This window comes from Monodon monoceros, unplaced genomic scaffold (assembly GCF_005190385.1).
Source record: "Monodon monoceros isolate NGI ecotype Baffin Bay Population unplaced genomic scaffold, NGI_Narwhal_1 Super_Scaffold_8, whole genome shotgun sequence".
In the NCBI taxonomy this organism is placed as follows: domain Eukaryota; kingdom Metazoa; phylum Chordata; class Mammalia; order Artiodactyla; family Monodontidae; genus Monodon; species Monodon monoceros.
Window position 1 is genome coordinate 68,693,551 of NW_021703785.1, and position 142,060 is coordinate 68,835,610.

Consider the following 142,060-nt stretch of genomic DNA (forward strand, 5'->3'; position numbering starts at 1 on the left):
TGCTGTTTTACGGCACTAGGTTTTCAGGCAGTGTGCTACACAGCGACAGATAACCAGGATGGAAATTGGTACCGGGAACGGCGTGTTGACATTTAAAAATGTAAACCGTACGGCATTGGCTTTAAGCCTGTGCCACGGCTTAAAAGAGTTTTAGGAAGATCGTTGTCGGGCCTGTAAAAGCAGCGAGGAAATTGTTATTGGAAGCTGGAGGAAAACAATCCGTGTCACGTAGTGGTGGAAAGTTTAGCAAAGCTGTCACCTGCTCAACTGTGACAAATGTGGAAATGTGGAAAATAAAACCAGCCATAGCTAATGGATAGCGATTTGGCTAAGAAAGTTTTGGGAAGAAGGTTGAAAGTGTCAATTGATTTCTTTCAGCAGATAAGGGACAGATTAAAGAGAAATGAACTAGAAGAAGAATTTTTCAGTTTTCAAATATAATTTAGAGAATATATAAAGAAGCCAGGATTTTCTGGGTTCAAAATTAAACTGCTTCACACTCCCAGCCTTTCCAGAAGGCAAATTGTTCTCAAAATAAGATGGCCTTAGGGTAAAAGTTCCTCTAAGACTTCCCTGGTGGCCCAGTGGTTAGGAATCCACCTGCCAATGCAGGGGACACGGGTTCGAGCCCTGGTCTGGGAAGATCCCACATGCCGCGGAGCAACTAAGCCCATGCGCCACAACTACTGAGCCTGCGCTCTAGAGCCCGTGAGCCACGACTACTGAGCCCGTGAGCCACAACTACTGAAGCCCACGTGCCTAGAGCCCATGCTCTGCAACAAAAGCCACCACAATGAGAAGCCCGTGCACCACAACGAAGAGTAGCCCCCGCTCGCTGCAACTAGAGAAAGGCTGCACGCAGCAACGAAGACCCAACACAGCCATAAATAAATAAATTAAAAAAAAAAAAAAGGTCCTCTCAAGGATGTGGTTCTCTTTTACGATTTCAGGAATATTTAGTGGCATGTCTCCGAGACCTCTCAGCTGGTCAAAAGACTTCTAAGACTCTTAAGGGTGTTATCCTACAGCATTCTAAATCTAATCCCAAGCCAGACAGGGACCCATCTCAAAATATTTGTGAGTGTGACTTTTATAAACTCCTCCTGATTCCGGGGAAACCCACACCATGTTTATACGGTTTGAACTGATGGCGGCGTCATCAGTTTGAACTTAAAGGGGCGGAGGTGGTTCAAAAACGAGAAGAAGCCTCTGGGCTTCCAAGCTGATGTGGGCAGGAAGCAGGCTGACGAAGCCATTCAGCAGCAAACAAGAGCCCTTTTCTTGCAGCAGAGGAAGGGTGCTTCAGAGGCCAGCCAATAACTGTGGAGAATAAGCCCCCGAGGGCAGGGCTGTGACCTAAAGTAGCTGGGTCCTGCCCAGCTGGGAAATCCAGGGCGCTTGCTTTCTCTTTAATGTTGGTGGGATAGGAACGGCGTGGGAGGCCGTGGGCAACAAACTTGATAAGGGGTGCCATGCCTTAGCTCTTAACTCTTCCCACATTCCGTCAAATGTCCTGTCTGCCCTGCAGCACCGTTCTGCTGGGCTGTCACATGTCCTCTGCGCTCACCCTGTGGGCCCTGGGATGGCACCCGTCACACTGTGTACGTCGCGTGTGTCTGTTGGTCTGTCTCCCCAACACGATGACTAGCTTTGTGAAGACAGGCTTGCTCTCAGCGTCATTTCTGAAACTGGTGGCCGGAATTCCACTGCTGTGTGCTGTCCTGGAGACGCGGTGTGGGTCTGAGAAGCCCTGGGGCTCGTTTCCTGTGTGGACCCAGTGCTTTTCTTAGGGTCCCTTTTTCTCCAGGGTCTGAGGTCCGGGTCTCTTGGCAAATGCAAATGTCTCTCCTCCTCTTGCGGAAGCCACCCGAGGAAAGTTGTATTTCTCTGGGTCTCTGCGTACAAGGCTCTGCTTATTCTGGGGACTCGAATAGTCACAGAAATTAGAATATCTGGTCCCAGCCTGCATCTGTCCTCAGCCAATGACCTTCAGGGAACTGTCACACTCCACGGGAAATTTCAGCAGAACCTTCTATACAGCAGCACACACATACCACTGCCTTCAACTGCATGATACTGTCACCAGCTCCCATGCCCACAACGTGCAGGGACCTGGTGAGGCTGCCCCCAAACACATATCCAAACACATCTTCTCTTTTCCCACCTTGAGCATCACAGTCATTACCTTTCTGGGTTGTTATTTTGTTATCTGAATTTCTGACTGCCCTCTAACATACGCTCTGTAAGGACAGTGTCTTGTCATTTTTGTGTTCTTGGAGCTCAGGCACTCTGGAAACGTTTGTTGAATGAATGAGTTTATAAAGGAAGCAGAGTGATATGGTGAAAAAAAAAAAAGCACAGCGTACTTATTCAGGTGATCTGAGGGACAGCTCTGTCATGCACAACCTATGTGACACTGGGCAAATCCGTTTTCTCACTATAAAGTGAGGCTAACATGGCCTGGTCTGTCTCCCAGAGCTATTGTATTGGACAGGTGAGATCTACGAAAGAGTTCTTTCTCAGCAGTGAAGTCTGAATAAAATATGCATTATTGTCATGGTGAAAATCTGGAAACCTTCTGTGGGCAGACGGTCAAACAACGTGTGGTCCACCCACAGCGAAGGGCACTACTTGGCAATGAAAGTGAATCCAGTGTCTACAAACAGCAGCTTGGGTGGAGCTCAAGGGAATTGTGCTGAGTGAAGAAAGTCAATCCCAACTACCCTATGGTCGCATTGACTTAACATGATTGAAATGATAAAACAGAGCAGATTCAGAATTTCCAGGGGCTAAGGAGTGACTGGGGAGCTATGAAAGGGCAACGTGAAGCACCCTTGTCATGGCAGAAATGCTCTGTATCTTGTCCGCATCAATGTCAATTTTCTGGTGGTGATTTGGACAATCGTTTTTCAAGATGGTATCACTGGGGAGAACTGAGTAATCTCTCTGTATGATTTCTTGCAATGGCATGTGAATTGACAGTCATCTCAAAATTAAAATTCTAAGAAGATGCATTAAAGTTGTATGGTTGGATGAGAAGTTTATAAAATAACAACTTATGTCCATTGATTGCTCACATCTTGCCAGTTTATCTTATTCTCGTACTGTACCACTGTTATCCTATTTTACAGATGATAAAACTGGGCACAGGAAATATTAAGGCCACAAAAATAGTATGTCGTATTCCTGGGGTTCAGAGCCCAGAGCCATGACACCACAGCCACCTCAGCTAAGGACAACATGGCGCTCTCAGCATTTGAACTGAACATGGCTTAATCCTCAAACCACCTCTAGATATATTTAACTGAGTGCAAAGACCGTCAGCAATAAGGCTCATTCAAAAGTCATTGTTCAGGATTTCCCTGGGGGATGATGAACGTGTTCTGGGGGTGGGTGGTGGTTATATTTGTACATACCTGAGGATGTAGTAAAAACCACACACAGAACTGTATACTTTAAGCAAGTGAATTTCAATGGGATGTGAATTATATATCAATCCAAAAAAATCCCCCTCCCTCCAAAAAAAAGTTCTTGTGGTCTGGAAGTAAGGACTTGGCCTCTAACAGTAATGGCGATGGTAAGGAAATTCTAAGAACGAATGGTCTTATTAAATAAAAGTGGTCCACGGCAAAGACATCAAAGATGCCCGAGGTTCTGAGCCGGGTGACATGAAAAAGGAGGCACAGGAGATCACAGAGATGTGCTGAATTCGAGATGACAGCATCCCATCCTAGGGACAGCTAGTATCTGAGTCAGGGGCCCAGTGTTTGGAAGAGAAGTCACAGAGCTTTGGGATCCAGAAGTAGATGAGATATCTCAGGGAGACAGAATCGAGATGGAAGATCATCTATTAGGAGGAGATAGGGAGGAAGGAATTACTTTCTGGCAGAAAAATAGAGCTCAGCGTGTGAAATCGTCCGTCTCTGGCAACACACTGAATTCACATTTTTCTTCTCTCCCTCAAAGGGCAAAACCAGATCCAGTGGGAAAAGAATAAGACTCAGAACAGGTAAGAAAAATCATGTTTCCCTGGGGAAACACATCACCCGGTTTCTCCTATGCACCTTTGCCGTTGCATGCTTTTTGCGGTCCTGAAAGGAGACTGAGTACCAAAACAGGCGACTTTGGTGTTAAAAATGAATACAGTGTTCAATTTTTTTTTTAAAGTAACGCATTGTAAAACCCAGGTTTTCCCAAGCTTTTCAGTCGAACTTAACAAATCTTATGATTTCGCTTAGAAATCTATTTAAATTCAAGTAATTGTTTACAAAAGGACTTTAGAACTTTTGGCTAATTAAATTCCCTTGGACATTTCATAGTGCTTTTATAACGAAAAATGTTTAATTTTCTTTTTAAGCACTTTGGTTGTCTAATGAACAAAACGTTCCCAAATACTTAAACAATGCTTGCAAAATTACTGAGTCGGCCCTTACACATACGGTGAGAATTAAATTCTCTTGAGCGGGGCCGCTGGTCGCCTCTGACCACCACACAGAACCTAGCAGCCCAGGAGTGGCCTGTGATGACACACTGTTGGGAGAGGCTGGGCACAAGAAGGCAGCTGTTTCCCTGTAAAAAGCAGGAGAACAGGCCTGGCTGACAGGATGTGGTACCAACCTGCCCGCGGGAAAATCCCAAGTTGTCCACACAGCTGGCCCTGCCTTAGGTAACACCTCCCATGGGGAAGGTTGCCCTCTACTTGCTTATGTGAGCCCACAGGTGGGAAGGTAGACAGATCAAGGGGGTTTGGTGTTCCAGAAAAGCCTGGCAGATTGCACATATGAGCGGTATTTTACGGCATTTGTTTTTCTTTCTGACTTACTTCACTCTGCATGACAGTCTCTAGGTCCAGCCACGTCTCTGCAAACGGCCCAACTTCGTTCCATTTTATAGCTGAGTAATCTAGAAAAATGATACAGATGAACTTATTTGCAAAGCAGAAACAGAGACACAGATGTAGAGAACAAATGTATAGATACCAAGGGGGGATGGGGGGATGAGATGAATTAGGAGATCGGGACTGACATATATACACAACTATGTATACAATAGATAACTAATGAGAGCCTACGTACAGCACAGGGAACTCCCCTCAGTGCTCTGTGGTGACCTAAATGGGAAGGAAATCCAGAAAAGAGGGGATATATGTATACGTACAGCTGATTCACTCTGTTGTACGACAGAAACTAACACAACATTGTAAAGTGACTATACTCCAATAAAAAAATAATAATAAAAAAAAGCCTGGCAGGAAAGAATCCATAGTGTTTGAGTTTCCACTGTCTCCTGATGAGGCTGTGACAGAGCTGAGCCTCTGCCTTGCATCAGGGCCCCCTGTAAACACAGCACAGCTCCGCCATGAACACTAATACCTTTGGGTCAAATCGCCTTCAAGTGATACCCACGTCGTGTGCCGGAAACCCAGCCTTGGGGATTGACTCCAAAATGGATTTTCCCTATTCCATGTTCTACTCAGTGGTAAAGAGGAAGGTTCCAGATCCTACAAGCATTTACCACATACCTAATACGCACGAGGCAATTTCATTTACGTTTCCTCCTCTGCTCCTCTAAAAAGCCTTGCGAGAGAGTTAACATTGTCACCACTTTGAGGCTGAGGACTCAGCAAATAATTTTCCTTTGCAGCCGTTTCTGCGTCAGACGCTGATGGGCTCGTTGACAAGCCTCCTTCCTCGCCGCCACTTCTCAGCAACGACTTCTAACCTTGATTCTAATACTGATTATAGCAACCGCAGGAGACCCATACCAAGCAAGTCTGTATCAGGACTAGATGACATCCTTAGAACTTATGGATGTGGCCCGGGCCACAGGGAAGTGTTTGAAATCCGGTCCCTAGGGTCCTTGACTTTTTGGTAGAACAGGTGGGAGGTGAGGACGATGCCACCGCTGTAGACAGATGGTTAAGGCACAGTAGCTCCAGCCCTGAGGCCGGCACGGAAGCCTTCTCCCCGCCAGCCTGAGACGAGCACTCCGTCCAATGGGCCACACTTAATCTGTCACTCAAGGGAGCTGGTAAAACTCAAGCCTGCTTTATTCTGGATGGAGTGTCAGACCAGCAGTCTGGAAGACTGGAGGCCTGTCACAGCTCGGCCGATGGCTCCATCCTGGGCACACCCCCATCAGCCTCCAACATGCCTGCGTTCAGAGCAGGGGACAGAGCCGGGTCCCTGCAGGCTCCCGTTGCCACTGGCTTCCCCGCCGCAGAGGAGGCCCCGTCCAAGTCCATAGCGTCAGGAAACGCAGGCCTTGTGTTTCTATGGCTGGGGGCTTGGGGGCGGCTGTTTAATAAGGGGACAGATTTGGCCGTTTATAAAACACCTTGGGAGGTGCTGGGGATGGTGCCGTTTGCTGCAGACGCCGCCCGTTCCCCCCGGAGCTCAGCCATGCCGTGTCCCCTCTGGCTTTGGAAATCGCTCACTTGGAATTCATTTATTAATAGGAATCTGGGCTTGTGCCTTTAAAAAAAAAAAAAAAAAAAACTATGGGCTGAGGCACATTTATTTGTTCAGACAGAAACAAGAAAAAGCATCACTGATGGGGAGATGGGAGCCTCCATGGGTCCTCAGAGGAGCGGAATGGTGCATCTCAATTGTTATCTTGCTTTCAAGTCACCTGGGGGTCTGGTTAGAAGGCAGACTCTGACTCAGAGGGGCTGGGGGCCTGAGAGCCTGCATTTCGAACACGCTCCCCCCAGGTGATGCTGACGCTGCCAGCCTCGGACCACACTTTGAGGAGAGAGCGATGGTGGGGTTGGCGGGGGGAGCACCGTCCTCTTCAGGGTCTTCACACGCCATCTCCTCCCACAGGAAGGACCCCCCCACCTTGTGGCCCAGAGTAAATGCTCAGTAAATGACACCAAGCGGCTCATACATACAGTATAGAACGTAGTTAGGGGCAATGTCAGTCTCAATCTATAAATGAGAGCTGGTTTTGTTTGAGAAGCCTTGACCTTCGGGGTTAACCTAAGGTGTTGGGACAATCGTGGGTGACATTTGATCCCTCTCTTTTCCTCCGACGCTTGGACCCATGGCTCCTGTGGGGTGACTTGGGACAGCGTTTCTCTGCCTGTACGTTTGATGAGGGGCCCTTCACGGTGCCCGTGGGCTGCACGCAGGGTGCTCCAGCTGGCCCCCAGGAATGATGTGTCCCCGCTCTGCTCTAACCCTTGAGGCTCCCAACTGGACCTCCGGGCAGCATGACAGCACCTGTGCTTGGAGCTCAGCATCCTGGGGGATCCAGGGAGGCCATGGTACAGCACGGCCAGGTTCTGCAGCTGGCACCTCCTGCATCCAATTCACCTGCAGATTCCGGGGCCTCACCTACGACACCTACTTGAGGTTCCTGGGAGTAGGCTGGAGTCTTTCGCACACTGGATTCTGACACTGGCTTTTCTCCCCAGGAAGCCGAGGGAGGCCTCCGTGTGGGCACGAATGGCCAGGAGGTATCTGCCTGTGGGCAGCTCTCCCGTCAGCAAGGAAACCCGCAACATCGCATGATTTTCTTCCCGGAGGCACGAACACCTGCTCTGCAAGCTCTCCGCTGGGCTCCAGCTAAGGAATTGTTTTCCTCCCCTGGGCATGATGACGTGAGCTTTTTCTCCTTGGAACACCATACCCATTTCATCAGCAAACCCTTTCCTGAAGCTTTAAGATGAGGTGAGAAATGATGGTCCTAGCTTAAACACGCGACACACATAGAGAATATGACGTATCTGTATAAACAGCACCCGAATAAGCAACAAAGTGGAGAGCATAGTGCTGACAAGAAAACCCCAGCTTCCCCGGCTGGAGGGGATGGATACACAAATGCTGGGAGAAGCGGCTTGCCCTGCCCAGGAGCGGTGCGTGACCTCACTGGAGAGGAACATCGCATCGGGAAAGAAATGTACCAGGTGGTCCAGGCCAGATCTTCTGACTGTGAGAGACTGGGTGCTCTGACCAACACTTAAGATGCTTTCCACGCTCCCATGAAATCAATGCCTTTTTTTCCCCCTGCTGAATGAATGTGGGGATTGCGCCAGAATCAGAAAGATTTCTGCGGATTTCTCCTAGAATTTCAAGGGTCTGTAAATCCTGCAGCTGGCTGGGAGCCTACTTCGATTATTTTTAATGCAGAAAAGGATGTATTTGAGCATCTGGCCTAGAAATGGACTAAATCTGTCCATAGCCTAATTGGTTTGGAAAGAGCTGGAAGACAAATTGAGATTGTGGGTGTAAACAGAAGAAAAGGTGGCAGAAGGGGAGCCAGATGGATGAGCTCAGACACAAAACACACACAAACAAAAGCTGCTTGGGACACCAGAGGAGCACATGGGCATCTGGGGCCCAGAACCGGACTGGTATGAGGGTCCTCCTTGGCTTGGAAGCGTCTAGACGCAACGTCTGGCTCCAAGGACGTTCCCTGCATCTGAATAGCGGGAATCAAAACCAGCTTCCACAGGGGGTGATCCCTGGCCACACTGTGACAGGTGGCCCTCAATCGACCTGGGTAGTGAATTCAGAACACAAATCACAGAAACATCACTCGGTTCCTTAGAGAATTTAGGCTCGAGGCTGAGGCAGGGGCATGATGGGAGCCAGAGATTTGGAGAAGATGACTTCTTGGTTACTATATATAATTGTGTCTTTGTGTGTAGCGTTCCAGGGCAGCCCGAGTATATGTTGTTTGCAGCCCCGTCAGCATGGTGCAGAGCATCTTGCATGTGGGGGGACCATCAATGCTCGTTTGATGACAGTGATGCAGGTGTTTGGTGGTAGAGATCTCCTTATTTCATAACGCCTTACTGCGGCAAGGCGGGGTGAGGGGCAGGCATCGATAGTTAAACACATCTACTTCTGAACCGTACCGCGTGCTCATGAGTCAGCAGCGACCGTGAGAAGCTGTTGTCCTAAAGGCATAACTTCTATCTCCACCCAGCAGATACTTATAATGTAAAAATAATAAATTTTTCATTGGTTTACGAACACTGAAAACATTTTCTGAGAGTACATAAAAGAACCTGGGAGGGACAGGCGCAGCGAGAGATGACACCAAGCCAGGTGCCTTTAACAGCCCAACAATGAATAGTTATGCTGCCCTTTTCAGAGCTGCGACGTGCGACCCACCCAGTGAAGCCTCCGAGAGGCTCATTCTGAAGGCCCGCAGTTCATGCCATCCCTTTCACGTTTGTCATGACAAAGCTGTGTTTTCTGCGCCTGCTTTCCTTTGCAGTTTGCAGCCTGTGCAGTCAAATTTCATGCTTCCAGGATGAAAAATACAACTGCCAGTTTTCATCTCTGGGGGACATGAGTCTTATTTCTCCCATAAATCACGAGCACGCTTCAGCTATGAACAGAGCATTAGCAACTCTACAAGTAAATTAACTTCAGTTCCTGGTGAGACCCGAGGTTGCTGAGGGTGATTTGGGAATTTTGATTTAGGGAAGGGGAGGCAGGTGGCTTCACGGTGGATGTGAGGTGCAGCCATTTTCAGTTGAAGGCAGGATGCCCACGCCTCTGCCACGTTGACTAGGGGTGGCCCATGTGTATGCCTGATGTCACAGGGTAATTATCAAGAGCACCGCTCTCACTCTACAAGTGTCCCGTTTAGGTTGATGGGCTGTATTATCAGTCTAATTAAATTGCAGATGAAATAAGGAGAAAAAGCTTGTTTTGTGATAGAAGCCAGGCAGACACAAAAGGCCACATATTATGTGATTCCAATAACACGAGTTATCCCTAATAGGCAAATCCACAGAGATAGAAAGTAGGTGTGTGGTTGCCAGGGGCTCGGCATGCTCGGGGGGAAGTGGGGGGTGACAGCTAATGGGGGTGACAGGTTTCTTTTTGGGGGGAGGAAAAGGTTCTAAAGTTGATTGTGGTGATGGTTACAAGACTCTGAATATACTAAAACCACTGAATCATACACTTTAAATGGTGAATTATATCACATATGAATTCATATATTACATATTGTATAATGTATGAATTCCAGGATGAATTGTATAATATATAATTCATATAATATATAAACATATGAATTGTATATATTCATACACAGGAATATATGAATATATATTCATATATATGAACTGTATAATATATGAATTCAAGCTGCTATATTGAAACAAAAGCTTAAAAAGAGTTAAACCGGGGTGGAGGGAGGAATAAATGAGGAGATTGGGGTTAACATATACACACTACTATATATAAAACAGATAATAACAAGGACCTACTGTTTAGCACGGGGAACTCTACTCAATATTCTGTAATAACCTACATGGGGAAAGAATCTAAAAAAGAGTGGATATATGTGTATGTATAACTGATCCACTTCGCTGTACACCTGAAACTAACACAACATTGTAAATCAACCATAATAAAATATTTTTTAAAAAGAGTTAAACCGCAGAAATACCGGAAGAGAAAGACAGAAAAAATCTTGGGCCCTGTGTTTCTGCCGGCGAGAAACACTCTGTACTTGAAAGGCTGGTCCCTCTGAGGAGAGAGGCTGTCTTCACTTTGAGGGCATGTGGTAACCCTTGCTGGCCTCTGGGGGGCCCCATGCCACAACGCCTGCGTTTTTCTCAGACTTGCTGGTGCAAGAAAGGGAGTGTGAGTTTCCCCACGGTCACCGCTGAGAGTCAAGGTTTGTGCATTTGCCTTTAGAAGATGGAGGGATTGGTGGCGGACCAGCATCCTGAAGGTGGGGATGAGCAGGTGCACAGAGAGCCCAGTGGCAGTGGGTGGCTGGAGGGAAGGTGGCAGGAGATCCTGATTGGGACCTGCCCGTCTTTGCTCACGCCCATGGCCAGTGGGCTCCCATTTAGGGAGGGGAAGGGAGGAGTTCCAGGGCGGCGGGGGCGGGGGAGGTAGTTTTGGGGGATAGGAGTTTGCCCCCCCAGGGGGATTAAGCCCATTATTCTACATGTAGCACAGAGTCAGAGTGGGGACAGATCTGCCCAGTTAGGTTGGGAAACTGTAGGACGCACAGGACAACCACGAAGGGTCCACTTGACGAGAGGACCCTCAGGCCACATCCTCTGAAAGAGATAATGGGACCTGGAATGTACCCCAGGCCCCATCCAGCCACCAGCACTGGGATCCTCATTCAGGGGAACGGAGCTGAACTTGAAACTTGTGAGAAGACTGAAAATTTACCTTGTGATGAAGACAGAAAATTTATCTTTACATTTTTATATCCTCACCCCCTCGGACAGGGTCTGGCACTCAGCAGTGGCTGTTTGGACGGATGGATAGATGGCTGGATGGGTGAACAGCACACACCGGGCTCAGATGAGCAGAAAAGGCTACCAGGGCTGCACGGTGTCCCAGCTGAAGGCCAGGGTACTACATGTGGGTCACCAACAGAGGGTGCTGTACGCCTGAAAGAGCAAGGCCAGGCCCGGGGCCAGAAGCCTGCTGGGCGCAGGGGTGGTGCAGCTCTGGCTCCCTGCAGACCAAAGGTGGAGATGGGGCGCTCAAACGTGGGAGCTGGGGCAGCCACTGAACCCCCGTATCCACACACTTGGGGCGGGGAGGAGACAGACGCGTTCTCCTGCCTGGGCACTTCCTCAGCATTAGGAAAGGAAGCCAACCGCCTGGGTCCAGAGCAGGATCCACGGCGGGTTTGTTCACCGGCGCGCCCGCCAGCATCCTGAACGAGGGCCGGCACACGGAAGGCACACAGTCACTGTTTCTCAAGCGGAATGAATTAGTGAAGGCGCCTAGTGGACGACGTCGCAGCTGGACTCTTCTTAGACCGCATCTGACTGTAGTGGGCTGGCCAAAAAGTTCGTTCGGGTGTTGCCGTAAACCCCGAACGAACTTTTTGGCCAGCCCAATACATCCTCCCAGGCTGTCCCTCTGGCCTCTGCCTTGTGTGTCTTGGGAACCAGAGTTACCCATCAACCCCCATAAACCACTGGGTGGGGTCCGTACCTGGGCTGGTCTTTCCACTGGATGGAGCTTGACAAGACCAAAGGGGGGCCCAGCGTCATAAGAAGGACCGTTTCTGGGCGATCAATCCCTACTCACCTGCCCTCCCCGCTCCCCGAACCACATCCACAGACACAGGGCAGACAGAGCAAAGGAGGAACGGCAGGGAAAGTAGCGCAAAGCCCTCCCGTGAGGGCTGGCACGTGAGGCCACAACATCTTCACGCGAGTGATCCCAACTCCTCCGACATCCTGAGAGTCTGGGATGGTGGGACCACTGGGGATCCAGGAGTGAATGAAATGGAGCTGCGCAGATGTGCCGCGGAGCCCTCATCACGGCGTTTCCTGCTCTTGCACGCCCCTGGGTCTATTTCTTTCTGCAACGCAAGTCCTTGGCTTTACTGTCCTTCTTTACCGTGGTCAAGGAAAGGGGGCACTGAGCCGCGAGGGGGCCGCCTGGGAACTCGCCTCCCGGGCCGAGGGCGAAGCTCGCACCGGCCTCAGGCCCGCGCTGCAGGCGGCAGCCTCACCAGCTGGAGGGCGGCTCAAGGACAGCTGTGAAACCACACCACAAGAGCGGTGCCTCACAGGGAGCAGGAGATTGTGCCGAAGGCGCTGGTTGCTGCAGGCGCCAGTGGAAGAGGAAGGGGACCCGAAAGCGTTCTTTCTCTTGTGGGTTTGGAGCGCTCTGTAAGCTGCAGCTGCTGAAAGCACCCGCGGGCTCGCTGGTTCTGGTTTTAAATTCTCCTGGGACGAGCTCCACAGGATCTCAGCGTTTTAGCACTGACAGGAAAAAGAGTAAGAACTTCAAAGTCCCCCTTCATTTAGTGAGAAGAAACTGTGGTGGCGAGTGACTGGCTCCTACCTCAACACACACACACACACACATTCAGTCTCACACACAGTCCCTCACACACACACGTTCAGTCTCACACACACGTGTACACACACACACAGTCTCACACACGCACACACGCACACAGACACACAGACACAGAAGAAAAGGAGCAGTAAGGACGAACCTGCCCATCCCTCTGGCATCTCGCTGTGGCTACTCGGCTCGCAGAGGACCAGCCTGTCCCCTGGTGGATGTCCCCACGGAGCCCCGACCATGAGGTGTCTCCCGCCCTCGAGAACCTGGAGACTGTCCTTAGAGTGAAACTAGAAAAACCCACACGGAAAGATGGGATTAGCCCTCTGTGGGACTTGCTGGTAAACAGGCGACCAAAGAAACTGGAATCACTCAACACTCAAGGTGGGTCAACGAGGAAAACGGGCCTGTGCGACGTGGACGCGGCGGCTCCATCAGGGCCCGTTCGGAGAAGGGCCGGGAGAACCCCCGGGTGACTCTGGAGCCTCAAGCTCCAGAAGAGAGGGAAGAAGAGAAGAGAGGGAATCAGCAAAGACAAACCGACCTGCGCCCCACCTCCCCGCACCCCCCAGCAGGGTCGAGGGGCCTGGCCGGACCCCCCAGAAGCTGCCCAGAGTGCGGTAGGGAGGAGGGGTCCACCCCAGTGCCGAGCGGGGGCCTTTCTGAAGCTGGACCACGGCCAGCGTCCGCCTCCTGCCCAGGGCTCTGCTACAAGGGACAGCACACTGGACAGAGGTGGCCTCCCCTTCTCGGTTGCATTTCTCCCGGAAATAGGGAACCCCTTGCCCTGGGGATGGAGCGGGTGCAGTGTAGCTAGTGAGTCAGGCCTCATGACGAGGGGCAGTAGAACCTTCTGTCAGTTTCTAGGGATGCTTAACTAATGACCACAAACTGGCAGCTTAGAACGACAGAGATTCCCCTCTCTCCACCATGATTCTGGAGGCCAAAAGTCCAAACTCAAGGTGTTGGTCAGACCATGCAGCCGCTGGAGGCTCCAGAGGAGGACCCTTGCTTTCCTCTCCCAGCTGCCTTGGCTTGGGCTGACCACTCCAGCCTCTGCTTCATCTTCTCGTGCCTTTTCTCCCCCGTGTGTCCGTGTCCCAGACCTCTCTCTGCTCTTATAAGGATCTCTGCTCTTATAAGGACACCTGTCATGGGACTTCAGACCCACTCTAAATCCAAAGTGATTTCATCTCTAGATCTTAAACTTAAATACATCTGCGAAGGCATTTTTCCCAGGTTAAGTCTACAGTCACAGGTTCTGGGAGTTGGGACTTGGGCGTACGTTTTGGGGGCCTCAGTTCCACCCACCACACAGAGGCACATCAGGGTCCCGGGCCTGCCATGTGGTGCCAGCATCTGGAGGCGGCACACCTGGAGGAGCACCAACCCATGGGACTGTCTGGGGGCCAACTGCCTTCGCCAGGGGTGCCCCTCCCTGTCACATCTGGCTCTTATTTTAAACCGATTTTGCTGACCAGTTCAGTTCCATCTTTGGATCTAGAAAAGCACGTGTCCAGGGCCTCTGGTCAGACTAAATGCTCAGCCTTGAGGGTCACACCACCTAAGAGATGGAACCTACTTTAACAAACAGTGTGAGGAATTTCTCCTCCACTGCTCACATCTCAGCCACCCCCTAGGAAGAAGCTTCTGGAGAGGGCTGGGTGCGCTCAGGTGTGCAGTCAACGAGAGGCCAGGGTGAACGCATTCATAAAAACCACAATTTCCTCACCTTTTCCCCTAAGGGGAGCATAAATAGGGATCGTCCTGACTCTGCCAATCCTGGGTCTCCCTTCTGCTTCGGGCTTCAGCCCTGACGGTGGCGGCCAGCTCCCCAAGGGGTGGCGGCTTCTGCCTGAACAGGACCAGCCTCGGGGCAGCTGCCGGGCCCAGGGAGCAGCTCTGCCAGCGCCCGCAGGCCAGGAGCAGGTGCTGAAAGCGCACAGCCACCCAGCGGCGGGGGTTAAGACCCCAGAGCCGAGAACCAGGGTTTGAGTCCTAGCTGTTCTGCTGCCCAGGTACACGATCACGGGCACATTCCTCAACCTCCCGACCTTCACCTGAAAAATGGGTTGTTATGAAGACTGTAAATTTTCCAGGTGAGCTACTTAACGTTACGTGTGCCTGGCTCCCAGGGTGTGTTCAAAACATGCTTGTTGTTCTGGTTACGATTATGAAGAGAGAGGAAATTCACCGATCACACCCCTTTATCTGGCTTCTCAAAGCTCAGTGCTAATGGACTGGAAACTGAATTGTGAACCACTCACTTCCAACCCAGGAATTCTTCCACTTTCTCACCTATTTGCCATTAGAAATTTCTATTCTTTTTTTTCAATCACCCAGAGACTGAGAGTTTCTTCTGACGGTCTGATTTATGTAAAATGCAAGGCTGGTTTTCTAGTTCTAAGAAGCCAAGAGGAAGGAAGCTATTAGAAAATTCTCTGCCTTGTCTCCTAACCGCCGTCCTGCCTATCGGGAAGGATTTCTGTCTACCGCCTTCTCAGTCCGCAGCTCCCTCTCTGCGTCCCCTGAATGGGAGCTAATTTCTTTCCAACAGGGTGGCCTGTGGAACTTCTGGCAGAAGGCCTGGCAAATAAAGCTCCGCTCCTGAGGCTGTGGAAGAAAAGACCAAATGCCTCTCACAAGTAGGGTCCCGGCGACCTCAGGAGACGGCCCAGCACACCACCTTCACTCCTGTCCTTGTTCCACAGTTAGGTTGCAACCTGCCTCTCCTCACCTCCCCCAGCCCCGCCTGAACGGACCTGGTCCACCTACCCGCAACTGACCCTCACTCACCCCCACCACCCAGTCACGCTGCTTTTCTTTCTTTCCCTCAAATGCCCCAAGGATTCCACCCCAGGGCCTTTGAACTTGCTGTGACTCCCGGCAGATGCATTCTCCCCGGGATCTTTGCAAGGCTGGCTCCCTTTCATCCCTCAGGTCTGTCCTCAGAAGTCACCTCCTCAGAGGTTATGCCACCACACTTCATTTGCAAGTCAAGCAGCCTGTTTTATTTTCTTCACGACGCCTCTCTGTACTTTGAATTGTCTTATTTATGTGTTTACAAGTTTCTTGTTTGTCTTCTCCGAGGAGGACAAAGCTGTTGAGTGGTACGCACTGTAAAGTTCCCGAGCGCAGAGGATGACGCGCTGGGAGGAGAGAGGATGCGGGGGGGACCTCATGGACATGGTGGCTACCAACGGTGCTGCTGTTTGGGTAGCTGAAGGATGGGAACGGCATTGCGGGTGAGGCACCAGCACACGCGACGGCTCCGAGGGCGGCACGAAGGTGAAGCTTTGGGGCCCAGGAAGTCCACACCGGGGTTTCGCAGAGAGACGTTACTACTGTTACTCTACAGCAACGTCAAGGGCAGCCGTGGGCAAGGTGGAGGGGAGCGCAGGACAGGGCAGGCGTGGAGACCCTGGGCTCCCAGCCTGTGCTGGAGCAGGAAATGAGTCACCAGAGGCTCCTCGAAGGAGAGCCCACAGTCAAGCTACAAGCCCTGACTTCCACATAGAGGGGGGCGTGATTAAGTGCTGAGTGGGCGGGCGGGTGAGTCAATCAGAAAGGGTGGGAAAGGCGCGCTCTGGCAGAGCTGGTCCCGCCTTGGCGACGGCGAGCATCTGTGTGTCTGCCTGGAGTCAAGGTTGCTGCCGCTCAGGAGCAGATCTTCCGCAGTTTCCTCTTTATGGGATTAAGCTGAACTGTTCACTCCCTCACCTGTGCTTTAAGGAAACCGTGAGGGTTATCCGGCTAATCTTTCCAAAGGTCTGTGTAGACCCTCTATATAGAACGCACCAAAGGTGACTGGAATTGTGATACTGTATCTTGAATTTATGTGGTTATTTTGAAAGCTTGGAGAGCCTTATTGATGAGGGAGTGGATTTTCTCATAGTATAATTCAACTTTCATTTCTTTGCCTCCAGAGACTATATATAAAGTGAACTCTGAACTCAGTATCTTAATCGGGATCATTTATTCAATTACTGGGTTGTAAATCTTTTTATTATTCAGTTGCACAAGTTCTTGATATGTTCTAAATACAAATCCTTTGTCAGGTATCTATCTGTGTATCTACCTATAGATGTCTCTATCTATCTATCATCTATCTATCTACCTATCTATTATCTATCTATCTATCTATGATCTATTTATAGATTCCCTATCTACCTACCTATCACAATTTTTTCCCCAATCTATGGCTTACCTATTAATTTTCTCACAGTGGCTTTTGATGGGCAGGACATTTGAATTTTATGAAGTCAATGCTTCATAAAAGAAAACATTGGTCAGTGTTCTCTGTGTCTCATCTGAGTAAATTTTGCCTATTCTAAGCTTGCAAAGATATTCTCCTATGCATACTTCTAAAACCTTTATAGTTTTGGCTTTTACATTCAGGTTTCATAATTAGTTTGGGGTATGGTGTGAAGTAAGGTCAAGATTTATTTTTTTCTATATGGACATCCAGCTGTTCTAACACCATGTATGGAAGAGACTTTACCCCATGGAATTGCTTTGGCAGCTATATAGAATACAAGCTAACCATATATCATTGAGGGTCTATTAATCCCACTGATGTCTAGGTATATCCTTATGCCAATACCATACTTTCTTGATTAATGCACCTTTATAGTAACACTTGACATTTTGTTCAGAATTGTTACTACTTGACAGTTTATAGTTAATTTATAGTAACTTCTGAATCTCATTCAAAATTGTTCGGCTATTCTAAGTTCCCTGTTCTCTATAAATTTTATTTTTTTAAAGATTTTTTTTTTTTGATGTGGACCATTTTTAAAGTCTTTATAGAATTTGTTAGAGTATTGCCTCTGTTCTATGCCTTGGTGTTTTGGCCATGAAGCATGTGGGATCTTAGCTCCCGGACCAGGGATCGAACCCACACCCCCTGCACTGAAAGGCAAAGTCCCAACCAATGGACCTCCAGGGAAGTCTCCTTTATTTATAAATTTTAGAATCAGCTTGTAAATTTCTACAATAAAAGCCTTCTTGGATTTGAATGGGATTTTGCATTGAATCTATAGAACGATATGGGGAGAAATGACATCATAACAATATCGCTTTCCAACCTGTGGACAACCTACTTATTTGGATCTTCTTTAATTTCTCTCAGAAGAGAGGTTGGAAGGTGGTCGGAGGCTGGAAGAAGGGGCATCCCTGGGTCTGTTCCGTCCAAACACCACTGAAGCAAGGGCAGATCTGTGGGTCCGCCGGGTGCACCGCCTGTTGTTAACTAGTTTTGGTATCAGTGTCTATCATTCAAGGTTGAATCAGAGAGACAGAATTAGTAGGAGATACATTAAGAGATTTATTGCAAGGAATATGTGATTGAGGGAGCAGGTGAGGCGAGTCTGAAATCCAGATATTAATATAGACACTCAAGCTTTCTTACGATTGGTGTATACATTTTCCCATAATTTTAACCTATTTATACCTTTATATTTAAAATACGCCTCTTATAAATAGAATAAAGTTTGACCTTGCTTTCTTTATCCAGCCTGACAGTCCCCTTCAACTGAAGTGTTTAGTCCACTTAAACTTAGTGTAACTTTTGAGACCTTTGTGTTTAAGTCTAATACCTTCCTATTTTTTTCTGTTGGTCCCATCCGATACCTCTCTCTCTTTGTTGCCCTTCCTGATTTCTTTTGATTACCTGAGTATTTCTTAGTATTCAGTTTTCCTTTTTTTTTTACTGGGTTTTTAACTGAACCTCTTTATTTATTTATTTATAATGTATTAATTAAATACCCGATGTCTTCATTGGAAATAAGTTCCTCAAATCTCACATCGGCCATGAGATTCTCTGAGAAGGTGGCATGAGCTAAACTAGTACAGGAAGAGTCGGGGACCTCTAGGGGACTAACTGTGAGATGCTCTGCCACAATGCGTGAGAAGAAAGGAGGACTGATCAGAGGGCTGGAGGGAGAACCGGAGGAAAGCAGGGTGTTGGAAGTAAAGGCAGACAAGAGTCTCAAGACAGAGGTGGTTGGTGGTCAAGAGGTGACTTGAATAGACATTTCTCCAAGGACATACAAATGGCCCATATGCACATGAAAAGAGGCTCAACAACCCTAATGATCAGGCACATGCAAATCAAAATCACAATGAAGATACCACTTCACAGTAATTACAATGGCTATTATCCACCCCATGTCCCCCTCCAAAAAAACCCAGAGAATAAATATTGGCAAGGATGTGGAGAAATTCGAACTCTCACTTTTCACTTCCTGGTGGAAATGTAAAATGGTCCAACCACTGTGGAAGACTGTAGAGCACTTTCCCCCAAAATTAAACACAAAATTGTGACATGATCCAACAATTCCACTTCTAGTTATAAACCCCAAAGAACTGAAAGCAGGGACTGGAACAGATATTTGTACACCAATGTTTACAGCAACATGATCCACAACAGCCAAAAGGTGGAAACAAGTCAAAAGGGCATTGTCGGATGACTGAACAAACAAAATGTGGTATACACATACAAAGTAATGTTATTTAGCCTTAAAAAGGGATTCGATTCTGATACATGCTACAACATAGATGAACCCTGAAGACACTATGCTAAGCGAAATAAACCAGACACAAAAGGACAAGTATTATACCTAGAATAGTCGAATCCATAGAGACAAAATGTAGAACAGCGGTTGCCACAGCCTGGATGGAAGACAGAACGGGGAACTGTTTAATGGATACAGAATTTCAGTTTGAGATGATGAAAGAGTTCTGGAGACGGATGGTAATGATAATTACTCAAAAGTGTGAATGTCCTTAATGCCACTGAACTCTACACTTTAAAATGGTTAAAATGGTAAATTTTATGTTACGTATATTTTACTACAATAATAAATAATAAGCACCAGCAAGGACACCGCATTCCTTCTTTTATAGAAAGAAACAGCACAGATACCAAGGAACTTGCTCAAAGTTGTACTCGGGAGGGCCAGAACTAGAATTTGCACACAGAGCGAGTTCAAAGCCTACTGTCTGTTGACCTGAAACAAAAAGACTGCCAGATACATTTCTCCAGCAAAGGTGGGTTTATTTGAGATCAGCAGAGGATGGCAATTTGGGGTCTGCAACCATGGTGAGCTACGGGGGCAAGTCCCTGCACAGCAAGGGAATGAGAATGCTTTTATAAAGAGGAAAAGGGAGCTGGGAGGGCTAAAGTAAACAGAGTCCATGGCTTTTCATTGGCTGAGCCCTGGCCTGGAAAGAAGCGGAGTCTTCCTTCTTCCTGTTGGGTTCTGCTGTTCTCACAGGATGTGAGAGCTCACCCTCTGGGCTCCTGACTCTTTTTCATTGAGGTTTCTGTTTATTAATTTTTTACAAGTCTTAATTATTCACTATATTGTCTCATTCCAAGATATTTACTGTGGTAATGTTTATAACAGCAGAAAGGTACCTTTTGATATCTTTTCCTTGCAACTTTTTCTGTAAGAAATAGCTTGCCCTTTTGAGAATTCATCATACACATCACCCCATTAGCATTAAAGGCATTGAGGAATCTAAAAAAAATCCCTCTCAGGCACTCTGCCAGTCGGTATTCTTCCTCAAAACCCAGAACCTTAGTCTAATCATGAGGAAACATCGGACAAACCCAAATTAAGGAACATTCTACAAAACATCTTGACAGCACACTTCAGAACCGTCAAGGTCGTGATAAACAAGGCAAGACTGAGAAACTGTCAAAGACTGGAGAGACTATGGGGACGTGAAGACTAAGTGCCATGTGGGATCCTGGGCTGGATCCTGGAACTGAAGGACATTAATGGACAAACGGATGAAATCCAAATATGGCTGGAGTCTAATCGGCGGTACTGACCAATGTTAATTCCTTAGCTTTGACAAACCTACCACGATCATGAAAGATGCTAATATTGGTGGAAACCACATGGAGGAAATATAGGAGTTCTGTATTGCAACTTGTCTTTAAAACTAGAATTATTACAAAATAAAAAAGTTTATTTAAAAAGGAAATGTGTTTTTAAAACAAAGAAAAATATGTGACTGACTGGATTTCTTTTAGAAATACGGAGGAATCATTTTCTTGATAATAATAAAATTGAAAGTGAAAAAGTGAGGCTTTTGGAAAAGTGGAATAACTTCTTCAGGGTTAAGTCTACAAAACTAAAGCCATAGAGAATCACAAACATCACAGAGTCCAAAGTGGTCCTTCTAATAAAGATTAAAATAAACATCAAGGGCTTCCCTGGTGGCGTAGTGGTTGAGAGTCCGCCTGCCGATGCAGGGGACATGGGTTCGTGCCCCTGTCCGGGAAGATCCCACGCGCCACGGAGTGGCTGGGCCCGTGAGCCATGGCCGCTGAGCCTGCGCGTCCGGAACCTGTGCTCCGCAACGGGAGAGGCCACAGCAGTGAGAGGCCCGCGTACCGCAAAAGAAAAAAAAAAAAAAAAAAAAAAAGGTACCTTTCTTGTGTATTCTTTGTTTTCCTATATGTTTTCATCCCGACCCTATTTGCTGACTGGATGTCTGAGTCTGTCCTCAACGTTTTAAAGCTGGCTCAGCAATAAAGGGTCTTGGCCTTTTCCTGCTCCTTCGGTACAAGCACCCCCTGTGGTGCTAGCTGCAGGGGGAGGGGCCGGAGTCTCCAAGGAGATGAATATAGGCCCCTGCTCTCAAGCTCACCTTTAGTTGGAGAGACAAGGTATTGCAGACTAAACCAACTTGGTTTCATGTTGGTCGGGTCCTTTTTGGTGGACGACGGTGGCTTCAATGACCCAGGATGCATGGAAGGATGCAGGTGCCTCCTGCCAACACCCGCCCCCCCCACCGCCACCAGGTGGTGTGTTACAATAAGAGCCATATTCCCAAACGTGAAGCAACTTCTGTCAGCAAGCAGGTAGAACCCCAACCAGTCTCTCCAGTTGTTGCGTAATTTTGGTGAAGTCCCTGCACTCTGTTCTTTCAGGCTCTCCAACAGACACCTTGCACGAAAGCTTCACTAGAGGCAAATGCAACTGTATCCTGACAATAAATCAACTCAATCAAATCAGATGGCAGAAGCCTCCAGGAAGTGGAAGACCCCAGCCAAGTGGGATTGAGGCCTCAGGCTCCCTCTCTTCTGCCCGTGACAGGACAGCAGTGCCTGTACGAGTCTTTCTGGTCCACCATGTATCTTTGCATACTGACCATTCTAGAGGTGAAAAATTGCTTCCACATCCCTTAGCCAAAGAGCAAGGCCTCTGGTGTAGACGGCAATAAGGATGTTGGAAGTTGCTGCAGCTCCTCTGGGTGGTGAACTTTTCATGTTTGATCACCACCCTAGATGAGTGAGTTCCTGACCAAGATACTTCAGATACTAACTAAAAGCTCTAGGCTGTGGATTAAAATTTATTTACACACAGATGTTATCCTGTTAGACAAAATATAACATGGAAAAGGAAATAACTATAATATAGTATGGCAGGAGAACCCAAATACATAGGTGGATGACGACTGGGGTAGGCTCACGATGGGGGCTTAGAGAAGTTTCCAGAGAAGGCACTCTTCAGGAGAGGCCACTGATCAGGGGCCGAGGGGAGACAGGGATTCCAGGTCGAGGGGGCAGCCGTGGAAGGACACAGAGGGAGGAACGGGGTCAGGGAGAGGCCGGGCATCAGGGAGCACAGAGGGCAGGGCTGGTGGAAACAGGGACGGGAAAGGTGAGGGAGTGCGAGTCTTGAAGGCGTTGGACACTAACCAATCTCAAGGCCTTGAACAACAAAGAGCTTTATTTGGGGGTCTTAAGAATTGCAATTCGGGAGACACAGATTCGGGTAAACCGAAAGAGTCAGGGGCTTATAAAGGCAAAAGCCACGAGGCTGTTCTCCAACACAAGAAATGAATATTTGTTCATAAGGGACCGGGTAGGGGTCTGATAAGTAGATAGGCTATCATGAGTAGGGTAAGGGTCTGATAAGCATCTTGAGTTTCTGGCGGATGTTCTGGATGTCTTCGTTAGGACAAGCGGTCCAAAGTTCAGATTCCATCCTGGCTGAGACATGCGTAAGCCTCACCTCCTCAGCGGCCACACTGTAGAGAGCTCTCTTAGCAACACCAACTCCATTCTGATTTTCGTTTCACAAAGGTCACCCCAGAGAGACGAATGTGGATTTGGAAGCCATGAGATGTGCAGTAGAATTTAAAATGCATGCTCAGAGTTCTAGAAGATGCTGTGGAAAAACCCGAACGAACATTTTGGCCACCCCAATATTTTAGAGTGATATCTCCGGCCGTCACACGGAAGGAAGGTGGGAAAAGGAACCGGAGTCAGGGTTAGACCAGTTAGAACTTGCGGCAATGGTTCAGGTAAGTGATGCTGACAACAGCGATGCGAAAGAGTAACGATAAAGTCGCCGCAGTGAGCACGTACGCTGAGCCAGGCTCCATTCCGAGCACTTTCCGTATATTAAATCATTTCATCTTCGCCACCTTATAAGGATCATAAGGTTACCATCCCCATGTTAGAAATGAAGAAAGCGAGGCCCAGAGGAGGTTGGCAGATGAAATACGGATGCCCCATTACGTGTGAATTTCAGATAAACAAGGAATGCTTTTTTAGTCTACATACCTCCCATGCAATATTTTATTTGTTAAATCCGGCACCCCTGGGCCCTGAAAGGTGAAGGAAGTTGCTCAAGGTGGCGTGGCCGCCAAGTGGCACCGCCAGCACTGGAATCGGGTGGCCAGGTGCCAGATGGCCAGGCTCCACCCGCCTCCGCTCAGCGGCCTGCTTCTGCCGCGCGGGCGCACCCAGGCGGGCTCCCTGCCCACGGACGGGATGGGCAGCGCAGAGGGCGAGCCGTGGTCAGGCCATTAGAGTTAATCAGCGGGCAGCCCTTGGTTTGCCCATCCACTCATCCTGTTCTCAGAAAGCCTGTTTTCTTAGGACAGGTCTGCAAAGCTCCCCTATGCCATCTTAATGATTAGAGCAAAATCCATGCCCTGTGACCAAGTAACTAAATCCCCCGCATCTCCAAAGCTTTCTCTGCCCTAAGGGATCTGAACATCTTTAAGGGTTTCCAGCTCCCAGCTCCCCTCTCCGATGAGCACTGTAATTAGGAACTTCTTCAGACCTGATCTGCACACAGTATGCATTTACTGCCCTACATACCTGTTGCTACTGGCCTGAGACATAAAACACAATTTAAACAGATACGCTTGAAAAGATTTAATAAGGCTTCACCTGAGGTGCAAAAGACAATTATACTTTCAACATGGGAATGCTTCAAATATTCGGCCATTGAATGCTAGGTGCTGGCAGTACAGTGAAGTCCGGGGCAGGATAAATACTCTTAGGAGATTACTACCCTTAAGAGTTTCACGAAAAAGATGGATATCTATTTCTAAAGAAGAAAGCAGATGCAGAACAATGCAAGGAATATTGTCAGAAGGGAATGTAGGGGAAGCTATGGGAATCTAGAGTGGGGAGCTCCTAATGTTGCTGGAAGAGGATGGGGTCATGAGGGCCCGGTACTCAGTGCGATCCTCGTGGACCAGAAGAATCAGACCCTGCACTCTAACAAGATCTAAGGATGACTCCTCTGCACATCAGGGTTTGAGAAGCATACCTTGGAGAACACCAGAGATGAAACATGAAATGAGTCTGGAAGGATGAATGAATGGTCTTCCAGGTGGGGTCCAGAGGGAGGGGACAGCATAAGTAAAGGCACGGAGCTGTGAAAAGAAATACGCTCAGGAAACAGCACAAACGTTGGTCTACCGAGAGTTCAGTAGTACAATACATGGGCGTGATGGATGGGGAGACTGAAAAGGTTGGCAAAGACAGCCACAGAGGGGGCAGTACTGTAGGTGGCTTTTTTGCCATGGTGAAGGGTTTGATTTTTTAAATAAAACTTTTCAAGCACACAAAAGGTATAAAGTATAAAATAAGGAGTGTAAAGTATGAATCAAACATTACAGCTACAGCCTCCTGTGTATTCCCACCCTCCCTGACTCCGTTCTCCTCCCTCCTTCCTGGACCTACTATTCTAAGTTTGGTGCTTACCATTCTCGTGTCTGTTTTTGTGATTTTTATACTGATGTTTCTGTACATAAACAATATTGTTTTGCGTGCGATGTTACTATATGTATTTTACTACAACTTGATCTTCTGGCTCAGTGTTATGTTTTTTGATAACACAACAAGGCTCTAGTTAATTCATTTTCAGCTATGATATATTACTTCTTTGGGGGAATATATCACTATTTATCTGTCTAGTCTTCTAATGATGGGTATTTCGTTTCCAGGTTAAACAATGCTTAAATGAGAGGAGTTTGTGGGCCTCCTTGTGCACATGCTTGGGTTTCTCAAGGGAACATCTCTAGGAATCTTCCTCTTCACCAGACACCTCAGATTGTTCTCTAAAATGCTTGGACCCATTCACACTCCTCCCAGGAAAGTATGGAAGTTCCTGTTTCTCCACATCCTCTCCAACGCTTGACACTGTCACATTTAAAAATTTTGGCTAATTTGATGACAGTGGGAAGGCCTCTCATTTTCGTTTTCATTTCTTCAATGACCAGTGAAGTAGGACGTGTCATTGTATATTTATGGGCTACTCAGGTTTCCTCTTCTGTGAACTGTCAGTTAATCTCCATTGCCTGCTTACCTGCTGGGTTGCTTGACTCTCACTGATGTGCAGAGTGTAGAGTTATTAAGATATTCTAGGCACTGCTACTTTATTAGATATTTGTATTTACAAGTCCCCTCCAGGTCTGGTTGGCTTTATCATGTTGTTACGGAGACTTCTGCTGTATTCAAGTTTTTAAATTTTAGTATAATCGAATGGATCTGTTTCCCCTTTTGTTTTGGGTGTATAACTTGGACTTTATGCTGTTCCTTGATGTTATGAAGCTATCCTACTATACTTCTAAAAGTTTCAACGTCTTGCTTTCCACATTTGAGTCCAACTTTGTATTCTCATGTTGACAGTCAGTTGTCCATGACCATTTATTGACTAGTCCATCCTTTCCCTCTGAGGTGTAGAGCCACTTTGTCACAGGTTAACCTCCTAGGGCAGCCGGAACTAAATGAAGAAACCGTCTGGGTGGCCCCATCCGTCTTCTTCCAGATCCGCTCACAGGTTTACGGCACACTCTATTTATCTGCCCTGAATTCATATGGTCATGTCGCTAAAACAAAGAGTTTTAAACCAGACTTCTATCCTCCTCTAAGTCTTTGATATTCATTTTAACTTTCCCAGGATTATAACACATGAGACGAAGGAAAACTGTGATTTGTCTCAGGGCAGTGGCCCTCCACCCTGAGAGAGAAGCTGGATGCCACATCTCTCATCCCTCCCCACACCCACACTGCCTTCACTCCGACTCCCTTCACCTCCCTCCTCGTACTAGTTTCTTGCTGTTGCTGTCATGAATCACCACAAACCTGACAGCTTAAAGCAACACACATTCATCACCTCACAGCTCCGGAGGTCAGAAGTGCTGTGGATCTCACTGGCTAAAATCAAGGTGTTAACAGGACAGCGTTCCTCATGCAGCCTCCAGGGGAGAGTGTGTTTCCTCACCTTTTCCACATTCTGGCGGCAGGCATTCCTTGGCTCGTGGCCCCCTTCTTCCGTCCTCCGAGCCAGCGACGGCCAGCTGCCCCACTAGGACACTGTCTCCTTCCTCACATCTCTTTTTGCTCCCTTTTCCCCTTATAAACACCCCTGTGATAACGCGGGGCCCCCATCCCCGGGGAGTGCAGGATAACCTCCCATCTCAGGGTCCTCAATCAAAATCAAAGGACGTGGGCATCTTTGGGGGCATTATTCTGCCTACTACACTCTTAGACTAATGTTGTTTAAACTGAAAGTTGTGACTCATTAGTGACTCATAAAATCAACAAAATGGTTCGGAACGAGCATTCCCCCCCAGTTTTTTTGTTTTTGTTTTTTTGTTTTGCGGTACGCGGGCCTCTCACTGCTGTGGCCTCTCCCATTGTGGAGCACAGGCTCCGGACGCGCAGGCCCAGCGGCCACGGCTCACGGGCCCAGCAGCTCCGCGGCATGTGGGATCTTCCCGGACTGGGGCACGAACCCGTGTCCCCTGCATCGGCAGGCGGACTCTCAACCACTGTGCCACCAGGGAAGCCCTCCCCCCCCCAGTTTTATTCAAGAATAATTGACATACATCACTGTATAAGTTTAAGGTGTGCATCGTGAGGGTCTGATGTACACGTATTGTGAAATGATTACCATATGGAACCAGTATTTCTAAGTGAAAGCAGAGTACTTTGCTTCTAGTGAGGTTAAGTATTGTTTCATGGGCTTCAGATTTTATGTGTGTGTGTGTGTGTGTGTGTGTGTGTGTGTTACCTGATGAACAATATAAAAATATAAATATATACTTCTTACTGTGAGTTTTGATTTTTTTAAAAAAGGAAAGCAACTACAGAACTATCGTAATAGCCTCCTGACTGATCTTTCTGCCCCCAGGCTCTCCAATCCATCCTTGCACGATGCCGTCAAAAAGTTCTTCCTAAAAATAAACTGGACGTGTCACTCTGCTTAAAACTCTCTGACGGCTCTCCACAGTGAGCTAGACATTCTGTGCCTATCCTTCCAGACTCACTATCCACTTTCCTACCTGGGGCTGACCTTCAAGAACGGCCTCAACCAGGCTCCTATGCTTGGACTTCCACTTGGGTGTGGACAAGGGGAGGCATGGGAAAAAGTCAGAGGGCTGGAAAAGAGACAAGTTTAGGGCACGCTTCCTCCAGCTTCCTCTCTGCCAGGCGAGGCCAGCTTCACGGGTGTGTAACCTGTACAGCAGTATGGGCCCCCATGCTCAGAAAAGCCCCACGCTTGGTTTAATGCTCTGTTGTTGCCATCTTGAAATTCTTAATAATTTTTGAACAGGGGTCTTCATTTTCATTTTGCACTGCAAACGTGTCACCAGTTCTGCTCCCAGGCCGCACGCTGCAGTGGCAACGTTTGTCTACCGGAGGCATGGCTCTTGTCTGACACCCATCTCCTACCACTACAACTGCTGGGTTCCAGCAAACTTACCCACCTGCCTCAGCGTTCGTAGCAGGGATGCCGCTTCCTGCTGCTGCCGACCCTGCGTCATCCACCTTTTGATAGTCCTTCATTAAACTCACTTCACCCCTTTGAGGAGTGCCTGCTTCCTCTCCGGACCCGCACTGATAAACAGACTACAGGATGATATACGAAGTCGTGGCATTACTTCACAGGTTAGCCCTCCTGGTCTCTGTAGCTGGCCCACCATGCTACCTTGCTCATACTACGACCCGCTCGCTCCAACAGTCCCCTTGTTTCCACAAATACGCTATACCTTTTCAGGTCGTCAGCGTTCTGCAATTGCTAAAGGTTCCCCAGCGTGTTTTCCTCTTCTTCCACAGTGGCAGAATTTTTTAGCTGGGCACCAAGTTATCCACATTATGACAACACATCCCAGCTTCCTCTGTAGGCAGCGTGGCCCTGACACTAAATTCTGGCTAAAGCTACATAAGAAGTGCTTGTCTGCTTGGCAGATTCCAGAAACCTTCTCTAAGAGACCCTGCCGGCTCTTCTTTGTCCCTTCTCCCATCCTGTGGCCTGAGACGTGGGCCGTCTGGCACTATGAGGACGACGAACATGCCCTGGGCGGGCAGCATGACGATGTGGGAGGAACCTGCGTCCCTGAAGACTGCATGGAACAAAGCCTCACCAGCTCTGGCCTGAATGCCTAAAGGCCTAAGGACTTTTAAATAAGGGAGAGAGAAACTCTTTTTAGGCCACTGGTATTTGGGTTTTCTCTTCCTTACTGATGAACCTAACTGATCCTACACCTATCATCATTCAATAAAAAAATACTTCTTGAGAACTCCCGTGTGCTGGCATGTTAGAGGCTCTGGGGATGCAGTTTGGAATAAGCAGGTAGCAACGGCGCCACGTACGGGTGGAGGTGACGCAATCTGAAGTGGTCATGGCTGGAGGGAGTGCAGTTGGAGGACAGGTGAGGAGGCCTGGCAAGAGCACAGACAAGACCTCAAGGCAGAGCTTGACAACGACATGGGAGCCAAAGTCCCAGGAACACAAGAGGTTACAACTGGCAAACAATAAAATCCAACCAGATACTGACCAAAAGGCCCGTTACCAGACCTACCGACTGGGAAATGTGACAGAAATGAACAAAATATGTTTTGCAAATACAAGCAAAAACAGACCAGAAGCTGAATTATTAATACCGAATGAAGACTTCTAAGAGGAATTCTTTTTTTTTTTTTTTAAATACATTTATTTATTTTTGGCTGCATTGGGTCTTTGTTGCTGCGTGCGGGCTTTCTCTAGTTGCGGCGAGCGGGGGCTACTCTTCATGGCGGTGCGAGGGCTTCTCACTGCAGTGGCTTCTCTTGTTGCAGAGCACAGGCTCTAGAGCCCGCGAGGCACGACTACTGAAGCCCACGCCCCTAGAGCCTGTGTTCCGCAACGAGAGCCCACGCATAGCAACAAAGACCCAACGCAGCCAAAAATAAAATAAATTTATATATAAAAAAAAAGACATCAGGTGGTCCAAGAACGTTCCCCTTTGCTCACCATTCATCTCACTGAGTAATAAGCAGCATTCACGTACCCCTAAGGGGGGGGGAGCGACGGGGGAGAGGTTTCCATGGTCCAGGGGTGCAGAACAGATGCGGCAGCCCAGTCCCACACTAAGTACAGGTGGCTTCACCTGCTTACTTTGAAGGATGTAAAGCACTAGAGGCAACTACAGTAACAGCAAAGCAACACTTTTAAAGTCCTGAATAAACTGTCCGCCCAGAGCAGCTGGGAGCACCGCTCTAGGCTTTGCAGAGGAAAAGCTTAGCTGAGACTAAGCTGGTCACATGTGCCGTGTCTTCCCTCCTCCTGGACCCGTGGCTACCAGACACGTTCCTCTCCCAGCAAAAGCAGAAGCGCCAGAGAGCTGGCCCCATCGCACGAGCACTTTCTACAGTTCTCCTTGCATCGACTCTGTCAACACCCAGTTGGCCAACGTAAGTCACATGGCTGAGCCCGGGCCCAGGAAAGCCCACCTTGCCTCAGGGTGGAGGACACTGGAAAACTATGTAGTTTGACTTTGGTTAATCAGAAGTTGAGGAAGAGAGAGGGGACTGAATTCAGAGATGCCAGGATCTCCTTGGGCTCGGATATTTTAGAACTGAACCATACAGTGCCTTTCCCAAGCGTGGGACAAACAAGAAGTGAGAAGGGTAGAAAGTGAGGATCTCTGGGCTGCCTCAGCCCACTGCGGTGGTCAGGACGGTCCTGTCAATATCGCATCAGAAGTGCCCCTCAATGGAGGCCTTAATCTCCGCCCAAGGTATCAAAGGAAAAATTCATTATGAATACATACCTATTCCCAGGCTTCTCCATTCAATCACGGTTCAGAGTAATCAGAGTGGCACATTTTAAACCAGGCAGAGGGACATACATAATAAATGCATACATTTTTAGAAGGCTGCTTCAGTTTCACGGAAAAAAAACCAATGTAGCGCCAAGGAACTTGATTGGGAAAGAGCTAAAATTCATAGTCCAGGTCAGAAGATTTAATTCACTGTAGTATGAATAAGAGAACAATGCAGTCGCTGAAGGTTTCTTGAGTGATTCACAGACTGACTCATTTCAGTGCGTTGCCAGTTACATCAGGGAGGAGCTGAGGTGGCCAGGTGCTGCCTTGTAACATCAGAATGAATGAAATTCACATCACAGATTCTATTAGGAGGCTGCCAGCCTCTGTGGAGCTTTGTGTGCAACCATGAAGGAGACATTTGAGCAGCAGGGAAGGGCGAGGCAGCTTGCTTAGAACGAGGCCTCACACATCTGAAACTGAATATTATGGACTCTAAACATAGGCGCTAAATAACCACTCTGTCAGGAAATGATACATCACAAAGTTAAGCTTTCGCTTATGAAATCTGAAAAGACTTTTCTTTTTCTCTGCTGTGATCTATCTTAAGAAGAAGAAAAAAAAAAGCCCTTCAGAATTTGGAAATGTGAGGACTCAGAATTTAGACATGGGGGATTCTGCACCTTCTCCATCTAGGTCACTTTAAAAAAAAAAAAATGAAATTGAACTAGTGAGAGTAACCAGACCCTTTAGCTAAGAGTAGAGTCTCTGTTATATTCTTGGACCAGGGTTCTGGAGACTGGATTCCCATGAAGCCAATGCCTTCGGCAAAATACCTGCACCCCATCCTCACCTCATCTTCAACCAGTGCTTTCCTCAGATAAGTATTGTAAAATGATTCTTTTGAGTTACAGATGATTCAAACATAAACTACTGCTGACGGTGATGGGAAAGGAAAAAGGCAAGAGCACAGGTAAAAAGATAGGGTGAAGGGAAGTGTTATGGACTGAATTATGTCTCCCCCCAAACGCTCATGTTGAAGCTCTAACCCCCAGTGTGGCTGTATTTGGAGATAAGGGCTTTACAGAGCTGATTAAGGTTAAATGATGGCATAAGGGTGGGGCCCTAATCCAAGAGGACTACAGGACTGATGACCTTATAAGAAGAGGAAGAGATGTGGGGACCCTCACATAGAGAAGAGGCCACGAGAGGCCACGGCGAGAAGACGGCTGTCTGCAAGCCAAGGAGAGAGGCCTCAGGAGAACCAACCCTGCTGATAACCTTGACCTTGGACTTCCAGCCTCCAGAACTGTAAGAAAATAAATGACGGTTGTTTAGGTCACCTGGTCTGTGGTATTTTGCTATGGCAGTCCTAGTAAACTCATGCAGGAAGAAACATTTATTAATCATCCACTAGGTGGCAAACACAGAGATAAACAGGCCGTTAACTTAATCCTCACAACAACCCAGGAAGTTCGTAATAGTTGAGAGAACTAAGGTTCAGAGAGAGCGGCAGCTTGCTCAAGGTCACGGAATGGTGGCCTCTGAATCTCAACTGTCTACTTGATTTCAAACTCCAACTGTTTCCACTATATTAGGGTTCTCAGATACTGGTGTGCTTCCGAATGCTCGAGGGAGCTAGATCTCCTGACTGAGCTTGCGGCCTGGGACCTGGGCCTCTGTATTTTGGTTTTTGTTATTGTTTTTGCTGTTGTTGTTTTTGTTTTTTGGGCCTCTGTATTTTTAACAAGCTCCCAGGGGATGTGGATTCACACTACCGCCCTGGTTCATGAGGCTGGTGGTTTTTCACTGTTCCACGGTAGACAAGCATTGTCTTAAGACTAGTAAAACTAATTTAGGATCTTTCTTAACCTCTCAACTTTATTAGAACTCCAGGAGCTATCATTTTCATTAGCTTTTATGGGGGAAATTTCCAACAACATCAATTTAAAATACATTTTGGCACATGATCCTGGGTAATCATATAACCCTGACTGAGAGTCTTTAGTTTCTGAGGGTCTGTCTTGCTCTACATTCTGAGGTATTGACATGTGAATCTCAGAAATTTTAGCACGGAACGCTCTGTAGTCTCTGACCCATTTATTGTTAGCTTCATCCCTTACAAGAAAATTTCAGCAGGATAAAAAAGCCAATTGGTTTTGGAAAGCTAATGACTACTCTTTACTTCTTAATGTTTTGTAAATTTAGAGTTCTGTTTATTGTATTCTCAGAAAATATGTGCACCCATAGTTATTCCTGACCATTGGATTACCATTTTGTGCAGAGAACCAGGCAAATACCAGATATTCCTTCCTTGACTAGGTTTCCTGAACTTTCTAATTAGTCTCAAGGAGGAAGATGCACGCGCATGCCAGCCTATTATTTTCCTGACATCAGGGAATATCCTTCTCAGGGTACGTCCTATCCCCAAAGGCATGGACTGCCGGGCTGCTTCACCATCAAACGGGAACATAACTTGCTTCTGCGTGATCCTTTTGAGGCCCGATGCTTGATTTTTTTTCCACTGTTTTTGGAATGCAATAAATTCAGAAACTCAGTTTGCCTGCAAGGGTTGTTGGCTATTTCCTAACTGTTTCCCTAGGGGAAAAGAGGGAGTCAAAGGAACCGAGACGATGGTAAAAATCGATAGAGTGTGCGTGAGTTAGCTCTCTCCCTGCCTCAGACGTCGCGAGCCTGTGCTCTCAGCACATGGGGAGCCGGTGGGCACGCAGAGCCCCAGCCAACGCGGGACCACAGGCCGCAGGCAGCCACGGCGAAAGGCAGGCCTGCTTTCCTCTCTGCCGGGGGAAACGCACAGGAAGAAGCTGCTCCCCCAAACAGGCTCGACAGAGACTAGCCCGCGGAGGAAGAACTGAAGGAGCCAGTCCACCCCAGGGCCACCAGACCGTCTACTTGCAAAGGGTGAGTTTTTCGGTGTGCGGATCATTATACCCAGTTAAAGAAGTTGTGTGAGAAGAAAATCCCCACCGAGGGATTCTGGTTTAGATACATTAAGAAGGAAGAGAAAGCGAACGCACTCCCAAAGAGGACCCTGGAAGCACCCAGAGATAGCAGGCCGCCACGGTCTGAGGACAGGGCACCTGGCTCTGATATCCCTGTTTGCATGGAGTTTGAGTTCACATATCTGCTGTCCCAGGTCATGGGTCTCGCTTTAAGAGATTCCCCTTCCCAAGGGGTCAGAGGAGGAAGAGGTTTTGTCCCCAAAGCAGCCACAGAAAGGCAGGCTCCCCAAGATTTGACACTTACACCTCCCACTACTGTCCCTGGGGTCAAGGGGGACCTGTCTCTAGGTTGTGCCATAGGACCACAGCCTTGTCCTTCCTGTGTCATCCATGCTGACCCTTAGCAGCGAGTCACCCAACCCACGGCCCGGGCAGAAACTACTTCATCTCAGGTGTGACCTATCTGTACACGTAGCCTCTTGGGAGTCAGCGTTGGTTCTAAAACCAGCTTCTTTGCTGGGCTTTGTCCTTTTCGTGCCTGGGTCATTCAGGCTCCACCTCTCAGCCACCAGCCCTTACAGCAAGGGGCATGCTAGTGTTCCAGGTCCGCAGCTGGGGACTGTTGCCCCTCAGCTCCCTCGCTCTGAAGGTCTTGGACAAGTCTCTGGGCACACAGTCTAGGGCAAGATTAACAAGCCATGGTTGCCTTCTCTAAGATCATAGCTATCCCCCTAATCAATTCAAGTTTTCTTCTCCAACATTCCTATCCCTAATTGTATAAAATAATTCTCACTGGAGCCAAAAGGGTACACAGACCTAAGTAACTTAAGATGACTGAATTAGTTCCCAAAGCCCTCAGAACTGGGTCTTCTTTTCTTAAAAATAATATACTATCGCGATATTTAAGATATGCCAAGAAAAGGAATAAAGAATAATTAAGATGCCCATGTCCTCATCCCCTAGCTTAAGGCATCAAACACTGTCAGTAGAGCAAAAGTGCCCCCCATGACCCTCCCTCCTCACTTCTACTCTGTAATTCCACCAGGAGGTGGCCCTGTGACCCTGCAGCTGAATGACACCGTTGCTCCCTAAAAGTTGTAAATCAAAAGGAAGAGAGATTGCTAGTGAATGAGATCTTCTGTGTTCTTTTTTATTAGCACGTGAAATTGGGCTTCCTCTAATACATTTTTATGCTCTGCAAACACAAATGTGATGTGTATATCTTGGAAATTAATGACGTAATTTAAGAACCTGTCCTCTCCAAAGCGCTTGCTGGTGGTTACAGGTAAATGTCATCTTTTTTTTCTCAGCAGAGTTGATGAAGCCCAAGTTGATTTTATGTAAATAAACTAAAGGATGCTCACAAAGATTGGATATAAATAAGAATCACAAGTTGAACTTTTTCCCAATGGTGACGATTCCATTTCCGATCATTCCAACCCCTCCCTCTGTTTTTAATCAATTATTGTTTCGAGTTTTTGCTGTTGCTGTTTGTTTGCCTGAAAGAAATGTAATTTAAATAATGCTCAGTATGTCCACTTACCTGTATGTTAGTACCAGGTGATAAGGTTTGCAGCTCCCCTCAATTTAAAAACTGTACCGAGAATATGACACATACAGTATCTAAAAAAGTACCCAGTGCCCTGCCAATCGGCAGCATCAGCTCCACATGTCAACGTGAAAAGGGTCAGGTGTGAAGGGATGGCATCCTCAGACCACAATAATCCCTCTATGGCTCCACGATTAAAGAGAGGTGCTCACTGGGTCTACCCCATCCATGCACCATAGAGCAGGATAAAGACCAGAAATGGTTCATTGCTCCAAATATCAGAATTAGCCCCATCTGGTTCATCTCTCTCTCTTTAACACCATCCAGAGAGTTCCTCTAACTCAGAAAATTAAAAAAGACCAAAAAATCCATTAAGAACTAAAACGTTATCTATCTATCCATCCAAAATCGTAACATATGATATATAATTACATAGATCATAATATGTTACGTAATTTACTAGAAGTTAAGTTTAACCAAATGTACCGTGAATTTCAAATAAAAGCTACGTTTTCAAAATGCCTTGGCTGCCAGCCTCTCTCCCTGACCTCCCCAGCAAACCCGGCACACGGGGAAACCCTTGGCTGGGGTGGGAATGGGTTTTCTGTCCTGGTTCCAGCCTCCTCTTTCACCATCTTGATTAAGTGTGTCTGATCCATTTCAGTATCAACCTCATCCAGATTTCATGCCGATGTGGTCATGAAATTTGTCCTAACAAATCAGATAATATAGATGAGCCAGAATTATTTTATAAACAGAAAAAAATGAGGTCAGAGAAGCTAGGACTTGCCCAAGATCCTGTTAGTCACTGGTGGAGTCAGACCTAGAATCCCACATTCCTAGCCGGCGGTGTACCATGCTTTATCCACAATGCTTTCTGTCTCATAAAGAAGATTGAAAGATGCTAATTAAGAAAATGCTAATTAACCAGTGCACTTCGGGGGAACTCTCAACATTACACGTAGCAAGTTCAAGAGAAAATGTGCACTTCACAGGCCTCATCTTGACATTGTGTGTCTTCTTAGAGACAGTGAAACCATACTCTTAGGTCATTTTTACTCAGAGTTGAGGATTGATGCTTACTTGAAACAACTGTTCCAAAGAATCCCAGAAACCCTGAAGTTCTGTGGATCTCAGCCCCTGCCCTGAAATGCGACATGCACGGATGGCGCTGGCCTTTTCCCTGGCTTTGCAGTGGTGCATACATGTCTTCCGAAGAGGCCTTGATTTACAGATTCCTGTTCCCACTAGGAGTCCACAGTCCTCGTGCAGACAAGTGGTGTTAAATAAACGTCTTGCATGAGGCAGACAGACCATGTTGTTCTGTGATATCAAAAATAAATCCAGTCGATGGAAAACACTGTTGGAGGTTTCTCAAAAAACTAAAAACAGAGTTGCCATATGATCCAGGAATCCCACCCTTGGGCATTATTGGGGGAAAACTGTAATTCAGAAAGATATATGCACCCCAATGTTCACAGCAACACTATTCACAATAGCCAAGACATGGAAGCAACCTAATGTCCTTTGACAGATAAATGGAAAAAGAAGATGTGATATATATATATGTATATATATATACACGCAAATATGTATATATATATACACATATATACACGATGGAGTACTGCTCAGCCATAAAAAATGAAACAATGCCATTTGCAGCAACATGGATAAACCCAGAGGTTACCATAATAAGTGAAGTGAGCCGGACAAATACCACATGATATCACTTATATGCAGAATGTAAAATATGACACAAATGAACTTATCTACAAAACAGAAACGGACTCACAGACACAGAGAACAGACTTGTGGTTGCCAAGGGGGAGGAGGTTGGGGGAGGGATGTACTGGGAGTTTAGGATCAGCAGATGCAAACTATTATATATAGGATGGATAAACAACAAGATCTTACTGTATAGCACAGGGACCTATATTCAATATCTTGTAATAAACCATAATGGAAAAGAAAATAAAAAAGAATATATATATATATATATATACATTCAGTTTTATATATATATACATAACTGAATCACTTTGCTGTACACCAGAAACTAACACAACACTGTAAATTAACTACACGTCAATAATAAATAAATAAATAAATCCAGTCATTTACAACCCCCAAGATGTACTTCTCACTCGTGCTTGACTTGCATCAAAGTTTGGCTGAAGCTCTGCTGCACACGACCTCCCGTTGGGACACCGACTGCTTTTACAACCTGGGCTGGGATGGTGATGGTTGTCACAGCAGGAAGAGGACACGGGAAGAGGACACAGAAAACCTCGCTTTGGCTCTCGGCACTTCTGCTCACGTTTCATTGGCCAAAGCAAGTCAGATGGCCGCGGGGGTTATCTGTAGGGTGGGGATGCATAAGCCTCCCCTAGGCAAGGCTAGCAGGTATTTGAGAACAATAAAACTATCAGGCATGCTAATTCAATGCTAGACCCATAATTTTCAACACTTTCAGTTCACAGGGGTTTTGCTAAGACAGAGATCACCACATTTGCCCATTCTTAGTTTCACTAAAACCACCATTTACTTATGCATGGTGTCCTTTGAACCACACTTATCTAGACTAATTTTTTCCTTTACCCTTAATTACATGAAGAATACATAAGTATATTCTTGTTGTGAAATACTTAGATAATAAAAACAAGAACAGTATGGCAGTTGCTCAAAAAGTTAAAAACAGAACTACCATTATGATTCAGCAATCCCACTTCTGGGTATATACCCACAAGAAAGGAAAGCAGGGTCTTGAAGAGATATTTGTACACCCATGTTCACAGCAGCACTATTTACAATAGCCAAATGGTGGAAGCAACCCAAGTGTCCATCTACAGATGAATGAATAAATAAAATGTGGTCTATATAGAGAATGGAATATTATTCAGCCTTAAAGAGGAAAGAAAGTCTGACACTTGCTACAATATAAATGAACGTTGAAGACATGCTAAGTGAAATGAGGCAGTCACAAAAAGACAAATACTGTATGACTCCTCATATATGAAGTATCCAAGTACTCAAATTCATAGAGATAGAAGGCAGAATGGTGGGTACCAGGACGGAGTGCAGAGGGAAATGGGCAGTTGTTTAATGGGTACAGAGTTTCAGTTTTGCAAGCTAAAGGTCTGGTGATCTGTTACCCAACAATGTGAATATACTTAACACTAACGAACTGTATACTTGAAAACGATTAAGATGCTGAACTTTATGTTATGTGGGGTTTTTTTTTTTTTTTACCACAAACGAAATTTTTAAAAATTAAAAAACAAAGCAAGAGTCTCTTTGATGACCACTTTTAATCCCATTCACCTCTTTAGAGGTAGCATCTGCCTATTAATTTGGCATCTGTGCTTACAGACATTTTTCCATGTGTTTACATACATACCTATGTAGCTAAAGATAGAAACGAACAGTTTGTGCAGATTTTTTATTTAACATATATTACATAGCACTGCATGTATTTTCGGCAACATGCTTTTTTTACTTGACGATGTATGTCTGAGATATTTTAACGCTGGTATATATTGATTTAGGTTTCCTTAAAAATTGCTACAATGATCCAGAGCATCAAAGTATGATAGATTATTTAACCATTCTGCTTTTAACAAACACTTAAGCTGGTTTCCAATTTTTCACTGTTACCATCAGTATCTCTTTGAGCATATGTGAGAGTATGTCTCTATACTAGATACCTAGAAAGGCATTTTTGGCTCAGCAACTATGTATATTTAACATTTTAATTCATGCTGCCATGTTGCTCTCCAAAAGAGCTGAGCCACCTTTAAGGCAGGAAAATACCATTTCTCCACTTCTTCATCAACACTTGCTATTATCAGTCTCTTCAATTTTGCCAAACTGACTGCTGGAGACGATGTCTCAATCCTGTTTAATTTGCATTTCTCTGATTGCTATTGAAATTGAGGATCTCTTCATTTAGTTGCTGGTCATTGGTATGATTTCCTCTGAAATGTCTTTTCACGTCCTTTGCCCACTTTTCTTTTGCACTTTGCATTACTGGTTTCTAAGAATTACTTGTATATTCTGTCTATTCACCCCTGTCTTTTATTATATGTTGCAAAGACCTTTTTGCATCATTTATTTTCCAACATCATTTAGTAAATTTTTTACTGACTGGTCCAAAGTATAACTTTTGTTATTTACTAAATTCCTATATATACATAGGTCTGTTTGTGGACTCTATATATTATGTTCTATTGATCTGTTTATTCCTTCCCTTTAAGTTACATTTTTAAATTACTATAACTTATAACGTACTTTGATACCCTCATTGGCCTCCTATTTCAAAGCAGGCTTTCCTGGTCTGGTGCATACTCTCAAAAATTTTAGATGAAGTTTTGAAACCATTTGACATGGGTTGTAAGATTTGGGTTGGGGAAAGGAGTTTTGACTGGTATTGCAACAAATATACAGTTTAATTTGGGAACAGACATTTTAAAAAATGTTGACTTATCTGAACTAGGAATATGGTTAATTCTCCATTTTTTCAGGTTCTTTTTTGTCCTTTAATAAGCCTTATTTTTTTTGTCCTCATAAGTGTTACATTTCTCTTGTTGGGTTTGTTCCTAGGAGATTTTGTTGGTGTTATGAATGGAATTAGTTTTTTCAATTATATTTCCTAATTGCTTTTGGTTGGCATATAGGGAAGCTATTACTTTTCATATGTGATTTTATACCTGTCCACCCTGATGCACTCTTATTGGTTAACTAGGTCTTAATTTATTCTCTTGGATTTTATGGACGAATAATTGCATCATCCTAAATCAAAGACATTTTTGTCTTTCCTTCCCAGTATTCATATCTTTTTTCTTTTTCTTATCACTCTGACTAAAGATCTCCAGCACAATGAATGGGACGGGAGCCTTTTCTTGCTCCTTTAATAATAATGCTTCTAATTTTTCATCATTCAGTATGATATTTGCAGTAGATTTCTGGCATATGCTCCTATAAAATCAGATTCCCAGTAAGAAACTGATGACGTTTTGGAAGAGCATGATCTGAGAAGAATTTGTTTATGATGGAACTAGAATCACTGTTCATGATTCTGTACTTGCAAATTTGCTGTGCCCTACACTGAAAACACATGTATCAGAGAAGCTTTGTTCAGGCATGAGTTACAGTGCTGTTGGCCGTGAGCTCAATGTCCATGAACCCTACCCCTTTCCTGTCCTTCCTGGCGGGGTCAGAAATCTGGGCCAGGTTGCAGGCGTGGAGCCATGTAGGGAAGCAGCTGAGAAGCCGCCACCAGGCCAGGCCCAGGGAAAAGATTGACGTAAAATCCACGGTTCTGACTTCTACACAGGGCTGGACACTTTCAATGTTGTGAACAGAAGTGACCAGAGGTTTTTTTTTTTTTTAATCTAAAAGCAACAGAAAAGGTTATGTAAGCTGCTGGAGACTTTAGCTGGGAACAAGGAAGAAACCATAAAGGAGGGGAGAGAAAATTGCTTTCTGCCTCTGCCCCCTTTGGAGCCTTGCTTCTTCACTGCTGGGGAGAGATGAGTTAATTGAGGCATAAGCATTGCCAGACTGCTTGCCAAAACGAGTCGTAGCAACTCACACACCTACCAGCGAACACAGGAACGCTTCTTCATCTGAATCTTTGCCAGTTCTGCTTGTTTTAACTCCTGCAACTCTGCTGAATAAAATTATGTTGTGTTAATTTGCTACCCTCGGGTTCACGAACAAGATCAAGTTCGTCCTGGAAGTTCAGTGTTTGGAAGCTGGACTGGACGTCAGCAATTCCCGCAGCCTCGAGAGACAGAGGACGTGTCAAAACCCCAGAGTGAACTGTGATGACCCTTTGGTAGGACAGTTCTCAGCTCCATGCCATCCGTTGGATGCAAAATTCTTCACGAAAGTTCACCTTTTAAGAGGCAAGATGATCTGCTATGACCCTAAAATTTCTGGCAATACGATCTCATTCTTATCCAGACCATTATATTGGGTGGTTATAGGACTGCCTCTCAAATACTTGGTGCTTGGTGGGCACTAGCGTCCAGGTCTATTTAATGGCATCTCACAGACTTCTTCTCATGGGTTTTATTTTTTAGCTTTCCCTATCTTAAAACCTCAAATTGTCCACTTTTCTTTGAGAATCAAGTTAGCCCTGTTTGCGGTTGGACACGTGACAAGCTTTGAGAACAGAATGACCCCCCGAGGTGCATGGCTTTGGAAAAAAGCCAGCTACATGAGAAGCTACCGTCACACACACACTTTCCAGAAACTATTGATATATGTAGCTTAGTGAGTTTTACATCCTCGCGTTGCACGCTTTCAATAGTCCTTCCCCGTGCAGTGGGAGGGGAAGGAGTGGCCCCACTGCCTTCCTCTTTCTGTGGATCAGAATATGCTGGCCAATCGCACCAGAGAAACAGCAAGCAGAGAAGATTTTTTCGCGGTACGCGGGCCTCTCACTGTTGTGGCCTCTCCCGCTGCGGAGCACAGGCTCCGGACGCGCAGGCTCAGCGGCCATGGCTCACGGGCCCAGCCGCTCTGCAGCATGTGGGATCTTCCCGGACCGGGGCACGAACCCGCGTCCCCTGCATCGGCAGGCGGACTCTCAACCACTGCGCCGCCAGGGAAGCCCAGAGAAGATTTTTGAAGAGCAAAAAATACAGTAATTTTATTCTTGCTCAAAGGGAATAAGAAGCAGAACACAACAAGAGATACCATAGGTGTCTCCTTCAGCAAGAGCTTTGGTGGTTCTTAAGTCCCTTGTACATTATGTTTCTCTCCCACAACACAAATTCATCTCAGTTTAGCTGGTTTTAACTCAGCCTGCACCCTGAAGGTTTCTTTATGCATCACACCCACAAGCGCTAGAGATTCTGCCTGGGTTTTAGGGACATTTTACACAAACAGCATGCTTCCTGTGCATTTTCTCAGGCCAGTCTTCCTTCAATTCAAATCGTATTATTATCCCACGTGCATTTGTCACATATACAATTTTCTCTTCTCTAATACTATTCACTCCCTTCTATGGTGAAAGCTAATTCCCAAGTCCTGCTGCAGAAATACAAGACGATAGAGATAAGACAGCCAATTGCTTTGAAGGGTCCTTCATTATGAATCACCTTAGCTAAGGCACAGGCGGCCTATGGCCATGGTTTAAAAGACATGTTTCTAACTGAAGAAAACGGTTTTGGTTTTCACAGAAATACAATTGCTGATAAAGCTGAGGAGCACATGTCTAAAAATGAGAACACGGCCGTGCCCTCTGGTATTTATTCAGGATGCGCTTTGGTCCCTGCTCTTCTGGCTGGACCCCTCCTTTTGTCTCCCTTCACACAGACGGTCAAGCTCAAAATCTCTCTTTCTTCTCCCTCCCGGTCCCCTGCGTCTCTCCCCCACTGCAGGGAGGTGTACACCATGCATGTGGCGCGTCCCCTCCCTGCCCCCCCCCGGGACGTCACAGCATGGCTGACCCATGTCCTCTCTCGCCTCTGAGTCACTCCTGTCTCCTCGCGCTTCCCCAGTCTTGAAAACACCACCTCTTCCTTCCTTCCTTCTTTCCTTCTGCTGGAAAGCAACTGGCTTTCTTTCCCCTTCCCTTTATTGACATGTTTTATTTATTTGTTCATTTTTTTTAAATTTCAAGAGCAGAAAACAAACTTGTAAAAACATCAAACAGAACGGAAGCGTATTGAACGTAAAAGCCCCCCATCCGCCCTCTCCCTGCCTCCCTTTCACTCAGCTGTTAACAGTTGAGTGTGCACCTGTATCAGACGTCTATGACATATAAACAAACACAGAGCTGTTTCTGTGGAGTTCCTCAACCCTAACTGGAGCATAGTACATAGCTCTGTAGCTTGCTTTTTTCTTTTCTGTTATTTTAAAAAATCACTTGAAAAACGTAAACAATACAGAAGCATATGTTATGAAACATTAAAGTCCCTCTTGTGGTATATTTACCCACAAAGCCAAGCTGTCCTGTCATCACTCTGGGTCACCAAAAACAGTTAAAGAAAGAAGTTCACCATCCAAAATAATTGTGAAGTAATTTGAATCTTTACTGTAGACTCTTTTTCTCTCTGTAACCCCCTTCCCTCTTTTGACACACACACACTGCCGACACACACACCCCCACACACATACACACCCCCCCACACACATACACACACCCCACACACATATACACATACCCACACCCATACACTCACACACCCCACACACATATACACACACACACCCCACACACATATACACACACACCCCCACACACACACACAGAGGAGTGAAGGGCATTCAAGTTCCTAGTTCTGCCACAAAAAATAGGGCAGTGAACAGCCTCACACAAACACCCCTTTGGGAGCGTGTGAATATTCTGCAGTACAGATTCCTAGAGGTGAAAATATTGTATTTGAGTGACGCACATTTAAAATTCTGTTAGAACCTGTCAAATTGCCTCTCCCAAAACAGCTCTACCACTTTGTACTCTTACTAACAGCGAAGGTGAGTATGACTGTGTCTTCACATCCACATTAACATGGTATACGATCAACCTCCTAAAAGCTTTTTCTCTTTTGCCAATTTAATTGGTTAAAAACAGGATCCCATTATTTAGTTTTTTCATTTTCTGTTACATATTTGATAAGAACTGTCAATCAGCCTGTTGTTTGCCTTTACTTTTATTTGTGGGGACTTTCACTATGAGGACGTATTTAACTCGTCGATAGTCAAATTTGTCAAGATTTGCCTTTGTTTTCTCGTTTTCCTTTGTCCCAAAGAAAATCCTTCCTCACGTTAAGATTATTAACACATTTATCTATCTGTCTATCTATATCTTTAAACCATTTGGAATTTATTCCTGTGTAAGGAATGACATAAAGATCTATTATTCTCCTAAATGAACTGCCAATCATTCCAACCTATTTATGGAATAATTCATCCTTTCCCTACTAATTTAAAGTGCAGCCTATATCATACGCAAAGTGTGTGCATGTGTGTTGTGTCTATTTATGGACTTCTTTTCCCATCATGCTATATATTTCTGAATAATGCCACCCTATTATCATTACTGTCATTTTGATGACATAGAAAATTCCACTTTATTGTTCTTCTTGGCCGATTTTAGGAAACAATCTGTCAAAGTCCACTTTTAAATTCCCAGAAAGTTATAGTGAATTCTCTCTGAGTAAACAGATTATTTGGAAAAAAGTTCACAAGGGACATTTGAAATCTCCTGTACGTTCCTGGGAATCTAAAAGGCCACATGCATGTGCAGGGCTGTGTTCATGCCAAGGGTTGTGCACATGCCCAGGAAAACCTGAGAAGGCTGTAAGTTTTCACCTCTGGCTGACCTTCAGGCTATGTACAAATAAGAAGTGAGAGCTAAGGCAGAGTTGTCAAGTTCTTATGGGAGCTTTGAAGGCATGAGGAGCACACACACAGAGCGAAAGGATGGAAACACATTGGTTCAAGGCACGTTAGCTTTAAAGGCATAAGGCATGACATGGCCTTTCCAGAAATCCAACCCAATGACTTTCACTTAAATCTCAACGATCTGAACTAGGGGCTATGGCCATATAATTGTAAAGACATCTGGGAGAGTCAGTGTCTTAGCTGGACACATTCACACTCTACAGGAAACCAGTGTTGTGTGTGTGAGAAAGGCAGGCTGAACATCACGAAGGCCGCTAGCGGTGTCTGCCACAACCTGTCGGGTTTTTACTTCTTGGAATTATCGTGTAGATCAATAAATAGATTTTTGAAAAGTCTATGTAGTTTAAGTTAGTGTGCTACAAAGTTTATGAGTCAATGAAAATGAACTTGCTAATAGTATTTTTATTTTCTCAATCACTGCTGTCAAAAGAAGTTTGATGAAGTCTCTCACCATGATTCTGTATTTCACCTGGCAACACAAGGACCTGAGAATGCTTTATTGATGATCATAGCTCACACTTATAAAGCACTTGCCATGTATCAAGCACTGTTCTAAGTGGTTCACATATATTAACTAATTTAAGCATCCCAGTAACCCTATGAGTGATACTATTACTATCCTCATATTAAGAGAAGTAAATAGACATACAGAGGTGTTAATTAACTTGCCTAAAGCAAGGCAATAGGTACCACCAGATAATTAGTACCAAAGTCAGAATTCAAACCAAAGAAATCTGGATTTAGCATCTCTTAATCACGAAGCACCATTCAAATCTGACCACACATCCAGTTGTTCACTATTTTAGTTCTACTCTATTATCCCTACCCCTAAGTTAGACGCTACTTTATTTACCTTATACCATCTGTATCTATATTTAGCAATATCTTTGCTCACCATTTCTTCTTGTCCCTCAGACATTCCACCTGAGGTATTTTTTCCACATATTTTTAGTATTTCCTTTAATGAGTGTCTTTTAGAGAAAAACGTTCTTAGTTATTAAGTCAGAAAATGTTTTTATTTAACTTTTGTTCTTAAAGATGGTGTCAGTGGGTAGAGAACTGTGGGTAACTTCAGTGTCTCTGAGCACATTGAAAATAATTCACTGGCTCTGATATCATGGTCACTGAAAAATAAGATTTTACTCTCATTGCCATTTCTTCATAGGTAATATCTTTTTTTCTTGGATGCTTTTAAGGTCTTTTGTCTTTCATGGACTTTTTCCCTTACTTGAAGTTCATTTGGAGTCTGATATTTTAGAATTTAAATCTTAGCAATATTTCTGAAAATATCCTAGTCACATATCTTTGAAAATTGTCTCTTTGTATAAGTTAGGACTTATTACTCTTACTTCCTTATTTTCGGTTTTATATTTTGCATCTCTGTCTTTTTAGATGGTGTCCCAAATAATTCCTTCTGTTCACAATTTTTTAAAAAAATTCAGCTGTGTCTAACCTGCTCTTACAGATTTGTGACAATTCTTTGTCCGTCATATGTATTACAAATACCATCTTCCACTCTTTGGCTTCCATTTTCATTTTCCTAGTGGTGTCTTTGATAGACAGAAGTCCTAATTTTAGTCTAGTAACATTCATCAATCAAGAGACACTGCCAAGCTTTGCAGAGATGATGCTTTCCCTCTCAGTAACCTTGAAGATCAAAGAGAATATGCCTGAGCGCTAGCAGCCTAGCAGCCGCTAGAGGGGGCAGAATGAGTGCAGAGCTCCCAAAAGGGCCGTTCCCAAAGAACTGTCAATATTTGACCTGCCTGACAGCCTGCTGAAAAGTTCCATTTTCAGGGCATCTCTTTCTTTGATGTGACTTAGAACTCCCTCTGTGAGAACAGCCCTACTGACAGGGTATGTGTCAAAACAATCAGCATTAATTAACACTGCAGTTGCTTAAGGAAGCGTTACAAGTTGAGGCTAACAAAAGGCTATGAAAAAAAACTTAAAAGGAAACACTGGACACGTGATATCCATAGGGTGCTTTCAAAAGTTTCTATATATTCCTGGGAATCTAGAAGACCACAAGCACACACACAGGGCTGTGTGCATACCTAGAGCTGTGTCTATGCCTAAGAAACAACTGAGAAGACCCTAAGCTCTCAATTCTGGCTGACCTTGAGGGTCTGCACAAGCAAGAAGTGTAGGCTAATGCAGAGCTGTAAGCTACCTGTGGGAACTTGGCAAGCATGCCCCAACACGCACACAGAAGCCCCAGAGAAAGGACGAGAGACTTATTGGTTCAAGACATATAAGGAAATCTTAGTGCAATCATTCGCTGAACACTAAGGTAAGTAGCAGAGATTTCAGCGGCTATACATGACAAAGAATACAGACTTTATAAAATTTGTCTAGGAAAGTCACTGAACAAATAAACAGAAAACAGCAAGAACAACAGCAAAAAACCTTCGGAAGGAGAGAATCTTATTACTAGGATGGGCACATTATTTATCTAGAATGTACAGTTTTCAGCAAAAAATCACAAGACATTAAAAAAAAAACAAACAACAAAACCCAGGAAGAATATCTTTTCACAAGAGAAAAAAAGCACACAAAAGAAACTGTGCACGAGAAAGGGCACATGTTAGATTTACTAGATGAAGACTTAAAGTCATCCATCATGTAGGAAACCATGTTGAAAGAACTAAAGTATGAGAATGACATCTCACAAAATAGAATATGTCAATAAAGAGATATAAATTATTTTTTAAATGAAAATTCTGGAGTCGAAAAGTGTAAAAACTGTAATGAAAACTTCACTAGAGGGGCTCAACAGAAGATCTGAACAGGCAGACAAAACAACCAATAGACTAATCAAGATTATCCAGTCTGAAGAACAGAAAGAGAATAAAGAATAATAAACAGAGCCTCAGAAACCTGTGGGACACCATCCAGCATACACATAAGGGGAGTCCAAGAAAGAAAGAAAAGAAAGGAGAAAAAAGAATATTTGAAGAAACAATGGCCCAAAACTTCCTAAGTGATGAAAAACAATCTGCTCACCAAGGAAGCTCAATGAACTCCAAGTAGATCATTTTAAAGAGATCTACACCAAATACATCATAATCAAATTGCTAAAAAGCCAAAGAAAAGGAGAGACTGATGAAAGCAGCAAGAGGGAAGCAAACTCATTCTGCACAAGGGGTCTCAATGAGGTTAACAACTAACTTCTCATTAAAAACCATGGTTGCCAGCAGGCAGTGGGATGACATATTCAAAGTACTAAAAGAAATACACTGTCAACTAAGATCCTACATCTAGGAAATCTGTCCTTCAAAAATGAAGGAGACGAAAAAATGAGAGGCTTCATCATATCAGACCTGACCTACAAGAAATACTAAACAGTCTTCCAGGCTGAAATGATGGGACAGTAGCTAAAATCCAAACGAACAATGAAGAACACCAGAAAAGGTCAATACATGGGTTTTACAAAGATAGTACAAATGTGTCTTCATTTGTAGTTTTTTTCTTCTTTTGGATTTAAGGACAACTGTACAAAGCAACAATTATAAAACTATCTTGTTGGGCTTACGGTGTATAAAGATGTAATTTGTATGACAATAAAAGTATAAAGAAAAGGGAGGGAATGGAATATAAAGAAGCAAAAGTTTAGCAGACTATTTAAATTGCTATTAATCCAAGCTAGATTGTTCTAAGTTACAATTTCATTTTAATTGCCAGGGCACCCAATAAAAAAAAATCTCAAAAATATATAGTAAAGAAACAATAGATAATTTAAATGGTATGCTAGGAAATTTTACCTAACACAAAAGAAGGCAGTAACGAAGAAATAAAGGGAAAAAGACATGACATAAAGAAAATTTTAAATGACATACAAAAGCCCTAACCTACTAGTAATTATGTTATATGTAAATGGATTAAACATTCCAATTAAGAAGTAGAAATTGGAAGAATGAATTTTAAAAAGTCCAATTATATGCTGTCTACAAGAGAAGAGCAAGCAATGACACAGAATGGCTATTATCAAAGAAAAGAAACTTGTACACTGTTGGTGGGAATGTAAATTGGTATAGCCACTAAGGAAAATGGTACGGAGATTCCTCAAGAAATCAAAAACAGAGCTACCATATGATCCAGTAATTTCACTTCTGGGTATTTATCCAAAGGAAATGAAATCACTATTTCAAGGGCATATGTGCCTCAGAGACAGGGCAGATGTGCCTGGAGTGGTCGCTGGAGCTGGATGGTGGTAACACACGAAAAACACGTGGTCCAGATGCCTCTAGTATGGGCTGGGGGACATCTGAACGAGCAGGGGAGTGGAAATAGAGAGTGGACACCAGTTTCTTTCTTGTCTCCTCACATTCCTTCCCTGTGGGGACTACCTCTTCCTCTATTTCTGTGATACTAGTGGAATTGCCAATCAACCTCCTCTCTGCACTGTCCCCCTGCCCCACAGAGGTGGGTATGTGACCCAGGCTAGCCCACAAGAGAACACCACTCTGCAGGAATCAGGGAGAGGTATGTAAGCTTGGGCTTGCGACCCAAGCAGAGCCTATTGTGGTCCTTTTGTAGGATTGAAATGGATGCTGGAAGGGGTTTCCTTCTTCGCTGCACTTCAAAAACCACTGCTTTTACCAATGAGAGATTTGGCAAAGAATACAGCCATCAGGAAAACTGCGAGATAGAGAGATTGAGATATATTTTGAAAACCTAGCTCCAGACATACGTACATCTGGCAAATCCTAAACTTCACAGTTATGTAACAATAAATTTAAAAGATTTCCTAGAGTTGTTTGAATCAGGTATGGATTACCTGCAATTGAGTGATTCTTGACTAACACAGAGAAGTCGTTGTTTCTGTTTTTGACCATTTAAAACTATGGTTGGCTGTGACTTGTGGAAACACGAATCTCCAAGGAAGAAGTCAGGGACAGATTACCCTTGGTCTCCTACTATTTTAGGGAAATGGTTAATAAGAACACAAAGATTTATCTTTGGGAGTATTCAATAAGGTGATGGTTTGATGAGATGATGATAATTAACTAAAATGATGTGCCCAAGAGTACTTCCTTGGAAGTATTCATATCTCTCCTCTCCTGAATAGAGCCTTATATTATGGGATTGGGGACCTGGATCTCCAAAAGACTGCAATGATCTCATAGCATCTGTCTCTGAGAAATGAGGAGGATAGGAGACAATGAAACGGGGAGCTGTCTTTGAGGGTAATAAGATTTCCAATCTGTAGCCAGTTGGGGAGGAGCTGAGAAAAGATAGTGGGGCTTTATCCTTCCCATCACTGCTTCATGTAGAATCCCTGCTTCTCATCTGGAATCCCCGCCGGTTACTCATCATTTAACTAATGTGTGAATGCCTCTTCTGTGCAGGCACTCTGCTTAGCACACAGCGGTGCACAGGTACAAAAGGGCTTTGCCTTTATGGAGTTTCAGCCTAGCGGGGGGAAGACAGGCAATGAAACAATTAATTAGGGCTTCCCTGGTGGCGCAGTGGTTGAAAGTCCGCCTGCCGATGCAGGGCACGCAGGTTCGTGCCCCGGTCCAGGAAGATCCCGCATGCCGCGGAGTGGCTGGGCCCGTGAGCCATGGCCGCTGAGCCTGCGCATCCGGAGCCTGTGCTCTGCAACCGGAGAGGCCACGACAGCGAGAGGACCGTGTACCGCAAAAAAAAAAAAAAAAAAAAAAAAAAAGAAAAGAAAAGAAATACACCACTTCTGATGATGTATCCTTAGGCTCTGGATTGATGCACGCATACCATGTTTCTCTAGAGGATGGTTTCGGACCTGGGGTCCCAGAGTGCTTGCAGTGGGGATGGCCACCTGTTATTAAAATGAAAGCCATCCAGAAGTGTTGCCACTGGCATCTGATCTGTGTCTAGAGGAGTCCTCCAGTACGGGATGAGGGGGAGGGAAACCAACATGTGGGATCTTCCCGGACCGGGGTACGAACCCGTGTCCCCTGCATCGGCAGGTGGACTCTCAACCACTGCGCCATCAGGGAAGCCCTTCCCTATTATTAACATCTTGAATTGTTGTGGTGCATTTGCTATGACTGATAAGCCAATGTGGACACATTATTATTAGCTAAATTCTGTAGTTAATATAAAGGTTTACTGTCTGTGTTGGACATTCTGTAGTTTTTGACAACCGTATAATGACGTGTAGCCCCCTTACAGTATCGTTAAGAGTAGTTTCACTGCCCTAAACATCCCCGTGCGCTACTTATTCATCCCTCCCACTTCTTCCCCCGACAAGCCTCTGGCAACCACTGATCTTTTTATTGTCTTCATAATTTAGCTTTTTCCAGAAGTTGGCATCATACAGTATGTTGTTAAAAGAGGACAAACACAATTCCCCTAGGCCAGCAGCTAGCAGGAGGTAGAGTTTAGTCCAAAACCACATCTGTCTGACCCTGATTCTCTACGTTTTCTGGACCGCATCCTGCCTAACGGTGCTGGCCCGGGACTTGGTCTGTCCACCTTCACCCTGGATGGCGCTCCTAGGGCTTAAATTCTAGCATTTCCTTTCCTTAACAGTCTTTGGAATCTTGGATCCACTGTTCTTTGAGTCTCATCAGGGTGGCCTGTCACTCATGATCCCTCTGGACCTGCGTGTGATCCTAACCTGCCTGATTTCGCTTTATTTATAAATCCAGCGAGTTTTTTCGACATTTTCCCCTAACTTTTTGCTCAGGCTTTGAGCATCATTATTCTTCCCCTGGTTCGCACTGAATCTTTTCTGCCAGCAAGTTGCTTGCTCACGGGCCTTGTCATGGAGGGTCTCCTACAGTTTTACTGAAGACGAAGTCTGCTGGGTGAGGCTGCTAAATGGAGCACAGTGCTGACAATTGTCTTGGTTGAGTTCTACCCATACACCCATCAGGGCCTGGAACACTTGCTCTCAGAATTTACAGATACTAACTCTATGATCCGTCTGCTTGTTGCCCGAGCAGAGCATCTCTACAATCTATTAAGTTCTATTTTATACTGCCAAGAGTAAAAAAAAAAAATCCCACAATCATATTTCAAGTACTAAGGGATATTCTGCTAAGAATAAAAGGTTTATAAGCTCCAAACAGAAGTGAAATAGCTTGTGGAAAACCATAAAGGAATGAAAGAGTAGAATTCAGATTCAAATCCAGATCAAGTGCAAAGGCAAAGCTGGTGGTCCTTGAATCACACCAGGCTTCCGTCTGTGAAATCCTATGATGGCAGTGTCAGCGGGTTAAGGAGGCTGTGTGGGATTCAGGAAGAGCCCCAGCACAGGAGACCTCCTTAATGCAACTTGAGAGCATCCTTTCACCAATGAACAGTTGAAACTGAAATTTTGTTTTAAAACAACGTGTATGTAGTCACTGATTATGATACCAAACACTCCAAAGTGCCTTGCAAATACTAGCCCATTGCTATGTGTTCACGAAAACGCTTCTGAAGCTAGTAGCACCCTGCAGTTATATGCTTTATAAATTGCTAGTGTAATTCCAAGAGTATCGCACCCTGTGGCTGATAATGAGGCCCCATCACTGACCAAGGACATTGCGGGGGGAGGGGGGTTGGGTAGGAAGCGTGGAAAGGACTCAAAGGCCGTGGACACTGTACTATCGTTTTTCCTGTTTTCCTGCAAAGTTAGAGAGGAGGCTGGCGGGGTTAATCTATGACCTACTTACCTCTCTCATGTCACAGGTTACTGGATCTCTATAGACTGTGGCTTCTGCTTGGTTTTGGGCGCCAAGAGGGAGCCTGTGAGGTGAGCGCGGTGGGACCCGGTGCTAGTTTCTGCCATCTCGGGGAGAGTAGCTCCGGAAGTAGCCGCGGAGACAGGCCCGCTGGCCAGGTGCTCGTCCTACCGCCAGGGGCACAGGCAGATTCAGGCTTCCGGCCCTTCCGGACAAGGGGCGAGGATACATTATTTGTTGAAAGTAAGGGAACAGCAATAAAATATTCCAATGACAAAGAAATGAAGGTTTATCATAATTTAAAAAAAAAACCAACCTTGAAGTCCCTCCCCAATCTTCTCATTTTGGGGGAGGCAAACTGGCCGCGAGCGCGGGGTCCGCTCGGCGGGGTCCGCTCGCCGGGGTCCGCTCGCCGGGGCCTGCGGTCGGGTGGACAGTCCGGCGGCCGCGCCAGTCGGGCCCGCGCGGGGGTCTGCGGGGACCCGAGGATGCAGGCGGGCTCCCACTGCCCGAGGGATGGCCGCACGCAGGCGGGACGACCACCAGCGCGTCGGCAGGCGCCGCCCACCCGCGGGGGAATCCCAGGTTAGGGCGCGGGGCGCGCGAAGACGCCGCGCCCCGCCCCCCGCCCCGCCCCCGCCGCCGCCCGCTCCCGGAGCCGCCGCCGCGCCGTGCTGCCATTGGTGCCAGGCGGTGACGCTGGCGAGCGGGCCGGACGGCGGGGCGCTGGGGGCGGGCGCAGGGAGCGGGGCGCGGCTGATGAAACCGGCTCCCGATCCCTCCCGCCCTCAACGCTCCATTCACTCAGCGCCGGCAGGTGTGAGCGGCAGGTCAGCTGCCGGCGGGGCGCGCGGCCACCCGGCGTCCGTTACCCGAGTCTCCCGCTCCGGCTCCCCGCGCGCCGCGCCTCCGCCCGACCGTCCGTCAGTCCCGCCGAGCCTTGGTCGATCGTCCGTCAGTCCAGCCGCGGTCTTGCCTGCATCCCGCCACCCGCCGGCCCGGTGAGTCCCCGTCCTCCGCCGGCGCCGGGGCAGCTGCCCGGGTCCGGGTCACCTTGGGGGGCTGACCCCGGCGACGCGGGGAGGGGCGCGGAGCCCGCGCGGGGAGCCCTGGCATCCTCCGGGTGGGCGCGGGCAGGGCGGACGGGGGTGTACGCGGCCGGTGCCCATGAGGCTGTCTCCGCCACGGAGTCCATTTTGGTTCGCTGAAGGCGCGGCGTGGTGCATGATGCAACACCCCGTGAGGAAGCGTGGGCGACCTGGCGCCTCCGGGGTGCTGGCCCAGCGCTCCCTGCGGGGCACCGGGCGCCGGGACGCGCGGGTGGTCGCGGGGGCGTGGGGACGGGGAGCGGGCACTGGGCCCGGCAGGCGTCCCGAGACCTTCCCTTACATGGCGCGGAGCGGAGCACGCCGCCCCGCCGCGAGGTCCACGACGTGCTATCGGCCGCGGGTGGAGAGCCCGCCGGGCGGCGGAGGGTGGTCCCGCGGCAGGTGGCCGGCCGAGGACGGCGTCGCGCACCCGCAAGCTGGCCGCGGCGCCCACGTCTCTTCCTCTCTGGAACCCTGCACACTCCCTGGCCCGCCTCCACCTCTCTTCCGGGTCCCCGGAGTTGTTTCGGGGAAGTCCCCCCCGCCGGGGGCTTCCTTGTGACCCAATCTGGCCCGTAGAGGCCGGTGCTCAACGCTTCCAGATGGTTTCGAGCAGGAGGCAGTTCTTCCGGCTTCACCGAGACAACCTATTCTCAGTGTGTTCCTTTCTACGTAGTAGGAAACTTCCCGGGCCAGGCGGGTCCCGCAGTCATTCTAAGACCAGTGTGTACACGGCAGCAGGGCGCTGTAGTACTACTACCTTCCCCTTTTCAGTGGCTGTGAGAACCGAGAGGAGTGGTGCTTGACTTGTATGATTAGGACAGCCAGACAAGTGCCTTCCGGAAGAAACGGAACACTGCCCAGTACCCGCCCTCAGGCTCTCACGTGTAGAAGTAACCTGGCGTAGGTTTTACTCCAGATTTGTAAACAGAGGAGGGGGTGAGGGTCTCAATCCCAGGTGTATTTCCCTAAATGAGCTCTTAAAACTGTGACCAGGACTGTGTTTTGGCCTCTGGCTGAATTTCCTAATTGTGTTTCATTTGAATTATAATTTACTCGGGATTCATCTTAACGTTTTTTGCCACTTAGGTTTGGTTCCGATAATAGGAAACCATGATACCTACAAAAATATCCCCTGATATTTTTAGTTGATCTCAGTGGAAATTATTATTTTTATATGCACACACCCTTCTGTGATTAAAACAAAAAGGTCTTGTTTAAGTCACAGTCAGAATAGAAACTTAGGGGACAAAATCAACAATGGATTAAAATAGTTTTTAAAGGTTTAGCATATTAAGATCATGTTTAATTATTACAGGTAAAATTTAAAGAGTGCCAAAGGGGTTTTGACTAAAGAAACAGGACGAGAATTAATAGAGATCAGAAATGTACTCAGTTGTTTAAATCTGGATTGAACCACATGGGTGCTCTCATGCATATAATTATTTGCTTTAAAGGAAGAAAGGCTTGAAAGACGAGATTGCTGACCTCGAGGAGCTTGCATTTTAGGACACACGTTAATTGTATTGGGTTGAGGCTTCCATTCTTTGATGGGCTTAAACACATGTTTACTGACTGTTCTAGTCTGTCGTTTCTTGTCTACTCAGGCCAGTAAAAATATGTAATTACGTTGGAGGACCCAGCATTATGTCTTATTAAATTAATCCCTTACATTATTAATTATATATTTGAAGGTATTGGTTTATTAATCCCAGAGAGGAATTTGAAACAGGAATGAATGTGTCCTTGTTATGGGGAGAAACATTTTCCTCTGACCCTGGAGGTGTCTGGGCCACAGGCATCTTCTGAGATGGCCATCCTTCCACCTGGGGCCGGGTCCTCACTCCAGGTGGGACCTGCGGACGGGTGGGCCGTGGTGCTCTTCTCCAGCCTGGGGCCCTCACCCCTGTCTGCTCCCGTTGCCGGCAGGCTGTTTCTCTCAGAGAAGCGGGGAGTGCTGGGTGGCTGTCAGGGAGTGGAAGGGCCACTTCAGATCCTGGGTGGAGAAGAGATGGGGGACGGGCAGGCGCAGAAGGGGGGAGGCCAGAGCAGAGACTGGTAACTTAAGTCTGGAAAAAAACCCAAGCCCAGCTTATTTCTGCACAAGAGAGTGTGTCCATATGTCGTTTCTGTGAGAGAGAGAGATGGTGGCAGCTTGGTCGGGGTGGACACTGTAGGAATGTGAGCTGATTGAGTTCTGCTCCGTCTGCAGGCTGGTGTCCTTGCTCTGTCTGTGGATTTTAAAGGAAGATTCCGTGTGAGGCGCGAAAGGCCGGTTGAGGTTCCATGTAGAGCGGAGCCACTGTGCTAGTGAGGTGGGGAAGGCTGAGGAGAGCATGTCGGGAAGGACTCGGTAAAAGTCACAACCGGCTTTTTCCAGACGCTTCCATCCTCATGGGCCGGGGCTGAGCCGGAGCTGCCTTGTTGCGCCCATGTGCCGCCGCGGCTTGGGGCCTCCTCCCCCTCTGCCCGGCAAGCCTGCGGCCTCCTTGATCTCCCCTGCGCCCTCCAGTGGGCATCTTGGCCGTGGGTTTGTCCCATGGCCCGCTTGGGGTCTGCAGCCGTGGGGCGCGCCTGCTCTTTCATTCCTGGCCTTCAGGAGGCCTGCCTGCCGGGGGTTTCTTGGGCCGGAGGCCCCTGGCATTGGACCCCAGGCCAAGGTTGTATCTGCCCAAGGTTTTAGGTCTGTTCCAGTCAAGAGAAGAGTAGCAGCTTTGGTGGCAGGTTATGGGCCCCGTGGTAACTTCAGTGGCTTCTCTTTCTCTGTAATCATGTCCCCACCCCCAACTGCAAAGCAGCTTTGACAGCAACTACCCCTGCACTTGTTCAAAGCAAGTCCCAGTTTATCATGGGGGGGGGGTTAGTGCATTTGCCACCTGTGAATCTGCTAGAAGGACGGGCAGCACGTTGGTAAGAGGATTTGGTGGACTGCTGTCTTCATTTGGCTCCGAAGACGTTCCTTCAGGCCTTTGGCCTCGGCAGAGCAGCGGCTGAAGCTGTTTGCTCCACCCATCGGTCAGGATTCGCTCACCCAGGGGACACAGGCTGCAGGAGAGACATCTCTGCACGTTGGGATAGATTCCGGCACGAGGTTCCCTCGTCATGCCACACCCGAGTCTTCCATTTGGCTTTTCCTCTGGTTATTGTCATTAGCACTGGGGACCGCCAGGTGGTAGATTTGGTGGACAAACCACGTCAACTGAGGGTAGAGCTGTGTGGAGTTAGAGGCCAGCTTCAGTGCAGCCTGAGGTCATCGCCCTGAAATGCAGACGCTGCTTCTAGGAGCCGGGGCGGGTGGTCCAGTGCCGGGAACGGCGCCATCCGAGGCGTCTTTGGTGCAGGTTTGCTGCCGTCTCTGTGCAGCCTCCAGTATGTCCTTTGGGCTGTCGGAACCCTGCAGATGTGCTCTTGCCCTGCCTGTAGCTTGGGGAAGCCCGCCCTCTCAGCCTCATAATGATGAAGCCAATAAACATGAAGTGCAGAATATTCTTTGAAAGAATAAAGGTCAGTCCATTTAGACTCTTTCACAAAATAAGTTCTTTCCATTGCCAGCCTTCTCTTCTGATAAAGGCAACCAGAAATCAAGCTCCGTTCAGCCTTCAAAGGCTACCAAGAGGCGGATTTATACTGAGGAGGGAGAAAGAATGTCCTTCGTCCCGTAGGACAGCGTGTGTTTCCACACTGTCTCCCTTCTTCCTGAGTCACCTTTCCCCTCTGGAGGCAGTTGTTTCTGAAACATTCTGTCTTCCTGCCGTAGTGCTTTCTTCAGAAGACCCATGCAGATAAGGTTCTTGCCTGTGAGAACAGCCAAGTACTTTGCCACGTGCGGAGGAGTGGGTCCTGATTCTCCGCACGTGCTGGGCGCACAGGGAGCCCCGCATCGCGGAGACCCGCTCGCTGTGCCGACTCCGGGCGGCCCCCTGCTCTCCCTGACGGGCCACGCACTGCGGGGACGAAGGAGGTGCCGTGGGCCTCCCCCCTGCCCCGGAGTGGGCTCCGCTTACAGGATCAGTGCCTTTTCTAAGATATTTCTCGGAGCCACATTTGAATCCTTTTCCATATTGCCTGCATAATAATTGGCTTCTAGTGCCTACCTTACAGGACTGAGAGGATTTAAATGAGGCAATCATCCCGGTTCCGCACTTAACACAGCTTCTGGCGCATACCAGGTGCTTCGTATAAACGTTAGCTGTTTTACTGGAAACAAAGCACAGTTCTTTGATTTTGGCGTGGAGAAGAAAATCTGTAACAACTTTATTTGCCCTCCCATTTTGCCAAGGTGTCAAAAGGTCGTCCCTTCTCCTTGGAGTTGTGTCTGCCTTGCAGTGGGTGGCGTGGCACCGGGGTGTTGGGGAGGCCAGTCCCCGCAGGTCTCAGATCCACAGCCTTGGGTTTGTCCCCTCCTCACGCCTCTGGGAAGCAGAGCTCACGGTCCCATCCTCAGGGGTGGCCTGCCTGTATCTGTGTGCACGTGCGTGTGAGTGTGTGCGTCTCTGTGTTTTGGGGGTGTCTGCCCTCGTCCATCCTGACCCCAGACATTTGGTCCAAATTACCCTGAGCGCTTTGGGTTTAAAAACTGGGGCCAAGTCTGTTTCCCACCTTTTTTCATCCCTTACTTTGAGGGCTGAGGTAGGTGCCCCAGTGCATTGGCGTGGGATGGGGGCCCCATCACGGGGGCAGCGGCGAGGGGAAGGGAGCAAACGTCTTACCGGCGTCTCATCACACTGTTGTCACCGTCGTCTTCCTGCCCATGAAGATGCTGGGGGTGACCTTTTAAGGTCGGCTTGGAAATGCTCTCTTCCTCTGTATCTTCTTATCTGCCTACCAAGTACCATTAACCAAAGTCTCTTACACCAAATAGGAAGGAAGGGAGAGGCCCTGGGGCTGAGTAAGATCCAGACTCCAAGCCCTTGTTAGTGCTCACCGTGGGGCTCGCTCCGCACTTTCTTTGTTGTCATTTAATCCTCACAGCCGCCCCCTGAGGTTGGTCCTGCTGTTTGGCCGATGGGGCGATGGAGGCCCTGAGAAGTGACACAAGTTGCCAATGGGCACAGGGGTGGGTCGTAAGTGGCAGAGCTAGGATTTGCACCTGGGGCCTGGCTCCAGGGCCCTAACACCGAGCGTGCTTTGGGCTGTGGGCGTCAGCCTGTGCCTGGGGCTCCGGCTGCTCGCTCTGGGAACCGTGGTCTGGCACGCGTGTGCGTGGGGCCACGCCGGGCCCTGAGATTAACGTACGGACCTGGAGATGCCGGGCTGCCACGTGCCTCTTGGTTCCAAGTAAGTTCTGGAGGCGCGGGAGCTGGCTGTGCCACCACTGGGCGGCAGCCTGCTGTTTCTCTCTAGCTGCCCCGGTTCCTCTGAGCGCAGATCTTTCCTCTCTGAGCCCTGGGCTCCGGGCACAGCTGGAGCTCTGGGGTCCTTGACACAGCTGTGCCGAAGTGTGACAGAGGCTGGGCTGTGTTCCTCCTGGGTCAGTAGTCTGACATTGGCATCACCGGAGCTGGCTGGACGAGGGGCTTCCTGCCCGGGCCACGGGAGCCCAGCCTCACTGATCTCCATCGGTTGTCTCTGCTCCCTCTCCTCCGCTGCTGGGGGGAGGGCCCTTTGCAGGGGGTCGTCTGGTTTGTAGGGAAAAGTGGCTCCCTTCTCGGTTCTCCCTCCTTCTCAAGGCCAGTGGCGGTAGCCGTTCTCCCAGGATCTTCACTTTGCTGACTTCTGTAGTGTCGGAAGGTGGGAAGGGGTCTTCTTTCTTGGAAGGTGCTTCCTTGACGCCCTCAGGAAGCCGGGGCTGGGGGCTGTCCGAGCCAGGGTAGCAGCAGGCATCGTCTACGCTGGAGAGACGTGTGCTGGCAGGGCCCCCGTGGCCGTGGCCCCATGGGGAGGCCGTGGGTGCTGGCAGGTGGAGTGGGGAAACTCGTGCCCGTCCCTTCCTGCCTCTCTCCTTTCTTCCTTTGCTCTTTCAACTTTTTGTGGATAGCATTTCAAACTTAAAGAGAAGTTGCAGGGGTTACAAGGAGTGCCTCAATTTTCTCAGATTCACTGGTTGTTTACATTTCATTCCTTCTTTCTGTTTATCTGTCAATCAGTTAATCTATCTACACACACGGATGCATTTTTTCCTGAACCATTTGAGAGTTAAGTGGAAGACATCATGTCCTTTTATTTACCCCGGCATGCTTCAGTGTGTTTCCTAAGAATAAGGACATTCATTCTCTTACGTGACCACAGTACGACATCAAAATCAGGAAATTTAACATTTGTGACATCATCAAGTCCACAGTCCATATTCAACTTCCAGTTGTCCAAATAATGGCCTTTACATATGCATGTAGGTAGTTGGTTTTTTGTTTTTCGTTTTCTTGCGTTTTTTTTTGTTTTCAGGATAGGCTCTTTCAATGGAACTGTGGTCTAATTTTCTACCTTATAAGCCTCTTTAAGAAAAAAAATGTTCCTAAAAGTTAGAATATGTATTGTGAAAAATTTGGAAACTACAGAAAAGTAAAATAAAGAGAAAATAAACAGCGTCCACAATTCCGGCAGAGAGGCTGAGCGCCCGGCCAGGGTAGAGGGCTTGCAGGAAGGTGCTTGGTCGGAAGACTTCAGCTCAGGGTGACATGGTCCCGCAGACCTGCACCCTGAACACACAGGGCGGGGGCCCGGAGCAAGGCCTCGGGCTGCCGGAGCAGCAGGCGCCCTGTCTGGAGCGGATGCCTTTCAAGCTCCTGCCCACCACCTGGCCGTTTGCCCACCTGAGCAGGCAAACATAACCCCCTCGGGGTGGGGAAGGGTGGAGATGATTATTAAATCCCCAGAACTTGTTCAAGCCTTGAAAAGAAACGTGGCAGGCCCTCTCTTGTCTCCTGTGTAGCCCTGGCTTCCCAGACTAAGCAGAGGGTAGGGATGGGCAGGGGCCCTGATGGAGAGGAATTGTCCTGGCCTCCTGGCCTGTAACTTGCGGTTATTTCATAGGGTTGTTGAGCCTCCCGGCCGCCACGAGCGGGCCAGGGGAGCAATAAGGGGAGAGATTCTAAATGGTGAATTGTGTTCTGTGCTAGCCCAGAAGTCCCTGGGGGAAGGTTCCAGACTGTTGGGTGAGGTGTGGCTCTTGTTCCTTTCTGTGTTTCGTTTATCAAAGCCGTCCCCTTTGTCATCACCAGCAGTACCCCCGAGACTCCGCTCTTTCCCCGGCCCTGGAAGGGGCCCTCGCTGGGTGGGGCTGGTTTCTAGAAGGGTTTCGTTCTTAGAACCCGGCTCCCGATGGTTCGTACCTCAGTTTCCCTGAGCTGTGAAACCTACACTGTGTGTGAACAGGGCCTCTGAAAGCCATGATCAAAAGCCCCAAGTATTTTTCCATGTTTGTTTTCTCTTCTCCCGCACCAGACCCTCTCCTTGGAGGAGGTGGCCTGGAGAGGGACTGCGGTGGGCAGCCGCCCAGACTCTGCACACCCCGCTGGGGCCACGGAACTCCTAACCTGGACGGGCCAGCACCGGAGGCTGCTCTTCAAAGAAACCCTTTGAAGTGCAAACATTTCCTTTCCTGAAAAGAAGGGAAATTGAAATGAAAACGTATTGTTCTGTGCAGACAATGTTCTCTTGGATCAAAGAGGGAGTGGGGCTTATAAAAAAGGGAGATTCACAAGTTAGGCCTTAACGTGGCACACGGGGAAGCCGTGACCGTGTACATGTCCACTGCCCGGGGTCCGTGATCGGTAAGGTTGTATCTTCCCTTTTTTTCCCCCTTAAGGTCCTAAATCTGGATCTAACATGCTGTGTTTAACTGTGTCTCTCTCGTTTGTGTTTTTATCCTGTGGTCAGCATTTAGAAATGTCCTTTGGTAAATTATGACACCATCCACGATGGAATACCACGTAGCCAATAAAAGTGATGTTTTCAAGGAACATTTGATCTTAAGGGAAAAACTTTACTGTTAAAAGTGAAAAAAATCTGGACGCAATTTTCCATAATCAGTGTTCTCTTAATGAGATACATGTATTTGTACAGAAAGAAAACAGTGAAAATCAGGCTCTGTTTTGTTCACTGCTAGGTGTGTAGCACCTGAACTAGTGCTCAGCAAATATTCGTTGTATGAATTATTTTTATAATTAGTGAAACAGCAGTATAGTTTAAAGGCGGGGTGTCTTTGAGCTAAGTAGTAACATTTTGGCAAGTGGAAAGAACAATAAATTATTTTGAATTTCTATTGTAATTCTGTCCTGGCATCTCGATTTGGGGTTTATTTTGGAGGTTTTGGCTACAAACATGTACCACATTTTGTACTTTGATACACATCACCCTATGAATGAGTGACTGTGACGTTTCTACTTTTGGAGTAATCGGGTCTTGTTGAAATTAGGGTATTGGGATAAGTTTTTCCTGGGTTGGCTGCTAGGCTCCTTCACAGATGGGGTAAGGAGACAACTTCTCAGGTGCTCTGTGGCTGATGTACCATTTCACCGGTTTGACCTGTCCTGTTGTTGAGAATTTTGCCTGATTTGCCCAGGGAAAGTTTCTCATTTTCTAGTATCAGTACTACCAAGATATACTAGTAGGCCGTACATCGCCCTGTTTCTGATTCAGAAGGTTCTCTAGTAACACAGCATCTCAGGTTGGCTTTGAGGATGGCCCTGGTCTCAGTGATTGCGTGTCACAGCCGCCCGTGCTTCCCGCTGGTGAGCTCGTTTCGTTCCTCCTTCAGAAGGACACAGGCACTTAGGTTTCAGAGCCCGATCTGCACAGGGTTCTGGAAGCCCCTTGGGGAGGCTTCCTTCGGGCTGGGGTAGGGCTGCTGGGGCCCACACCCCGGTTCTCCCGAGGGTGGCGGCTGTCAGCTTCTTTGGCTGCAGTCTACAAGAGGAAATAAACTGAAACGCTGCTCAGGTGCACACACAGGGAAGTACGTATTTATATACAGATTAAAATGAAGCTTCCCACCAAACAGTACTCATTCTCGTATTTGCGCTGCACTCTGATAATTTTTACTCTTTTCTATTGCATCGCGAAAAATCCCGGTGGCGACTTGCAGTTTGCAGACACTGCTGGGCGTGGGCGTGCTGGCCTCCATGCCCACCCTCCCCTGACCTCACACGCTGGTGTTTTGAAGGTGGCCTGGTCAGGCTGTGTGTTTTTTTTCAGGGATGGCCCAAACATTTGTTAATTTCAGCACTTTGACCTTTTTTTGTGTGTTTACTTTTTTCAGCGTGATTTGAGGAAGAGTCCACCTGAAAGGTGAGCCTTCTCTTTCAGAGTTGAGGATTTGTAGGAAGAAGAGGGAGAAAAGTCACTCTTTCAGAAATATTAATTTTTAGACTCTGAGGTCTGATGGATTAAAGTTGAACAGGGCATTGAGATTATAATATTAGCAATAGCAATTGTACCATTAAATAGTTCTTCCTGAAAAGGTTGAATGCATTTTGTTCTCTGTTTTGAGAAGCGTTTGAATTTTTTTTTTTTTGCTTAGAAAGTTAATATTCTTTAACTAATAAGTCTTTGTATATAATTCCTAGAACAATTGTAAATCAAAGGAATTGATTCTGTGGAACAAAAGCACAGTGACAACAGAACTAGAACAAGATAAATCACCTAGTTTATTGAAACTGTACAAATATCTGGCCTTGTTTCTTGTAACTTCTCAGTAAGTTTATTGTAAGAGTTCAGAGTGCTTAATTTGTAGTCTTTTAAAAATTCATTTATAAATTACAAATATTACCACTGTTGTTAGTATTTGAGAAGAATCCTCATGAACTTGATTTTATGCTGTTATATATGTTAATATTATGTGAAATAGGGGATTATCTGCAATTGTAATTGTATAACATGTCCCCCATAAGTCTACAACCTCACATTTTTAGCAGCAAGTTTGGTTTTTAAAGGAAATCTTCTGTTGGAAGACCTTTCTTTCTCCCTAGAGGGCAACCTTGGGAGACATTAGGCAACAATATTCACTAATTCTTTGAGTAATGCACATTGAACTGGGAAGAATGTCTTGCTAGGCTCAGAATTTGATGCAGTCAGAATTTGGAGAATACCAGCTGTAACTTGTGCTAGGACTCAGGCCTAGTTACTGAAAGGCTCTCAGGTCTGTGGTCTGATGAGTCACGGCAAGGGCTCTGCCACCTTGAATTCCTCAGGCTTCCCTGCAGCTCCTGGCTGCCTGTGAACTGTCCTGCCTTGAGCATCCGCAAGGCAGCTCTTGCTGAGTCGCCCTGGAGAGCCCCCCCCCCCCACCGGTTACTGGGAGATTCGCAGCCTCTTCGGGGGCTGCTGGCTCTGACCCGAGCCCTCACAGGGTGTCTCTTTCCAGCAAGGTGTGTGGCCCTGGCAGCAGGGATAGAGGCAGAAGAGCCCTCCCTCCAGTCCGACGCTGCGTGGGAGCGAGCAGCGCTGTCCCCAGCTCACGAGGGCCGGCTCAGTTCTCCCAGCCCCTCCCCCTGCGCTACACTGCCCCCAGCCAGCAGGACTTCCGGGCGGACTTCATTGTGCGTGTGGCCTGAGGGCCACAGCCCTGCTCGTCTAGACCTCGCCTTAGTACCTGGACCTACAGATGCAAAGTGTGCACTAATAAATACAAAACTGTAAACCAAGGGGCAAGACTAACCATGGCTGGGAAGGTAGCGCACAAAACAGGAGACGCTTCCATGGCACTGTGCATACTGCCTCTTCGTTACGACTGCTACCCCTCCATCCACATCGAAAACGCGCATAGGTAGGATTGGACAGATGTGGCAGCAGGGGCAGGATGGAGAAGAGGAATACATTTTGCATAAGTATGTAAGTTCAATTTGCACGATGTCCTAGTGCCTTTCACATCCTAAAGTCAGACCTCAGAAACCCATCTCACAGGCTCACAGGTGCCTGCGCACAGATCCCCTCTGGGCATTTCGCCGACCTGCAGATCTGTTTCCGAAGGTCTGGGGCAGAGTTTCTAACCAGCTCCTGGGTTCTCTGGGAGTAGCCGGCATCTGTCAAACTACTGGCAACTGGATCTCGTCAAGGAGACCTCAGCTGCTGTTGGACCACAAGCCCCTTGAGGCCAGGCTCCTGGACCCACCAGTGCCTGGTGTTGAGTAGATGCTCAAAAGATGTCTTTTCAGGAACCCAAGCACTTGCTGTCCCCGGGCCCTTGGGGTGGGAGGGGCGTGGGGCACATTCATCTCTGACCAGCCTGGTTATCTGTTTGCCACCAACTGCAGATAGGGAGTGGAAACTCAGGCTGCAGGGGCAGAGCTCCCGGCAGGGGCAGAGGTGATAGGAATAGCATACCTAGAAGGAGGCACCAGAACTCGGCAGCTCCAGTCTCAGGAGTCCGTGTGTGGGAACACCTGCAGCTCCCAGTCTCCCCATTTGGAAGGTGGGGAGAGCTACACTCCCTGCGCCGTAGGCTGTGCTAATGATTAGATACGTAAAATGAGTTGAGAACGTTGCCTGGTGTTCAGTAACCGTGAGCTCTAGTTAGGGTTGGCGTGTAAAGGGTCAAGCTTCAGCCTCTGGAGGTTTCTGCCCAGTGAAGAGCCCACCTCAGAGGTGGTGACTGCTGTAATGCGGTAGGTGTGGATTAGCTGCAGAGGCTTCAGAGACTGCGGGGTGCTGGAAGGGGCTAAGGAGAGGTTGCTACTTGTTCTCTCTTGGTCAGGAAGTTCTTAATGGAAGAGGGGGTGTCAGGACCTTTAATTAAAGGGGAGCCGTGTGGAGGGATGGGGCCTGGGGTGCCGGGGTTCCCTGCTTCCAAGACCCTAGACCAGGATGCCGCTTGGTGAGGGAGGGTGTGGGTTTGGGCAGACTTGCAGGTGTTAAGCCCCTTGCAGTTTCCTTCCGTTTGCCTCTGAGGAAGTTTCGGGAACGGTTGGGTGCTCAGGTGTGGGTCCATCCTCCTCCCGCAGCCCAGAGGCCCCAGAGGTGTGGCCTCGGCCCCTGACCTTTGAATTGATCTAAATGTTCCTTGTCACAGGGGAAATAATGAGGGAAGAAGTGATGGGAACGGACTATTACTACGCTCAGTCGTACTTGATTTTTATTTTTGCCGTGTTGTCTGGCTCATTCGTTCATATGCTCATGGGAAGGCGCTCTGTTAAGTAGTATATGGAAACATCATTTATGTTTTTCTTTAAAATCTGGGATTTGTGATCACTTCTGTAAAAACCGTGAGCCAAGACCGGTCGTTCTTGGAGGGCTGTGCACGGCGTTGGTGATGGTGGGGTCTGAGGGGTCGGGGCGGGGCCTGACCCTGTCCTTGACTCTGTGGCCTTTGGTAGCGTCTGCATTTTGCCTCCTGCATGTATTGCTTTATGAAATCCCACCACGGCATTGTTTCTTGGGGAAAATCAGATTTAATTCATGGCGTCTCGTGCAGAGTGTCTTATAATCACCTTTCGTACACTTTTCAGTCTCTAGAGACTTGCACGTTATCTGTCTCACCAGGTGGCAGGATGAGCGGTGTGTTGCATGGGTGAGACCTTGTGGTTGGGCCGTGAGGAATCCCTCAGCTTTCCCGCGCTCGTCACCTTGGCAGAGGGGAAGGCTGTCAGCCGAAGGGGATTAGTCTTGATAGCTCAGCAAAGCGGCCAGTGGGGAAGTTGAGACGTGTGTGTGTGTGTGTGTGTGAAGGTGTGGGGGATGTCTGTAAAGGGGAAGGTAGTGCCGTCCAGCCCAGGAGCCGTGCTCCCCGCCTGCTTGTGGGTCGTCTTGAGGTGACAAGGGGTGACTTTCGGAAGAGGGATGCGGTCCCTCCCAGCTCTTGAATGAGCCGGGAGTCAGGCATGGTGGCGTCAGGGGAGCCGGGATGGATGGACGGGGGCTAGAGCTGGAGTCCTTCATCCCCTGCTGCCCAGCCCTGAGGTCCCTCTGTGGATTCACCATCCCCTCCCCAGCAAGTGCCCCAGGCAGGCCTCTCTGCTCCCGCCCCCCCCCCCCCCCCCCCCCCCCCCGTTAGACTGGCCTGGAAGTCCAGAGACCTCCTTGCTGCCAGCCGAGCCTTGGACCGAGTGACCCTGGGCGGGTCCGAGCCCTCAGGGCCATGCTTTCTGCTTCTGGAGTCCGAACAGGTGGCACTAGGATACTCGCTTTGGGGCTTCCAGCCCTAAGCAGGAAGTGGGGACATTCTGTGACTATGGAGCCTCCAGAGAGCTCCGTGCAGCAGTTGGGTGTCCAGACTATAAGAATGGATGTTGAGTAGGAACAGTAGAGATCCGAGGTAGTAGAGACCAGAAGCTCCGGCGTTAGGACACTGACAGAGATTTTGACTGAGAAGTGTCACTTGGCCTGTATGAGCCCAGAAATGTCGAGTGGCGTGACCTGTTGCAACCAGAAGGAGAAGAGTGGCTGTTATTAAAAAAAAAAGCACCTGGTCGCGGGCCTCCACGTGGTCCATCAGATTCGCACCCCCTCCTAGGAGCCCCCCAGAAGAGCCCAGGCTGGTCAGAGCAGTGTGTTTCCTCAGCGCATCTCTGGAAAGAGCGAGCAGCAGCCTTAGACCAAGGATTTCACGGTCTGATGCAACACTGCCGGCCGCTTACCCGTAGTCCTGGGCAAGGACTTCCTAGCAGGGGCAGCCGGGTGCTGATGTGTGTGGGGGGCGTCTCCTGTGGGTTTTGGAATGTTGGGATAGGCCATGAGAAGTTTCATTTCCAAACTATCTCACCAGAGAGGAAGCTTGAGAGAGGTTATCTTTCAAAAGGATTAGGCGGCCATACACACCAAAATATATACAGGCGCCATCAAAGGAAAAAGCAAGCAAGCTTGCCCTTGTTAACCCACCCAGCTTGGATATGGATGGAGCCACGTCAGCAGCAGAGCCCAGCTGAAGCTCTGGGCCTGGGATTCTAGCAAGAGCTGTCTTTCACTGGAAACACTTCTTTTGGAAAATCCTTCTCAGGGTCCTTGTTTCTGCTTCTTCCCTGCCTCCTCCAAGAGACATACTTCTTGGCAGTGGAATAAAGACAAAGGTGGTCTCAAAGATGTGAGAGAGAACGGAGGCTCCCTGCCTGCCACCAGGCCCCGCGGGCACAGAAAAGGGCAAACGTGGCTCTTTGAGGTTCGCTGCTTTCGACAGGCTGAGACAGGGAGCCGATGCGGGCGATACTGAAGGGTCACTGCTTTTCTAGCATGGGTGGGTCATCATGGTGCCCTGTCTTCCAGGAAGAAATAGCAGACCAGAGCGGATGTCCCAGACTTGGGTTTCTCTCTGCATCCAAGCGCCCTTCGCTGCATCTGGGGTGGACCAGCCTGGAGACAGACCCTGAGACACCAGGTGCCTTTCCTGGGCCTCGATTTCAAGGAGCCCCTTAAGGAAGGGCATTCTGCCCAAGGTCCTTTGGGTTTGCCTTAGTGGACAGGATCAGAGATGACAGAGCTTTCCTATTTAGATATGCAGATGTGTGTATAAAGATAACCTGCCCTTGTATTGGGCAGTGCGCACTCAGCTGTGCCACCGAGTTCATGTAAGGGTCAACGGCAGACAGAGGATGGCAAACGGTCAGATCTGCAAGAGAGACTTCGGCTGTACAGCCACGATTCAGATGTCTTACATATCTGCTCTCTGGACAGAAATCCGATAAGGGTTGTATTACAGGAGAGGGGAAGTTTCTAGTCTGCAAATCCCAGTGAAGCCTTGGCTTTTGTTTGGGGATGGGGGAGAGCTCAGCTCGTACAAGGGCCACGTGGAAGGTTTGGGACCCCCCCCCCCCCAGTCTGGCAGCACCGGCAGAAAGAGATGCGACCCGAGTTTGAAACTCCTGTAGACCACGGCGTGGCCAGCTGCCGATTTCCCCACCAGCCCTGGTGGTCAGCTTGGCCCTGGTCAGGACTTTCAACTCCCTCAGCATAAAGAAAAAGCACATAGTGCTACGCAGCTGGTCAATGACAGAACCAGAGGAGCAGAGGCGGAAAAGGGAAGTGGACGCAAGAAGGATGGCATTATCCCCGGCTGGCTGGCACGTGGAGCTGGGGTTTATCACGAATCTTTGGAGATGCTATCATGGGATATGCCTACGTACAAAGTTTGCTTTGTGAGCTTCTCCAAAGACAGGACTCTCGGCCAGAGTAGACCAGGTTTGACCGAGATATAATTTCTTCTGTTCTTGGCTCTCTGAGTCTGGCCTGCGTGGCATTTCAGAGGAGCAGGACGAGCTTGGTGCCTAAGACGCCCATCTGCGTTGTCTTGTTTATACTCTGTGGTCCTTGTGAAGTGAGACAGAGCCCAGGATGGGCACAGCCTTCTCGTCTGAATTAGGAGCCCCCTCTTGGAACCGAATTCTGGAGTATTGCTCTGCCCTCTGCAGGGCGCTCTCCCTCCCGTCCGCTCCCCTCCAGCCAGTGCCCCGTCCTCACTTCCCTGGCCATCCCGTGTCCCCCCTCAGCCTCTCCCACCTGGTGGGGCGCGTTTGGCTCGCGGGGGCCGGTTGAGCGGTGCCCTGCTTCTGCAGACCCTGACCCACTTGGGTGGGAGCACGGTGTCAGGGCCAACAGGACGCCGCCAGGAGCAAAGTCAGCCACAGAGAAGGTGGCACAGAGGAGAGGCGCCCGGCGAGGGCGCCTTCAGCCCCGTCTGACTGTCAAGGTCACCGTACCTTAGCCACGTCAGACCCCAGTGACAGCAGACCACATTAATTAGGGAATTGTAGTTGAATTCTAGAATTGGCCTTGTGTTTCTCTGTTGAGAGTTTGTAAAGTTTCATATTGGCATTTAAATGTAGGTAATCGATAATGAAAATCAGCAGTGGAGACGACCAGCCACGGCGAGGGCTCCTCTCACCTGGGCCGCCTGGATGGGAAGTGGGAGCACCAGGTGCCAGACAGACCTGGGTTCCAGCCCAGGGCCTGCATCCTTCAGATGGGCGCTGCCCGCTGGGCCGTCTGGGAACCGAGGGAGCGTGGCCGACCGGGACCCTCAGCCCGGGGCTGCACTCAGCGCTTGGCCAGCGGGTGTTCCTTCCCCTTGTCTGTACTTTTCGTTCTTCCATTGACTTTTAACGTCGGTAGACACGGCACGTTTGTCGTCTGGAAAGACCACAGTGCCCTCATCTGACAGGGGTCCTCAGCGGATGGCCTCAGGTAAGGCCATCGGCACAGGAGGAGCAGGTGACCCGGAGCACCTTCCTTCCAAGTCTGACATTCCCCAGCCCCACGAAGTACTGTAGGTCTGATTTGAGATTGGTATTGTTGGTGTCAGCCTTTAGGGCGAATTGGGGTCCCAAGAAACCAAAGATATGGTGCAGTGACCAACCCCCAGTGTTAGGACTGTGTCAGTGGAGTAACTGTCTCCCTGCTGTTAGAACATTGGTGGGTCTCAGCTGAGACAGTCGTGTGGTTCTTTCCGCCTGCAGAAAGCATGGTCTTCCTTGACTCTGCCGGTCCTGTGAGTGTTTGCTCTTGTTCACAGGGGCGCTAGGCAACCCTGAGCATTAATGACGTTTGCTGAAAATTAATAATAAAAAGTGTATCTCCAGCACTGAATGGTGAGCTGTGGGTGGATAGGTCCTTCCTTAGAAGCTGCAAGGCAGCGGCAGACAACCGGAGCTGGCACCAGTGTCCCCCGCATGAGGACAGAGATACATTCCCTTGGGCCAGGTTTGAAAAAAACAAGTACTAAGAACACAGACTCCATTTGAATTTAAACGTTTCAGGCATTGGTATGAAAAACCTTTGGTTTAATTTGAGCATTAAACCCGCTTTTAGCTTAGGTTTTTTACTCCATCATAAAATACCTAAACGTTTAGCAGCAGAGACGTAGAGCACGTTTGCTTGATGCCGGGTGATATTGTATCCCAAAGCTCAACACAGCGTTCACTTTGTCCAGGCTCGATTTGTTTGTAAATTCTAAATTAGGGGCCTTTTAGCAGAATGGAAACTTCATAGTAGCAAAGCAAATAAAAGTTCCTTTATAAAAACTCAAAGTATGCTGGGGATTTATCCTAAGTTAGAAGCAATATGCAGTACTCTCTTTTTAAAAATATATGTCGTCCTCTTTTTTTTGAAGTTTTTTGCTTTGATAAGGCGTCCTTGGGATTTCTTCCAGCACAGAGCAAGGGAAATTGGCGTGGGGTTGAATAATACTTTTATGTATAAATAAGAAAATTGTGGTGTTCTTGGATGTTTGTTTGATTAAGCGCTCCCGTAACTAAATACCAGCCACGACAGTTACACAAAGGGGCGTAGAAAATAACGGGTTCGGAACTAGAGTGGCTTTAGTTTGGGAAGTGGTGGCCTTGCTTCTCGGCTTTGTGCCTGTGAATCTTAACGTGTGCGTCATCGGGTGGAATAGCAGGTGTTTTTGGTTCATTTGTTTGGTTTGGGCCCAGCACAGATGCTCATGACTCGCCCTACAAATAATCCTCAGCCATGACTAGTGAAAGAGCAAAGAACGTTAGCTACCGTGGTGCGTGCCAGGGAATGGAAGATTGACCCTAGACTTCGATTTTCAGTGATTATGTATGATTTCAAATTTCAGAACAAGTTCTTTGAGAAAGTGTAGATTCATTCATTCACGCAGCAGCATTGATTGGCTGCCCACAGGCACTTGCCTGAGTTACCCAAGTGCTGGCTGGTCCTTACAGGGCACGTTCTGTGGCATCTCTGCAGGCACCGTGAAGATGCAAGCCGTTGGCTGAGAAGCCATTTCTTTACGATTCAGCTGACTAGAGAGGATGCCAGACTCTTAGCTAGCACCTGTTTTCATCCCTCTGGAAACTAAGCTGCTACTGAAACTGCTCACTTTTAGACAGTCTTTTCTCATTAGACCCTCTAGTGGTCTGTCATCAGCCCGCACCCCCTGTTGTCTCTGAAATGTTTCACACGCTTGGCCATTCCCTTTTTCCCGCAGACTCTCTCCTTTTCTGAGTCTGTGGTGGCAGCTTCCTCCATGCACAGTATGTGTGTGTGGGGGGGGGGGCTCTTTAGAAAGGGTGGGGGGGGGGGGTCTTTACTTGCTGCTTGGTCTGCAGAAAGGCCTTTGCAGAGAGGCCGTCTGTGGAACTCAGGGCTGGTGGTCAGGGGCACGGAGGGTGTGGGTGGAGGTGAGGTGCTCAGGCCTGGGCCGTGGACACCAGGCGAGGGTTCCCAGGTTGAGCAACTAAAAATGCTGGACGGGTGACTAGTTAAATTTGGACATGCAGTTAAATTTGAATTGTAGGTAAGCAATGGATACTTTTTTAGTACAACTTTTTTTATACTGAAAAGATATTTATTGGCAATATTTGGGACATAATTATGATACACTAAGCCATTATTCGTTGTTCATGTGAAATTCTGATTCAAGTGGGCATCCTGTATTTCATCTGGCCTTGTTTTGGCTCCTGGCTCACATCGAGAGGTGAGGGTGTGGGCCTCAGGGAGAAACATGGAGTCACACCCCTTTCTCCACTTCAGGAAAGTCCAGCTGCTTTGGACTTTTTGGTTGCACCACACGGCTTGTGGGATCTTAGTTCCCTGACCAGGGATCGAACCCGTGCCCCCTGCATTGGAAGCGCGGAGTCTTAACTGCTGGACCACCAGGCAAGTCCTGCTTTGGACTCTTTTTAAGGTTGCTCTTTCCCCTTCCCTAGAGCGATGCTTCCTCCTTGGGCTCAAAGCGTGGGCCTGTTCCCCACAGGGCTCTTAGCAGCCAGCTTCCCGCCCGAGCCCCCTGTCGGCACTGACCCCTGCACAAGCCCCACCTGGAGCCTTTGCTGCAGCTGCTCGCGTGCCCCGCTGTGTGCCGGGTGTCTGTGCTGCTGAACACAGGGCATTTTGACACACGGTTCTGTTCTGAGGATGTTTTGACTCTGTTTGTGAATATAAATACTTTATCAGAAATATCATCACAGATGAATTTTGGATGAAAAAGTTTCCCTGAGTGAACTTCAGTTTAAGTCATTAAGTTTTTAGAGCACAGACAAACCATTCAAATTTTGCTTTTTTCTGAAATTATTCTCATCAGGGTAAATTACATTGCATTTACATTGCCGGCATTTTCAGCCATTTGTCCACAGCAGATTCTGGTGATTTTAGCTTCAGCCACTGTTTCTTTTGTGCCATTTATTCCTTCCGAGTGCAGTTTTTCTAGATCAGGTTTTGCAGATTTGAATTGTTAACGTACTCAGTTGGCCTTTGCCAGTTGTGCGTATGTGTTGCTTGCCTCTAGTTGGTATGTTGGTTAGTTTAGTTCTCTAGCGTGAGCCGGCGCTGGTCTTCCGTGCTGCTAACGCGCTGCTTTTGTGAGCCTGGGATCACTTGTATTTTGTAAACCAGAGCTGAGAGAATGAGTGGTGGAGTCAGAATGGCAGGTCGCAGCATCTCCTTTGGTCTCACCCTCACCTCGAACTCAGTGCTTCCAAACCTGGACTTGGATTTTGCCACCCGAATGTGTGTTCTTGACGTTGCCTCTTTACGAGTCCTCAGTCTTCCAGTCTCCCAGGCTTGAGAGCTTAGAGTTACCTTTGACTCGTTCCCATCTCTTGCCTCTACTGTTGTCACTTATTGCATCCTGTCGGTCCTTCCTTCCCCATCTGTCACAGCCATCTTTTGTCCTGTGCAGTAACCTTAGAGGTTTCTTTCAGCTTCCCAACCCTCCACCTTTTGGAAATCCTCTTACATATTCACTCTGTGTTTTTTTTTTTAATGTCCTTTCTCCTGTTAAATGACCGACCTCCAGGGCAGGGAGCACGGAGCTTTCTCTGTCACCTACAGTTCCAACAGAGCGCGTGCGTGCGGTAGATGCACCGTAAGCAGCTCTTGGATGGGGGGTCCTGGGGGTCCTGGGGGTCCTGGGGGTCCTGGAGGTCCTGGGGGTCCTGGGGGTCCTGGGGGTCCTGGGGGTCCTGGAGGTCCTGGGGGTCCTGGGGGTCCTGGGGGTCCTGGGGGTCCGGGCTGGTGAACTGGGCTTCTCCGCTGTGGGCGTGGCCGGCAGTAGGTCAGGGGGTCCAGCCGTGGGCTGTCCCTCCTGCCTTTGGTCCCTGGGTCACACACCCCACAGGTAAGCTCAGCTCTGGGAGCGGGTGCCCCTGGCTGCTGGCCATCTGGCATCGTTCCCGGTGACATTTCACTCTGACCTTTCCTTTGAAGAAGGGTTTTGAAGCAACATTGTACATGTAAAGGTCAACAAAGAAGAGTGGATGATAGGCCGACAGAAACGTAAGTTAAAAGGCAGGAAGTGGGGCTCTTAATATAACCAGGTTGGAGGCGATGAGCGGAAAAAAGATGCCCTTGAATTTCTTCTTTAATCATTTGTCTCTTGAGATGTAGAGTGGGACACAGAAAACAAACATTTCCATTCAGTGTATATACAGTTTGGCAAAACAAATAACTGGGCTTTGTGCGCGTCCAGACCTCCTGGCAGGAGGAAAGTGGCCTCTCGACTGGGCATCGCTTTCCGCCAGGGGGTTCGCAGTGGAAGCAGCCGCCCCCGCGGCAGGGCAGGTAAAACAGAGCATTTCATTTCCTAACGTGGCCGGATTTGGCCCGAGAGCCAAACAGGTGAAGAGGCCCCTGGGTGGAGTGGTGTCAGCCCGCAGCCCGCACCGTCTGACCTGCTCGCTTGTGAAGGAGGCTCCCAGAGCAGCCCCCCCACCCTGGCTCCTAAATGACAGCGGACACCAGGACGGCCACGGTCACCGCCAGCCCCCGACCCACGCACCGCGGACGACGGCGGACGACGGCGGCTGTCAGCACTACAGAAACCGGGATGTTTACAGATTCAGAAATAAAAATCAGTGGTCAAAAACTCAATATTAGTTGTAATGTGTATGTCTGTTTCTTTGTACATTTCATATACTTAATATTTTTAACAGTTTTAAGTCAATTTAAGTATTTTGAGGCAGTAGCCCTCAAACCTTCAACCATCTGAACTGGTACGGATGGAAATAAGTCAAACAGTAAGCTTATTTTTATTGGTTTGGCCAAAAAGTTCGTCCGGGTTTTCGCATAAGATGACAAACTTTTTGGCCAGCCCAGTACTTTTTAGACTGTATGCTTGCTTGGTGCACGGTCAGTTACGGGGTGCCTTCATAGAATTAAACACAGTTGTCGTTTAAAGTACCTGCTTAGTCTTCAGGGCACTTCACCTGCTGCTTGTTAGTAAGATCTCTTACAGATTAAGAAGCTAGTACTAACCGGTGCTTCCTGTGTGCCAGCTGCTCCTCAGCGCCCCGCACGTGTTAATCCGCTGGGCCCTGCCCCAGACCGGGACGCAACTATGCAGAGGGAGAGGGAGCCCGGGGAAGGTAAGTCACTTGCCCGCCATATTCTGAATCCGGTTGCGTCTGAGACGTTGACCTCGCTCTTCCCTCTCTGCTCTTTGACCTCCACAGCCGGGAGCAGGCAGGGGTCGGGTGGGGAGGCGTAGGGGAGGCAAGACTCACTACCCGGTTTTCAGGTGGTGAGGCCGAAACGGAGCAGTCTTTCCATCAGAAAACCGGGTAGTGATGCGTGCCCGAGCGCACCCAGCTCGGGGGCACTGGGACTTCTGATAAAATGGGATGTAGGAAAGGTGTGTCCATCTCGCATGTGCTTGGTTGGACAGATCAGTAACTTGGGCCGAGCTTCCAGCTCCCCCCCTCCCCCGGGTGCCGGGATCCCTGTGGTCTCTTCATGCTGAGGTCAGGGCAGAGGACCTTCAGAAGAGGCACCGCCGGGCACGGTGGCCACTTCATTCTGTGCCATAAGGACATTGTGACCACACCTGCCCAGGGGTTCACGCTCAGGCAGGAGCTACCACGTGTTTTCACTCCGTGGGCCAGGCCAGGCAGTGCGAGAATGAGGCTGTGAGAGAGCTTCCGCGTTATGTCAGGAAACCTGCCCCCCGTCCTGACCTCTTCTTTCTATTAACCTACTTTGTGTAATGTGACTGGGACATGTCTGTGACATACCAGCTGCTCAGATTTCATTAAATTGAAGATTTTTTAAAAATGCCTTCTTATAATGCAGTGTGTTGTTACAACGAATCACTAGACTCTGGGCAGTTTTGAGAGTGAGGGGGGTCTAGGCTGGCCCCGGAGCTGCGCCCTTTAGGGGGAGGAGGGGCCACCAGAGGCTTCAAGGCCCGTCCAGCTGTGCGGCTCTATAATAGAGGCCTTGTCGGTGGGGTGGCCTGGCTGCCCGCGTTCTTGACGGGACGTTAGCAGCTGCAGACATCCAGAGCTCACTGCCTGCAGGGCCGCAGCCATCAGGGCCCCTGCGGGCAGCAGGGCACTCTCAGACCGGGTCGTGTGAAGTGAGTTTAGTACCTGCTTACAGAGGCGGGGACAGGGCAGGGGTGGTCCGGCGTGTTAGCGGCCTGTCTCGGGTAACCAGGGGGCTGCAGCTGGCGGTGCGGAGGGGTCTTCCATCCCGGGGGTCTCCTCCCTCACCTGCGGGTGCCGGAGTGATCAGGATGCACACAGGTGAGCCTCAGTGCCTGGTGGGAGGGGTGGAGTGGTGGGGGCTGAGGAGGCGGGCGAGAACAGGTGGAGGAATTGTGTCCCGGCCCTGCTCCCGCCCCCATCTGGTTTGCTGTAGACGAGACTCACTCCTTATAATGACGTTGAAGTGGTTGGACGGAGGCCTGTTTTGAAAGCGTTTAACGGATGGCCTCTTGGGTGGAATTCCCTTATCAAAAGCCTGAAGACCTGTGTGCGGTGGATCTGAGTCATTCAGCGGAATTGGTCTTGGGTCGCCTCATTGGCAAAGTAGAGGTGTAATGAGAACGAGCTGAAGAGGGCTGGGTAGCAAATATTTTTGGCTTTTTGGGCTGCACGTGGTCTCTGTCGAATAATGATCTTCGTCTTCCTCTTCCTCTTTTTTATTTTTTTGTTTTCAACCAACTTAACAGAAACTACTCTGAACTCAGGGTCAACACAAAAATGGGCCCAAGTGCCGCAGTTCGCCAGCTCGTGGGCCAGAGCGTGCTGGGTGTGCTCTGCGTGCCAGGTGATTTCAGGGAGAACGCGGACATTTTTATCGTAATAGTGCGTTAAATTCTAACGTCTGTTAGATGCTGACACGCCGGGCGCTCACTACCTGTCAGGCCCTACCCTTCGGGGTCCCCGCAGGAAGCAGACGGCGCTCCCGTGGGATGACGGAGCTGAGTTTCGTCTCTGATTTCAGATCTCTTGGTGGTGCTCCATTTATGAGACGAATACAGGTTTTCTGAAAACATTTTAATTATGAAAAGGTGGATTCCTTTAAGGAACAGTATGACAACAGTATGAGGCACGCAGATCCAGCAGAGACTCTTGAGGGTGGTGTGCTGGGAGCCTGGTTCGGAATGTTGTAGATCATCTAGTAATTCCTTCCCAGCGCCGGCCTTGCTGTTTCCTACTTCATGTGCAGCGCGTTGGGACCACTTCACACAGATGAAAATGTTCTCAAGAAGCTCCTCGAGAAGAAATTTTGTGTAAGTTTGGTGGAGAAAACGAGAACAGAGCCATTTTTGACTTGAGTCCCGGCTGATCGATGGCAGGTGTGCGGTGCCCCTCCCGGGGAGCAGGGCCCCCTGAGCGGGAGCCTTTGGGAGGCACCATCCACTCTTTGTAGTTAACGTTTCTCTGCCTGCCTTCGTGTGTAGAATTGCAGTGACACAGCCAGTGGTTTAGCCCCAGGAGGACAAATTGAGTCTATCGGAGTACAGAAATTCAGAGGCCCAGGCTTGCAAGTGCTTGCCTGATCCCCTTCGGTAACTGCAGGGCTGCACAGGCAGGCTTCTCGTTCCCGGACCCGGGCTGCTCTCCTGGCCACATCCAAGGCTCATTTGTCTTCTCAGCCTTCTCCAGAGCCACCGCGCTGTCAACGGCCACATCGTGGGAGGAGAGGGGCAGGCAGACACCTGCCCGCAGGGAGATGTACCCGGAGCCTGTGAACGCCCAGGAGGGTGGTGTGAACTCACCTGTCAGGTGTGCCTTGGCAGACAGAAGTCTGCGGCTGAGCCTTGGGAGCATTCTGAACATTCGGTACGGGAAGTGCCCCCCCCCAGAAATCGCCTCCTGTGCATTCTTCCTTGCAGCTTCCCAAGCTGGGCCTGTCTTTCCCCTGCCTCACCGGTGATTTATTCGTCCTGTTAGTGCACCGTGACGGTCTTAGAAAATACTGTGCTGGTGCTAAGAGACTTTGTTAATTTTGTTAATTTTTTCGCTGCCTGATGATCTTTTCTTCTGATTCACTTTTCTCTGAGGTCCTGGACCATAGGCACACACAGAGCAAGAGGGATACCCCTCCCCTGGGCCCTGTGTGAGCTAGAAGCTTAAACTAAGTATCATTTAAACCAACACTTGCTGCAGCCTTCCTCAGTTTTATTATTCTGTGCCCTGTCACCGTGAAAATTTAAGCTGTGTATTGAAACTGGAGCCTGTGTTCAGTGTAACGGGACAAAAGCAGAGGCAGTGCGTATAGTTAGGGCTTATTAAACAGGAGCTGATTTCACGTTCGTGAAACTCTCAAAGCAGAAAGACTGTTACGTATATTAAATGGCTTGTGCAGATAGAGTGGAGACCGTCTTATCCGCTGCAGCCAGAGCTATAATTATTGATTGAGTGGGGTGGGGAAGGGCAGAGTTTTGACTTGAAGCAGAATTACAATATGGGGGACAAAGTGCTGCTTTCGCAGCTGAGCTTGGATAGAAGTTGTAGAGTCTGCCTGGGCACCTTTAACAGAAAAGCCGTTACTGGGCAGTTCCTTGTGGGTTGGGTGCCTCTCGGCTTTTTTTTTTTTTTTTTTTTTTAAAACAGCTTTACTGAATATAATTTAATACCATAAAGTTCATCCATTTGAAGTATAAATTCAGTGGTTTTTATTAGATCCACAGTTAGGCAACCCATTCCCACAATTTTACAACATTTTCATCACCCACCCACCCACCCGCCCAGGCAACCACTCATCTACTTTCTGTCTCTATTCTGGACATTTCATATACCTGAACTAACACAGTACATGGACTTTTGTGACATTAGCGTAATGATTTCAAGGTTCATCCACGCTGTAGCATGAATGAGTACTCCATTCCTTTTTATGGCTGAATAATATTCCCTTGTGTGGATAGACTACACTTTGTTTATCCGTTCGTCAGTTGATGGGCATTTGGGTGGTTTAACCGCTTTGGGGCTGTTATGAATAATGCTGCCGTGAACATCTGTATGCTAGTGTTTGTAACGAGTTTTTTTACATTTACCTTGGTTATATATCTAGGAGTGGTTGGGTCCTATAGCAATAACTTCAGATTTTTGAGGAATCTTTTTAGTTTTTTTTTGTTTTGTTTTGTTTTTTTTGCAGTACGCGGGCCTCTCACTGCTGTGGCCTCCCCCGTTGCAGAGCACAGGCTCCGGACGCGCAGGCTCAGCGGCCATGGCTCACGGGCCCAGCCGCTCCGCGGCACGTGGGATCTTCCCGGACCGGGGCCCGAACCCGTGTCCCCTGCATCGGCAGGCGGACTCTCAACCACTGCGCCACCAGGGAAGCCCTCTTTTTAGTTTCTGAATGTTACTTTTTTATATATATACATAAATTTATTTTATCTATTTATTTTGGCTGCTTTTCTTCTTTGTTGTGGTGCGTGGGCTTCTCATTGCGGTGGCTTCTCTTGTCACGGAGCACGGGCTGTAGGCGCGTGGGCTTCAGTAGTTGTGGCTCGCGGGCTCTAGAGCGCAGGCTCAGTAGTTGTGGCTCGCGGGGTTGGTTGCCCTGCGGCATGCGGGATCTTCCCGGACCAGGCCTCGAACCCGTATCCCCTGCATTGGCAGGCAGATTCTTAACTACTGCGCCACCAGGGAAGCCCTGTTACTTATTTTTTATTGTACATTTTGAAGTACGCACTTCGGCGGCATTAAGTCCATTCACCTTGTCGTGTAATGATCACATTCCTCTTCGTAGGCTTTGATGACACCATCGCTCGGGCCCAGAAGGGGAAAGTGGCTCAGACTCTGACTTGGCAAAGCGGTGGGTTAGTAACGAGCCCACTCACTGCCCTTTGAGAGTGAGGACGGGTGAGGGGTCCTTGGCCCCAGACCATAGGGTCTGTCTCTGCATTGATGCTATGGCTTTAAAAATAGAAAGTGTTGGTTAAGAGGGGCAGGAGGGGGTAACTTGATGAGGCTGCCCAGGAACCGGGAGCAGGGAAATAGAGGGGGGCTGCTGTCTGCCTCCTGGGGGGCGCCCACTGGGCGTGGCGGCGGGACATCATCCTCTCCCGGCACACAGGCTTATTTGCCTGGTGATCGACAGATCTGCCTGGGCCCTGGCAGGTGGCCTGAGGGGATCCTGAGCACAAAGGGCCGTGGATTATATTTTCTGAGTCTCAGGAGAATGCATCGGTGTGAGGCCAGAATGTGTGTTTCCAGGGAAACCATCGTCGAGCCGGAAGAGATCTTGCAGAAGCTCAGCCTAGACCGTGGGCAGCAGCACCCTGACCTCGGCTCCCTCTGCCGGCCTCCTGGCAGGCTGGGCCCCGCTCTCCTGGGACCGCTGTGCTCCTCCCTGCCCACCCCCCCACCCCCACCCCCACCCCCACCCCCCGTCCTGTCCGATGGGCGCCCGCCTTTCTGCCTTAGCCCGGCCACGCCTCCATCTTGACCACTGCCCCCCTCATGACTCCATCCTGAAATTCCCCTAGGCTTCCTCTCTCTGCTGCTGTTTTGGAGAAAACCCTGCAGTTTTTGTGTTGTATTCATATACTTCCTGAGTAGCTCTTTCACCTTCCCAGCAATAATAGTAACGTCACTTCCTCACTGGCAAAGACTCTCCTTTATTAAACTCTTTGGGTTAAGTCACTGGCAGACAGAAACCTCAAATGTCCACATCCAGGGCAGGCGCCATCGTGGACCCCAACCGCTAGTTCGTGAGACAGTTCTTTTAAAATACTGACGCACCATGTAATTAAGGGCTGACAGTCACAGGTCAAACAATTCTTCACTTAAATGGGAGGATTTCTTTAGATAGCAGCTCCCCTTGGCTGCATGTTATCTGTTGGTGTCGCTCATTAGCTCTTCGGCAGAGAGATTCCAAAATGCCAGCCAGGGGACTTCCTGGCGGTCCAGTGGTTAAGACTCCATGCTCCCAACGCAGGGGGCGCCGGTTCAATCCCTGGTCGGGGAGCTAAGATTCCACATGCCACACCGTGAGGCCAAAAAAACCCCGAAACAAACAAAATGCCAGTCAGGAGCCAGTGCAGTTGGAAACAGTATGAAATGAAGAGAAAGTATTTCTGAAGTTACGTCACTTACTCAGAGAAAGCCTTCAACAATGAATTGATTTTAAGAAGTGCTTGATGTATTTATAGGCATAATCTCAATTTCCAATGATTTTTAAGCAGTTCTGTGAGTTTGACAGTCGTTTCCTCATTGCAGAAGTGGGGAAATTGGGGTTCAGAGTAATCTGCAAAAGCTCATTCAGGTAGTCAGGGGTTGAAAGGCCAGGTCGTCTTCGGAAAACGATTTCTCCTCATTCCACTGCCTCTGACTGTGCTTGCGAAGTGGGAGGGTCATCCTTGTGTCTAATTAAAGTTTTACTGTAATCACACGGCCCGTTGTCCTCGGGGACCTACTGGAAGCCTCATGTAGAGTTTCAGTAGCATGAAAGATAATTCAGGAGCCTCAGAGTGGTTATAGACGCGCTGAGGTTTGAGCCGGGGCTCTGCTTTCTACCTGCTTTAGGAAGCTGCTTTTCCGTAAGAGCAGTGGGTTGTGCTAGCTGTGTAAACGTCAGAGCTCGGTCTGGGCGGGACCGAGTAGGCGCCTAGAGTAAACGCCAGTCGCCACGATCACTGCTGCCGTCCTTGCGGAGACACCTGACGGCAGATGCCTGCCGGTTACTGCTGGACCGGAGGTGGAGTTGGGTGGCCGTGTCGGAGGGAAATGACTGAATGGAAAGTCAGCGTGCCCTCCGTGGCTCCCCCTCCTCTCTCTCCCCACCGCTTTCCTGCCCTGCTCAGTTTTCCCTTTTACAGTCTGCGGCGCTTTCTGAGTTAGGTGGCCAGGTGGTCCTGCCCAACTCTTAGAAGGTAAGATTTCGCCTCTCAAATTGTCAGGTGTTAAAAATAGAGGTTGGCTGCTCACTGGCAGGCGGAGCGTTTCTGGGATGGAAGCCGCCGTCCTTGCGTGCGGACCGCGCCCCCTCTTTGTGCTCCTCCAGAACCGCAGAGTCTGGGCGTCCTCCCCACGCAGACACTGACACAGTATAACAAGGGCGGCGGTGGAGCCTGACAGCCGCTCGAGGTACTTAACCTGTCCTGAGCCCCGCCCCGCACCTGCGAAGCGTTGACGGGACCGCCTGGCGGGTGCCCGGTTCCTTTCTCTCTCAGGGGGCCCCCGCCATTGGTCCCGTCCCCACGGACTTTTGAGCATGTCCACGTGACGCAGGGTGAACGAGCTCGCGCAGAACTTCAGGGTCCGGTCCACTCTTAGAACCTGGATTAAGAAGCGCAGCTCGTCTTAGTCCTCGGCACGTTTTTTTCATCTTGTACCTTTTCCTTTGTCTGCTTGCCCCTTAGTAATTCTCAGCCCTGGTTTGGGGACATCGAGGGTTTTCCAGCGACGTGGTGACAACGTTTTGCTTTCTTATGAATACATCTTTAATCGCAGGCATTATTTGTAGGTTTTTTAAGAGTAAAACATTACTTTAAAATATTTTAAAAACCAGTTCGCTTATTAAAAAACTGCATCTGTGGAGCACTTCGCTCACAGCTCTGCACAGCACGGCAGGTTCCCCCCACCTCGGCGCTCTGCACCCTTCTGTTGGTGGGGACTGTGCTGGCGCTGGAGGATGTCCAGCAGCGTCCCTGGCCTCTGCCCGCTACATGCCAGCACCACCCTCCGTCAGCTGTGACGACAAAGCTGTCTCCAGACATGGCCAAGTGGTCCTTGGGGGGCAAAATCACCCCCAGTTGAGAACCACTGCCCTACAGCCCCCGACTCGGTGCCCCCAGCCCCCCAGGCTCTCTGGATGCCCCCTCCCTCCTTGAGCCTCCCCGGGAGATCTACGCCCGTGGGCAGCACGGCCTCGCCTGGCCTGCTGCAGCGCACAGCCGAGAAGGATTCAGTGTCCTTGTCGTGGAGTATCTTGCGTCTCAAAGGAAGGATGATCTATCAAATTGTGGTCTTTTCCTTGGTGCAGAACTGGCGGGAGTAATGTTAATTGTTGAAGGGCTGGGAGTGGGATTAATATCTTGCTGTTACTTCTTTGACCACATTTCCTTTAGAATTTGTAACTTTTTCCCCCCCTAATAAGCATTGTAGAACCACAGGTGGCTATGTATATTGTGAGGTCTTTCAAACAGCTTTTATGTTTAAATGTTATTGCTGCCTTAGCGGGTGGACAGAAACTGGTGTTGGTCCCCAGTAAAGGTGGAAACAGGGTGGACAATGGAAATTGCGGGAAGAGGTGATATAGTCACATTCTCAGTGGACGCTGGAATCCATTCTGGGGAACGGATTTAGTAATAGCTGTAAGACCCCCCGTCATCACGAGCCCCCTGTCCTCAGGTGGAAGCCAGTCCTTTCTCACTGAGCACCTGTGAACAAGAGCATGGCCTGCCCTCATAGAGCCCTGGGCGGCAGGAGGTGTGGGTCGCGGGGAAGGCTGGGGACACGATGTGTAAAAGTACTGTGGTTTCCGGTACCGGCCAGGTCGGCCCCTCGTGAGTGTATTATTTCAGTCTATGACAGTCGGCTCCTTTCTGGATAAATGCCAAATGCAGAGCTTCAAGACTGGAAGGCTCAGGACAGAGGGGATCGCTCCCAGGTTCTGGTGGTCTGGAAGGCCATGTCGGAGTCACCAGCTCTCGGCACATGGCAGGAGCAGCTGCCGTGATGTCAGTTCTTGATGCAGCCCCATGGCGCCCGTCCTGCAGGGTCATAACGGAAAGGGGAACAAAGTGCGAGCGTCTCTGAGGACAGTTTTGGATCCTTGGGTGATGCCTGGAGGCCTCTCTCCCCCACTCAGGTTTTGAGTCCATCATCCCTCTCTTTCCTTGAACAGGAAGGATATTAACTTCTTCGCGGTACTCGTCAGCCTCTGAGTCCATGCTCCCTTTTAACAAACAAAAATCTCGTGCTGAAATTTCAAAACTGTTCATACCAAAGAAAAAATTTAATTAAAATATTTGTTTTTTAAACTACAGATGCCCTCCTTCCAGGCTTCCAACCCCCCATGCATCCCCGTGGGAGGTCCTTGTCTGTTCCAGGGGCTCGAGGCCAGCCAGGGAGCTCTGTTCTTGCCACAGTGCTTGGTTGCAGTCAGAAGACTTAACAGAATTCCCCTAACTGCGTTGAACTCTGTTCTTATAGCTTCATTCCTTACAATGACCTTCATATCTCACCTTCTCATGGGCTGGAGCATTCGCTCGTATAATGGGGGGGCTCATTTTATTTCTAATAATTTCATGGAATTGCTTTAGGAGCTCAGAAGCGTGCTACCTCCTGTTGATATTTCATGCATCCTTACTTTTCAAAGACGTGTTCCTAGTCGCAGAATGTAAATTCTGCCGAGGCAGGATTTTGGCCTAGTTAGTTCACCGCTGCATCTCTGGTTTCCAGAAGTGTAGCTGGCACTCAGAGACGTTTGTGGCGTGAAGAACAATACGCAAACTCATTCAAAGGCAGAGCAGCTGTTTAAGCCGCCCCAGAGTTGGGCGTCGTGTTCAATAAAGCCAAAAACCTGTTTAGTAGTTGCCATCAACGTACGTGATGGGAAGACCTGATTCCTTTGGAATTATTCAGTGGAAACTATTCAGTGGAAGTACGTTGGCTGATGTTTTCGGGTTATTCTATGTATGTATTTCCCATCAGTGTGTGGGTGTCCCCTGTTACACAGAGCCACGTGGTGTCATGGTCACACCTGTGCAGTGTCTGTGCCCTTGGAGGCCCGGCAAGGGTGGTGTTGGAATGCTGCTTGCTGTACTTAATGAAAGGAGTGAAATCACATTCTTTAGGTATGAGGTGGTTGTAGCATTCTCACTACCCTGTTTTTAACAAGTGAAATTTTTCAAATCCGAAGTAGAACAAATCGGTTGAAACATTCTTGGATTAAAGAAAAGCAGTGCTAATGAGTTTTATTACTATGCATTCCAATCCCATTAATCCTGGCGGGTTCAGCCTGGTTTAATGTACGGCAGGCCTTTCTTTAGCACTTCAGTTTGGCATTAACTGCTTTGATACCATGACAGGGAAATGTGAGCAGAATGAGGCTCCCTCTCAGGCTGCCTCGTCCTGCCTAAGGAAGCAGGAGGGCAGCTCTGCTGACGGGGCCTGTGTCAGCCTGGCTGAGTCCACACCGTGTGGCATCCCTAAAGCAGCGGCCCTCAAGCTGTTTGATCTCAGGACCCTTTTCACTCTCAAAGATTACTGAGGGGCTTCCCTGGTGGCGCAGTGGTTGAGAGTCCGCCTGCCAGTGCAGGGGACAAGGGTTCGAGCCCTGGTCCGGCAAGATCCCACATGCCGCGGGACAACGAAGCCTGCGCTCTTGAGCCCACGTGCGACAGCTACTGAAGCCCAGGCGCCTAGAGCCCCTGCTCCGCAGCAAGGGAAGCCACCGCAATGAGAAGCCTGTGCACCACAACGAAGAGTAGCCCCCGCTCGCCGCAACTAGAGAAAGCCCGCGCGCAGCAACGGGGACCCAACGCAGCAAAAAATAAAATAAATAAATAAGTATAAATAAGTAAGTAAGTAAATAAATAAAATTTAAAAAAAATTGTTGAGAACTCCACAGAGCTTTCGCTTATGTGGGTTGTATGTATCACATTACAAATTAAAATTCAGAACAACTTAAAATACTTATGTATTAGTCCTGCAAAAAGTAACAATAACACTAAACGATTTTACATTAACAAGTAACATTTGTTATGGAAAACAACTAGTTTCCAAAACAAAAAGAGTTTAATAAGAGTGGTGGTGTTTTCCATATTTACAAATCTCTTTAATGTTTGGCTTGACAGAAGGCCACTTTGTTCTTATGTCTGATTATACCTCATTCAGTTTTGATGTATTGTTTTAGTTGAAATACATAAAGAAAATGTGGCCGCAGATCTGTACTTGGAAGAGGAAGAGTACTTTAGTAGCCTTTTCAGGTGATTGTGGAGATTTTTTGGTACCGCACAAAAACTCGACAGGTGGTAGCTGGTACCCCGTGGAGTCTGAAACCATATCCGTGCGTGAGCTTTTTGTACTCTGAAATGGGTCTATTTTGTACTTAATCAATCTTTTACCCATCTGTGATTCTGTTTCGGTGGATGTGACTGTTTTCACTGAATGATCCAGATCTAAGCGTTGACAGATTTCATCGTATATGTTTTCTAGAAGCACATTTGTTAACGTCACCGCCAAAGTCTTCAGAAAACTCTAAGTTTGGGGAAGCTGTCGACTGAGATCTTGGTGACAGGTACCGGTTTTCCACAGTTCTAGGATTTTTGCTTGAAAGCTCAAATTCTATCCTCGGCAACAAGCATCGCCAGTTGTTTTCCTTCCGGATTCTGTTCCGTTCATTCCGGGGCTTTCTTCCTAAAATACAGATCCTATCATGGTTCTTGGCAGCTGGACTCGATGACTCGGCCCCAGCCCTGAGCACTTTGACAGTTTCCAGCCTTGTTTCAAGCCTCTACGTGGAAAAAAAAAAAAAAAAGGCTTTAAAACAACACAAATTTACTGGGTTGGCCAAAAAGTTCATTCGGGATGTTCCGTTAACACCTTACTTTTTGGCCAACCTAATATTAGTCTTCAGTTCTGCAGGTCAGAAGTCCAGAATAGGTCTCACTGGGCTCATGTCCAGGTGTTGGGAGGGTGTGTTCCTTTCTTAGGGCTCTCGAGAGAATCCAGTTCCTTGCCTTTGTGGGCTTCTGGAGGCTGCCCGCCCCCTCCCCCACCCTTCAGGGACCCTGGGGATTACATATCAGACCCACCCCGGGAGCGTCTCATCCAAGGTCAGCTGATGAGCACCTTCGTTCCTCCTGCAGCCTCCCTGTCATGTAACCTGACGTAGTCACAAGTTCCCAGAGGTAGGCTTTGGACATTTTGGGGTTGGGCGGCATTGTTCTGGCTGTCATATTCTAGCCTCTCCGTTTTTGTGTTCCGTTCCCGCTCTCTGCGTGTAAGTTGGGTAACCTCATCCTCTGAAAAGCCCCAAATTGCAGAGACCTTTGCTGAGGTCTTCAGGTGGAGCCATCACTTTCTCTTCTGCCAAGACAGAGACTCGCGTGTGAGTCAGCTCCCCCTTTGTGCCCAGCTCCCAGGAAGGATCTGTGTGTCCGTCTCCCCCTGGGCTGTGAACCTGGGCCTTAACTCATCTTCGTTTCTCTCACTGCTCTTGTGGTACTTGGCCCATGACAGACAAATGCCAGTATGTTGTTGGTTTTGGACATTTGATCGTGGGCTGTGTTTTAGAGGCTACTGAATGAATATTCGGTTTCTAACAAGTGACGTTACAGTTATGTGGGTGAGTTTCATCCTTGGGAGTTACCAAAGTACTTAGAGGTCAAGTGTCATATTAGCTATTACAGCTCAGTATCAGATGGTTCGTGAGAAAAGTGTATATTTACATAACGATAGAGCAGATGTGGCAAAATGTTAAATATTGGCAAATGTAGATGAAAAGTGTGTAAATATGTGCATTAACTTTCATGTAGGTTTGGACATTTTCAAAGTGGGAAGTGGCAAAGACTGAAACATTAGCACAGAATGAATATACAGAAGGTGTTGGTGGGGTGGAACGGTTGGCTGCAGCCGCTGGAAACCTGCTTTGCTGCCTTGAAGTGATGCAGCTTGAGCTGTTGATGAGCATCTTCACGTGAGCTTTTGGCTCAGCAATAATCCGCACCTGGGTTCACATCAGGTGCAGAGTCACACGCAGGAGGCTTAGCTAAACCACTCCAGCTCCTGGGTGGGTGGGTGCATGAGCCTGTGTAGAGTAGGAACGCCGCAGTTGGGAAAACAGAGGACTTTATATGCCACTCGTCCAGGAGGTTCTTCCTGGATGCCCCTGTGAGGAGTGACCGTCACCACATTCATGCCTTCTGGGACTGCAGGCCGCTGCCCCGGCATGTGGTGACAGAGCACGCCCCGCGTCAGAGCAGTGTGTGGCCCATCGGAAGTCACGGGCAGGTGGCTGCGCAGGGCCCGCGAGGGTGGTGTACTAGTGCTGTATGCTCTGCACTGGTGCCCTGACACTGGGCACGTGCCAGCAAGGACAGGAGAGTGGCCGATCACACAGGTTGGAGTCGCGCGTTTCCTGGAGGACGCAGCTGAGGCTTTCTGCCCCTGCTGACCTCGGTTCTCAATGCCAGCGTCAGGAGAGCACTCGCTCCCCGGGCTGGCCCCTCGCAGGGCCGCAGAGCGCGCACAGCTCCACCTCTGTGTCCCGGATGTGTGGGCGTAGCCTGTCTGGAAGATGCTTTGCTGTCGTCCTTACTTAGATATGACCCCACGTTTGTAGCGGTGGCGGGGTAGAACCTCTGGTTTGGAGGCCGTCTGGTCTGGTTTCCCATCTTCTCCCCAGCGGTGCTCCCCGCGTGCTGCTCTGTCCCCGTGGTGGGACCTCGTCTGCCTTCCGGATGCTGAGCTGAACAGAATCTTTCCTCCCTGCGATGGCCGCAGGCTTGGAGGTTCTGGGGTCAGAAAAGATGGAGTCTAACGTCTCTTCCTTGCCTCCCAGGAGCCTGCAGCCCTGTCTCGTCCCTCCTGAGACGTCTTCGCTCCAGGACCCAGGGATCCTCGGGTGACAAGGTGACAGTCCTCACGCCACAGGCCAGGTACGGTCTGCCTGTCAGCACCCCGGCAGGGGAGTCTGCTCTTTTTTGCTGGAATGTTACTCATTTAGGGGTTTCGCTGGCCACTGGCTTTTTAAGTTAACTGATAACTAAGCCCTAAGTTGTCTTTTTTTTTTTTTTTTTTAATTTTTTTTTTTTTTTCATTTTTGACTGTGTTGGGTCTTCGTTCCTTTGCGAGGGCTTTCTCTAGTTGTGGCGAGCGGGGGCCACTCTTCACTGCGGTGCGCGGGCCTCTCACTATCTCGGCCTCTCTTGTTGCGGAGCACAGGCTCCAGACGCGCAGGCTCAGTAGTTGTGGCACACGGGCCCAGTTGCTCTGCGGCATGTGGGATCTTCCCGGAGCAGGGCTCGAACCCGTGTCCCCTGCGTTGGCAGGCAGACTCTCAACCACTGCGCCACCAGGGAAGCCCCCCTAAGTTGTCTTTTTAATGTCTCACTGCTGCGCCCATCCAGCTCTTCTGTCCCATCGACTCACAAGGAAAGGTTTGCCTTTTCACTCTAATGGGTTCTTGAATTCTTACCTGCACTTCTGCTTCGTACAGACCTCTTAACGTCCTGCAACAGCAAGGCCTTCGGTGCGGGGCTCCGTGGGGAGAGGATGTTCCCTCACTCCGGGCGCCGCCTGATCTGCAGCCCTTGGAGGGACTGTGCCCCGTGGGCGGCCACAGAGCCTCGGCCGTGATGCATCCGCTCCGTGTCTGCCTTTGACTCTGGGAGACTTTGTGGTTTCTCAAGGTCAAGGGCCAGTTCCACTTTCCATTCTGCTCCCAAGCTTCTTGTCTTGCTCCTGTGCCTCTCACTCCTCTGCTTGTCACTCTTGTCCTTAAGAATTCTCCCGTAGCTCGTTCTTGGGTAACGTATAGGGGCTATAACGACCTGCTGTAGGTCGGTGTATTTCGGGCCGGTCCTTGGAGCCCTGGAGTCCTGGGCAGGGGTGGGGCACAGGAGCAGGGCGGGGAAGGTCAAGGCCAGCAGGGGGGCTGCTCACCCCTTGTCCCTTTACATAAGAGCGGGTCCACCTTCCCCTGATGCTTGTATTTGGGTTTAGCATAGGGTGTAGTTTGGGGAAAGGATTCTACGGTAAAAACGCTGGAAAGCTGTTGCCCTGCTTAGGTTGTGGTTAAGAAAACAGGGCCGCTGAGTGCGCAGACAGTCATTATCGTCACTGTTTCATTTATCACAAGGGGTTTTCAGCTGTGTGTGTGTGTAAAAGACCTGCACCTGACTCCCCCGCCGCCCTGCAATCTTCCAGTCGTTTGGGGCCGTTCATATTGTTACTTCCGAGCATGGAGCCGTATTAAGAACGCACACACGATCAGGATCTGCAGCCCTCTGAGTCCTTCATCAGGCGGCTTGGTGGACGTGTAGCCGTGACCTTTGCCACATGGAGGCGCCTCTCAGGGACGGGCGTGGCTCCCCAGCTCCTCCTTCCCGAGAGGTCGATGCTCTGAGTGAGCACCTTGTTTAGGAGGCTGTTGCAGCTTGTAAATGTCAGAAGCAAAGGTTCCCGGGCGCACTTCCCCGAAGGGTCGGGTTAGATCCGTGCAGCAGGGAAGTGGGAGCGCGTCCCATCGTGAGCCGTGAGTAGCCTGGTCTCTCCTCCTCCTTTTCAGCACCTGTTTAGTAGAAGTGCTTAAGTGAGAGTTGTTCACGCTGCATCCCCTCCTCTCTGCTGCTCAGCCTCTCCTAGAGCCCCTTCCTCTGTTACCTGGCACCCAGGCTGCGGGGAGTGTTCACACTTGAGTGAAGAGCCTCAGGTTGCTGGCTTCTCGGGGCGGCAGGGCCGTGATGAGGTGTCTGGGGAAGCCCTGGATGGTTCCTAGCGCTCGGGCAGGTCCTGAACCGTGTCTAAATCAGGGGACTTCACAGCCCACCGGCCACACCGTGACGGCGCCCTTCCTGAGTGAAGAGGCCAGGTGCCAGGTGGTAGCGGAGGTGACGTGTCTCCGGAGGGCTCGGGTCTCTGCCGCCTGTTTGTGCTCTTTGGTTTGTTGTATTGTCTTCTCCTGCCAGGAGAGCAGGGAACTTTGTTCTTTCCCTATAGCACAGGGAAGGGAGAGGCATATAGCAGGTGTCCGTCAGATAAATACTTGTTGGATGGATGGATGGCTAATTTGGTCTTTTTTCCAGGCTGCGAGCACCCTGAGAGCAGGGACAGCATATTCCTTATCTTTGTAGCTCCTGCAAGTCCTAAAGGAGGGGCACAGGGTAGAAACACCATTTTTTAAAAGTGAAATAATAGCTATTTAATGTACGCCATTCTTCCAGAAAGAGGAAATTCCTTTCAAATCATTCCGCCTTAACCAAGAAAAAATAGTTTCAGGTGAATTAAAGGTTAACTCCATCACTGAAGCAGAGAAAGTTAAAGAAACGTTGGGCTCTGGTTTTTGGGTCCTTGAAGGTTTAAAGAGAAAGTGAATGCAGACTCACTTGTTATCTCGTGGCTGTCTGGACCATGGATTAGTCAGCTGTCACTGCACACACACCGCAGACTTAGGGGCCTAAGACATCTGTCTTCTCATGGTTCATCTGGTCGGGAGTCAGAGCGTGGCTTAGCTAGCGAGGTGCCTGGAGCACCGTGAAGCTGCAGTCAGGCTGTGGACCAGGACCTGGTTCTCAGCTGAAGGCTCAGCTGGGGATGGGATCTGTGTCCGGGCTTCCTTGGGTTGTTGGCCAAATCCATGTCCTCATGGTTTTGGGACTTAGGGCCCCAGTCTCTCGCTGGCTGACTTGGAGGCCACATTGACTGCCGCTTGGGTTTTCCCAGTGTGGCCGCTCACTTCCTCAAGCTGGTAAGACAGAGCCTTAAATAGTAGCACATAATTGTGGGGTGACATCCCTCCCCTTTGCCAGGTTCTGCTGGGAGAGGCAAGCCCCAGCTCCCACCCCACTCCCACTCCCACCAGGGGGCGTGGGCCACGGGCCACCTTAGACACCGTCCACCGCAGATCACCTTTCCTTGCCCTGAGAGGAGGGATTAAATGTGCTCCCATCTGATATTCATTTTGGTGAAAAATTGTTTTGCTCCTTTCTTTTTTCCACAGTGACCCATGACTTTACAGCTATTAAAGGATCACAACTTCTACAGGATCCATTTATTCTCCCAACCCACGTCGGTGTCCCTGTGCCCTCACTGACCCCGCTGGGCAGTGGGCAGCTCCAGAGAGCTCGGATGCACTTCAGGAACGTTTCGGGTTAAACTGCTTTTTGTGAGCTGCTTTAGAACCCAGTGGTGGCTTTGTCCCATTTTTGTATAGGAAAATGTGACCCTGAGTCTCAGGTGACTGATGCGGCTGTGAACTTCTAGAAAGAAGGCAGGCGCCCTCTTCGTGGGTCTTTCTGTGCAGTGGGGCGTGTAGAGAGCATTATTTGGGGCATAAGTTGCAACTTCTATTTTCAGCCTTTAAGAATTCCTTAAAAACGTTAGGAGAAGTCTGTGCTGTGTTTCCTGGTTCTCTGATGATGTGGGTTCTAAGTGTCATTAAGTGGGGACCAGAGAAGGGAGAATTTCAGTTCACTGCAGTCCGGATATTGAACGTTGGCTTATGGCGAGGCCCTGGGGTCACGTTCGGGTGACATTCTGGAGGGACAGCCTGTCCTTAAGGTTATTGCACTGGAGTGTCCATTACAGCAGAGCTGGGGGCTCTGCCTGTGACATGTGGTGTACACACGGTCCATCTGACGTGCAGGAAAACAGCCCCTTCACGCTCAGCACCACCGGCCAGCTCTGGTCTCGTGTCCAGCGCTCTGGGCTGCTTTCTCCGTCTCGGGCTCAGCCTTATCCTCTGGTCCACTCTCTCCTGGCCTTTGGTCACTCGGTCCTGCATTCCGGTATTCACAGGCCCTCGTGCAACTGGCCCTTTGCTTCCGATGCCTCACAGTGACTTGGGCTGAACACGGCATCACGTTCTCTGTAACGGAGGCGTTCTGTTACCACCCACTGGACGTGTCCTCTAAGTGTGTGATGTGAGAGGAAACCTTGTGGCAGGAAAACAGGTGAGGTGGCGAGCCACGAGGGAGGCCGTGGTGTTTCTTTCAAATTGTAAATGCTCTTCTCTTGGGGGTGAGTGTCTGAAGTTTTGGTCACCAGTGAAAGTAGGTTGCCAGTACGCCAGCAAGACCCATCATAAAACATGCATTTCCTACTACGGGTTATTCCTGCAGGGCGCACCCCACCCCGCGCCGATAATCCCCATGGTAACCAGGGCGTGGGTGCTGGGAATAGTTCAGGGCTCTGAGGGGAGAAAACAGGGACGGGAAACAAATGCTGGTACATATGAAAGAATATAGCATTTGCTTGCGCAAAGGGGCTTCATTAGTTGGATTAAAATACCCTGCTCAAAGGCGAACATATCGATTTGCTACCCAAGTACAGAAGGCCGTTACCCTCTAGTCTGTCCTGCACGAGACCTGATTAATCCTCCCGGTGTAGGTTGTTGATGCCCTTCCTCTGCACGAAACTTTTACATCTCGAGTGTGAACCCCTCAGCTGCCCACCCGTGACTTTCCTAGGCGCACGGCCCTGGCCGGTCCAGCTCCCCACACCCCGGCCCAGCCTCACCTGTGCAGTCTGGCCAGGATCACCTGCGGCGCAGCGGGCCTGAGCTTCGTCTCCCAGGCAGGTCAGGGTGTGACCTGCTGAAAGGTGGGAGGTGAACCTTAAAATTCACGTATGTCCCGCACAATGCATAGCACAGAAACACGGATCTACAAGTTTCTCTCTCCCAGCTTTTGAATAACCTGTGAACCACTTCGTTTTTCCTAAACCTGTGCTGGTTTCTGGTGAGGACGAAATGACCTCGTGTGTGTGTCTGGCGAAGAGCTGGTGTCGTGTAGAGCAGTGCTGGTTTCCAGTGGACCCCAGCTCCCCAAGAGTCTCTTCTTCAGCTCAGTTTTGGGAGACTGTCCCTGATTTTTCACACCTTCTTTACTTTTGAACCAGTGCACTTTCTGGAAATTCCGAGTTTTTTCAGAGTTGCTTGTGACGGTGGGAAGACTGGGGGAAGGGAGGAAATTACAGGCATTTGGGGATTAAGGTAGGCGCAGGCTTACGGGTAAATCGGTGCGCTGCCTGGGTGTGTTAGGGTTTGTTGAGTGAGTAACTGAGTACATGGAAGAATAACGGTCTGACTGTGCAGCGGAATTAGATCAGCCTGGCAGGAACCCCCTGCCTGCTCTGGTTCCAGATGCCAGGTGTCCTGGGGCATTTTGAAAGAGGACGTTTCTAGAAGGAGCCACCGAAAACTAATTGACCTTTCAGGATGCCTTAGAGGCCTAGAGAATTGAAGAGGCAATGTTGTTGTGAGAGTTAGTCTGAGTCCTGTCTTAGGGGAAATGTATTTAAGACGTTTCTTTTCCATTTGAGATTGGAGAGCCAGTTTGGTGACGGTCGTCAAGGCCCAGGTGAAGTGCCCACAGGTCACACGCGCACGGCTTGATGAAGCCTCCCCGCTCAGGACCGGGCCCCTGTGGGGCTCAGGTTCGTGGACCCTGCACTGGAGGGCCGAGGTGACGAGTCTCCCCCTGGACCCTCCCCCCAGAGTTTGTACGTCGCTCGGTTTCATGTCGCTGTGAACCAGGGAGAGAACTTTGTTTTCTTTACATCCTGGAGAATAAGTCTGGCTAAGGTATGTGTCAGAGGAGCTCGGAGCTCCTGACGGAACACGCATTTCTGTTGTAACGTGTTTCTGCACACAAAACCGGGCATGTGTCCTGATAAAGCGTGGCCTCCCTAGTGATGGAAATGCCGTCCAGAGACATAAAGACTCTCTAATCACATCCTGCTGGCTTTAGGAGGAAACGTTTCCAGATTCTATCTGGTTTTCATGAAGAAGGACTTACTGGATCTTCCGCCGGCTGCTCGGCTCTTGTCATTCTTGGATTTGGGTAAACAATGTTGGAAAGGTTGTGTGGTTAAGTAGGCAGCATTCACAGTGTCTGGCGAGGTGTCAGTTCACGACTGCCTTGTGACGGGAACGCAGAGCTTCCGGGGAGTGTGTGCCCCCTGCTTCTGTGAGGCAGAGGCGACGGGTAGGTGCTGAGACTGAAAAAGGAAGAAGCAGTGCTGGCTCGGCATTAGAGGGATTTTCTTCCCAGTGTGCTTATCGGTTACCTCATTTAGTCCTCATGAGCTCCTGCACGGGCAGGACCGTAGGGCCGCCCCATCTTTCAGATGTGGAAACTGAGGCCCCAGCCACGCGAACTAGTTGAACACAAGGAACCTGAGCCTCACGAAAGCCCTGGGCAGAGGGGACAGGGAGTCCAGCTGTCCCCACAGTGGAGCGGGGTGGGCTGGGGATGGGACACCCCCCATGATGGGAGGGACCGTCCGGAACTATTTCAAGGCTTCATAGACCAGACTATGTCGCTTGGCTTAGATTTTAACCCAGCTAGCATCTTCCTGCCTGTGTATTCATTTAGAGAAACAGAACCGAACTCCTTGGTGAATCAAACCTTTAAATATCCAGCTAATAAGATCTCCTTTGATGGACAGACAGACCCTCGTTAGTCGTTGATGGTCACGCCGAGCGTATGACCTAAGATGAAGGACAGAAAGACAGCCCGTGTCCTGTTAGTTTCCTGAATTTAAGTCAGCGATAGTACTGAGTGTGTGCTGTGGGCACTCTACGTGTTAACGGTCCCGTAAGCACTGCTGGGTGCCTCCTGCGTGCTGGGGGGGACGGAGGGTGACTAGATGGGGCCCTGCAGGTGGGACGTGTGGATGCTCAGCCCCACGATGGGGGGCCGCTCCCCCTGGCCATTAGCTATGCCATCTGTCCCCCCTTCTTTCTTTCTTTTTTTTTTTCGGTACGCGGGCCTCTCACTGTTGTGGCCTCTCCCGTTGCGGAGCACAGGCTCCGGACGCGCAGGCTCAGCGGCCATGGCTCACGGGCCCAGCCGCTCCGCGGCATGTGGGATCTTCCCGGACCGGGGCACGAACCCGCGTCCCCTGCATCGGCAGGTGGACTCTCAACCACTGCGCCACCAGGGAAGCCCCCCCCTTCTTTCTTACACAGCCTCTCTCCCCCCCAGCACACCCCCAGGACCCAGGAGATCCTAATTCAGAGAACAGCTCAAAGCTCTGGAGGCAGTAAGATGTGGGTCTGAGCCCCGACTCCATCTTTGATTGGCTTGCCTGCCCTCCACCAGGTGACCTGGGAGAACTTCACAGAAGTCACTTGATCTGCGCTGGGCCGGCATCGTTAGTTTAAAAACTGTCCCCACGGGACTCTGATGGGCGGCCAGGGTTGGGAATGACTGAGTTCTAGCTTGCCTGGGTCCCCCTATTTCCAGAATGCAAAGTATTGCCTGCTGGAAATGGTGATGTGAGAATTAAATAAGATCATTTGTGTAAAGGATCTTCCCTTTGGCTGGTGCCCCCAAATGTTAGTTGTTCCTGTTGTTTTTTGCAATGCATGATCCGGAAGATAGTCTCAGTTAATATCTTGGTATTTACACCCCACCTCCACTTAATCCCCATCGGGATCATATCATGTAGTTTTTAATTGGACGTTTTCCCACGGTACTAGAACTACTGAAGACACTTCACTGTCTGCACCCCGTCTGGTAGCAGATTTGCACCTGGACGATCTCGCTCTAGGTCCCGAGCTGGTGCCACATCCTCGCTCTCAGCCTGGGATTGTTTGCTTGGGCCTCTGCAAGGCGTGATCGTGGGTGATGGCACCGTTTCAGCCCCCAAGCCCCACGGGGTTCCCTGCCCCTCAGTGGCTTGGTGCCTGGCCCACAGGGGGCGCTGTGCCCGTGGTCAGCGGTTCCAGTTCCCTGTGGCATCCCTGCATTGGAATCTGCCCCTGGAAGCTGCTCTGCGGGGTGGGTGCGTGCCTGAGCTGGACCCCAGGGCCGCCCTCCTGGGCCTGGTGGCTGGGAGTTAGGACTGAGATGCAGAACATACCTGCCGTAGTTTACGGGACCTCAGAGGCCTCTGGCGCGTCCTGCGGTTAGTTCTGTTGAATCGGTAGGAAGGGTCAGCCCGGGGGCAGGGGTCCTGGGGGTTGGCTTTCTGGTAAGGCCGGGGATGGTGGGCCTTGTGCCCCCCATGCCGGCGGAGACCACATTACCTATTGGTTGTGGATTTCAGCCAAGCACAAAGTGTCTTCACTGGGAGCAGAGACAGGCCCAGGCGGGCTTTAGGCCTCTATCCTCGCTGGGTGGAGTGGACCTTTTCTTCCCCGTGGAGGTGGTGGTCTTTGAGACGGACCGTTAAGCCTGGTCCCACACCCCTCTTCAGGAGCCCCATCACCCCTCGGCCCGGCCCTGACGCTCTGCTTCCTGGGTTGGGACCGGCTTTATGCTTTTCCCTAAACCTGGCCGTGTCAGCACAGGGCATCTTAACAGCTGTGAGATATGCGAATTTTGGAGGAATTCAGTTTTATCCTCAGCGTGGCCGTGCTGCCTGGGGTCAGACAAGTGTAGATCTTGAGGGACCTTAAGAGAGACTCTGGGTCCTGGAGGCAGACAGGCTCCTGCTGCCCATTGAGGACGTGGGGTGTGAGCCGGCCGCTGTCACCCACCGCAGACCTTCCCCGCTGTGTTGTCCCCTCCCCGCCCCCGTGCTTTTGGTTCCCTTCTGTTGTTCCCTGCCCTCCTTCCACGTGCCCACACGTGGGGTCTCCATCAGCATTAGCCGGTCCCCTCCAGGCCACAGGTTTTTTTTAACTTTAAGCTCTTGCACCTGGTCCTCCTGACATCTGGGGGATGTGAATCTGGCTTGGAGAAGAACTTCCTTCAACTCAGATTTTGTTCCTTGCCGTGAGTCTCCGTCCCCACGATGGCCCACGTCCCGAAACGCTCTTTTTTTGGACCCCCTTGGACCACATCTGGTTGAGAGGGCCCTGTCGTGGGCCCTCTGCTCCCTTCCTTGTGAAACCTGCATGCGCTCTAGAGCCTTGGGGGCTCCTGGGGGGAGTCCCCCACGTGGCCGTAGGAGAGCTGAAGTGAGTTTGCTGGCTCGTCGGCCCCCCGGTCTGTGTGTCCCACAGGTGAGCGCCCTAGCAAGGACCTACTTTCTCTAGCCCGGGACACGTGTGGACCACGGTGCATCATTCTCCCACAGGAAGGGCAGATTTTACTCTAGGTGGCTCCCATGTCTGGGACCGTTGTAAAGATCGCTTAAAGGAAAAGCACAAGTATGGGCAATAAAATTTCAATATTGAGACTTTCCCCAAAGGATTTACGAACTTGGTGTCTACCGTAGCCTACGTCTGACCTCTTCCCCTCCCTCCCACGAGCCATTAAGCGGACTTTTTCAGTGATGGGACTGTCATGACGTTTGAGAGTAAAAAAAAAAAAAAAAAAAAAAAATCATCCAGTTCCCACTTGCCCACCTTTGTCAGGCGCCTTGAAAACAGCATCTTTATCTCTGCCGTCTGGACCCACTGGTCACTTTGCTCCTATTGTTATACAGTGATTACCAGAGTAAAACTTGGAGTTAGAAATTCTGTGGGAAAGGGGCAGATTTTCTTTGCTTTTCTGAGAGGATAACACATAAGGTTAAGTGCTCTTTAATAATAAATGAATCGGGAGTAAGACACATCTGAGGCTCTTGCTATGACAGGATTTCTGTCAAAAACTGAAAGTGTAGGTGTCGACTGTTGCACAGATTCCTCCCCACGTGAGAGGGTAACGTAATTTCCAGATAATCCTTTCAGAGTATTTGGTGACTGTCTGCGTAAATCCCAGCAGCAGGAAGTCCGCGTGACCCTGACGTTGCCGCTGTTGACGTGGTTAGATGGGTTTTACACGGAAGTTTCATTTGGTCTCACTGCTGGCTGAGTGCCCACCTTAGGAGTCCAGGCGTGAATGTGAGTCGCGCCGTAATGTGTACGAAATGCCGCCAGGCGATGCCACCCGGAGAACGGTTTTTGCACGACTCCCAAGGAGACAGAAAGGACGTTTCTTTAAAATAAACCTGAACAAGGTTGGCGAGCATCTCATTTTCTCCCGCCCTGGAAAGTAGAAACAGACGGCGCACTTGCATTTTCCTCCTTCTCAGCGCTGGGCCTCAGCAGCTGTGTTTCTGTCCCAGTGGCTTCCAGAGGAGTTGGGTTTGCCCTTTCCCCAGACAGCGGGGAGCACCGAGGAAGTAACCGAGGTGAAACCAACGGGCCCTCCTGTGCTCCCGTCCACTGGCACCCGCAGCACTTCCCTCCGGCTCCTGTGAGGGAGGAACAGCCCAGGACCCTTCGCGAGAAACGGGGGCGCTGTGTCCCCGCTCAGAAGTCCACTGCCTCCCTGGAGTCTCGGTTTGTGGTCTCAACCAAGAAGCCCCTTTCACATACGGTTGAAAACCTGTGTCTAAAATCTGTATCTAAGTTTACGGAATTTGATGCCCCGCCCCCTTTATTTTGAAGACGGTGCGGGGGCCCCCCAGGGTTAGTGAGTGGGTTCTTGGAGAGGGTGTCCGCCTGTGCCGGTGATACCACCCAGGGGCATGTGGCACACGCACTGCAGCTGCGCGTCCAGGGGGGTCATTCCGGCCTAAAGGGTCATTTCCCGAGAGGTCACCGGGCTCTCGGGAAAGCGTCCCCAGGCTCCAGTGTGCCCCTCGCCAGGCGTCCCCGTCGGGTCACTCCAGCAGCTCTTGCTTCTGCTCCAGACGGCAGCACATCTGGAAAGGCGTGTGCGCTGTGGACCCAGCCCTTGCAAAGAGCCCAGGGCACCGTGTGTCTGGTCGTTCAGAGGAAGGCAGGTGCCTCCTGGGCCCTGGGGTTACTTTCCTCTGTGAAGCTGAGGGAAAAAAACGCTATTTAACTGCATTGTCTTTGCTTTGCACTTGGTTTAGGGGAGAGAATCCGTCTGTTATGAACCAACAACTACATCTAGGAGAGGACGCGAGCAGGTCAGCGCTCTCTCTAAATGTCAGTCCCATTTACCAGCCAAGTTAGAAACAACGCCAGTAATCGGGAGCTTTCACACCCCGCTTCCCTTGAAGGTTCCTGGCTGCTTAAAATACTCCCCTCCCTCCCCAAAACGATGCTGAGAAGTTACGTGCTGCATCTTCACACATTCCTCTTCTGCTAAGGGTTGTGTTGAAATGGTGCATCTGCCCTTTTGACTTGTTATCCAAGCAGTGGCTTATTAAAGGCTTTGCTGTTGTTCACAGCCTGACCTGAATGAATCCAGGTAAATCCTGGGAGGAAGAAGGAGAAAGGCAGGCCCAGGAGGACTCGCACCCTGGGCTCCCCGGACAGCACCGGAGCCCCGCCAGGTCCTCACTGCCTGACCGAGCATCGGCAGCTGGCCAGTGCGTGGCCGGAAACACCCCGGGCGCCACTGCTCCTTTGCGTGTCTCCTGGTCTGTCCCTGCCCTCTCAGCTCTTATCAGCCCCTGTGTCTGTGATTTTCCTGCTCCACTGCTGTTCCACTAACAAGGTCTTCTTCCCTCATTTCCTCCCACTTCCTCCCCACCTCACTGACGGTGATATCATTTCCCCCCCCGCCAACGCCAGACCCAGATGTGGAGCCACCCCCGCACCTTCCGAGCTCGTGACCCTGTCTGACACTGGGTGTCTGAGTTGTTTTCCCTCGTCTTTACGAGAAGGAGGTCGGATCGGATGAGTTTATTGCCCACTCTAGCTAAAAACTGAGTCTTGAGAAACTCTCTCTCTCCTCTTGGCCTGGCAGAGAGGACCATCCACTGGTCCCTCTGTGACCGGGAGCTGGCCAGTGACATGACCCACGGGGGCCTGGCCTGAGGCTGGGTGGGGGCGGGGCCACAAGGGTGTGGGCGGGCGGTCCAGGGCGCCAGGTGGCTGGGCGTGGACTTGGCTGGACCTGCCGTCTCCATTGAGACCGTTTTGCTTTCCAGTGACTTGCTTACAGCAAAGGTAGGTCAGTAAATACCAATGGATCATAAAGATGAATTTTTAGTAGCTAAAAGTCGTGGTGATAGCTCATCTCTGCACGTGCTGTTGTCTGAAAACTATCTTAGCACACGTTTATAGATTTATAGGAAAGCCGTGAAGCTAGTACAGAGCGTGCCCACGTGCCCCGCACCCACTTTTCCCTCTGGTAGCGTCTACACTAGTGTGGTATTTTAGTTATGATTAACGAGCCGATACTGATACAGCGGAAGTCCACACTTTATTCAGACCGCCTTAGTTTTCCCTGCCATCCTCCTTCTGTTCCGGGATCCCATCCCCTCCCACGTGACGTGTGGCGTCCTGTCTCCTTGGGCTCCCCCTGCTCGAGACGGTTCTCCGACCTTCCTTGTTTTTGATGACTCCTGACGATTGGTCAGGTGTTTCGAAGAGAGTTCCTCGCCTGTGACTTGTCTGATCTTTTTCTCAGGATTAGCCTGGGCTTATGGGTTTGGGGAGGAGGCTGTCAGAGGTGAAGGCCCTTCTTATCACATCATATGGTCAACTATAACTTGTCACTGTTGATGTCGACCTTGGCCACCTGGCCGGGGCCGTGTCTGTCAGCGTTTAAATCACTGTCCTGGGATGCTGGCCTAGGATGCTGTTCACGGTGTGGGTGGCATCCTGGGACCCCCACTGGGTGTGTCCCGTGTGAAAGCCGGAGGCCGGGAGCCGTATGTGCACGGGGGCCCCCTCTTGGCATGTGATCAGGAGTGCATCACATAGCACTTTGGGCCAACATTTTGGTCCAGAGAAGTGCTTCCCCGAGTAGTGACGGTTACAAGGAGCCCTACCTTGTTAGTAATTCAACGCTTTTCTGCTCTGGACCTAACTCTGTGTTAAAGTGGAGACGGCTTGACCCCTGCCGTCTCAGAGGATCCCAGGAGGATCTCTAAAAGGCATTGTCATTGCTATTCAAGGCCTCTGGGTCCTAATAATTAAATTAAAATGTGGTTTGGTTTTCTTTCCCCAGCAGCCCACTTGGAATGGCGTCTTGCTTTTCCTGGCAAATCGCACGATTATTGAGGGCAGGAACGACGTCCTTAATGTGTGCCTCTCGTGCTCTTTCTGCCCGTAGAAGGCTCTTGGTTAAGAACTGAAATCAGTGTGGAGGCTCAGAGACCAGAGTCCAGTCGGCCGGCGCGTGGGCCTCCGGGTGTTTCTCCCGCTGGTTAAGCCCGAGACCGGGAAGCCGTGGGTGGGTGTTGTGACCGCGGGTCGTGGAATCGTGACGTGCGAGGCCTTAGCTGTAGATGACGACACGGGAGCACCTCGCCGTCCGTGCTGCGATGAAGGGGGTTGATGGGTGAGAGCGGGGCGATGCTGAAGCACACACCTTGTTCTTTCTCGGCAGGTTTGAGCCGCAGGATGGGGTGCAAGGTGCTGGTGGGCGTTGGTCAGCAGATGCTACGGCGGAAGGTGGTGGACTGCAGCTGGGAGGAGAGCCGGCTGTCCCGCTGCCTCAACACGTTCGACCTGGTGGCGCTGGGGGTGGGCAGCACGCTGGGGGCCGGCGTCTACGTGCTGGCCGGGGCCGTGGCCCGGGAGAACGCGGGGCCCGCCATCGTCATCTCCTTCCTGGTGGCCGCGCTGGCCTCCGTGCTGGCCGGCCTCTGCTACGGCGAGTTTGGTGCTCGGGTCCCCAAGACAGGCTCGGCCTACCTCTACAGCTACGTCACCGTGGGTGAGCTCTGGGCTTTCATCACCGGCTGGAACCTCATCCTCTCCTACATCATCGGTAGGTCCGGGAGGCCCGGAGCCTGCCCCCTGCTGCCTCGGTTGTTCCCACCCCAGCCATGGGCCGCGCCCCGCTTGGCTCCCTAGACACACAGAGTCTGGCGCCTCCCCGGCACCTGCGCCTCGCTGAACTGCTACACAGTTTCCCTTTTCCTCTAACGCAAGGCGGAGGCCACCCTCGGGCATCACTGCCCTTGCTTTTTAATGATCAAGTACATGGGATGACCTTAGTGGGGACAAGCCAGGCCAGCAAGGAGGCCAGTCCTGTTAGCACGACAGACACAGAATCAGTAGGGTGTTTGTATCTAGTTAAAAAGGACGTAGTCTCTTTCAGTATTTTTTTTCTGATTACTTGAGTAAATACATCACTGATACAGAAAAATTTAGGAAACGTGGAAGAGCACAAAGAAGAAAGTAGAAATTACCCACTCTGACAACCTGGAGAAATTAATTCTCTCATTCATTCATCCTTTCAGCGAACGTTTATCAGGTACCTCCTCTGTGCCCGGCATCCCGCTCAACGTTAGACCCCGTGGAGGAGCAGGGTCACCTCCGTTCACAGAGTTTAGGGATGTAACACGGTTAATATTTTTGTGAACCTGAATGTATATTTTTCTGTCTAGCGTGTCTCTGTACTTGTAAAACAATATATAGTGTACATTTTTCATAGCGTTAGTTATTTTTCCATAGTAATATTCTTTTTTTTTTTCCTTTAAGTTTATTTATTTTATTTTTGGCTGCGTTGGGTCTTCATTGCTGTGTGCAGGCTTCAGTAGTTGTGTCACACGGGCTCAGTAGTTGTGGCTCGCGGGCTCAGTAGTTGTGGCTCGCGGGCCCTAGAGCACAGGCTCGGTAGTTGTGGCGCACAGGCTTAGTTGCTCCGCGGCATGTGGGATCGTCCCGGACCAGGGCTCGAACCCGTGTCCCCTGCCTTGACAGGTGGATTCTTAACCACTGTGCCACCAGGGAAGCCCCACAGTAATATTCTTGATGATGTACCATTATATAGATTTATATAGAGATAATTGATTGGGTGCCTTTGTGGGGTATTTAGATTGTTTCCAGCTGTGTTGTTGTTATAACTAGTAAATTACTTAATGACTTTGGCATAAAAAAGAAAAAGCTGTGCTTTTTCCTTTAAAATGGTCTAAGAAGCAGAAGGTCTGGGTCAGTGGGCCTGCGCATCTTCAAGGCCCGTGTTGCCTGCGATCCTCCTGACGGCCAAGGGCCCCTTTTCCTCACGTCCTTGCCGACTCTGGACTTGGCGTCAGCGTTAGAAACAACCAACCAACAAACGAAAACACCAAAAACATAGTCTTTTCTGTTCGATAGGTTTCAGTGTTACTCTCTTTATGTTATTTGTATTTTGATTACAGCCGAAGCTGAATACGTCCACTTAAAAGAAACAGACGCGTGAATGTCAGAATAACTGAAGGATACGAGTGGCCGGTTCGCAAACAGAAATAATACAAATGGCCACTAACTGTTCCAGTTCTGCTTTAGCTCTTTGAAGTGATATCAGAAAACCGGGGCGTGGGATGAGTTGAACCCCGTGGGCCCCGCTGGCTCCCACGCCCGTCCTCTGGGAAGCCGTGTGTGGTGCTGGGCCTCCGCCTGGGCTCCACCAGGCTCCCTGGGCGACACCCTCCCTTTCTTTCCAGCACCTGCCGAGAGCTTACTCTTCTGGGTTGCAAAATAAAATTCCTAATCACGTTTTTCTCAGTGCAGCACCAAAACTTGCAACCATACACGTCCTTACAAGCTGCAGCCTCTCGGTGGGAATGCAGCTATTTTAAAGGGGCCGTTATGTTTCCAGAGGATTTACCTGCGAATAAAACAGAATGGTGAACGTGAAGCGCCTGCAGCTTCTGGACCAGCAGGTGACGACGGGGTCTTGGCCGGAGTGGTATTGTCGTGTGAGACGCACCCCCGTGCTACTGCAGGCGGCTCTCGGCCTCGCCTCCTGAGCAAGGGCAAGCTTTTCTATCAAATGTGTTTCTTTTAAAAGCCACGATTCAAGGGTGGGGAGGGGTAGGCTGGCAGGAAAAGCTGGGCAGCCCTGTTGGCAGCGAGCTGGCCTCTGGGCAGGAGAGGTAGTGACCTGTTTCTTCACTGGGTTGTGGCCTCGAAGGACAGAACTCATCATAGGCTGGCTACTCGGGATGAAGAAATGTGGTTTCCTTTTTGAGTTGTTGGAAGGACACTTAGCATGAGGCCAGACGGTGAGATGGAGTCCTGCAGGTCACTCTGGCCAAGTTCTGTGGAAGATCCAGACCACGGTCACCAGCAGGGCCCCCTTTGAAGATAAAGAAACTTTTTGTGGATATTGGAACTTTAGCGACATTTCCCGAGAAGCATTGCTGGAAAAGCAGTGCCGTTATTCAGATTAAGAGACAGAGAGAGCAGTCAGCTGCTCTTGGCCTTTGGGGTGCTGGACGCCGCATCCAGCATGTCGGGCAGACCCTCGGGGCCACGGCCCGCGTCAGGTGGTGCCCGCCCGGGCCCGGAGCAGCAGAGGCAGGGGTGAGCAGGGACTTTGCTGCTGACGTGGAGCCAGCCCCGAGCCGCCATCCTTAGTCCGCCGCAGCGGGAGGCAGGCCTGTCAGCTCTGCTGCTGGGGTCTTAGGGGAGGCGCTTCCTGAGGAGCGTGGCCCCTGCTCACTGCAGCCCAGGAGTGGGTCGTGAAGTCACCTGAACGGTTCGCGCTCAGGAGTTCTTGTCGGATGAGATCAAATAAGTAGAGCTCAGTACTGTCAGAGTGCCTCTCTGTGCTCAGGGTAACATTAGTTTGTTAGACTTTTATCGTAATTGAGTTACATGTACGTTCAAAACGCATGCTATACACGTCGTATTGATTGTGATGGAAAACGGGTTTCTTGCCAGGCTCCACTTCTCACGTCTCTGCAAACACTAACTGACCCTCACTTCCGAGTCAGCACATTCCCGGGGTCCGGCGGCTGCCGCTGGACCCCCGTGCGCCGGCTGCGATCCCTACGTGAGTGCCGCCGGTGCCGAGCTTGGTGACAGGTGCTCCGTTAACTCTTTCCCTTCAGTTTCGTCTGACGGTGTGTTTCGTGGCAGGTACTTCGAGCGTAGCCAGAGCCTGGAGCGCAACGTTTGACGAGCTGATTGGCAAACCCATCGGGGAGTTCTCGCGGACGCACATGGCCCTGAACGCGCCCGGGGTGCTGGCCGAAAACCCGGACATATTTGCCGTGATCATAATTCTCATCCTAACAGGTAAAGCCACACACCAGAAGGTACTGGGTTGGAGCGAGGGGTCCAAGGTGTAGGACAGGCTCCCAGTAAGTTGCTTTCTTCCTTTTCTCTTTCTCCCATCCCTCCATTTTCTTCTCCTTTTGGTAATTGATAACAGACACCTTTTTTGTCAAAATGGCTTCTTAGAGATTCACGTAGGATTGACCTCTTGAATCGGTCGAGTTACGTGTCGTTTAATTAAAAGAGAATCTCAGGTGTTTGCGTGACTGTGGAATAAGATTTTGTTAATGCTGCAGGCTTTTTGATACAGAAATACAAATTCTTTGCAGTCAGCGGATGACTACTTGGAAAAGGAAAGTTGGCGTTTGTCAGCCAGGGCGATGTGGAGGAATGAGGGCCTCAGTGTTGGCGAAGGCTCGGGTGGTTTACACCCAACGGCCGGCAAAACACCCTTTAAATAAATAAGCTTCACCACGAAGGTGCTGGTACGGAATTTTAAAATCGCAGACATGGCTTGAACACAGCTGATGGCGGCTTCTTAGTGACACCTATCCGAGTCTCAGCCACTAGGGTGGGAGTTTTGTTTATATAAACATTAAGCTGAAATGCAGATAAATTCTCCTTTGAGGTTAGAAAACCTTGGATGGGTTTTAAAAACAACGTGCCGTATTTTACCCACCACATAATTGAAATCATTCCGCACAGGCCAGTCTCAGCAGTATTTCTGGTCCAGCTGGCAGGGACATGTATCAGAAATTAAGTCTGCACGAGTGAGATTTTCATAAACACGAGAGGGAGGGACGCTGAAGAACAAACACAGCGGAGAAGCGTTCCCTGTGATGAATTGCTCAATTCTGTCCTAATGCCTGTTTTTCAGAGTTCAGTCTATTACGTAGAGCGTCTTTTGTTTTAAAACGTATGAGAGACCTACACGGCAGGGCAGTAGTTTCCAATCAGGTCAGTGGTCACGTGTCACCAGGCACCTTCCCTGCCTCTTTTCTTGCCCAGCCGAGAGTTCACTACAGAAGCGTGCCCTGCGGCAGTGGTGTCATGTGGCTCCCGTGGGTTTTTATCATTCGGTGTCGTCTTTGTCCGGAGTTTACAAGCTGGCACTAGTCTAGCTTATACGTTGTTCTCCGTGCGCTGAGTCCCAGGAGGACCCGTACGTGGCAGGGGTCCCACAGCCCAGGTGGCTGTCACTGCTAGCGCCCCCTAGCAGTGAGTGCATGACTCCTCTTCTGGGAAACTCTCACCCTCCCGAGAATCCGAGCAAAGTGTCTCTCGGGGGAAATGAAATCCTGCCCCCGAGGGTGGCTCTGGGGGATGGAGGTTCAGGAAGAGGGAGGGCTCTCTTCCTCCTGGGGGAGGGAGGGCCTTGCTCTCGGGGGCCGTTGGCTGACACGTCACTGCCTCTGCTGGTGCCCCTGGCCTGGCGTCTCGAGTCCAGAGGGGATCTGGAAGGCCAGCCTTGATGGCTTTGTTCAGCGCCCCCTCAGACCCTGGTTCTTTTGATCCCTGCCTCTAGAATGAGAATTAATTCAGCCCCATTTCCTCCTCGGAGGTCTGACGCTGCTTGGATTCTTTCTAAGTCACCCTCTTGTCCCCGTCCCCGTCCCCGTCCCCATCCCAGAAGGACGTGCCTGGTACGAGGTTCACACTGAGAGAGAGTTTCTGTTGACACGCTTTTACAGGACTTCTAACCCTGGGCGTGAAGGAGTCAGCCATGGTCAACAAGATATTCACGTGTATCAACGTTCTGGTCCTGGGCTTCATCATGGTGTCGGGATTTGTGAAAGGATCCATTAAAAACTGGCAGCTCACGGAGGAGGATTTCCAGAACACATCTGGCCACCTCTGCCTGAACAAGTGAGTGTTGCTCTGTCTCTGAGTGCGTGACAGTCATGAGGTTGGTGATGCCGTCGGCTATGACAATACGAGTCTTTTTTTTTTAGTGTAATTTGAACTAGAATGTTTTGTTATTATTTAGTTGTTTTTTTGACAGTCAGGTAGCTGAGGGTGTTTGATTTGTTTGAAGTCTGGGTTAAGTTTTCTTTCCTTGTACTTGACTGCACACTGGGTGACTAAGGAAGGTGTCGGGGAAGCAGCGTCCTCATTCTAATTCCAGAATTGTGCGTGGTTGGGGCTCATTGTCAGACTCACTCAGGAATCCCTTTTCCCTCATATTTCCCTCATGATCAAGCTCTGAATTTTGCTTTCAGAAAAGATTTTCTCTGCAGCACCGTGGTGGGAGCCACTTTATTTTGAAATGCCTTCCTATTTGATGCCCTAGAACAAAGAAGTAATACGTGGAACTTTTCTCACGGGCTTTTTTCAGGGGTTTTCAGAATTACTGAAGTATCAGAATGCGATTATGATAATCTCTTTCACTCGCACTCAGCTTGTGTTGCGTCAGCCCTCAGAGACCGTGGCCCCATCTCCCTTCCGTATCTGGGGCTCAGGACACCCAGGGCCGGAGGCAGGTGCCTGGCCAGCTCCCCAGGCCTCTAGGTGCACCCTTACCGACAGGCTCATCTTATCCAGGAAACAAAAGCCAAACATCGCAACGGGACTTTCTGATCTCTTTTGTCAGATTTTTAGGTAAATTTTAGGGTCCTAGGTTGGAGAGTGGGGAGTTTTCATTTTGTTTTAATTGTGGCTAAAGGTTAAACTGCTCTGATGAAGAGACCTTCCTAACAGTGCAGTGGCTTTAAAATGATGTCTCGGGTCCTGGAATGAACAGTCGGGGGCGGGGGCTGGCCAGCGAGACCACACACTGGCTTTCAGGGACCAGATCATCCGCCCGGCTGTCCCGTCAGCCTTGAGGACGCCGTCTTCGTGCGCCTGGTTGCATCTGGGCTGTGGGCACAGGCATGGCCCAGCTCTCCCACGAGGGGACAGAGCGTGAGGACAGTGCACTCAGATCCGGAAGACCCGCCCCACCCGCACGGGCACCCGCGCCGTTCACCTGGCGCACGGGAGGCAGGGGCGGCTTTTCTCCACCGAAACAGTTCACCCTTTCTAACCGCGGCATCTCTGGAAATGCTTGTTTTCAGACATGAGCCGCTGGTAAACGTGCAAGACTTTGCATTTTGGTCCCGGGCGGGCGGGAACCGCCGCGCCTGGCGGGCAGCTGAGCCGTGCTCTGGGGGTCCCGGGGGAGAGGCTGCGGTCGCCGGTTCCTCCCCTTCCTGACGGGCACCCTGCCTTGCGGTCCCTGCCCCACACAAATCAGTATTTAGCCGGGGCGTCTGGAAAGGGCTTGGTGGCCCCTTGCAGCCCTGGCCGTGAAAAGCAGGGAGGCCCGTCGCCCAGGAGTGTGGTGGCTGTGACAGCTGTCCCAGGACTGTTCACCACGGGTGGGGGGCCCGGCCGCAGGGGGGACAGCTGGGATGGCTCCTGTTGGGGACCACGGAGCGGGCACTGGCCCCTTGACTGTGGCTCTCTCTTCCAGTGACACGGAGGAGGGGAAACCTGGTGTCGGGGGGTTCATGCCCTTCGGGTTCTCCGGTGTCCTGTCGGGGGCAGCCACCTGCTTCTACGCGTTCGTGGGCTTCGACTGCATCGCCACCACAGGTATGCCCGCCACCCTCGGCCCACCCGGGCCCACCTGGCCAGGTCGCTGTTTCCTTTCCTGGGTGCGCGTGTGTGCCCGTTGCCGCGCTCTCCCTCCTGAGTACCGTGTGCGTGCGCACCTTCCTGCTAATCTTCCGCTTCACCGCTCCCCGAGTGGCAGGCCTGACGGGAAGCGGCACCCTGAACGAGACCGCCAGTCCCCTGCGGGCCGGGAGGATGGCATAGCTGCGGCTGACTGCAGACCTGTGCGCCCTCCGGGAGAAATAGGGCCGCTAAAAACACCGTCGTCCTGGTGACTGAACAGGCCGGGCTCCCGGGCCTCCCGCGTGTTCCTTGCCGACCATCAGTGTAAAGGCCGAGAACACTGTCCCTGGGCTTGTGGGGGTCGTGGTCTGTGGTGCTGGGGGAAGACCCTGGTCCCCACAGGGCCGCGTGCCATGGGGTGGTCCCGAGCCCCCCCGGCTGACCCCTTGCTCCTTGCAGGGGAGGAGGTCAAGAACCCCCAGAAGGCCATCCCCGTGGGCATCGTTGCGTCCCTTCTGATCTGCTTCGTCGCCTACTTCGGGGTGTCGGCCGCCCTCACGCTCATGATGCCCTACTTCTGCCTGGACAAGGACAGCCCCCTGCCAGACGCCTTCAAGCACGTGGGCTGGGAGGGCGCCAAGTACGCAGTGGCCATCGGCTCCCTCTGTGCCCTTTCCACCAGGTGAGGAAGTGGAAACTCTCGGGAAGGCGGGTCTGCTGTGAATATTCCTCTCGTCCCTTGAAATAGAGCCAAACCCCAGCCCCGATTGTGTGGCTTCTCCCCTCGTGCTGCTGTCGGTCACCCCAAGGGCTGTTTGTGTTACTGACATTTCATCTCGAAGAACCTGAAGCCCACATTTTAGCACTGTCTACTCAGCAAGGTCCTGGTTCTCTGTCCCCATCTGTGGCCACTGGACCAGGCCGCCTCTGTGAACGCTGTCTTTTGGCCCTTAGTTTGGCCATAAAGCAGAGGCTACCTTGAAAAGGGGAGCACGTGCCTTTTAATGAGAAACACTTTGCTCTGATGTTTTCTGCTGGCCTGGACACACAGGAAGTATTTGCTAAAAACGGATTGACCACAGAGAAATCCCTCATGAATGCAGCGATGCTTTTATTTTCCGTTTGATTCAGCTAGAAATAATCACGGGAATAAGTACAAAATTTCTCTTCCATAAAACTGTGTCTAGCTGCCACGCTAGTTTACGTTACACGTCTCCCGTTCCTGTTAGACTTTGCAGTAAGTGCTTTTCCGGGGGTTGGTGTGTTGAGTCCCTGTCTTTTAGGTGCGGGCTTCACAGTTTGGAGACAGCTGCCTCTCCTCGGTGGTAAACACGCATGGTGCGTTACGGTGCCTTTATTCCCATGAGATATGTTATGGATGCATTTTGCTTTTCCTCTCATCTAGCCTTTTAGGGTCCATGTTTCCCATGCCTCGAGTTATCTACGCCATGGCTGAAGATGGGCTGCTGTTTAAATTTTTGGCCCAGATCAACGATAGGACCAAAACACCAATAATCGCCACGTTAACCTCAGGTGCCATTGCTGGTAAGAACCGGAATTTCACATGCCAGTATTTTAACAGTGGAGTTATTATTCCCTAGGGAAATATCCTGAATTGTGCTGGTCTGAGAGACACTGTAACTGGTCTTTTTCAACTTTGGGTTTTTACTCTTGTACCTGGTTTATTTCAAGGTAACTAAGTGCCTTTTTGACAAAAGGCAGAAGCCAGTTTTACAGAGGATGTGATGGAATTCTCAAACAATTTGAATTTTTTAATTGTTATCGTTTCATTGGACAGAGCTTAGAATACACGCTGTTCCTTCAAAGCCCGGTGTCTTTCCCCTTTTCTGAATGTCCCTGAGCAGACCTTGGTGGGATGACATTTTACACGGTACAAACCAAGTGACTTTTTGTTGGTACTGGAAATTCACCATCCGTGTGTCTTAGCTTGTGAATTCTCTGGGAAGTGAGAATCCCTTATGATCGATGCTTTATAAAGCGTGTCACCTATTCCCCAGGGGACACTGAGGGTGTGGCTGGTGGAGCCATTCGCCCTGAGTTTGTAAACAATGGCAGGTCCAGAGGAGGCTGATCTGACCGCATATTGGGTCCCTCGCCAGGAGGACAGTCCCGAGAGATGAGAGCCGGGGGCTAGAGAACCCTTGGAGCTCTGTGTGTGCCGTGAAAGCCATGGCAGCCCCGCAAGGAGACTGTGCTTTTTTTTTTTATGTTTCCTCCTTGAATTGCGTTTCATAGCCCGGGAGGCAGGTGCACACAGATGAGAAGCGGAGGCTCAGAGAGGTAAAGTGAGGATGCTCTCGCCCGGTGAGTGCAGAGCTTGCCTCTTGGTTCCTGGTTTGTTTTGGGGCCAAAATGGCTGGTTCCTTCCAGCCCATGAGTAGAGCAGTGGGTCTTCTTGGTAAATGATGACACATGATACCAGTCACAGTTGTATCACAGGAACTTGTCAAATAGCCTTGAGTGAGGCGTATGACCATCTTAAAGAGTGAATTGTTGTTAGTAGCATTTACGCCCTTAGCAACGTGTGCGTATAGCTTTTTGGATTAACATTATATAATGAAGGAAAGCCAGTTTTTCTCATTTTACACGTTTGTTGTGTGAGTCTGCATTCTTGAGGGTGATTGCAGTGGGCAGATTAAGGGGCACCATGTGTCAAAATGTGACCAGTATGTTTAAGGGATTAAGGAATTGGAAATAGTGTTTTTTCAGTATTTACTTGTAATTTGATTGTATTGAAGACTGGCCTTAGTTTCCTTCCTGTGCTGATTAAGGGACATCAAACTATAATGTTTAAAGTGACTGTACAGTACTCACATAGCCAAACCAGGGGTTTGCTTTTCCTTTTTGTTTGGCAGGGGTGGTAAATAAGTATTTAGTTTTCTAAAATCACCTCACATGGAAGAAGCTTGGCTCGAGTTCCTCTGAGTGGGAGCGTAGGCGTTTGTAGCACACACAGGGGGATCCTCTTCTAATTATCCAGAAGGGCCTCACTGCTCTTTAATTCTGTTCTTTAGCCTCAATTTGAATTTGTTTTAGTTGCAGTGGTCTGTGTGGGCTTGAGAAATATTTGTGGAAAAGTTACGGCTTAGTGTTTATGTTTCAGCTTGTGTTGATTGCATGTGATTTGAAAATATCCCAAAGTAGATCCAGCCAAGTTATTTTTTAAATGGGAAACTTGACACATATACCCACATAAATAGACATGCATATTCTCATAAAAATCTACAAAAGATTTTCAAAGAAGCATGCATGTTTTGTTTTGCTTGAAGTGGGGTCGTGGTGAAGGGACTGTATTGTCTGGGAATAACACTGCTTTCCACGCCCATCTTCTGGGTTAGGATCCTCTGTTGAGGGCAGTGGACTTGCCCCCGGCCGCCTCCTCACCACTGTTGCCTGCGACGCGAGTCTCCGGTGGATGCTTGGGGAGGCCAGCGGCTGTCTGGTCTGCCTTGTTCAATGGCACATACCTAGCACCCAGTGACTGGCATGCTCACGAGTGCCATTGGATGAGGGATGAGGGATGAATGGGTGGATGACGATGGATGGATGGATGGATGGATGATGGGTAGATGATGGATGGATGGGTGGGTGGTGGATGGGGGGATGGATAGATATCCATGTCTGTCTGTGCGTCTGCATGGTGTAGGGGAAGACACATTGGACTCAGAGCCATAAGAAGCTAGCTTAGAGCCTGACTCTTCCACTTAATAGCTGTGTGACCTTAGGTAAGTCTCTCAACATGTCTGAACTTCACTTTCTCCATTTGTAGCGTAGGGATGGCTGGCAAAATCGCCATGAGGGTCAAAAGGGATCCTGTTGATGGAAGTGCTCTCCATATAAATGTTAATTGTTACTACTGTCTGTTGAGAGCTGCGTACATGGTTAATCCTGAGCTTTTCTCCCCTTTAAGCAAAGTCACAGTGTTTTTCCATGGAAAGGGCCAGGGAGAGCGAGGGGGAAAGTAGAAGCAGCACGCCTCACACAGCCTGGGTCGCAGGTGGGTTGTGGTTCTGGCTGGCTGTGGAGGGCCATGCTCGGTCCTGACGTTCGTTTCCTCCCCAGGTGTGATGGCCTTCCTCTTCGACCTGAAGGACTTGGTGGATCTCATGTCCATTGGCACTCTCCTGGCCTACTCTTTGGTGGCTGCCTGTGTGTTGGTCTTACGGTAGGTACGGCTTTCTGGGTTCCAGGACAGGCACCCTGCCAGCCTTCTTTTTAGTGGTTTGTGTCAATGGTTTATACAGTGTAAACTTTAGGCTGCGGACAGCTCCTTTGGGACCCGCCTGGGAGAGGGTGGCATCTGGTGGTTGAAAGCCTGGTTACAGAGAATATCCCTGAAGAGTCCGGGGTGGCCCCACCTGTCTCTCTCATGGGCCCTGATTTTCCTGGCTAGATGTTGGGAGGGTAGAGACAGGTTATCAACCCGACTGTTGGGCCTGGATCCTTGGATCAGAATTTTTGAAGGCTTAGGGTAACGATTTCAATTTGGTCCAGGTTCTGGGACAGAGAGGACTGGGGTCAGGCCCTGGTGGGAATTGGGAGAATCCAAGACCTGTGAAACGTGGGTCAGTGTGATGCTTCCGTGGCAGCAGTGCACCGGCCCCAGAGGAGTGAGTGCCGTTACAGGTCCCGGAGTAGCCAACAATGTTCAGGAAGACTCTCCCGGTTCTGGCTTGGAGTCCTGTCTGGACCGGGCCAGCCCCGTGGAGGGCCCTAATAAAGCAGTTCTGGGCCGAGGCTTGGTGTCCTGGGGTCCTCCGCTGCCTCGGTGCCCCTCCTTTCAGGCACACCCCTGCTCCAGTTCCCCTTTGCTCTGGGAGACAGGGCTCCGCTTTCTCACTCCCAGGAACGACCCCAGGTAAGGGCACATGACGACAGCAGATACTCGTGCAGGTGCTCCGTGTGCTCACCTGGGGAGAGCCCCCCCACTTTCTCAGGGCTTTACACTTGCCAGGACACCGATTCCATCCCTAACGTGCTCTACAGCTAATTACCTGGCCTGAGCCTCAGTAGTGGCTCTGGAGAGTCAGCTAGAGCTAGTTTGCTAGTTTCCCACCCCTTCTTCCTTCCCAAGAGCTCAGCGCTAAAATCTCTCTGAGTTCCACCCCACTGTCTTAACAGAATGGTACTCTGGTATTGTATGAGTGAGTCAGTGAAAAAAGTGGTTAAATATCTTTATATTCGCTCTTAGATTATACGCAGAATAATTCGTAGAGCGCTCCGTTTTGCAAAGCGGGTGGGAAGGATCCGACCTTTGATCATCTTGGCTGGGAAGATACGGAGCCTCATTTAAAATGAGTGTTTCACTTGCGGGTGGCTTGTGTCTTGAAAATCATGGTCCTTCACCCAGCTCTATAGAGTTATTTATTCCAAGGCACTTGGAGTTTTAAAATAAATTGATCCAGTTAAGTCTTGCAAACAGAGTTTCTCGAATTCATCAGACTGCAGACACAGTTCTCTGGCTCTCTGCACCAGATAGGGTCCTAACGTAATTGCTTTCTATTTCTGTCTGTGCTGTTAGCCCCCTTACAGCCATAGTTTTGTTGGAAGTGGCCTAATATCTTAAGCATCCAAGGGCCAGTGCTACTTTTCAGAGCAAGAGACGCTCTCGGGACCTTCCTCTGGGCTGGTTCATGGTGGAGGTCAAGTTGCCTCATAACAGAGACACCAAGGAGGGTGTTGCCCAGAGAGGTAGGAGCAGAAGGTGAGGCCTGGGTGTCCTCCTCTCTTTCTGTTTGCGGGAAAATGTGTCATTCTGATCACCCTCTTCCCGTTTTATGCCCTGTGTCCTGGGCAGCTTACCTCTGAAGGCTTACTAAGAACTTGAGTTAGTGTGTGTCCTTCTGCTTGTTAAGTTAAAGCACATTACACGGCGGTCAAGCAAACTGCCGCTTCACAGGTACCAACCGGAGCAGCCTAACATGGTATACCAGATGGCCAGGACTAGTGACGAGCTCGACCCAGTCTACCAGAATGAGTTGGTGAGCACCAGCGATTCCCAGATGGGCTTTTTACCAGAAGCAGAAAAGTTTTCTCTGAAAACCGTACTCTCACCGCAAAATACAGAGCCTTCCAAATTCTCTGGGCTAATTGTGAACATCTCAACCAGCCTCATAGGTAAGAGCCTGCCCTTCCCTGTGCGGTGTTTGGGGTCTTGCTTATCCACGGGGGTGGGCAAGAGCCGCACTTGCCCTGGACCGTGACGTCAGTTATTCTCTCCTAACTGGGGTGGGTGCCTGCGGAAATGGAGCCTCCCTCTCCATGGGTTCTGGGGAGAACTGAGGATATCTGTGTGTGGGAACTTGGGAAGTGACTGAAGTGCATTTCTCTCTCCCCCTCTTAGCCCTGCTGGTCATCACCTTCTGCATGGTGGCTGTGCTTGGCAACGGGGCCCTGGTAAATGGGGAGCTGTGGGCAGTCTTCATGCTCGTGGGCTCCGCCTTCCTCTGCTGTGTGGTCACAGCCATCATCTGGCGGCAGCCCGAGAGCAAGACCAAGCTCTCGTTCAAGGTGAGCAGCTCGGCCTGACCGGGCTGGAGGGAACCCCCCGGGAGGCTGTGAGCCTGGCGCTCCTGCCGGGAGGCCGCCCTGCCTGCCTGGGCTCTGCGAGGCCTGGGTGGGCGGAGGGAGGTGCTCGCTGGCCGGCCTCGAGGGATGTGAGCCTGGGGCTCCCGGGCACAGATGGCGCCTGCTGAGAGAGGCCGGGCCCTGGCTCTCAGGTGGGGTAGCGCCCTGCGTCCTCTGGGCTTCTCATAAATAAACGTTGGCCCTGGTGGATCGCATGTCATCACCAAGCCTTGGGGATGGCCAGGGCTTCTGCATTTTTAGATTCTACACATACTAAGGTAGTTCAGCCTTAGAAATAAAGCAGAAGCCCCTCTTCCGGCCCCTTCAGGGGAAGAGTAAGAGGGGAAGTTAGACGACAGCTCACTTTGGCGATTAGTAGCGTAGAACAAACTCCCACCTACTAGGATTTGCCTGCGGGGGTGTATTTGGGGGGTGCTGGGGGCACGGGATGTGCGCTGGGGGGATAGGAGTGTGTGCTGGGAGACGGCGTGTGGGTACGGGACTGGGGACTGGCACTCAGCCCCTCGCCACGTAGACCTGGCCGTCTGTATCAGCCTCGGGTGCGCTCCTTTCTTGGGTAGCTTCGCTAAATGAGTCGAGCAGATGCCGTCTGTCTCGCCCTCTCCATCGCGTCAGACCTGACGCTCCGCCTCCTGCCTCTGCAGGTGCCCTTCTTGCCGGTGCTTCCAGTCCTGAGCATCTTCGTGAACGTCTATCTCATGATGCAGCTGGACCGAGGCACGTGGGTCCGGTTTGCAGTGTGGATGCTGATAGGTACGTGACTTGTGGGTTTCGAGGTGACCAGCACGTGATGTCCCAGCGACTCTTGGAGGTCCCCAGCCCCGCCAGCCTATGCTGAGCTGCTCATTCGTCCTCCCTGCTACTGGCTGATGGCTTGTGCCCTCCAGCCGCCCCCGTTTCAGATGTCAAAACACAGCGAAAACACGCGTAGTCAGCGGTTTCCTCTCTTGACAGTGAGGAACTCCTGGTAGGCTGTGGGTCCTCCCTTCCCTTTTAGATAACTTGAAAGCCTTTGTCTGAACTAGTTATCCCGGGCCAGAGCTTGACATTCTCAGAACGAGCCCGTGAGTCTGCTGTCCATCCCAAACACTGGGCCGCGGGGACTGGCTGGGCCTGTGGGAAGCAGGGGGGGTCACCCTGTGGGTGCTGGCCCCATTTAGCACCGACCGTGGCTCCTCTCTGGGCCTCTGACAGCAGGAGCTGCAGAGACGGACCCGGGTTCCTTGTGTGGTGTCGGAGGCCGGGGGCCGATGCCCGGGAGACTGGCCTTGACCGGTCGGGGCCACTGACGAGAGCGGTGACCTCCAGGCCGTGTTGCGGCCAAACCTCCCAGCCCCAGTGACTGCGGGAGTGGAGGTGGCAGAGGTGGAGGACGCCCGCTTCCGAGCATTCCCGACACGCTCCTGGGTCCCAGGGCTTTTGGTGGCTGGGTCCTTCCTTCAAGGCCTGCTCTCCTGTGTCACTGGCACAAAGGTGGCCCCGGGGTGGGAGGACAGTTAGGAGCACGGACCTCTGTGGCCCCTGACACTCACTGGAATGACTAAATTCACGGGTTGCACGCAGTCCCAGGCTACCTGAATGTCTAAGTCACTCAGGTAGGGAGAACGAGGGCTGTACGGACGGCACGAAGAGCCTGGGGAGCCCTAGCGCCCTTGGAAGTCCACCGTGGCGGGGACAGCGTGACTCCTACAGGGTCTGTCCTGCCCCCCCCCCCCGGCGGCCGCGGGGCACCCCGCCAGGTGGGCAGCGGATGAGGCTGTGGAACCAGCGCGCACCCCCGCCCCCGGGGTCCCGAACCCAGCCGCTCCCCCGGCCTGAGGCTGCCCAGAAGGACGCGCCTTTGCTGAGCGTAGAGGCGACCCTGCACGATGAGTCGCGCCTTCCTCCACGGGGCCCTGCCTGGGGCCGCCTCCTGCGGAGGCTGCTGCGGGGACTGCTTCCCGGGACCCGACGGTGCCCACTCACACCCGGTCTCTGCCCTCGGCCCGCAGGCTTCTTCATCTACTTTGGCTACGGTCTCTGGCACAGCGAGGAGGCGTCCCTGGCCGCCGACCCAGCAAGGACTCCTGACGGTCACTTGGACCATTGCAAGTGACGCACAGCCCTGCCCCCAAGGCCCCGGCAGCACCTCGCTCCCCCTGCGCATGCACGGGACCCGCCCGCACCCAGAGAGCACAGAGCCGCGACGGGGCGGCCCGCTGGGCCCGTCACCTGGCAGCTCCCAGCTGGGGCCACGGGGCCGAGGCTGCCCACCTGCCTCTGAGCCTCTCTCTGAGCAAGACAGCAGCCCTTCTCCTCGCCGGTCGGGCGCCCCTGCTGCTGCGGCCTTGGGCAGATTGGAGGTCACCTCCTCTCATCACCTGAGCGGTCCGGCCTCCCTTCCAGGGACTGTGCTGGACACTCCAGTCCCCGCCTCCCCGCCCAGCCCCGAACAGCCGCCCCAGATGCCAGCCGAGCACCGCGACACGGTCTGTCCCCAGCTGTGCCGCCCCCAGCCTGAGGACAGCGGTTTAGTTTACTTAGGAAGGAAAACTAGACGGTCTCCTTCTCCTGCTTCTGCTGAGCTGCCTCCGGAGGGGCCTGAGGACTGTGACCCCCCCCCCCCCAGGCAGGGGCTCCGGCCCCCCTCGCACACTGCACACTCGGGCCACGGGACCGGGCTCTGCGCGGGGCCAGGGCGGTGGCCACTCCACCCGGACTTCCTGCGGCCACCAGCTGTCCAGGCCCCGGGCCGGTTCCTGCTGCTCTGGCGCCTCTCAGCGCTGGCCGAGTCCTGAGTGACTGGAATGTGACACTATTTCTGTAGGACCCGCCTCGAGTGAGCCGAGCCGAGAACAGTGCTTTCTGTGGTCCTGGCTCCTCCCTGAGCCCTCCTCTGCCGCTCGGAGGTCGGTTTCTTGGGTCTCACGGTCTCCGAGGCCGGCGTCCGCTCGTCCTGAGTGACGGCGTGGCCCTCCAGCTGCTTCTGGCCGCTCTTGTGTCTTATCCTCGCGCGGAGTCCTCCTGTCTGCCGCTGTGAGTCAGTCACTCCACTGAATTCAGCAGGCACTTAACAGTGGCGCGGCGCACGGCGATGATTACCCCGAATTGTCCAGGGTGCGGGGTCTGCACGTGACACGGTTTGGGGTCACGTCACTGTGCCTCTCGTGTGGCGTGCAGACGCTGCGGGTTTGTGTGCGGGGTCGGTGACCCTGCCCCGCACCCCTGCCTCGGTGTCCGTGTGTCTCTTTGCACGCGGCGCTCCCTCCCGAGGCCCTGGGGACACTTCTGGTAGCCGGGCCAAGTCTTCCTTCCCGAGAGAGGGTAGTTCAGTAGACGGAAGGGCCTGTGTTGGCAGGTGAGGGGCAGGCGTGTTGGACTCCACGGGAAGTGTAAACGCTGCTTTTGAAGCTTCGCTCCCCATATCCTCTCCCTCTGGCCTTTGTCACAAACCTGGTAGAAAGAAGCCTGATGAACTGATGGCACTTGGCTTCTCTCCCTCTGCCCCAGAAAGTTCTTGGAGGAAAATGCAAGAATGAGTGACGCAGCCAGTTGGCAGGGTCGGCCTTCGTTCTAGGCTCTGGTGGCCACTCTGGTCGCTCGTGGAAGCTTTATTCTCAGCGTCACTTGCGAATCTTCCAGCGGGAGGGTTGTAAGAGCCCAAAGCTTGGATTTCCAAAGAAAGGTATTTAATTTATGTAGCTTGGTGCTTAGCACGACATCGTGATAAATAGTAACGTGTTTTGTGCGGTTTGGTGTCTGCCGTCCTCTGGGGCCTCTTAGCCGTTGGTTTGCATGATGTGTCTGCTGTTTTTCCACAGAGGCAGAGAGCGCGAGGGAGAGAGAGGGTGTCCCAGAAAGGTGGCAGGTTGAGGTGTTCTTTCTCTTTTTCGTTCCGGCTGACATTTCCCCGTGTGACGCCCCCCCCCAGCAGACGCCACGACTGACGTTTCAGCCAGCAGCGCTCGTGGCTCTCCAGCCAAGAAGGTGTGTCTCAGCATCTCACGGGGCGAGCGCGTCCTGACACGTGGTCCCCTTCCTCACCCAGAGCCGCGAGGCGCCGCGCAGAAGGGCAGTGGCTGCCTTGAGAAGCCCCCCCGCTCTCCCTCCCGGAAAGAGCACCTGGGGCCCCGGGACGGGCGGGGCCTGTTGAGAGCGGGTCTTCATGCCGTTGCCGAGGGTTTTCTCTTCTGTGCGTGGGGCGGTGCTGCCAGGAATGGTGTTTGGCGGCGCCTCCGAAGTCAGTGGGCCTTCTGATCACACCCCTCCTTCCTGGCCCTGAGCTGGACAGGCGCACAAACACGTACACACAGAGACCTGCCAGACAGACACACGGACACAGACACACGGCCAAAAGTAACTGCCGGAAGTGCCCGACGGTTTCACATCCCAGCCCCTCCCGCACTCGGTTCCACGGCTTGGCTACGTTTTCCTGCAGAGTCAGAAGTTCCACATTTCCAGTGACGCGCCCTTCGGGGGATACCGTGTCTCCTTTTATCTGTGCACCAGCCCCAAACGGTCACATTGGAAAGACCCGCTTGTGAGGGGGAAGCGCGCCTTCCTGCCGCCCGCGGCCCCCTCTCTGCGTGTCCACGGCCTTGTGAAAACCCACGCGGGGTCCCCGGGACCTGTGCCAAAGAGTGAGGGGCGCGGGGTCTCCGGAGAGGCAGTGGGCCCCGAGCCCCCCCCCGCCCCGGGGGGGGGGGGGGTGGGGTGGCATGAGGGCCTCGGGCAGGAGCTCAAGCTTCCGCACGGCCCCCAGCTCACCTGCTCACATCTCCTCTGCCCGACTTTGGGCCGGCTTTGCCTTTACAAACCCAGAGGGCCGCGGGACGGAGCATCTTTCCAGGCCGACTTGGAGAAGCTGCAGAGTTTACACTGTCGTCAGGGTCACTTGCGTCTCCCCCCCGCTGGGTTTTGTTCCGTTGAGTCCGTGCCCATCAGGTGGTCGGCTTCCTGGTTCCGTGTAGTTTGGACACCACAGGCCTTGCCCTGCCGTGTCCACTGGCAACTGCAGCACTGCGGAGGCTTCTGTGCCCACCCGGAGCCCCCGGGCCCGCGGCACTCCCTCCTCCACCTCTGACACATCTGTTCACACCTGGGAGGGGCGCGGGCCCAGCAGGAGCCTCGCTAAGTGTTTGCTGTGCTTTGTGCATGGCGTCAGGGGGGCGGACGGCGGGAGGCGGCGGGGGAACCGGGCTGTACCTGGCCTTCTCTCCTCCACCTCGTCCTCCGGGCAGGCAGGGTGAGTTGACAGGTCTTGCCGTCCCGCCTAGGATGGCGTCTAGCCTGACGTTGTAGGCAGAGCTGTCAGCATCGGGTGTGTGGACACGTCTCCTAACGCCCCCACCCAGACTGTCGGCGAGCCCACGGGCATTTGAGGGGGCCTCGTTGCTGGAGAAAAGCTGCCTGGCTTCATGCTGGGACCTGTCTTTCCTGACCTGGATGCCCCGCTTTGACACGTGAAGAGCCGCTTGTTCTGGTGGCACCCGAGAACCAGCCCCGTGGAGACAGGAGGGAGGGGACTTGGTGCCAGGCCCGGTGGCCCGAGTGTTGTAGGATGGATGGAGAGGCATGGCCGGCGTGACCACACTCTGGGCGCAGGCGTGTGACGCTTGTGTGAGTTAACTTCAGACGGAGCTAAATATATGTTGTGCATAATTGTTAGGTGTAATTTAAAATGCATCTGTTTGCCTTGGTAATGAGAGTATTGTATGTAAGGCTCCTTAGGGAGAGCAAGATGTACATTTTATCAGACTCTTGTGGACTTTTTTGGGTAATGAAATGCTTTATTGGTCCAGTGGTGCAAGAAGCTACATACATTCTGTATCTCGTCATCGTAGTTACAATACCTAATGGGAGGTTAAGGCAGAAAAAAAAACTCAACTGACCTTCCCGTCCATCACTATGGCCCAGTCTTTCTGTGCCCGCTGCTTCGCTGGGTGGCAGTGCTCTTCCAGGAGGGGTGTGGACTGGCCAAGGGTCTCAGGGCGCAGTTCTCCGGAGCCCCCCCTGGCCCACCCTGTAAATGTGTTGAACTGCTGAAAACCCCCCGTGAGATAAAAGACCTTGGCTTGAAGTCCAAATGGGATTTCTCCAGAGTCAGGGAGGAGGGCCGGGGAGATGCATTCAGACTTTGTTAAATTATTAACAAGGTATATGATTTTGTGTTTCTTGATGACAAACTTTTTAAGTTTGGGACTTATTTTCCCATTGGAGAAGTTATATATTTAAGTTTCCTGCTTACGTCGTGCCTTTCAGCATTGATGGGTCTAAGGAGCACAAAGGGTGATGGTCTTCTTGAGGGTTGGTTTATAATCAAACCTGAAGAGCTGTGGTTTCTTCAGTACACTCTTTCTTCTACTGAACGTGGAGCCATTATTGAGAGAATTGTGTGTTTTTTATTATGTAAATTGTATAATATTTTTGCTTGTTTGATGTTCTATTTTTCTAATAGTTTTCTTATAGTTTCTTATAATTGTGATACTAGATTTAGATTCTGACACTAACTGCAAATCAGATTGGCCTCTGCTGGTCCCCCTCCCCCCGTTTTTATTTTAAGGACAAGAGTAGATGTTGTCCATCTCCTTTAAAAAATGTGAACCTCTGCTCTGTATCCCAGTTTTGCTGGACAACACTGTGCATTGATACCGTACTTCATGTTGTAAAAGTCAGGCTATTTCGTGGTACATCCTCTCATGCTTCCGCAAATCCTAATAAATTCCGTCTATGGCCTGGGCGTGCTCAGTGTGATCTCAGGAATTCCGGCAGCTCTGGGGGGCGGAGGGGGTGGGTGCCCCGGGGTGGGTGCCCCGCAGGGAGTTCAGATCCTGCTCTTTGCTTCTTGAGAATCTGCCTGCTTCCCCACAACCGGAAGGATGTCGCGTTGCCTCGTTCTCCTTCAGCCGTTTGGTGGAGATCCTCATTCCGGCTTTAGCGCCTCGGCCAGGGAACCCCTCGACCCTCATTTAGGATCCTCTGATGCTGTCTCCCCACCTTGCACTCTTTTCCGGACTTGGCTTGGGTTTGGGCCCAGAGGTCTTCCTGCCAGTGGGTCTGCGGGGCATGACGCTGCTCGTTTGCAGAAGGACTTGGGTGTCGGTGCAGCAAACCCCTCTGCCTTGGGCACTGGCCTTGTGTTGCCCGCCGCACGCCCGCCACCCATCTGGAGGGTGGGGTGCGCGCAGGAGCGGGAGGGTATGGGGAGGGCTGTAGCTCTTCTCATAATCCTTGATCTCTCACCACCGCCCGCCCCGCTTGAGAAAGGAAGCGCTTTCTTACGCAGGAGGCACACTCAGTCAAGGGGGCCTGAATTCCCAGGCCCTGAGGCTTGGCGGGAACACCCTGGGAGGTCTGCTGCCGGCCCCGCACGCTCAGCATCAGGGACGTGAGGGGCATCTGTGGGCCGCGCGGTGAACCACCCACCAGGCCTGGACCGCGTGGACGCTTTCCCTCCTTTTCCCCAGGTCTCTGCGGGGACGAACGCAGGCAGGGTGCCCCTTCCTGCCCTCAGCCGCCCCGCCCTCCCCCGCCCCCAAGGCGATCTGTGACAACTGTCAGGCGCCCGTGAGCCCAGACCCCGACTTGTAGACGGGCCGGCTTCCCCGAGCGCCCCCGAGCAAGTCTTCCCGGGAGCCCGCCTCGGCGCGGTGCGGCCAGTCCCGTGGCGCCACACTGCCACCTAGCGGCCGGACGCCTGAAGCGCCCCCGCCAGGCTTCCGGGCAGTTTCCTAGGAAACCCTGACGGGGGTGGGAGGGGTGGGGGTGGGGCGGAGGCCTGGGGGTGGGGAGTTACCTGGAGCACAAGTTGGTGATGAAACACGTCTGGTGAGTCAGACGGACAGCCCAGCCTCCGCAGCGGGGAGGAATCTCACGGACTCCTCGGGGGGGTGCTGTTCAGCCACCAGACGGCACCTCCCCGGGGTAGCCCTGTCCGCCCCTCTTCCAAGGGGCATCGTTTCGCTTTACTGTATAAGCCTGTCCACCAAGCCATAAATACGGTCAGAAAAAATGCGATGTGAGAGAGGCTTCGGGAATAAAGCAGGTGGTACGTCCGCTGATGACGTGAGCTCTGGCCTCCTTCGCATCACCGATCCGCGGGCACTCAGGACTGAGGTGCGGAGCCGGGAGAAGCTGCGCGGTCGGGCTTTCCCACGGACGCTTTACATCTTTACTCCTTGAAGCCGTGCGGTTACTTGTTGAGCGTCTGCTAACGCAGCCCCTGCTACGTGGATTCGGGTGCAGTTGAAACAGACAGCAGCAGCTGAGCCTGTCCGGGTTGTCTGTGGGGAGGGACCCGGGCATCCCGCGGGGACGGGAGGGCCCAGCGTAGGCTGCACAGCACTTTATCCCGCGTGGTGCTGTCTCTGGAAAACTCGCCCAGACTTGGTGAGGGAGGCAAATTCGCCTGCATGTCCCCCATGCTGAGGGGGAAGGAACAGAGCTGGGCGTTCAAGAAACCCGAGGTGTCCTGCTTTTGTTTTTAAAGAGGTTTGAGAAAAGCAGACAGGTTCAAAAAAAAAAAAAAAAAAAAAAATTTATTTAGCAAACTTAAGCGAATGAGCTCTAGCCTGTGATAGTGGTGGTGATTGTTTAGAGCATTTGACCCAAACTCCCCAGCGGGCAGGACCCTGCCTCTTGCCTACAAGGGATGCAGGGATGCGATGCGAGGGTGCCCGTTCCCGGATGCAGCCACGGAGTGAGAAGAGCCTCCAGCAGCGGGTGGGACGCCCTGCCCCCCGACTTCTACCTGAGCTTCGCTCTCCTCACTCCTTCCAGCCTCGCAGGCAGGGAGAGCCGGCCGTGGCCTCCCTTGGCACAGCGGGGACCGAGCGCTGTCTTCGAAAGGCTCTCTGCCACGGCAAGACAGCTGTGCGGGACACAGCTCTCCACGGATGCGAGGCCCCTCCACCCTGGTTTCCTCCGTGGGCCGGGCGCCAGCGCCCCTCTGTTAAGCGGCTGTGCTGACGGGGAGGACAATGCAGGGTGGGTACGATAAAAGGTGGTGGCACAAGACGCCAGAAGAAACGAACAGGTTGGGACGGGTTGACAAACAGATCATGAATAGCAGCCATCGCCAATAACCTGGACACGTGGGTGACCCAGGGGGTCCGGCAGTGGTGCCGGCGGGTCCGGAGTAACTCAAGGGGCTTTATCACCTGCCAAGGGGCTCCTGTCCGGCAGTGGTTCGGGAGGACAGAGTGGCTGGAGTCTCCGGAGGTCCCTCCAAACCCCACAGGGAACCAGCCTGCGACCCCAGGCAGGCAGGCCCCGAGGCTGAAGGCCCTGGTGGGGGAAGTGAGCGTGTTTAGGTTCAGGGAGTGGCCTGGCCCCCGAGAACCCCGAGGGCATGAGAAAGCGTGTGACAAGGCAGTGCTGTGACCACTGGCCCCCAAGCCGGGTGGGCCTTTTCCCAGTGCTCTGAGAGGAGAGCTCTGTGACCAGCCAGGTGCAAAGGGACGGGCTTGAGGACAGACCGAGCTCACTCTGGGGTTAGAAGCAATAGGTCCACGTCTGAATTCGACGCTGACGGTGAGGGGACTGGCCTCAATCTCGTGTCCTTTTTCCAACCTCCTCCAACCCACCCGGGCCTCCCCAGGACGGGGGAGACGGAGCAGAGCCGCTGAGCCCCCAAAGCCTGGGCAAGGCTGCTGAAGGATCCGGGCTGGAAGACGGGTGCGGGGATCCTGAGTCCGCCGAGTTGGGGGAGACTCAGTGACGGCCAGCCGGCGCACACACACAAGGGGAGCCCGGCCTTCTGACCTCCCTGCCTGACCCCACCGGACCTCCTGCAGCCTGGGAGGGCCAGGCCAACGGTCACATCAAGTGCATGTCACAGAGGTCCCTCAGGTTCATTTTAATATGCTTCAAACACAAATCGGCAACACAGAACCCGCAGGGGCCGTAAGAGGAACGAGCGACCCCATTCAGATGGCGCCACCAGGTGTCCCACCCCGCCAGAACCTCGCCGGGTGTGTGCTGGGCGGCGGGAGGGCAGGGCGCCGACGGGGTCCCACGCGCCAGGAAGAGGTTGGTGCGGTTTCGCGGGTCTGTGAGTGGCAGGCGGGGAGGCTGCGGCATCTCCGCGTGGCAGCAGCTCTGGCCTGGGAGGTGGACGCCAGGGAGACAGAGGTCCAAGTCCTAACAGTGTGGGGGCTGGAGAGGCACAGAAGGGGCCCGGTGGCCGCCACCCCTCGTGTTCTGGGATAGGAGCCGTATATGATGGGCGTCCATGACAGGGAAATGAAGCCAGGGCAAGGTGGGAATTAGCTCAAGTACCCAAGGTCAGGGCTGGTTAGAGCCACGCTCTAGTCACCTGGTGAGGGATTACTTCGTTCTAACACCACTACAACTTTGACTGCAATAGGCTAACACACTGGACCACATTCTAACATAACACTGATATCTGTATTGCTGCGTAACTGCATTTAGCAAGTGCCGTTGGGGAAGCAGTTCCTAATTCAGAGGGCTGAGCTATTGTGTCTGCGGGTGGTGCCTGCTAAAAGAATAAATACTTGTGTGTTTCGTCAACGTGGCATGATCTACTCTAATGGGAGGCCCAACTCTAATGGGAGGCCCAACAGCATCATGCAGAGCCACTAAAGGAAAAAAATGTTTCTTTAGTGGATACTCCTGTGTATGTCCCCAGGATGGGCGAACACCTGGAGGTTTGCTAGAAATGAGATGTACACGAGGCCAGGAAGCCCAACCTTGACTCACGCAAGGAACACAGACCAGGTCTGTCTTTACGCCGGCCACGTATTCACAGAGCAGACAGGGCTCTGGGCCAGCCAAGCCCTTCCGTGGGCCGTTTCTTCCCTGCTCTGTGGCTCTGGCCCACGAAGCAACCCTACACGAGGCCGCCCGCCTCGGGTATGCTCAGAGCCAGTCCTGTGCTCAGGACCATTTTGAGGGGCCTTAGGGAGAAAAGTGCAGGGTCTTCGTCACAAACAGTGAACAAAGGCATCATTATCATCACCATATCAACTGTTGAAACCGCTTCTTTCTTTTGTGTGTCTTGCTTCTAATCGTCCACAGCACTACAGGAATACCTCTCAGGTTCTAATTCTACCGTTTCAGAGCCAAACGCCAGTCCAGAAGCCAGCCACCGCTGGCTGGCTGTTTCCCGGGCTCCTTCCTCTGTTTGGAAGAACCTCCTGGGCCAGAGATGGGACCTCTGTCAGCTGTGGCACTGCTCGATCACCCGGCAGAAAATGCACCTGGGCTTCTGGGAGGCCATGTGATGGTCTAGCACAGCTTGGAACTGATCCCCCAGGATTTCTGGAAGCCCCTGCTGGAAGCCCTGAGCTTCTCAATGTACAGGAATGAGGTTGGGTTACGGAACCAGACCGAAGGGGGGTGCCAGTGAAGTGGGGCTGAGGGTCATATTTTGGTGAGTTGCCCATTTTCAGCATCACATCAGAGTAAAGCAAACAGGATGGCAGAGTATATGCTTTCCTACCCTACGCTTAGTCAGAACACAGACCCTATTAGCGGTCTTCCTTCTTGAGGACGGAGCGTGAATGGTCTTGGCCAACTCCAAGGTCACTCTCACCCTCATCCTATAAGGTCATGTGCTTCCATATTTTCCCGAAGATGAAAGAGCTTAATGATGGATTCCAAGATGCCATTTAGGAAAACAAAAGCAGAACTTGTGTTTACGAGACTATAGATGATCCACTGTCATGAGTGACATCTGCAAAACTCCTCACCCCCTCAGGGTTTCCCACTGCTGCCCCTTATCCGCTCATGACAGAAGTATTAACGCTGAAAACTCGCGGATGGAGTAACAGTGGCCTCACATCGCGTGGACTCTAAGAAGCTGATTGTTGCAAAGGCAGCTACCGTTCGTGAATGGCTGGTGCTTGTGTTAAACAGAGTACCACGCGGTGGCAGGTCGGAAGGCGCTTCTTCTCTGTATCTTTTTTTTTTTTTTTTTTTTTTTCCTTTTTCTATTTTGGGTAGAAATATTCCTGGGAAGGTAGATAGAAATGCATTTTCATTTCCCAATAATTCTTAGGCACGAGTTAGAAAACTGCTGACCTTCACCAAAATATGTCAGCACTTCATGTTATAAAAAATGCAATTCAGAACCGCTGCATGTGTATATACGTATATCTAAATATACACACATATCGGTGCAGTACACAATGATTATTCAATGGATATTCAAAACTGAGCTATTTGTAACTAACCTGATATTCTGCAGTGAAAGTTCATTGCTCAAGAACAGTTGGCGTTTCTTTCTTTTGGCTCTAACTACGGTCAAACGTTTGCACATCAGACACTACCATTTACACTTTCCGAAGTGCCAGTACCAGGACAGTCTTACACGAGGATCAGAAAAGGACTCTGCCTAGGATGCAGCTATGCAGCTACTGGGCATGCGCGCAGGGTCACTCGGGCCGGTCCATGGTCACCACTCCCTCGAGGCGGAAACCCTCGTGGACCAGGCGCCGCAGCTCGACCCGCAGCGTGGTGGCGTCATCTGGGCGTCATGCTGACTCTGGCGGGAGAGGAGGGCCCGGAGGAGGAGCCTCGGTAAACGGGGGACGTGGGGGACAGTTTAATCGGGCTGGTTGGGTCCCCCGTCTGCAGCTTCCAAAGCAGCTCTTCGTTGGTTCGGCTCAATCTTTTCTTCTCCTGTGTTTCTTTCTCCACATATTCCTGGAGGTTAGCATTCTCCTCTGACAGCTGTCTGCACGGGGAGAACAAGCAACTGTCGAGCAGCAGTCACGCCGGAAGGCACTTAACCTGAGGTCTGCAAGGCCGAGGGTTGCAGGGAAAGGGGGTAGGTGGTGGGTGCCCGCGGGGAGAACAGGGTCCTGCCAGACCCCAGGGACCAAGAAGCGGGGTTGAAACGTGATTGCTACTCATCCCACCCACACATCCGTTCCCAGAGACCCTCCGCCAACACCCGATCTGCCCACAGCCCCTCTGCCCGGGTCAGGGGAGGCGCTGGGGGCCAGGGGAGAGAGCAGAAGCCGCCGGAAGAGACAGAGGGAAGTGCGGCTTGGTGTGGGACGCCCTGCCCCTGGCTCAGGCCTCCCTGGCAGCCATCACCTCTGGTCTGTGCATCTGGCCGCCTGCTGGACCGGGAGCCCTGGAGAACAGGCCCCAGAGCGGTCCTCCTCGAGTGCCCGGCACCCAGTCTGAGGCCTGGTGCGTAATGGATGCTTAGTTGATGTTTGCGGCTAATGGATGCTAAATGAAAAAGGAACCGAGGCATTCTGTGCCTCTGTCGTGACAGCAGTGGGTCTGCCCCCCCACCTCCCTTCCTGGGGCCCTCCGAGCAAGGAAGGCAGCACCAAGATGGAAGCAGTGTCCCTGGGGAGCAGCTGCATTGGCGCCTCCCCTCCCTGCTGCCCTTTGGCCAGGCCAGCTCTCCTGCCATGACCAGCTGGCCCAGCGCTGCTGCAGCAGCCGCAGGCCCCAGTGATGGAGCTCGGCGTCGGCTCACACGGTGGTTCTCTTTAGCCTAGGAACCCCCAGCTGGCAGCCTCTCCAAAACCTCCTCCAGAAATATCCCCGTCACCTCCCAGCTGTGCCCCAGGCTTTGGCTGGTGTCACTCATTTCCACCAAGGTGGGACCCACCGCTCTGCGGAGCCCGGGCATCGGCTGGGTGCTCAGAGCGGTGTGCTCTATGCTTCCCTCGGCGCGGGGAGTGCCAAGAGCCCGCGTGGGGAAGCCTCAGGGCTCGGAGGAGTGAGGATAAAAGCAGAGCGCCCCAAGGTCGAGAGCAAAGCCATCCTGTCGGCGACACATGCTTTGGAAGCTCCGACGCCCAGGCCCACCTACCTCGTGACGACGGTGTTCTGGTCAATCCTGGCTTTGAGGTCTTCATTCTGCTGTTGGAGAACTTGGATCTTTTCCTCCAGGATAATGTTCTTTTCTGCCTATAAAAGATGCAGTGTCAAGAGCTTCTCAGCAAGGGCTTTGGAACATTATCAAGAACAGTGTTTTCCAAACCGCAGTTTGCAATGCATTAGTCGGTTGTAAAATCAGGTTAGAGGGACGTGACCAGCATTTCTTTTTTAAACAAAACAGAATAGAAAATACCAGAGTGCACCGTGTGTAGTAAAAGTATTGTTGTATATATTTTAGATACAGTATATATTTCCCTTTTAGATATATTATGTGTGTGTATATATTAGTGTATATAGTGGACTGTATGTACTGTATATATAGAACTTATGTGTGTGCCTATACTGGATTCCTATGTAGAGTATATTTCTCATAGCGAGTGTCCCCAGACCCCTGCCATTGTCAGAAATGAGCCGTGAGCACCACCTGGACCCCGTTTGGCTGATGGGGCCCCCGGTTCTTCCCATCAGGCCGTCTGCCCTGCATTGGCATCTCTGAGGCCTGTGTGCATTCTACGACATTCTGAATTAATGGAGGGCTGGAAATGCAAACAGCATGGACACACTCTTTTCCGTCTGAGGCTCTGGGCAGCCGGGAACGTGCAGCTCGAGCCCAGCGTGGCACATGATCAGAAGAGAACATCCTCTGTGGCTGCCACTCCTCTGCAACTTACGCCCCGCTCTCTCTGTCGGTGTGTCCCCAGGGCCTGAGACCTAGCCGAAGTAGAGCTCCATTCTAAGATGCACTGAGAAATAAATGCTAGAGTAATCTTTAAAGAAAACCGCCACTTCTCCATGACTCAGGCTTAGGTATCAGAGCCAAAGGACTGGGCTCTGCCCCTGCCCTTCAGCAAGGCCCTCCCAGGAAATGGGAAGTGATTAAATCAGTTCTTCCCCCAACCCCTACCCACCCCTCTGCCTGGAAAGATTTCTGGAATGAGAACTCTTGCGTACCTGCAGAAGGCCTGGAGCATGGCTAAATACAGCCAAAGAAGCCCGGAGGCTTGTGGCCGACCAGATAACGATGCAGGTGGCCCTGCCTGGAGGAGGAGGGCTGCAGGGCTGAGACGGGAGGACTCTGTTCGCGAGCCCCCCGCTGGCCTTAGCTCTGGCCTTGCTGGGAAGCTCTGGGCTGCTGGAGGGTGCCAGGACGCCAGCATTGCCTCTGATGCTGGCAATAGGCACTCACACCCCCGTCTGCCCTTATCCTGACTGACAGGCATCCGTGCAGTGAGAGATGTCCCCAGAGAGGGATGGTGCTAGATCAGGAGAGGGGACGTGCCGGCTGAATGCAACAGGTGGTCTGGGACCAGCTCCTGGTTTGGACATAGCGGCTTCAAGGACATTTCCGAGACATACGGAGAACTTGAAAAGTTAGAGGAGGTGATCAGTTACTGAGATGGTAAGCTGAGGGTTTGCTAACTGAAAGAAAGCAGGATACAAAACACTCGTATGTATGTGTGGGTCGTATATTAGGGTGTGTACACTTGTACAGAAGAAAGGCTCTGGAAATATTAACAGTGTAGAAATATGTCATTTTAATTTTCTCATCTATATCTTATAATTTCCTTTTAGAGGAAATTATATTTCCTTTTAGAGTATCAAAAATTTATTTTAAATATAACAATAAAAAAGAAAAAATTAATCTACCTGCGACCCTTGGGCCAACCTTCCCCTCAGAATGGCATCTCCCTGGAGGCAGGCTTCTCTGCTGCTGACTCCGGATGACTGTCTCAGCTTCAGCCCTCGCACCCACAGGGGCGGGGAGTGAACTCTGGCTGCTCTACTCCCCCAAAGGGGTGCCCTTTGCTAGTTCTGCGGGAGCCAGGCTGAAAGGCGAGGCAGAGCGTGGGCCGAAAGCCGGGGCCTGGAGCTCTGGCCCAGGGCTCACGCCTGGGCTGGACCACTGTTTGGCCCTGGGTGAGACATGACCTCGTCCTAAGCCTCCGTCTCCGCATCTGTGAAAGGAGGCTCCTGACAGCACCTACTCAGTGGATTGCTGTCAGAGTTAAAGAACAAACACGCACAGAGTGTCTGCGTCGTGCCTGGTGCACAACAGCGATGCTCCACAGATGCAGGCTCACCGCACATCTTCCCCGGGGTGGGGAGGAACTGGCACGTCACAGTGGTGGATGGGGAGCCAGGCGGGGCATCAGACGGCCTCCGGGTTTCTACAAATGAGGCCACCTCTGAGATTTCTGAACTCCTGGCTTCCTAAGAAAGGCGTTTTCTGCTCACTTGTGAGCACCGGACATGTAAGGGCCCCCACCTGGATGGGGCCATGGATGCTGTTAATATTGACATCCACTGCGGCAGCAGGGATATCATGCAGGTTACTGGGGCCTCCCAAGGAAAGAGGCCAACTCACCAGCTTTTCCAGCTCAATGATCTTCTTTTCCTGCTGGTGTATTTGCTGATTCTTCATCTCTAATACCTGCTTCAGACTCGTCATGTCTTCTTCCAAGTGCTGATAAGGAGCCAATGCAACCTACAGGGGCAGAGAGCAAGGAGCTCTTCACCAGGCACCCCGGCGAAGCCCAGTATTGACCAGCACCATGAATTCAGCGAAATCTACTCATCCGTTAACAAGCTTCCTAACAGGCGCTGGAGAATGAGAGCGAGAGCGCGAGAGGGAGACAATGCTCACAGCCTTCCTGATAACGATGCCCACGAGTTTCCACTGGGGGAGCTACTAAAAATCCAGCTCCTTGGGGAGCAGGAGAGATGAAGCCGTCATTGCCTGAAACGTCGGATCCCGGGGTGGCCGGATACTACCAGCCTATCGCCCCAAGGGAATTTAGCGGGCAAAAACAGTACATTCAACATTGGCTTTTAACATTCGCGCAGACTACTTGATTCAACAGACAGGTGGGGATTGAAAGGCCCCATCTGTGCCCGTGGAGGGCCCCGCCCCCCGCCATGCACAGGAAATGAGCAGAGTGGGTTAAGAGGCAGAGAAGGCTGTTGTAGAAAAGTAAATGTGAGAATACGGCTGCCGGAGGCGGCAAACAAGACAGGACGTTCAATTATGTTGGAATTTCACATAAGTATTGCATGAGACGTACTTGTTACTAAGAAACTCACTTATCTGTAATTCACATGTAACTGGGTGTTGTGGATTTTGCCTCATGTATTTTATCTGGCATCTCACATCAGAGGGAAGGAATTGTGCCAGCCTGAGGAAAAACCCCTCACCCTACCAACTGGGGCTTCAGGGATGCCTCCCTTGCAGGCGGCACTGGGAGGGAACGGGACGTGGGGCTGGGATGGGGCCTGGCCAGGGTGGGGTGTTTCCAGGCCCAGCTCGTCACAGCAGCCCCGGGACAGGGGCTGGGGAGCCGTGTGCAATGAGGCAAGAATAACACTTAGATGGAGAACCCAGGGCCATCCCGACTCAGCACAGGTGCTGACAGGCACATGCTTAAAATCCCGGGAGGCCCTGACCGCTGTCGCTCTGGCGTCAGATCAGCACAGGGGCCCTGCCTTCGGGGCGACTGCTGGGGGAGCCCCGGGTTTCCTGGAGTCCAACAGAACTGCCTTGCAAGGGCCCTGCGGGTGCTGGGAGACCGGAAGCGCATGATACCTCCAGCTGCTCCTCAGTGTTTTTCCTCAAAGCTTCCTCGAAGCGTCTGGCTCGGTCCCGCAGAGACTGGCTCTGGAAGGTCAGCGTGTCCACCTGGTCCTGCAGGTAACACACGAAACGTCCAGCCCGGTCCCCTGCAGACGTGGCACCTGGGAGGCGGTGATGACGGCCACCACCCTGCCCTGGGGGCTCTTCCCAGGGCATCCAGATCAGAGGTCGCCCCCACCGGGCTCCACCAAAAGGCCTTCGCATGCAGCAGGGAGAGGCCCCCAGTCTCCCTGCCTCCGTGCCTTGTCCAGAATGGACCACAGAACACTGACAGATGCATGTTTCTGTCGCACGGAAAGTGCACGCACGCTGGCGGGACACTCGAAGCAGGTGGCCCGACTCAGTGCCTCCTGAGATCAGAGAGCTGTCCTCGCCCCCCACCCCCAGGAAAGCAAGAAGCTTGCGGAGCGGAGGCGTTTAATAATTTATCATCTGACTTCACAAAAGCAGCCCATCAGCAGAGAGGCATCTTAGTCTGTGGGGGGGCTCTAGCCCCCCGCTTCACGAAGGACGGTTAATCCATCTCAGAGAAGAGCTGTTCTCTTCTGTTAAGTTCAAGCCAGAAGCTGTCGAACCAACCTTGACTTCTGGCTCTGCCCGAGCCCCTCCCCCCACACTAAACACAGCAATGGCAGGGCCCGGAGGATGCGGCCTCCTGCGTCACGTCCCGGGATCCACAAACACTCCTGATCCTACTCCCTCCACCGGGTGGAGCCACTCGCTGACTTCGTCCCAGACCCGGCAACTCGTTTGCCCTCAAGGGGGAGTCAGGGTCGGGGCGCGGGGGAGGGGGAGCTTTCTAAAGCGCAAGCCTGAGCCCCTCACCCCCCTACGTAAAACCCCGTGCCCTCGGGACCAAGTGACGCTGACGCAGCGTCTGCATCCTCCGCATCCGCCTGTCTCGTCTCGCTGCCCCCAACCCACCTTACATCCGCTCCTCCCCCACAGCCAGCTCCCGCTCACCCCCGGCCCTCTTCTGGCCTCCGCTCGGCGCCCCTGGGTGGCAGGCCCCTGGCCTGAGCTGCCACGTGAGTGAAATCTGTCCCGTTCAGACGCTCCCCCCACCCCCGACCCAGAGGGCCCTCCGGACCCCCATCCCAGCACGTGCCCGCCACGGGGCTGCTCTGTGTGTGAAGGTGGAGAGAATGGAGGCGTGTGTGGGGAGGCCCGGGGCCCCAGCCCTGCTGCCAGCGCAGGTGCCACCACGCTGAGCCCTCTCCCCGCAGCCCCGGCCCTGACCGATGGCGGGCAGCAGAGGGAGCCGGGCAGAGCCTTGATGCCCAAGCAGAGGGAAGAGACGGTGCCTTGCTGGTGCCACGTGTTCCAAAATTCTCCACCCCCATCACCACTTCCGTAACATTAAAACCCAGGGACTGAGGTCTTCCCGTGAACACTTCTGGCAAGAGAGATGGCCCCGCTCACCACATGTGAGCAGCTGGGTGCGGTCAACGATGGAACCGCACACGAGAGCACTGCCACATAGCACGTGCTGGCTCGACCGCTTTCTTGTCATCACAGAGAACCCAGTTTTGCAAACCATCCTTGGCGGGTTCCTTTTCCTTCTCTCCTTTTTTGTTTCCAGTTACTTCCGTTTCGTTTCTAAGAAATAAAAGCCCCCCACAGTGCCATTAAGTGCGCATGCTGCTGCATGAGGGCAAGACAGTGTCAGTGGGAGCTGGAAGGCACATGAGCCAGTGTAAATCAGGGCTCAGGACAGCCGGCTGGGCCCCAGCACGCATGCGTAGAACGTGACTATAAAATGACTGGAGCGCTCCGTAGTTTAACCACTGTGTCCAGGTTTCCCCATCTGTAAAATGGGTACGATAATACCTAACCCAGAGGATGGTGGTGAGTTAATACTTAGAACAGTACCTGGCATACAGTAAGTGCTCAATAAATATTAGATATTATTTTATTGCAAAAATTAAAATGACTGGAGTGCTACCCACCTCCTATACAAGCCTCGTCAGAGCAAGCATTCCTCTCGAGCCTCTTGTCTTCCATTAAAAAGTGAAACAGTGAAAAACTCGGGCAAGTACCATCTAGGTGGCATCTGAACTATCACACTGTGGTTTTTCTGCTTTCTTCGCCATTATTCAAAACAGATCCTCAGGCGCACAATGGTGCCCCAGCAATCAGACAGGACGTGCTGTTCTTCAACTTGGATTGGCTACTTTATGCCAAGGTAAGAGCACCAAGACCCAGCTGGTGACCCGGCCCGGCATGGACCACTTGGAGCTAACCAACGGCCCCATAACAATGATGATGATGGCAAATGTAACAACGCCTGAAACCACTATAATAGCACCAGCTGCTGCCTAGTGCTCTATGCCCTTTACACATGATGAAATCAATTTATTTTTAAGGCAGGACCAGAAAATTTTTAAACAGAAAATTCTCTCTCTGACCATCTGGGCCACTACCCCTCTTCAGTGTGCACGGTGCATCTGCATTATACATTAACTAGATCCCCTTAGAAGACACAGGAATGCCTGCTCACCGGGGAAAAAAAAAGCAATTTTCTCCTGGCGCCAGCAAGGTAACTCCTTAGGAGATAACATTCCTTTCTCAATCCTGTAAGGGGTCACGATGACCCACTACTTGCCCTGTTGGACTACGTACACTGTCAATATGTTACTTTGATGTAAGACCCTTTGTCTCAAAAATTTATATAACTGTGCATTGACCTCTAAGGGACAGTCCTTAGCGCTTTGTCTTTTAATCTTTAAAAAAATTTTAATACAATTTTTAAAGGTTACTATTTAGTTATTACAAAATACTGCAATTACAAAATATTCCCCGTGTTGTACAACACATCCTTGAGCCTATTTACGCCCAGCAATTTGTACCTCCCCTCCCCCATCCCTACGTGCCCTCCCCCCACTGGTAACCACTAGTTTGTTCTCTGTACCTGTGAGTCTGCTTCTTTTATGTTACGTTCACTAGTTTGCTGTGTTTTTTATATTCCACATATAAGTGACATCATACAGTATTTGTCTTTCTCTGACGTATTTCACTTAGCAGAATGCCCTCCAAGTCTATCCATGTTGCTTCAAATGGCAAAATTTCGTTCTTTTCTATGGCTGAGTAGTATTCCATTGTACACCACATAAAGACTGTCTCCCTTTGGTTCTAATCCTCAGGTTGGCTCAAATAAAATTCTCCGTTTCTTTCTTGGATTGACTATTGATTAATGTTTTCATTGACACATATTATTTCCCTTAAGCTGCTCACACCTTGAGGAAGGAATTGGCATTATCCCCATTTTACAGATGGGTAAACTAAGGTTTACAGCTTATGTAGCTGTCCAAGATTTCAAAGCTATTAAGAGAAGGTACAGTGGGGATTTAAACCTCAAACTCAAATCTTTTTACCCCAAACCTGTTTCTCTAGCTGCCAGTAGCCCAAGGAAACTGGACTAACCAACTGTACCCACCTCACACCAGAAAATCTCCAGCTCAAATGGATTCTGCCCATGAGTTACCACTAAAATGTGCACAATTCATGACTGTGTGATGTGAGTGGCAAAGTGAAGACTCACGGATGAAGCAGAACTCTCCCTTCTTTTGGTTTTGGACCGTTTGGGGTTTTCTGACACATCACAGTAGGGCTGTTACCTTCCTGGTTTGTGTTCCTTAAGGGTAATATATCTGGGTGGTGTGGGATGTGGGGTACACAAAGAAGTTTGGGGTTAATCTGCCAAGGATAAGCCACACAGGGAGCACGTGGGCATGTGCAGGCCCACCGATGGATCCATGGATCGATGGATCGGGGGTGGGTTTGCAGCAGGTGGTTTCCCATTTAAAAATTTTTGAATAGTACACTCAATAGTGTGACACTCCATAATCCTAGATTCTTTTCTCGGCAGGGCAGGTTCTGTGCAAGAAACACTGCCTGGGGAAAGTGAGCCATTGAAGAAACGAAACTCCTGCCTTTGTGTTAGAATTATGGTAATCACCTCCCAAATTTCCAGATGTGAATGTCCCTAATATTTAAAAGGTAATCTTTCTATGACTGGGACGTCCACAGCTGGCAATGGAAGCAGGGCCACCAGCCTCCCCCTGGCTTCCCAGGCAGCCCCTCTCTAGGGCTGGGGGCGGCCAACATCTTTTCACAGAAGGAGCTGATTGAGGCCTCTGGAAGGCAGAGACCTCCATTCTCCCCTCCGAGATCAGAAGGAAGCCAGGCAGCGCCCCTGGCATCTGAGACCCACACTCTGTGTAGGTTTCAAGCAGGACGCCAAGAAGCTTCGTTACATCTCCAGGGGATTGAACTTGCTTTTACAATTCCCGGAACATGTCCTGTGATTTCTGCCCTACATGAGTCTCCTTATCCCGTTACCCCTGCCTAGAATGCTCTGCTCCCTAATCCTCCCCTTTCCCCAAACATGACTCTGACCGCAAGCACATGGGGAGCCGTCTCTCGGAACCCCTGTGGCGCTAACGGTATTATTCATTCTGTGCAAGTATGTGTTACCTTCCGTGCTGGTCTGTCACTATTTGTATCACAGCTCTGAGTAGACAGTAAACTCCTTAAGAGCAGGGAGTAGGTCTTATTTACCCCCGTGTTCCAATGCTTAGTACAGGATCCAGTACACGGTAGGTGCTGGATAAATGTCTGTGGACAGGAATAACAATGCTGCCATTATCTTGATGTTGGAGTTAAGGAAACACTGACCTGTAATGACAGCCGCAGCTTTTCAAAATTTTCTTCCAATTCTTTCTTTTCAAGCTCGTGGGTAGATATCAGTTCTGGAGAGAAGGCATCAAATTGTTAGGTTGATCTTTCTTTTGAAAAGGGATCAAACAAGATTCTTTTGCCAGGCTAAGACTAGTGACGTAGGTGAGTAAGGGACACCAGTATATAGCGGACTTAAGCCTAAAGAGACCTCTCCATTAGTTTGAAATTGTATGCAATGTTATTTAGGAGAGAGGGAGAAAGGATGAGGAAGGAAATAGGAGAAACGGTGAGGGTTAAGAGGAAAGAAAGGAGGGAGGGAAGCAAACAGAGCACAAGCACACGCGCGCGCGCACACACACACACACACACACACACACACACACACTCACTTTTATACCCAGCTCAACCAACACCCTGGCCAAGTCAGATTCTCCATTCACAGCACTCATTGAATTCTCCAACTATTCCTAATGGTAAAACCACTAGGTAATTAATGTTAAATCTCCCTTTTCTTCCCTCCCAGGATCACTCTTCTTTTCTACCACGAAGCCGCAATCTCGGGCTGAAGCAGGGACCTTTCCAAGGAGAGCGGAGCATGGGCTTGCTGGAGAATGGACAGGTGAACGGGACCACTGCTGCGCCTGCAAAGTCACCTTGGTGGCCTCTGGGCCACACTCTGGAAACCACAGATGCTAGGATTTGCTTAAGCAAAGAGTCGATGTTAAGCCACTCAGACAGAAGGAAGGACCCATTGGACTGGTTCCTCTTGCGGAGTTTGGAGCAATTCTATTCCGTGAAAAGTGTCATTCCAGTGATAATTTGCAAGGTAGGCAGCAAGAGATGTCATGTAAGAGTTATTAAGCAAATGGATTCTGTTTTCCTCCAGATGGGAATAGCCTTATCAGCTGGGTGAAGCCCGTCTCATTCTAGCTACACAAGCAATTTGTTTTCACGTTATAACTGGAGAGAGGAAAGGTCTCATTAATCAACCTGGATCATATGCTTAGCACAGGAGAGTGCTGGAGACCAATAATTATCATTCCGGCTGGCATAAGCTGCAATTAAGAAAAACTTTGTGGTTTCCATTGACCCAAATCTTTTAGCTGATGATGGTTAAAGGTCTCTTAGAAATCCAGTTGTTATAGCTGAAATTTACATTTGGGAAAAAAAGAAAAAAGTTTGTGCTTATTTTATTGACATAAAATCATGTGGGTTTCTGGTCTACCTGCCTTTGTCTAAATGATTACTTTTAATAGTCATTGAGAGCATCATCCATAATAATGAAGTTTTTAGCTACCATTACATACGCCTACATTGTCTTCACATTATATGTAATTCAAAGGCCCTGGATGTGGCGTCTAAGCGAGTCTTCATTAGTCAGAAAAATCTACCAAGTCTATTTATACGAAAATCCGGAAACAAAAGGCAACACTCATTGTAACATTTCCGTTCCTGTTCCCTTTCCTGAGACCATTTTCCTACAGTGTAGTGATGGGCTTTAGGGCATTTTCAGATACCCTATACCTCACAAGCAAAGAAAAGTCAGTATCTATTAGGTGGCATAAACCATGGCGACTATCTATGTACTCATAATGTATTTCATTATTTTAAGGTCCTGACACTCTGTCCCCTGCTTAAGACTGTGCTCTAAGAGAGTGCTTCTCCAATTCTGCTACATATTAGAATCACCTGGGGAGTTTTAAAAAATCCCGATGCCTGGGCTGCACCCCAGAGCAATTAAACCGGAACCTCTGTGATGGGAGCTACACGTCAGTATTTCTAAAAAAAACTCTCCAGGTGGTTCCAATGTGCATCCAAGGGTGGGAGCTGGTACTCTAAGCATGAGACACGCTCTCAGGAACAGGTAATACATTTAACTAGTTCTCAGGAAATTCCTCTCCCTTGCGTCCAGCTTGGACTTTTCCACGTATGGGTAGTTCCCAGAGGCGGCGGGGTTGGTGCTCGAGGGGGCGGTCACGTGAGTATTGATTATTGCACAGTGGGCCTTGTTGTTTACAAAGAACATTTAAAAATAATTTTAAAACTCTGATATTAATTCTCAAAACTTCAGAATTTATTAATCTATTGTTAAATTAATTGTTTTTCATATACTTTAACAATCAGCTGACTGGGGAGGAAAAAATGAGGAAAGGGGAAATTGAAAAACAAATTCTCTATATAACGTTAATGCACGTTAACGTGTAAAAAGCTTCTTTCACAGAGTCAAAATCTTAGTAGTACTTAGTTAAATGTTGTTGTTATTGTTACGACCCACATAAAATCCTACGTATCCAAAGATAATTCAAAGTTATAAAAAAATGTAAAAAAAAGATCCTGAGAGTCCACTTACATCCATGGTGAATGTGGTCTGAGTGCAAGGTGTGGAGAGCCAGGCCCAGTCAGATGCTGGCGTGGCCCTGACAACACCACACCTGTGGGACGGTTATAAGGCCACAAAACAAGACAAAGCCCAGGATTTCTACACTTACTGTAGAACAGTGGGTCTCAAGCTTGGCTACCTGTTACATTCACCTATGAGCTTTAACAAGCCCAGGCTGTAACCCAGACCAGCTACCAAACCCTGCTCTGGGACCAAGGCTCCCAGGGATTCCAGTATTCAGGCAGGGTTGAGAGGATCGGCTTCAGAGGAAAGCACAGTAAGCCCCCTACAAAAGAACCTTCAAGCTGCAAACTTTCAAAGATGCGAATGTGCATTCCATCAACGTCAGGCGTGAGTGACACTGCAGCTGGCCCTCCGTCCCCTATTGCTGACGATCCTTCAGCTCTACCATCTCCCACCTCCTCTCTCCCCTCCAGTCAGTAACTCTTCTTGCCTGTTCGGGCAATGCCAGCCCCTGGATGCCAGCTGTTGTGCTGGACTACTGTACTTTTCAAGGTGCTGCGCTGGAAGATTAAAAATGTTTTCTTTACTTTTGTGTTTGTTTTTTATGTATTACTTGTGTGAAAAGTATTATGAACCTATTACAGGACAGTACTATATAGCTGATTGTGTTAGTTGGGTACCTAGGCTAACTTTGTTGGACCTACGAACGAATTGGACATACGAACGCGCTCTCGGAACGGAACTCATTCATATGTAGGGGACTTACTGTAGTTACCCGGGTCCTGGATTTCTGTCTTTTCTTAACCCAAGAAGCAACACAAAGGACAAACCAGGAAGGAAAGGAAGGAAGAAGGGAAAGGGAAGCAAGAGGGAAAGGGAGGGCTCCCCGTGTCTGCAGCCGGAGAGGATCAGTGCGCACAGCCCACCCTGCCCGCCCACCGCGCGCACCAAGCCTCGTAGCTACCTTGCACCTTGTGGTCGTGGTCATCCTGCAGGAGCGAGACGGCAACCGTGTGGCTGTTTTCCATCTCTAGGAGAGCAGCCTCATGGCTGGCGGTGATGTCTTCCACCTGCAGGAGATCACAGCTCTGGTTACACAGAGAGCCGGGGACCGGGGGCTCCAATGGCCTCGCTGCTTGGAGGACCGAGGTGGACTGCAACGAGGGGAAATGTCAGTGGCCCAAACGTCAAGGGCAGGACACTCTGCTGTGATGGCGGCCACCCTCAGCCTTGTGCCGGGGCAGCAGAGCCAGGATCTGCTGGTGACGCGGGAGTCCCGGAGTCAAGGGCGGCGGGGCAGGGGATGTCACAGGGAAGTCACTGCCACAGCCCTGCCGCTCATGCAACGGGAAGCAGCTCCCCGGGTGGGGTGGGTAGCTGCCGAAGCCACCCCTTTACTGCCCTGGGCCCCCTCTGGACCATTTCCTTCCACCCCATTCCTTCCCCTTCCACCAAGCATTCCGTGAGGTAATAAGGGACAGAAGAGGGTCCTCCCCTACCAGATGGTCCGTTCTGCTTCCTGGCAGCAGGTGGGAGCTACAGCACGCGAGGTATCTGGAGGGAGCTAACATTTATTAAGCTACCCACCCTCGGCTTCTCCACTCAAGCCTCACAGCAATATGATAAAGTAAATGTTTTCATGTTCATTTCCCAGACGAGGAAACTGAGGCTCAGAGAGGCTTGAGGTGTTTTGCCCAAAGGCTAGTAAATGGCAGAGCCAGCAGTCAGCCCAGGGCTGTCTGACATCCACGGCGAAGCTCTGAAACACACTGCCCTTGCCTCCCCCCACAAGACCAGCAACCAGTGCCCAGGGACCCTCTCACCAGCCCCAAGGCAAGTGGGCAGGTGTGTGTGTGTGCTCGCCACCCCTGTTCCCAGCCGTGAACCTGCCCCCCGGATCACGGTGCAGACCTCCCCCTGCCCAGGCTGTGGGACCTGCTCCCAAGAAGCTGCTGTTTCTCTGGCTGATGGTACATTTCCAGGAGTTTAATCACAGGTAGTGCAGCCAGCCAGGATTTTTTTTTTTTTTTTACTTTTGTTTTTCATTATATATATATATTTTAAACATCTTTATTGGAGTATAATTGCTTTACAGTGGCGTGTTAGTTTCTGCTTTATAACAAAGTGAATAAGTTATACATATACATATATCCCCATATCTCTTCTCTCTTGCATCTCCCTCCCTCCCACCCTCCCTATCCACCGCCCCACCCAGGTGGTCACAAAGCACCGAGCTGATCTCCCTGTGCTACGACAGCCCAGGATTTTTTATTTTCCCCCTTCCTGATCTCTGGCCCCACCACACACCTTCTAACTTTACTGCTTTTGCTACTTTTGTTGTTGCAGCTGTTATTTTAACTTCAAATGTATGACTTACAGGAGTCATTGCATAAGACGACCTCTCCCTGTGATAGCAAACCGGAACAATGTTTCTCCAAATTCTCTGTCGGTGACCCATTGTAAAAACACCATTGTACATTGTTACACACACACACACACACACACACACACACACACACACATGCATACACGGGACGTGTGTGCGAAACCAAAGTTTCACAAAAGGACACTTTCCCCTCTTACCTGCAGTAATCTCGTTTTTAAATTTTTATTCTATGTTCCTTCGTTGTTTTTCAAAATGCAGTTACAAACCACTAAATTCATTTCACAACGTACTAAGGTGTCAAAACCTAGCATTTGAACAACACTGAACCAGCGCACCTGCCCATGCCCTGAAGCTCTGCGGCGGACCGGCTCAGAACACTGTCCAGCCACCTCTCAGAGGGTCTCATTTCTCTGGGGATAATTCACAGGCTGATCTTTGATCTGTAAAAGGAGGAAGAAATCTTCACAAGAAAGGAAGCCCGCTTGTGAAGGGGACGCATGGGAGTGTTCGTATTTTAAAATGGGATAGATTCCCATTCTGGATACCATCATTGCTTGGGAAAGTTGGCCCGACTTCTCTCTCCTATGGTAAAAGGAAGTGTCAACCACTAAAACAGAAATATCAC

At 50.5% G+C, this 142,060-nt stretch overlaps 2 protein-coding genes and 1 long non-coding RNA gene across 5 annotated transcripts in view; 1 reads left to right on the forward strand and 2 right to left on the reverse strand.

Moving 5' to 3' along the window:
* Window positions 1-884: 884 nt before the first annotated feature.
* LOC114887977 lies at window positions 885-52,306 on the reverse strand. Its single transcript, XR_003791663.1, has 3 exons — window positions 52,059-52,306; window positions 51,734-51,947; window positions 885-4,902 (listed from the first exon to the last, which is right to left on the reverse strand). It is a non-coding gene; the product is annotated as an uncharacterized LOC114887977 (long non-coding RNA).
* A 239-nt stretch (window positions 52,307-52,545) lies between these two features.
* SLC7A1 (solute carrier family 7 member 1) lies at window positions 52,546-121,266 on the forward strand. Of its 2 annotated transcripts, XM_029209865.1 has the most exons (13): window positions 52,546-52,743; window positions 87,397-87,493; window positions 100,745-101,128; window positions 104,209-104,367; window positions 106,038-106,212; window positions 107,798-107,919; window positions 108,403-108,625; window positions 109,349-109,488; window positions 112,027-112,129; window positions 113,864-114,081; window positions 114,308-114,474; window positions 115,197-115,305; window positions 116,544-121,266. In XM_029209865.1, exons 3-13 carry the CDS (start codon window positions 100,759-100,761, stop codon window positions 116,645-116,647), a joined length of 1,890 nt encoding a protein of 629 aa, XP_029065698.1. In that variant the 5' UTR covers window positions 52,546-52,743; window positions 87,397-87,493; window positions 100,745-100,758; the 3' UTR covers window positions 116,648-121,266. The 2 variants fall into 2 exon arrangements, with proteins under 2 accessions (XP_029065698.1, XP_029065699.1); XM_029209866.1 differs by lacking the exons at window positions 52,546-52,743; window positions 87,397-87,493 and adding an exon at window positions 88,510-91,507.
* Window positions 121,267-126,810: 5,544 nt separating this feature from the next.
* MTUS2 (microtubule associated scaffold protein 2) overlaps window positions 126,811-142,060 on the reverse strand; it is a 507,586-nt gene continuing 492,336 nt past the window's right edge. For both annotated transcript variants that reach the window (XM_029210225.1, XM_029210226.1), the window contains 6 exons: window positions 140,014-140,119; window positions 136,703-136,776; window positions 131,978-132,076; window positions 130,763-130,882; window positions 128,330-128,427; window positions 126,811-127,228 (listed from right to left, as the gene is read on the reverse strand). In XM_029210225.1, the coding sequence (XP_029066058.1) occupies window positions 127,015-127,228; window positions 128,330-128,427; window positions 130,763-130,882; window positions 131,978-132,076; window positions 136,703-136,776; window positions 140,014-140,119 (711 nt within the window). In that variant the 3' untranslated portion in view covers window positions 126,811-127,014. The remainder of the gene's footprint in view (window positions 127,229-128,329; window positions 128,428-130,762; window positions 130,883-131,977; window positions 132,077-136,702; window positions 136,777-140,013; window positions 140,120-142,060) is intronic.

Coding starts and splice junctions, on each gene's coding strand:
- SLC7A1 (XM_029209865.1), top strand. CDS start 100,759: ATGGGGTGCAAGGTGCTGGTGGGCGTTGGTCAGCAGATGCTACGGCGG. Junction 101,129..104,208: donor CATCCTCTCCTACATCATCG/GTAGGTCCGGGA, acceptor GTTTCGTGGCAG/GTACTTCGAGCGTAGCCAGA. Junction 109,489..112,026: donor AACCTCAGGTGCCATTGCTG/GTAAGAACCGGA, acceptor TTTCCTCCCCAG/GTGTGATGGCCTTCCTCTTC.